The sequence below is a fragment of the Falco rusticolus genome, chromosome 1, assembly GCF_015220075.1.
Source record: "Falco rusticolus isolate bFalRus1 chromosome 1, bFalRus1.pri, whole genome shotgun sequence".
NCBI classification, from domain to species: Eukaryota; Metazoa; Chordata; class Aves; order Falconiformes; family Falconidae; genus Falco; species Falco rusticolus.
The window spans coordinates 95,495,791-95,639,969 of record NC_051187.1 but is presented as its reverse complement, the minus strand read 5'-3'; the positions used below and the strand labels follow the sequence as shown (position 1 = coordinate 95,639,969).

The window sequence follows — 144,179 nt, the reverse complement described above, 5'->3', positions numbered from 1 at the left end:
TAGTTTCAAGCTTGTTATACATATACATACGTGACCAGTTACAATCTGAACTTGAGACTTCAATTTGTTATTGAACAAAACCTTAATCTTCCAAACTTCTTGGGGAAAAGCTTTAAATAGGTGAAAATAAAATATGACTATTGAAGAAATGAAAGGATATGAAGAGCCATCTGAGGCAGGAGTACCAAAAAAAAAGTCAAAATGTTTTCCAACCTGAATAAATCTTTGTAGGAAATACTAAACAAACAAACAAAACAACAACAACAACAACAAAAAAAAAAGGGTAAGAGGAAGAAATTAAATATATCTGAAATTATGAGTGCACTAGAAAACACAGTACAATAAACTTCAAGCTGGCCTCTTGGGGAAAGATTAAAAATAAGAATTGTAAACTATACAAGAAGTAGTTTGTAGAAACTGTATCTTGTTCAAAAATAAAGCAATCTAACTTATCTCCCCAGATGCAAAATTCTACAGTTTAATTTAGTTTACAGTTTAAATTGGTTTTGATCATTTCGCTGATTTCTACTTAACTAGCTTTAATTTTAACATTTACTTTTAATTGACACGAGGCAATTCCGTGAGTTATGCCAATAACAGGTCTTCCCTATGTAAAAAGGCTCAAAAATACCTTGAAGTCAGAATGACCAGTTCAAATGCTGTTCAGAAATTCTCAAAATACTAAAGAGGTTCCAAAATGGTCACAAAAATTTTCTTGTAAAGGAGGAATCCAGAATGATTTACAATCCATTCCTGTAGTTAATGGCTTATACACAAGAGAAGCAGAGCATACCACCACCATATCTCCAGAACTGTTTACAATCTAACTAATTTGTAAGGTAAGAAGTTTTCTAAATATATGTCATTTTGATTAGGAATGCACTTTTTTTTTGCATTGTGTAGTATTCACTTGTATGTGTAATGGAAACTGGTCTTAGATGGGGATTTTCTAAAGTATGCAGCACAGTGGGACCAAGTAGATGTTGAATATTTCAAAAAAAATATGGCAAATCAGTCAGGCCAAGATTTCCCCCTATCATATTCCCTAGGATTATAGTCTCAGTAAGGGTAAATTCCCATTCACAGGACAGAACAGGTGGGAAGTTGAACTACTGGAATATCACATCCCTTACTATTAATTGGGCAGCAAGGAGAAATTAAACCAAGGACTCCAGTTTCACAGGATAATTTACATCAGAATGAAATGTGCATGGGTATCTTTGTGCTAACTTCACTATGCACCATAATACAGTAATAGTGATGCAGTGACAGATTGGCAATCATGTACTTTTAACCCTAGAGAGTTTGATTTTTGGTTATTAGCCCCTGTGTTGTGCATATTTAGCTGGAGAGATAAAAGTATATTCATTTTATTCTTAGTATGCTACAACCACACATACATTTTTCTTGGTATTTAGACCTTTAGAGAGTAGCTCTTAGGCCGATTATGTTGGGAAACTTCCCAGGAAAGTGTCATTCAGCCTTTGTATCTTCTATCCCTCTCTGCTGTATCCACCTCTCTTCCTCCTTAAATTTTCTCCTTCGCATCAAATGTTACTGTTATTTCAAAGCAATAGGAATCAAGGACAAGGGCGAGAGCTGGCTCTGTCAGACTGTGTTGAAAAGTTCCTGAGGATGTAAGAGAGAGGAAAGAAACATGAATTGTTGCAATTGCAATCCAAGATGAAGAAGTTGGAGGCTGGGGTGCAAGGATTTTGGACAAGTCAGTGGAAAGGGAGGTGAGGTATACATATATTTACAAATGTATTTGAAGAGCAGAAGGAAGTAAGATTGCATAAAGTTTCTGACTCCTATTGCAACAGGCTATTCATTTAATCCTTGCTTTGCCTCCATTCAGTCAGCTTCTTGGTACCATTTCATAATGAACCCAGGCTTAAATAAAAGAGTTATAGAAAATAACTGCAAAGCTCTTCAGAATGAGTACAATAGGCGACAACTTTTTGGAATGACAGAGAGAGAATGTTGATATGTTGAGGCACTTCATCCATTTAAAACCTTTCTTGCTTTTATCAAGTATGTTTTAATTTTTATAACTTGCTAGAGCTAGAAAGAGAGCTCTTTAATTATAAATGTGAAAGAATAAATACACATCTTTAGCTTGCAACAATTCACTTCAGTTTTAAGAAGAAATGTGATTTAGAATATTCCTTTATTGTATACTATTTTTTAGTAACTAGAAGTCAAAGCTACTGATGACTGAAAGAACAATGTAACCAGCTTGACTTTGAGAAATTCAGGGCAACTAGAAGGCTCCCCTCAGACAAAGACACAACATACAGATGTCCTAGAATTCATCTGGAAGAAATGCTGTGAGCTCCAATATGTACTTCTGCAGGTAAAAATGCTTTTTTCTCTGCTTGTAGTTTGCAAAACTTGCTCATTGCAATCCTATAAATCTTCCTTTAAATCAAAAGAAGGTATAGTTGCTAATATGCAGTCTGATGTCCCATCTTTGAAGACTCCCAGAAGAGGGAAAACTTTCTTCCTCTTCTCTTTATCACTACAGGGATCATTAACAAAGATGAGAAGGCACCACAATAATAATAAAGCCCCAGCTGTGTCTCCAAATATATGCAGGCAACTCAAAAACTGTAAAATCAATAGCCCAGTCTTCACCCAGAAATGAAAGCAGCACAGCAGAGATTACATTTCAGTGACATGAACAGACAAGATTGCAGCTCTGTCAGACGTCTCACCATCTGGGCTTGGATGGAGCAAGGAAATACAGTCTGGAGCACAAGCTATTTTCCCTAGACACAAAAGCAACAGCTTCTTCTAGGCTCGGAACAGTGGTAGATGTTAGGTACCAATGAAACAAAACAAATGTATGAATCATAGCAGAGGACAGGGAGTGGAACTGGCACCTTTGTGCTAACCCTTCTCCTCTGAGAAGCAGCAGCTCTTGTTTCTCTGAACCACTTAGCCTAGAAATAGACTGAAAATCAAGAAGATAAACTGAAGATCAGCTGCTTAGTGGTATCAATTCAAAGTAATACCACCAGCTTTTCAGCAGACTGAGTACTGAGTGTGCATATCTGCAAGTCAACATCAGCAATAGTAGTGTCATACTTCAGTGTTTTACTGAGATATAACAAGGGGGATAGGTATTGAGTAGTAGGGGTAAGGAAAGCAGAAAGGGTTCAGATTACACATAATCCTTCATCATGTGTATCATGCATGGATCTTGCACATTTTTACAGCTTTCTTCTAATTCTATGGAATTTCATCTTTGGTGCTGGGGGGGGGCGGGGGGGGCATGCGCAGAAATAAAGCACAGCTCTAGCTATCACAGCTGCAGAGAAATCCTTTAAGTTTGAATCATGTTCAAAAAGCAAGAAATCCAGAGGTGCAGGAAGATCAGAAATGAAAAGCTATGTTACTAATCATTCCTTGCGTGAGCAACACATCAGTTTGAGGGTGAGAGTTATTGCCTGCCTCTTCTCACCACAACCTGACACATGAAACAAAGAAAGCTTAAGGGAGGGACCAGAATACCCAGTTGGTAACTAAACTGAGAGAACGTACCATCAAAAGATGAGAGGTCTAGCCTGACTGGGGCCAAAAAGTGGTATCAATCATCATCTCCTTTGAATTTATCAACTGCAAATCTTCCTCCCAGTGGATTCTCTCTACAAACTTCAAATGACATCATTGCATAGATCACAACGATCAAGTGTCCTCTCACAACCAGGAAGGCAAGAAGCATGATACCCAAGGACTTAAGCCTAATTAAATTCATATTACTGCCGGACTTTTTTAACTGGAAAAAAAAAATCCTGGGTCCTGAGCCTTATATATATATATATACCTCTCCTTGCCAAGGAGGATGCTAAGCTTGGAGATTTCATAACAGGAATGATGATCTTCTGAAAACATGTAGAGCTTATTATGTGAGGATCACAGGATAATTCAGCTTGGAAGGGAGCTCAGGAGGTCTCTGTTCTTACCTCCTGCTCAAAGCAGGGCCAGCTCTAAGGACAGATTCCTGGAGCCTGGCTCCATCTTCTTGATGACCTCCTTATAGGCACTGGGAGCTGCTGTTAGGTGTCCCCAAAGCTGTCTCTTTTCCAGGTTGAACAAGCCCAGTTCCCTCAGCCTCTCCTCACAGCACAAGTGCTCCAGCCCCCTTACCATCTTTAAAGCAGTTGAATATTAGCTTCTAGAAAGATAGAGTACATCACAGATTCCTTCATTCATCCAGTAACAATTTACAGAAGAAATACAACAGAAGGGTTAGAAATGAGGTGTGATACACTTTTTGATAGCAGTGCTAAGAGCTATACTGGTACAGTCAAACACCAAATGGCTATTTTGAAAAATATTGTTATAACATCTGATATAGGAGATAATTAATAAAATCACAGGAAAAGTCAGGTTGGAAGGAGGCAATCTAGTCTAACCTCCTTCCCAAAGCAAGGTCAGCTATGAAGTCAGGGGTTTAATTCTTCAGTCATCCCTTGCTACTAGCAGAAGATGAAGAATTCAACCTTATTTAAAAAAAATCCATTTCTTGCTAACTCACATTTCATTATAGGATTCTAAGAAATGAAAAGTACTTCATTATGAACATGGGAGTTATAAGGCAAGAGGGAAGGGTAGCCATCTGTAGTAGAACACACTGCTCCTGTTTACATTTATCTCATCAGTTTGTTTACAGTGAACCCTCCTGAACCTCTCCTTGCTAGATAGGATGCCTTCCCTTTGTGTTAAGCAGGCTTATGCTTAAAGTCAGAATGAGCAGATGGAAAGAAAAGTTTTAACAACAAGAGTGCTCTTCCATTGTACTTATGATGACAAAACAGTACAAAATGTCAGCAGTAGGCAGTCTGCTGCCATCTACAATACGAGGTATATAGCTGTTTTTTTTAAATCCAGAGTAGGCTGTTTCTGAGCAACATAAAACAAGCAGGAAAAGATTAAAATAAAACAAGTCAACCGAGGAAAAAATTCAAAGGAAGTCTTTCAATCCACGTCCTATCCTTTTGCATATAACAAATATAAAAAAGGCAGTCAACCTACAGCCTTGGTACAGAGGTAGCGCACAACTACAACTTATCTCCCTCTCCACTTGCTGTTTTTCAGTCAGGGACACCTTAGGCACAGGCAGGAGGGGAAACAAATGCCTCAGACAGGTGATTACCACTTGCTTCTAGCTGACCTCCTTAGGGTTAAATTCAGATGCAGCAGTTTGCACTGCAGCTTCTGGGCTCTGCTTCTAGATCTTCCTGAACTTCTGAGCTTGCTGGAGGACCCTGGGAACTCTCTGGGGAGCACCGTGGTTCCTCCTGCTGCCAGGAAAGGATAGCTACAGGAAGCTGTAGCTTTTAGCAAGCTCTAGAAGCTTCTAACAAGATCTGGAAGCTGTTCTTGATCAAAAGGTGCCATCAGGTGATTATAAAGAGTCAAGGACCCTTTCAGCAGGATGAGAGAGGTCTGGAGTGCATGCATAAGAGGGCCAAAAAATCTTTATCTGTGCCTGTGCAGGCAGGGGCAGTGACATGACATCGGGCACAATCACCAGCAGTGACTGAAAAAACTAGCCCTGGCATCCTCCTTGATGACTAAGGTCTGCTTGGAAGAGACAAGATCCACCCAAGCAAGTGGAGCAAAAGCATTTTTGCCAACAGGCCATCCAGCCTGGTGAGGAAAGCTTTAAAACAGAAACACGGGAGCCAGAATAGACTTCAATACGCAATACAGCAAGGAAGTGATGGATGGGGTTGGCAAGTGTGCAGTATGCTATGGATGGAAGACACCTCAACCAATAGAACAGAGCTGAGGGGGCCACGCCATGTCTATGCACCCAAATGAAATGCTAAAAGGACAGCAGATTGCATGTTTTCTCAGAAATCAGTACACTGATGCCTTTGTGAAGTGTCTGTACACCAGTGTTCTCAGTACAGTGAACAAGCAGGAGCTATTAGACATCTGTGTGCAGTTACAGGGCTACAGCCTTATTTGGATCATGGAGACATCGTGGGGTAGCTCACTCAACTTGAAGGCTGCAGTCGGTGGGTACAGGCTTATTAGGAAGGTGACCCTAGGATCACCATTTGGAAGGCCAGGATGGTGAGGAGGAAGAGTTGCCTTTGATCTGAGAGCAGCAGATGGGTGATGAGCCAACTGACAGCTTATGGGTCAGATTCACCGGGCAGAACAAAACCAGTAATGTGGTGGGTGTCTGCTGCCAACTACCTGATCAAGAGGAAACATAGATTTTGCGGCCTTCTTCAGACAGCTGGAATAAACCTCACATGCACAGGCCCTGGTCCTCATGCAGACATTAACCACCCCAATATCTGCTCGATAGACAATACAGCAGGGCACAAGCAATCAAGGATGTTTCAGGTCTGCATCAAAGATGGCTTCCTAACACCCATGATCAAGCAGCCAACAAGAGAAGATGCTCTGTTGGATCTTATACTTAACAAACAAGGAAGAGCTGAATGGGAGCATGAAGGCTGGGGGCAGCCTTGGCTGCAGTGACCATGAGATGTGGAGTTCAGGATCTACGGAGACAGGAACAATGTAAATAGCAGGATCACAGCCCTCAAATTCAGAAGAGCCGACTGGCTTGTTTAGGGATCTGCTTGGAACAATCACATGGACTATGATACTGGAAAGAGGAGTCCAGGAGAGCAGTTCAATTTTTCAAGGACCACTTCCTCCAAGCTCAAGAATGGTCCATCCCAATGTGCAGAAAGTCAAGCAAAGGTGGCAGGGAGCTCCTGAACACTCAACTATCAAAAATAATAATAAGAGGTGGCAGCAGGGACAGGTGACCCAGGAGGAATACAGGGACACTGTCCAAGTGTGCAGTGATGGAGTTAGTATACCAAAACACATCTGGAGCTGAATTTGGCAGGGAATCTACAGGGTAGTTAGCCTCGCCTCAATCCCTGGGAAAGTAATGGAGCAAATAACCCTGGAAGCTATTTCCAAAAATATGAAAGACAGGAAGGGAGTAGTAAGCATCTATTTATGAAGCAGAAATCAAGTCTGACCTACGTAATAGCCTTTTATGATTAAATCACTAGCTCAGTGGATGAGAGGAGTGTGATGGATACTTTTCTCTTGACTTTAGCAAGGCTTTTGACACTTTATCCCTTAACTTTCTCATAGACATATTGATGAAATACAAATTAGATTAGTGGACAGTAAGGTGGGTTGAAAACTATCTGAATTGCCAAGCTCAAAGGATTGTGATCTGCGGCACAAGGTCCAGCTGAGACCAATCACTAATGGTGTTCTGCTGGGGCTGATACTGGGGCCAGTATTGGTTAGCATGTTTGTTAATGACCTGGAACATGGGCCTGAGTGCATGTGAATGGGGAGGAGTGGCTGGTACACCAGATGGTTGTGCTACCATTCAGAGGGACCCCAACAGCCTGGAGAAATGAGCCAAAAGGTCATGAAAAGGGAAGGGCAGAAGTCCTGCATCCATGGGGAAGAAATAACACCATGCACCAGCACAGACTGGCTTGAAAGCAGTTCTGCAGGAATGAACTCTGCAAAGGAAGGAATGGACAAGCTGACCGTGAGCCAGCAATGTGCCCTGGCGGCAAAGGCAGCCAGTAGTTTCCTGATTTGTGTTAGGAAGAGTGTTGCCAGCAGGCTAGGAGAGGTGATTCTTCTCCTCAGCCAGCACTGGTAAAGCCACTGAGTGCTGGGTCCAGTACTGCAATCCCCAATATAAGAGAGGCATGGACATCCTGGAGCAAGTCCATTTAAGGGCCATGAAGATGATTAAGGACCGGAGCATCTTTCTTATGAGGAAAGGCAGAGAGAGCTGGGACTCTTCAACCCAGAGAAAACAAGGTTCGCATCTCATGGTCTGAGCAAAGAAGGTGGAGACAGACTCTTCTCAGTGGTACCAGCCACAATTTCAAATGCATGAAATACCATTTAACCATCAGAAAAAAAAGAAAGAATAAAAAACCTGCATTTTTACTGTGAGGGAGAGTAAACATTGGAACAGTTTTTCCGGAGAGGTTGTGGAGTTTTGGTCCTTGGAGGAATTCAAAATGAGTTTTGACACAGCCCTGAGCAACCTGCTCTAACTGACCCTGCTTGGAACAAGAGGCTGGACTGGAGGATCTCCAGATGTCCCCTCCCACCTCAATGAGTCTATGGTTCTGTGATCAGTTTGGTTGCCTTTCCAAATGCATGACCAAAGTGCAGGAACTTTTCACCATGTCATGTGTACACCTGTGGTCCCTTGATGGGAACACTCATCTGTTTTAGCTATATTACAAGATTGCATTCACATCCATAACAGAAGAAGATCATGACCTATAAGCCCTGGAGTACTGTAGGAACAAGTGTATGCAGCACTGCACCAGAAACATTGGGAACCACTGATGGAGTAGATTCCTTTAGTTAAAAAGCCTAAGCAATAACAGAGACATTATAATTAGCTATGGATTCACAGCTATGTTTGCTGGTAGTGAAACTCACAGGAAGAATTACTCTGATTTACAGTAATTTGCCACTGAGGGTTTCAAACTTCACCAAAAAAAAAACTATTGATTTCATAATATAACAGCAGAGATGAGGAAACTCCCCAGGAAAGTTTTCTGTGTTGGAATATTTTTGCAGTATTTTTGCATCCTTTCTCCACTTTGATTAGATACAAGAGTGTACTTGCTAGCAAAAGGAAGATTGAAAACATATTCACTAAAACCAGGGATGAACAAAAATGGCTGTTTAGTTTGCAAAATATTTCCAGTTTTCAGATATTTTTTATTATTATTTTGCACTGGTTTGAACCAGAAATGATATTTTAAAAAGAAGCCCCAAAAGAGAAAATCACACTTCAGACTAACCCATTAACTCTGGCACTTGCGAAGGAAAACAGAAATGGAAGTTCAGTCTCCTGCTCTGAATTAATCAAAGCAGGGACTTGAAGTTCATAATTCAGTGGAATATGTTAAGAAAAAAAAAAAATTCTATGGGGCTAATATGGCTTTACTATCCCTTTACAATATTAAGCACTAAAACAAATCAGTGTTCTAAGGTTCATACCCTTTAGCTTCTTAGCAGACAATAACCGTTATCACTTTTTTAACATTTTATGTAAAACAGAAAAACAAGCAAAGAAGTTGAACTCTAAAGGGAGGTATTTCCAGATGGGAGTTGGTTTTTTTTATGAGGAAATTTTTTCTACCACCAAGCCCATTGCACAGGATGATTACAATGTTAACAGAAGTCCTCTTTAAGAGAGCAAGGCATAGTATGGGATGAATTAGTTTAATTTTAAGAACGAAAATGAACAAACCGAAATAAGAAACACCTACCAAATCAAAAAGTTAGAACATATAATACCTGTTTGTGACTTTCATACCACCACATGTTTACAGTTATACAATGTGTATATATATACCTGCACACGTGTACAGCAACATACGATATCACTGCTGTTTGCACAGACACCCAAAAGCTTTAAACTGACTAGATCATTGTTGCTGTCGGTGTAATCACAGCAGCTCAGTGCAGACTAAAAAACCTACTTGAGAAGCTTACTCAAGGCCCTTTGGTATCCCCTACCAAGACCTACACTTCCAAAGCAATACTAATAACTGTATTTGAAATAGAAAGTTTTGGACTAACCTCATATATTGGCACAAGTTACTCAATACGACTGAAAAATATTCTCTAGCATATAAACCACCCATGGACAGACAAAAAAAGTTTGGGGTTTTTGCAGAGCTGCCAAAAAGGCAGCAACCTTGTAAACTTATACCACTTTTACCATCACCTAAGAAGCATCTATTTGCATCTTTGTTCAAAGGTTCACATCACAATGTTTTAGAAAACATGGTTTTACCTGGCTAAGAAGCAGTCACAAGGAAAATGGGGAGCATATAAGAGCAAGATGATTCATTCCAGACAACTGAGGCATGTTACTCAAAACATCCTCTCGGCTCCCTTCTTAGTCCAGCTGTCTGATCAGTCTCTGTCTCTCTCCCAAGTACAGATTAACCAAAGCCCAGAAGTATCCTGAGGGATCCCAGGATGTGGTAGGAGCTATGAAATTCAAGCTCTTCAGAGTAGCTTTTCTCCAGAAAGGAGAGAGGTAAATGGACCGACACCTAATTGTTTCAACCACTGGGTTGTTTAATCTCCAATTAGACCTCATTTCTCATCTGCTAAGTTCAACCGATTGATTTCCAGTCACACACTCTTCTTGTTTACTGTAAAGATATGCCTCCTCTCTGCTCAGAGAAAGCAGCCATGTGTGGGCCCCACTTGTGCCTCAAGACAGCTGGTTGTGAGCCTGCTCCAGCTCAGCACCCAGCAGCCCCACTGACACATGGCTCTACCAGTGCCTAGATATCCACCCAAGGAGCAGGTGTTTTATTGCAGGCATAGCTGCACACTAACAGGTCTGAAAGCTTCAGGATGAAGTTGGCTCAGAGCAAGCATCTGACTGTGCAGATACTACAGTCAAAAGCAGCCCTTGGGTTGTGCCTGCAGAGCTCCCTGTTCACTAATTTCTGACTTTTTCAGACTTTTCTTAGCATAATTTTATATAACAGGTTGGGATGCCACTTGAGGTAGGTATAGCTACATAGCCCTTTATATAGGGGCTGTATAGAGGCCTCTGTACAGCATAAGTACCAAACTAAAAGCAACACTCATCCTCAGTGGCTAGCTGTTGGCTGTTCTTGGGTGAACATATTTTTAGCACTATCCCAGTATTCCTGATGATAGATAGAACATGATGATGAAACTCCTACCTGGCAAAGTTTTATTAAAATCATTGTTTCCACAAAACTTTTCAGCTTCAACAAAATAGTGTTTTCTGACAAAAAGTGGTGCACCCAGCAATGCTGAACAATTCTACCAGCTTCTTAAAATAAGCAAAAACATCGTTATTGGAAAGACTGAACTGCAGTCATCTGCATAGTAGAGGCAGGTAAAAAGGAAAGAGTGACAATGTAGCCCACAAATGAAACTCAAAAAATGGTCTGCATTTCTTGTCTGGCTATTTTATATGCTAAACTACTATAAAGCTATTGTTGTTGTAAGATATCAAGCCATCTCAGTTACACCGTATGCTTCCCTGTCACAGAGAGCTAAATGGGTCATTCTTATCTACCTTTTCACAGTTCATGAGGTTTATTGATACTACGAAATCAAATTTTTAGTAAAAGGATGGTCTGTCATTTTGTGAAAATAAATGTATAACAAAGCTATGTTTCTGTTAGTTTATCTGCATCTATCAAATTAATCTGATTACTTATAAGCTTTCCTAAACCATTCAGAAGAAAAACTCTGTTAGAATTAGGAGTTAGGTATATTATGTCCTTCTAATGTGCTTAACAAGACAAATCATTACAGAATTCAAACACTTTGGCAAGCATATATTCCTGGCAGGGGAATGGACATTAACATGGCAGCAAAAGCAGTTTCTCATGCTCAGGAGACACTCTAGAGGGCTGTCCTGGAACAGAACGTTAGTTCTGGATGGGCTTAAGTCAGATAAAACCAGTTGAAAGAAATAAACAAGAATGTTGGAGAACAGAAATTTCAATATTTCCTATGAAGAAACGCAAACCTATGCAAACCTACCATCACAGATAGCTGCAGAGACACAGGCTGATTAAAGAAAAGATATAGCATCTGATCCCGTGTTTGTCTAGATGCTGAAAAGCTAAGTCCATTTATTTAGAAGAACAAGACGACAGTGATACAATCTGTTTAGAACAAGAATGTAATTTTCAGTTGCATGTCCACTTTCAGCAAGTGCAGTTGCTGGGGGAAAAACAGGAATCGAATCACACTTGCTGCTAAATACATATTTAATTGCTTATGGTTTTTTTATATTTTGTTTTGCACCAGACTGTTTACTCTGCACACGAGGATGTGGAATTGGTGTTGCAATTTTCTGCTTCCCTTCATCAGTCTTAAAGTGCCCCCTCGTGCACGCTGAGGGAAAGTCCGCAGCCTCGCAGAGCGGAGCCGTGGCTGCAGAGAGAATATTCTGGCAGATTTTACTTCATGTGAAAACATTGCATTATCCCCCTTCCAGGCGATTTCATCAGATTTTCGTGGCTGAAGTGGATTCTGCATCACTGGGAATGTGAATTAGCAAAAGTAACCCCTGTAAGGTCTTGGGCTGGTGTAACATAAAGGAGGAGTACCAAGTCCTTCCCAGCCTTGTAACCTACACAGATGTGACAGAGCTGGTGTTACGGAGGCGGCTGAGCACTCCGGTACCAGCTCTCGGCGTGGGCTCCCACCTGCCAGGACACTTGTAGTGCCATCAGCCTGACCCAGCGCACTGGACCCTACCCCAGGGACCATCATCAGCCCCGCAGAAGACACCCAGACTTCAGCCCTTCTTTCCTCTGCTCAGTAAGAAAGGATGAGACCCTATGACTCTCTTTAGAATTAGGAAAAGAAAACTTAAGGAATGCATTTATCTCATGTGAGGGTTCGGAACAGTGTGTCAGGGTAGCCCAATAGCCATCTGTAGATTTACAGCTGGCTGCATCAAAGCAGCCACAGCTACAGATATTGCTGAAAACTGCAGTTATTTAAACACACACAGACATAACATTTTACATCATCGTAACAGTTCATGTTTTCCTCAGGGGTGAACAAATCACCAGTGCTCTGTGACGCAGTGAAAGGAAAAGAAAAGAGGGATTATCCCTTTTTTAATCACAAAAATAGAGATTACTTACTCAAAGATTACTGTCAAGAAATACATCAAAAATTTGAAATTACCTGAGCTTTTGGTTACCTGAGTTTTGCTTGAACCACAGACTTCTCCCTCCCTTCCAGAACAGGGTATGTCTGAAATGAGCTCTGCTTTTTACTCCCTAATAATCTTAACACTGCAGTGGTATGAAAGAGCTTGTTTCTCAGATGCTTGAACACGACTTCTGATGTAGAGGTATCTACCTGTCTTTTGTGATATGTTTTGATAAGCTAATTTCTTCTGCAGAGCTTTCCTGGAAAGAAATTGTACTGAGGTATGGAAGTCAAATGGAAATACACCGTCACAGCATTTTCAGCTGCATAATAAAATTTAAAAAAATAAAATAATAAGAGAGCCCCTTCAGTCATCACTATCATATATAAACCCCACAACAATTGAGGATCAATAAATGTGTTGAGCTGGCAAATCCTGGAGACAAGATGTCCTTATAATTAGGGCAGCAGCATCCATGATATGGTTTCTAACTGCTTTCCCCATCCCTCCCCCACAGAAATCACTTCAGTCTTGCCTGTTCAAATATTTAGCTTTTACACTGATGAGAAGGATATAAATTCCTAGACAGAAGACACTGCACACATTCTGCAAGGGTATTTTAATTCCTTTCAGATTTCTTTTGTCTTTGGGATTAAATCAGAGTTCATACTATGACTCTATATTTTGTGGTTTTATTAATTTGTATGTAATTACTTAAAGAGCTATTTTGGCTTGACATTATTCCTACTTGGGTTCCGTTACAAGACCCTAAACAGTTGTTTCAGATCAGTGTAAGAATTGATTTCACATCCATTTTATCATCCAAATTAATGATGAGAAAAAAGCATCTGACTTGCTGTGTGGTCCATAGCAAATGGCTTTGTCTCTCTGCTTGGGTTTCTACATCAGTACCACCTTCACAGAGACTTATCGGGAATCACGTTTTTACATTCATACAGTACTAATTACAAAAAAGAATGCAGAGAAAATAACCAATAGCATTCTTATATGTGCCTTTTAGTGGTGTATTTAAAATTTGTTTAGTGCAGATTCCAAATATTTTAAAATTTGATTAGATCATAGATAATAGGACCCAAAAGATCATTAGTCCATCTGGTCAAACCAAGACAATAAGACTTTGTACTACAAGATTTGAAAATACCCTATAATGTCTCAGCAAGAAGTGCTATGCAGTAATGAATTTATTTATTTATATTTGCCACAAGCAGCTTGTTCTCTCATTCTCTTCCCTGTAACCAAATTACATATGCAAATTAGGATCTGGTAGATTGTTTTTCCCTGCATAAATATATGCATGCTGCTGTGTGCTTATAGTAGAGAAGTCAAGGTCAAAAAAGTATACTTTCCATTTGAACCAGCAACTCCCACGGCAGTTCCTATAGGAGACTATTAAAAAAACTCATGCTGAAATAGACCGGACATTCATACTGAAAAGCAACACTGACCTGGAGAGCCAAAATGTCTGACTGAAGGCTTGGTGGAGCTGAACGGACCCAGCTTTCAAACACCTTCAAGGCCTTGAGGGGCTCAAACTGGATCAAGTAGACTGGGAACAGAACCACTGAGATGTTGTTTGTAACACACCTCTTGAAGCTCTCCAGTCCAGTATTGCCCTTCAACTGGAGTTATCAGCAGAACTGAATCAGGTCATCCATAGAAAACCCCCAAATCTGGTCCCCTGCCTGGATGCTGCACTGCACACCTGGAAAGAAAGGATGACTAACCTGACCCTCCTTGTGCAGAAATTGTGGCCATTGCCCCTTGTTATATCATCTGCACCTTCTAAGGAGTTTTTGGTACTTTCATACTCAGAATTCCCCCTCCTAAAAGTAGTTGTAGACCTCTACTAGATCACTCCTTAGCCTCTACATGCAAGCTCAGCTCCCTTAAAGGCCACGTGCCATCTACTCTATCTTGGTGGCCCACTGACAGACCCTCTCAATAAGTAAGTTATGTATTTACTCATGAAAGATGTCTGTGTTCTGAGTAAAAACTTCCTAAGTCACTGGATTTCACATTTAAACATGCTGTATTGCTCTAGACTCCACAGCTGCAGCTGAGACATCATTTGCTGGGCAGGATAGCACAGTAATTGGCAGAGGGTCTTATGCAAGGACTCACACAGAGAATTTATCCTCCCCACAGATGATACTGTACTATGGCTGCAAATACCACAAGCACAGTTTAGGTCTACACTAAAACCCTTGAATGCATCTTGTTTACATTCCATATAGTTGTGCTTTCAGCACCTACCTCTGGATCATTTTGACGGGAGTAATATCACCTTACATGACTAAACAAAGCACGATGTCATGCATTGAATTGCTCGTATCTTAGCTCAGCTCTTTCTAGATATTGTCAGGTTGCATAATGCCACAGTCAACTACACCATCCTAACACATCTTCATAATATCTCCATGTAAACTTTAAGTAGGTCTGGAAGAGGATTGACCCTCTTGAGAGGATTGAGTCACATGAGAAATCAGTTAGCAGAAGGCATAATGCTCTTGATACTAATGTTTGTCTTGGAGCAAATATGAGTTCTGGATTTACAACTAAAATCTAAAGTGGACATATCAACAGAATAAACACAGGCACAATTTCATTGTGGTGTCTTACAAACTTAGATGCTAAAAATTAAAATGTGGAATGTATTTTTAATATACATTTACTGTTTATACTCTGGCTTAAAGTAAGAGCAGCAGTGTCTGGCCCGCAAAGTGGCCCTCAAATACCACCTAAAGCTGAGGCCAACATAGGATCTCCTCCTTTCAGCTCTTGTGTCAGTCACTTCCTTTCCAGTCACTGGTCTAAAAATTGCCTTTTTATCCCTGGACATTTTGACTTCAGAAAACTACTCAAGTAGATTTAGTTTAGAACTGTGTCAGCTCCCCTCTGGCCTGAGCTATATCATGTTTTCCTCAGTCAAACCTATTTGATCCAACACATCTAGTTCACTGGTTGTTTTAACACCTGCATTTATGGCAGGAGCCACGCCATTCCAATATGGCAACAAACAAAAAAACACACAGACTCTGACAAGTAACAAACTTCTCAAAACAGAGAGAAGATGAGACAAGATTTATGACAGACAGCACATCTCAAAATTTCACATAAGTGTTGAAAGATGGACTTCTCTTTGTAAGTTGTATGGTCCAATTTACCATTGCTGTTCTGTAAATCTGCACATGCATGTAAATAAATGAGAAAACAATACTTCACTTTTCTCTTCTGAAAGAAAGACAGTTTTATCCTGGATTTCAAAGTTTTCTGGCTGCCCAGAGGCAGTGATAAAACTTGACATCTATGCTACCTGCCAATAATTGCGTGCAGATAACTCATCTAGAATCACAAAGGTTTTGGCTTTGTTTTAATCTAGCAACTCTTTGTGAGGATTTCCATCACTTTTACACAAATGCAAATGTTTTCCATGTATTGTTGCACACCAGCAACATTTTCCAATGTCTTTCTCCAATAAATCTGTACAGAAGACCACAGTAGGAAATTCTACATGCCCCATTGGGCTAGCAATCATTAAATATACAACATCCTAACGAAAGGCAGTTTACAGTACAAGCAAAGAAATTTTCACACATTGACAACCAGTTTCTCAGCTTTTGAAAGCCGCATAAAAAGGCTTCCAGCTGCCATACAATATTTGCAACCAAACAAAAACTAATCCTTGGCAAATGTCTTTGCAAAAAATAACTACAGAGAATAATAGAGCAGTTAAAAATGGAGTCACACCAACAGGAAAAACAAACATTAAAACAATGCTTTCTAGCCCCCCTTCCCATTTCAGATTGGTATGACTCATTCTTCCACATCATTCTCCCACCCATGCAAACTCTGAGGCAATATACTAGTTCCCAGTCCCTCAGCACAGACAAATATGATAACAACTGTCGCAGACACAGCCAAATCTCCCATATCTCAGCATTCAATAGTACACAACTCCCATACAGTTCAGCAGAAGCCTAGTGCAGGCTGACATAGTCGTATTCGAACATTCAGCTATGGTTTTCATAGAACTGTGATCAATTTCTGTGATTGTGATCAATTTCTGATTACTGCGATCAATAGGAATTCTAATTGCAAAAACCTGACCAAGACAGGGGAGTACAGATTCTCAAGGCTCTTGCCATCCCTTCCTCCTTGGCAGCACGTGGACCTGTGACAGCCCTCAGTGCAGCAGGACCATGGTTATGATCTGGACATTATCAAGAGAGAGTAGAAGCCTTTCAAAAGTTCTTGCATTTCACTCTTCTCTGACTGCAGGAGCTAGTCAGCAAGGCAGATGATGGCATTAACCCCCTGCAGTACAGCTAGAAGAGCAGGTGAGACCTGTGCCCAGAGGAGGAATTCCAAGGGGTGAGAGAGGCCAGTGAGGGTGAACAGGGAGTATTTGGGACAGTTATGAGCTGAGCATCAGCAGGAGAGCAGGGGCCATGCCTGGCAACACACCAAGGCACAAATCCAACCTGGCAAGAGTAATGAAAGATGAGGCAGATGATTTGAATCAACATCAAAGGATTTATCAGAAACCCACCATCCAAATCTTACCCAAAAAGTATCTCAGCATTTGGGAAGGAAGCTCAGCATGATACTTATGGAACAAGTCCATTTGGGGTGAGACTATCATGCTACACTCTCTGCAAGAATCAATCCTCCCAGCCAAAGTTTGCATTCCCAGACAGCAAACTGCAACTTTCTCAGAGAAAACAGTGAGTTTGCAGCTATGTGATATGACTTAATACAGAGCCAAAGGGGATGGCACGCAGCTGACCTACTTTGAAACACAAAGTATGGAAACAACTCTCAGCAAGAAAATATGAGCTTTACTTTCAAGCACAGACAGGCTAAAGTAGCCCAATTATTTACCACCCAAGATGCTAAAGAGGAAAATAAGTCTCTCAGCTTCTAGCGCTGTTACAGAATCTCAGAAATATTCATGCCTCTAATTATTAGATGATGTTCCTAATATCCTTCAGTAATGCTCCTCTCTCTCATTTTTTCCCCTGGTCACCAGCAAGCTCAAACTACAAATCTCATGAACTGACCCCATTTATATACAGAAATGTTTTTGTCTAGATCGTGTTACATTATTTTCTTATTTACTTTGGAAACAAATGATATATTACTTAAATATAAAATTAGTTGGGATGAGAAAAATGTAATGTTAGAAAGAAATAATAAAGGGACAAATGTGTGTTTAAATATCAACTCAGTTTAAATTTTGTAGTTCCACAAAAGAAAAATAGGCTTTTCCTGCCTTCTTCATTCAAAGCAAGTAAAAATATCGCTAATGTCAAAACAATTCATTGCAAAGGTAAGAAAATTATTTCCCTATTTTTTTAAGCCTGCCCCCAAGAACTCCACATGAAAAGAAAAAGGAAAAAAAGTAAAACCCTTTAAAGCATTTTGACTTAAACAACTCTTTTCTTCTTGTATTTTTGAACATAGGGAACAGAATTGTCACGTGGTGCATTTTTAACGTGCACCTTGGGAAAAAAAAAAATCAATGGCAATATGCTTTCTCTTTTCTCTCTCACAAAGGAACTTTGCAAGAAACACCTTTCAGCACATCTGCCAAGATTATTGGCCTGGTCATTAAAAAAAAAAAAAAAAAAAGGTGAAATAAAAGCACAGATGTCTAACACTAGAACTAGGTAAGGTAGCAAGAGCCAGCCAGGAGCCTGACTCCAGTGACATCTATGAAGATGTCCTTTCACAAAAAGGAAATGTTTGCTCCCTCTCATTACTGATTTTAATAAGATTCATTGGTTGAGACAGCTATCCATGCAGAGCAGTTATGAACACCTCAGACTTTCACTGACCTTCAGCGAATTATAAAAGAAGGAACCGATTTCAATCCCTGGAAAGGAGGGAGAAAGACAAGCCACCTCTCACAGGGTAAAGGTAAATACTTAACAGAAAAAGCTCTGATGCTATAAAAGAATTCCTAACAGCAGGGAAGAAGGCATCAAATCAACTGCTGTCATATTAAATATTTCCTACAAAGGAGGAAATATGCTTTAGTGCAATGAGATATCCAGCAGAGGATTTTTATGTAGCATGCTCAAGAATTAATCTCTGTGTTCAACCCTGCACTACTACAGCTGAGTCAGCACCACTCTTTTAAATGACCTGATTCTGTAATCGCATTATTAATATCATGAAAATGACTTTCCTCTTTGCTGTTTTGTGCTATCAATGGAAAGCCACAGAACCAAAATGCATTAGCTCTCATAGGTCTTCTCTAGGATTATTTCCATTAATACAAACTGAATTAATATGGAGGCATTTGAATAATCACCACTTACATGCTAGTGCCAGAGCTATGTCAGGAGCTGTGGTTAACTTCTGTAAAACATCGCACTTTATTTGTGTTATTGTCATCTGAACCATGCATATTTTATCATTCTCTATCAGGATGATATCTTGCAATATACATTGTTATTCTTTTCTTATTTCTTGGCATATTATATACACACTGTCTGCTTTATGTTCCCTAATTAGAAAGCCTAAATTTTTAACTGGCACATGTTTAAATTTATGCATTTGAAGAGGGGAATTCATTACAAGAAATAAACATAAGAAATAGCAACATAATGGAGACCCTTTTTATTTTTGCAAGACATTGACTCAAACTTTGATTTGTAGGGATTTATATAGCTACAGCTTTTAACTGCAAAGAGGAGAGAGTCTATTAGGGTACCAGAGGATAGCTTTGATGGCCAGTAAAAGTAAACTCTTATTTCTGAGCAGTGCTATAATTCAAGTGAACTGCAAATGTGAAGAGTAAAGTGTTTTAGAAAATAACACCTATGATAAATTTGACCAGTTCTAATCTAACTGAGTTAATAACCAGTAGGTTCAAGGCAATCTGTGGATCTTGTACAGCAACCCAAACTCTAAAGACTTCAGCGTTTGTAGCAATGTATTAGTAAGCATTTTAAATGCAAAACAGCCTCGGATAGCCAGGTCAGAACTGATAAAAGTGCTGTACCATTTGTCAGCATATTTATTCCACAAAATAAATTTTAAAAATAAGATGCTTCACGAAGCAAAAACAACAAAAATTCTTGCAAGACAAAGGATATACTAGGAACTCATCAAACACTGTGATATACTGCTGAAAAAAATTATACCTCCCTTGTATGTATTTATGCATTATTTTTGAAAAAGATACAACAGGCATGATAGTGATAACAAGTAGTCTTACACACTTACACACAAAGGCAGGAGTCAATCAAATGTCTTGCACTGAAAATTACCATAGAAAAAGATTTTTCTGTTGCTATTAAACATGGTTGAAGCAAGTTTTCAGCTGTGAAAGAAAGGTATCATTATTAAAGAGAATTCAAAATAACTGGAGTGCCACACAGTTGCCACAGGCTCTGGAAGAAGGATGGAGGTAATAGCCACTGTGCTGTCCATCATGCCCACCACTTTTCTGAGTCCTTCCAACTTCTAGGCCACCTGTTGCAGGGTTATTGCAACATAAGCATGAATTCCTAGAGATGTAAAACTTCACTATACAAACAGCCTCTAAGCAAAACTATGGAGACAATAAAAGAATCACCATACCAGAAAAAATAAAGCTAGAACAGCAAAAAGCAACAATGTATTAGAAACATTGAACCAAAACAAACATTGACTTTCAGTGAAGTAAATATATTCATCTCCGCCTGAAAGGAGGTAAGACCTATCATTTATGAGGGGCAAGGCCTCTCATGAACGTACAACAGCCAATTTACACAAACATTCAGCTGGGCTATTTCCTCATTAATTTTCTTCTGAAATATTTTTTCTTCTTTGTATGTGGAAAATAATGCTTCACAAAAGTTCACACGGGGAAAAAAAATCAAGTGTTTAATCCTACCCTGTTACTGTACAGCTCCAGTTACCATAACAACTTGCTGTAGCTTTTCTCATAATAGGCTTAGGGTAGCTTGTCCACAAAACCATTTTGTCACTGGAGGTACCATTAGTACACTATTTCACACCCATGCAGCCTCTCTGTTGCCAAGAGTCAAATCTATTTCATTTTAAGTGTAAATATAATTCACAGTATTTTGAGATTTCATGGCTAGAAAAGCCAAACTACAGGAAACGTTCGTAATCACATCACTTATCAAAGTGGTACTGGGTTCATAGTTTAAAAAAAATAAAATTAAAAAATATCAACCTTTACCCTACTAGTGTTCATCAAATGCTTCAGTATTTCACTGTGCTTATAACAGTAAGTAGTATTTTAAATGCACGTGTGAATTTGTAGCTGTATTTTCAGTCATCTCACCAGTTCATTTACGCCAAATCTGTAGTTTTTTCATTTCTATAATTATAAATTAAATATTATTTAAGTGTGCACTATGTAACAACTCATTCGCAGGTATCTTTATTCCTGTTCTTTGGGTAAGTATTGCAGCTCTGGAGAATGATTGCCAAAATCCTGTGGATAAAGTTGGAAACCCAGTGCTCAGTTTGGGGCTCAAATGTTTCTTTGAGCTGCATTTCACAATGCAGACATTCTTTCATGTAATTTATTATTAAATATCAATTTCTCTCAGTCTAATTTTGGTAGCAAGTGTTTGTACAAAAGCTAAGGTGGAGCTTGATGTCAAAGCAGTAGGTTTGAAAGGAGGATTCGCAAAATATCTTTTAGATGTTTTGAGCTCTTATAATTCTTTAATGAAAGTATGTCGTCTTTTCAAGATAATTATTCACAGTGCCTCAGTGTAAGGGAAAAGGTGTACATTCAACCTAGTCTGCCATTTGGTGTTTCCAGTGGAGCACATTGAAGCAAAGTGCTGGAAAAACGGAACTCAAACATTCCAGGTCTTCTAGACACCTTCTACTGGCAGGGAAGATAAAAGATTAAATTAAAAGCCCCAATGCTTTTATCACTGGAGAAATCTAAATGCAGACAACTCCAAATTTTTTCTTCTGCAGAAAGTCTTAAAGTCTCCTTTTAATAGGTCATGAACAGGAACTCATAAATGTGCACCTGTAGCTGATGTTCAAGGTGCATTCACACTCCCAACAAAATTTTCTTCCTGTGGCTTAGCCCCTTGAAGCAGGCTATGCTGCAATCCTGCACCTGGTTTTGGTACAGCAAGACTAACAAACCCTTACCGATAACAAGCATCTGCCCATCAGATACAAGACCCAATAGCATCTCAAAGTAGCAAAGGAGTGGTGCCGTCTCTGATTCTATAGGATAAATAACACAAGGTCTGTGTGAAAGTCTGTGCCCTGGATGGTCCCTACTTCCCCATGCGAGGGAACTCTCAAACACTCACCAAAGTCTACGTGCATGTGGGAACCAGGATGAAGGTGGGCAGTGGTCCTGACTTACAGAGATGGAAAATCCCCACAGTTCCTCTGATTTTCTGTGCAATTTTCTGTACTCTTTGTGTGACATTTTAACCACCTTGTCAACTGATACAACAAAATTAGAGTCCATTTGCAGGGGTGTTGTAATTACTTTATTTCCTCTTTAAAGGCATTGCTTAATCTAAATTCTCCCCCACTTAAGTTTATTTCTATCTAAATAATTTGTATCTGTGAAGTTCTTTGAGGTCTTCAGATTTGAGTTGTGTTATTTTATGAAGCTTGATGTTTAAAGTAGTCTTAAATCAAAGCAAACAACATGACATATCTGGACCTAATTTGATGTGTAAAGACCATTATTATCTAGTTAGCAATCTCCTCTCAATTGTAAGTATTTTAAAAAGATCACTAAGAGAAAAATTCTGCAGTGTTACAGTCAACACATGCAAGTCATTAGCTAACAGAGTATCTACCCTTACCTATAGATAGAATTTTGTCTCTTAACAAGTGATGAAGAGCAGCAAGAAATTTTCATGTAGGCATCCTAAGTGGTTCTAGTCTAATTGATTAGCGTTTCCTGAGCAGAAGTGGCAAGCTAACACTACTTTGCTGATGTCAGCTCAGCTCTGACATCAGTACAGTCCCTACTGCAAACTTTAAAAGGACGTGTAAGTAATATGAGCAGATTTTTATTTTGGACCCATTAAAATGTTAGAGATCTCACTGTCAAATAAAACCAGCAATATGGAAATGAAAAGCAGTTATTTCCAACTTCAACTATTACCATGAAGAGACATAAACTAAAGTAAAAGTGTACTTGAAGCTTTCTTGGAAAAACAGCAATATTGAATTCTTGGGAGTTCATTAATCTGTACAACACGGTCCAGCTTAATATTGCAAATTCCTCAGCTTTCATAACTAAGCAGCCTTCTGTTGAGGGAAATGCAATGAAAAAAACAAAGAAGAGGTGATGAAATAAAATCAGTACAAACTGAAGGTTAGTAGAGCCTTGTAATTCCAGTTACCTCCATGGTCAAGTTAACAGGCTTTTACTGCACACAAACTAATGCCTTGTTTCTATCAGAAGACAGATGTGTGATCCATGACAATCACTACCCACTAGACAGTCCATTTAGACAAGGGAACAAATAAACACTGCTTTAGGAACACATTAAAAAAAAAAAAAAAAAAAAAAAAAAAAAAAAGCTGCTGCCCAAGACACTGCCATGTAAGACAGCCTGAGCTCAACTCGCAGGCAGGGTGAGAAGGAACTCTGACACTCTAGTGCAAGTGCAGTATTTGGAAAAATAAGTGGGAGTTGTGAGGCTCTGGCACAAGGAATGGTGGAAGCTGAAGAGAATTTTTGTTAGCAATAGTCTTAGAAGGTCTGGAAATACGCAAACACAGAAACTGTTTCCTGTCCAGTAAAATTAAACTTTGATACATCTTCTTCATGTATCTGTTATACATATCAACAGGACCACGCCAGAGAAACGCATGTCTCATCTTGACCTTCCTCGGAACAAGTTGCAGTGTCGTCAATTATTTCAAAGAGCAAGAATGCTAAATGCAATTGTATCTTGAGATTCTGTAGCAGCTATACATCTACAAAAGACATGAAGAACCAGGTGCAAAGCCACATTCAAGGATACATGTAAACCCTGCTCTATTGTCATAACATGAAAAGCGTGTTTGACCAAGTGAGCTTATCCTTTATGCTCTTCTAAACACATGCTTCATGCTGTATCTTTTAACAAGCAGCTGGCTGTTGCACCAATTCATAATACCCTGAGTAGCACCACTTGCAAATTACTTCCAAAGAAATGAGTACTTAGAAATTTGTCAGAGACCTGATTAGATGGTGAAATGAATCTGTGTTAGAGGCGCAATAGACTTTGATCAGTTTAAAAATGGCTTGTTTGAACATTTGAAATCATTAGCAGGGTGCAAATGGGAGTGATATAATTTAGTGTTGAGAGCAATTAGATTGGAGTTCATTTTGTAGTGTCTATTGAGTATGATATTTTTATCTGCTTTATAAACATTATAATACTTGCATAATAGATGCGACACTCATTCTTCTTGAACATTATTATAGATGTCTTTTTCAGTAATATTCATACACATGAAAGCAGTGGTAAAAATAGTATTTACTCATAACCTGATCTCTCTCTGAAAGACAGCTGAAGATTTCGGTGGATCAAATGCTTACTCTGCCTTCCAAGATCTTTAGACATTTATCCAAAGATCTACTAAAGCAATCAATACAGATGGAAGCGAAGCTTAAAGACCTAGATCTACAAGTTACTGAGATTGGTTTAGAAAAATCCAACTACACATATTAAATAGAAAGCAACTTCCTTACAAAATATCATTAATCTGGAAATTATACTTCCAGTTTCTCCCAAAATTTAAAGTATTACTTCTAAAATAAAGCCAAGTAAAATGAACATGCTCCAGAGAGATTTCATTCAGAAAATATAGTGATCAAATTCCAGAGTTCTCTGTTATCTATCAAATTTATTTCATATTTTCTATGTGAAATTCTGATGGTTGCCTCCCTGCCTTGTTCTCAGCAGTCCTCCCCCAGTCTCCAGTAACAAAAATGTAAAGCTTTCATATCACTTTGCAGCAAAGAACAGTTCAGAAATACAGGGGTTTTTAATGGTAGCCTGCAGAAAAATAAACACATTGATTGTAGGGGTCTGAAACTCAAGATACATAGCCCAAGAAGCAACCTACTGACAGACAACAGGGTTTTCAAAATCTCATTATTCCACATAGTTCAGTATCTTTTTGCATTAGAGTAGATCACATTAAGGGCCTGATCCAACCATTTCAAACTCAACAGCAGTCTTTCCATTGCTATCAGTAAGCTTTGAATCAGACACCTAAGCATGGAAGTTGATATACATGGAATAAAAGTGCCATCTAGAAACCAGTAGCAGGACTGCCTCCATGTGATTCATGTGCAAAAGCAAAAAACACGCAGAAACAGACTAGTAAATGGGTGGGTTGGTTAGGTTTTTTTCTAATGGCAGCGTTCACCATGAGTCATTTCTAATACACAACACTTACTGTTAAATGGACCGCTTCAGTCTTTTGAGTAGTTTTCCTCACAGTACCTGTATGTGAGGTATGGAAATAATTTTATCTTCATTTATATACAAAAACTTTGGGCATTTAAATATGCTCATAAAAAGAAATTCTGTGGCAATGAAGGAAGTTATGAAGCCAAAACACGAAGTTCATACAACCAACTTTTTCTTCCCCAGCTTGAGTCTCTTGCTTACTCAGGCACTGCTGCAATATTTGTCTCTGCACCATTCCTAGTCAAAAAATTACTGTTTCCTTCAGGGTAGCATCAGGAGTTCAGACCTGTGGCACCAGCATGTTCCACAGTGGCTCTGGTTGGGGATTCATCCCAAATCAGAGGATAATTGCTTGCTCCTCAAAGCCCTATTCCAGGTTCCACAAGCAGGTTTTGCTGTTTCTAAGGGCAGCATTGACAGAGGAATCTGCATTGGCACCTTAACCAGAGCACCCATAGAGGCTCTGCTAACAGGTCAGAGGAAAGCAGCATATAGGCAATAACTGTCACTATTTAATGCTACAAAAGCTCCTCATCTGCCATGTAATTTATTCCTTTTGCTGAAGCTAAATCCTTAGAGCAAACATAACAACTACATACAGAATCAGTTTCAAATAAATGATGACTTCTGCCCCATTGCCAAGTTTTCACTCAGGAGCTTAAAATTTGTTGTCAAGCAAATCAAAAACTGCTGTTCCTGTTATTAGCACTCCACACCTATCAAACCATTACTTCTCATTCAAATCCTTCATAAAAACTCAGCTTGCTTAAACATGTGGTTGTGGGGGACTAAGTCTGTGAACTTTTATTAAGCTTCATTCATCCTGCTTTTTCAGTCACATATTTTAGAAGAGCCACATAGCATGGTCTTTGTCATAGGTTGTAAAGCACAGAGTACACCAATAATCATAAATTTAGTAATAAAAGATTAAGAAACAGAGTCAAGCTAATCAGAAAAAGATATTTTCCCAGCATCATATGTATTTCAAATATTTTTTCTTATTCTTTTTCCTTCCTGAAGGACATGTCAACATGGAGGGCAGAGCAAAACAAAGCAATCCAGCTCATGAGTTAACTCTAGTTCCCACGAGGCAGCTGAGAACAAGGTTAAGTAGAATCATCCCAAAACACTTCACCTATGAATTATTTTTCTGAAGCAAAATGTTTCATTTGGCCTATGCAAAATACAGAATTGTATAAATAAATAAAAAAATTGTAGAAAATTGACTGTGTTCAAAAAGTAACAAGAAATATATTTTTCTGCTGCAGATGGCCAGATGGAAAATAAACCAACAAGCTTTTAAACACAATTTGTCCATCTGAATAGTTTCATTGTTTTGGGAAGGGAAGGTTTTTTAGTATTATTTTATTCTAAACAATCAGTCCTTCAAGAACACCAAGTCACTTAAAACAGAAACAGTAAAATAAAAATCTTTCTGCCTTTGTTGGAAGATGTGTGATCAAATAAAAGCCACCAATGGTGAAAGCAAGATGATTTCAGAGAGACAGAGTTAAATAGAGAGGCTCCCAGATGACCTTACTAACAGATGTGGATAGTATATTACATCATCATTATGAGGCAAAACTACTCTTTTTGCTTGTAAGTTAAGTTAATGTGGTAATATCAGTACTTAGGGATTTTAATAATAAAACAGGTTTCAATCACCAGCACGTTTCTACACCTGGTGAGGATCGAGTCAATTGTATCAGGATGCATCCTGCAGAGCATTAGCTACTTACAAGTGATGTCCCTGTTCATCTACCTCCAAAGCTTGCAGGATAGCAAAACAGGAGCAGGAGAGGGAAGGGAAGCCAGCGTGGGTGGCAGCAACGCTGCTTCTGACAGGCCCCTTAACTGAGCCCCCATATAGGCTCCCAACACCACCCACCCACGCCACAGGGATAAAAGACAAGCAAAATTAGGGCAGGCCTTGCAGCAGTCAATACAGAAATATCTCTAGGACTGATCTGAATAGACATTGCAGAACTAAGAGCTATAACGTGTACACAAATGGTGAGAAGGAGCACTCAAGCCCAACCCAGTCAAGACAGAGGGAATCAAAATGTTTCCTCACCTCACTTGCTGCAGCCTTACCACTTGTTTGTATTCTCCAGTTTGACCCTCCTGTGGGCCTTGCCAGTGGTACCTCCCTATATTTGGGCAAGGACCCCTACCCCTCACATCTATCTTCCCCTGAGCAGCTCCACAGAGAACTTCCCTGTGCCAGATCCAAGTGATGCACCCCAGGTCAGGAGGCTCCTCAGTAGAACAAGGAGCTTTCCTCCCACCTCTACAGTGAGAAACAGGAAACTCGTATAATCAGTTAATTTAGACACTGAAATGAACGTTGTTTTATGTTCTGACATTAAAGGATATAAAAATAATTTAAAACCTGGAAGGCAAATTCACTGTTGGTGCAAACAGCTGACTTCAGTGACATTCAGCTTGTTTATGCAAGCAGCGAATTTGGCCTGCATGTACTTTTTGCTCAATGTTTCTGTCAGACAATGTAGAGCTAACAATATTTGGCTTCATCTCACTCTGGGCAGATCAGCTATTTGCACCCAGGACTTTTTTCTTTGCCCGCCAGTTTGAATTTTCCCCCAGCCCAGGCTTTGATGTACCTTTATAACAGCTGCAAAACACATTTCATGCCAAGGAGCAATTTGCAGGCACAGCACTAGACATTTCAGAGCATTGCTAGTTATTCATACAGTATTTTTTTGGCAGGTTTTTGAAATATAATACCATAGAACTGTCGCCTCTCACAGTAACAAGTATTTTCATGCATTTGTCTTTTCTGTGAAAATAATTCATAATTTTTTGCCACAACAGAGAACTCATCTAGCAACACAGAAATTTTAAATCCAATATTTTGCTTTTAATAGTGCTAATTCGAAAGCAGTCTTGACACATGTGTACAAAATATCTCTTGCAGGTAACAGAAAGGAGACAAAAAAACCCCAAAACCATACCACCCTTATATTCCCCACTGCATGCTTCAGCTGACCTACCTTCCCCCAGGGAAAGAACGCAATGCCTGGTAAATCATATGCATGCTGTGAAAGCAAAGGCTCATCTCTCTATTCCTGCTTTGTCTGTACAAAATGCACAAACTCATCCTTTTAATTTGGATAATAATTCCACATAAGAAAAGATTTCTGTTAAGGGTATCGGTCATATGTACTTCATCTACTTGAAATTTCTAAAACCAGGCCAGGAAGGCTCTGAACTTTGTAATTTATGAGTGATTTCACCATAAAGATATGGTAAATGATTAAAAAAAACCAAAATGAACCCAAACAAACTATACCTTGCACTCATCCTTTACTATCAGTAGCACTACCAGCAAAAAACAAAGCTGTTCATAGTATCTTTTCTCAGTGAAAAGAGTTTCCTCCACAGGCTAGCTTCTGGAGTATGAGAGGTTTAGTTGCCTTCTAAGACCCAAATGTATTTCCTACAAAGCTCTCCAAGGACAGTTTTATCACAGATTTAAATTTCATTGATCTTCAACTATTAGCAAGCCCTTCCTACAGGCCAACAGCCACAGGGCACCATTTCTAGCCTTCTGTGTTTCCTCAGTTCAGCAGGTACACCACTGTTTTCTTACCTTTTGTTTCACATCACAGGTAGACTTAGCCATCGTCCTGACCTAAATTTTCAATGTAGAAATCAGCCATCCAAATCTCATGTGCTGGAAGACATCCATCTCTATTCACCAAGTCCTCCTCACCTCATTTACCTTATCAAAAACTAATCTCATCAGACTTAAAGGCATTCTGATATTCTGGCTTTTAGCAAAGTACTGACTCATCTCTGGGGGCTAAGCTGGAGGCATTTCCAGGAGAACCTCCTGAGAAAAGCTGCCTGCAGCAAGTTTCAGCCCACCAGCGCAGGTCCCCCCTGTCCTGGAAGGCAGGTCAGCCCTGCTTGTCCAGGAAAGGATGTCCTTCTCCCATCTTCTCCAGCCCCAGAACCTCTTTAGGAAACAGAGAAAAGGATAACCACTGCCAATTCACCACTCTGCTCCTGCCCCCTTATGTACCATCCTCAGCTGCCAAGCAATTTGATATTCAGTTGGCAGCAAGCATCTTGTTCTCTCAGAGAAAGTAAACTAATTGCCTTCATTATTACTGTTGTTTCTCATCCCATTTGTGCTTTCTGCCACTTGGCTCTTTTGATCATTCATTTTAAACATACACAGACTTCAATCCATTTAGATTTATCAGTGTTGTATTCTGCAGGTTATTACTCTTTCCAGAAAGTAAGTTTTCTTGTAGTTTGATAGTGTTTGGATAAGTATGGAGTCAGTGTCTCCCTTTGCACCTTATTTACTTTTCCCCTTCTTCCACATATCAGTTAATAAAAAAATATGGATGTAAAGGGTAAGAAAATCTTACTAGATAAGAGCAACTGCAGAAACATACAGAGAAGTTAAACACCATCACCTAGCAAATCAATAGCAAAGTCAGAAAAACTTCCAATCTCTTGATCTAAATCCTAGACAGTCTCAAAAAAGTACTTTATTTCTAACATCGCCTTGGCCTCATTTATGACATATTTCTCATTTCAGTTGCTCGAAATATTTTCAACAGTGAAAGAAAAAAATACATGATAAGTTCTCCTTTATTTTCCTGGTTTAGTTTTAAATTAAACAGAAGAAACTAGCTTCAACCCTAAAACCTATATTTCAAAATTTAGGTTTGATTAAAAAAGGAGAGATTAAATGGACAACAGAAAGTGTGGATGATTTTTTGTTTAAAATGAGGCAATTTTTATTAAGAGCAGGAGGAAAAATCTCTACAAGTATTTCTCAACTGTAACTTGCTAAAGATAGATAAATATAAAATACAAATGTTTGACTCCAATTTGGTGTACAGAATAATAACTACATAACAACAATAGTCAAAACCTAAAGATTCGGTTCTCAGGATCTTCTAATATTGAAAACTTTACTTCGAAGCATTTTTGCCCAAGTATTTGATAGATGAAAAAGATACATATACCCAAAATGATCAGAGCAGATAGCACAGCAACTAGCCTTCAAGTTGTCACTTAAGAGACTCGGATAGCAAAAAATACAGCCAGCAAGGCAGCTGGATGCACAATTTATTTCCAGTCTCTTTTCTCATATTAAAGACTATTTCTCTGTCATAGCAGCAACATTCATTATATTTGGAGCAGTGAAACAATGAAAACATCATCACACCGTAATTGGCCTGGGAGATGCTGGCATTAGGGTATGTCAGTTCTTTCAGTCAGAGGAAGATTGTGGCTCATTCCTCTGCTGATCCCCACCCAGAAACAGAAACAGCTCTGCAGCCAAGAGCTTCTACACCTATCTTAGAGCTATTAGTCTATCCTGTCATGCTTAGATGCCCTAAAACAAAGTGATCAAACTCAAAACGAGCAGTCAGTCATCCCTACTGGATTCCACTCTGGCTTGTAACAAATTGTGGGTTTTATGAGCAATTACAATTAAATCATTCTGTGATGAATCTGTTGTTGAGAGGCACCATAGGAACAAAACCAGCAGAATAATTCAATTTGTTTTCTCACTAAAGATACATTGTTGATCCGTATTTTTCAAATCAAGACCTTCTACCCTTGTGTCTTGTAAAAGACAGAGGACATTTCTCTAACCTCATTAAGTTCATAACAAAGACCAGAAGGAATACTGTCTTCAGTTTTCAAAAGATGACATATGGTGTGTTCCACAGGATTGTCAGAACTAATTTCTGAAATCTTCACCTTAAATTGGCTGACAACTGTGCTAAGCTAAATTTATTTTTGTATTAACCCTTAGGAATACAAGCACTTTCCAGATTGCCAGCAAATAGCAATACTAGCAACTTTGCAATTCCATTCTGTTGTTCATCTGAAAGCTTCAAGGCATTATACACGTGCCAATCTTCAGAACACCTAGTAGGAGAGATACTAAAGCCCCTTTAAAGATAGAAACATAGAGTAACAAATACAATAAATTAGATGCAAAGTAAGATTGCAATTCAAGGACAAAGCCAAGGAGCTAATTTCCCAAGACCTAGCTCATAGCTGCTGACAACCTTACTGTTAAAGACAGTATTTCCTAAATGTTTAGCAAACTCGCTACAGTATCAGCACCAGCCAGTCTGAAAACTTCTGAAAGCTATCATTTTCACATTCACAGAAAACCATCCACATGAGGCACTGACTCCAGTCCTGTTGACTTTATGAAAGCTGTTCTGGGTGGGACCCAGAAAGATGTTAATTTCAACACTTCCATTCATGTACATCAAGAATTTGATGAAAACTGGGAGACCTCTGCCTTGCTAGAGAATCAAATTGCTATTGTCCTGAGCAAGGACCTTAAAGTGAGATGCTCAAAACTATTAAGCAACTTGTTTCCCCTGCCCACCCCTACAAAAAATCTATAAATGGATAAAACATTGTTCTGTACTTCACAGAATCTATGAGGAAAGCTGATTAAATACAAAGTTACTCAGTTATTACAGCCAGCAATCATGTAGACAGGACGTTAGTAAAAAGAAAGTTTTTCCAATAAGTGCAGTGTCACCAGGTAAAACTTCTTCCATCATTTCAGATGGGCTCTTCTAGCTTTTGCTGAAGGTTGTTTCTAGCATTACTCTGTACAGCTGTAAGGCTACCTAAAAAGATCAATAAGATCAGTGAACGCTAGCAAAATCAGTTTTAACAACACATCCAGACATACATTTCTCAGAAACTAGACAAGGTAGGCATTCTTTGGCTTAGTAGCAGAGAAAAGGAAAGCTTACATCTCTAGAAATCATTTCCCATTGATCGTTTCTTGACCAGATACACAGCTTCCCTCAACTCCATCTAGAGAAGTTGCCTTAACCATTCCTAGATTTTCATTGCACTACGGCATATTGCAACATACTACAGTTCCAAGTGAGGTATTTTTCTCACAAAACATTTGACTAGAAGAAAAGAAAAGCCTTTTTGGAAGCGAGGAATAACTGTTGTCCCCAAGATATTTTTGTTCCCTCAACTGTAAGTTAGAAATTCCTGCACATTGTTATCTCTAAATCTAGCTACTCACAGATTCTTCCTAGCTGTATTTCCATAATCAGCTACAACCCATACTTATTTTTGGTCTGCATGTTCATTGTGCCTGACTGCAGTGTTAGAAATCACAACCCATCTGGGTACATTTTTTTTCTTTATCTGACTACTGTTTATTACGGCTAACAAGAATTTGCCTCTGCATTCTCCCCAAGCCGTGAATGTGGTTATTCAATCACGATATGTAAAGATCATTTCAGAGGTAATCTCAGATTCAACAAAAAGTATAGGCAAAAAGTACAGGCATTCATTTCATGAACAAAAAATACTTCAGCTGGTGTTGTTCAGGCAACAACATCAACTTACATGCAGTATTTGGGAGACATCACTCGGATTGTCTGTGAATAAAGAGTCTTCAGAGCCAAAGACTCTCTCTGTCATGCATCAAAAATTAAGCTCGCAAGCTCCTCTAGGCAGAGAGGAAGAAACAAAGAAAACATTCAAGTCACTTTTAATCACATACACATAATACACAAGTGAATGAACAAAAATAACACCAGTATAAATCCTTCATCTAGCAGCTCATCACCTCCATTGGAACTGCTGAAGCAAAGACTTTATGTCAGCTTCATATTGATCATAGATGGAAATCGGTTAACCATTTTCCTCTCACCATGAAACTGCAAGTATCTTTGTAATATAAAAGTTGCCTGTTCAACAACAAAGACGCTTTAGCTTCAACAGTCCTGAAAATTAGGCCGATAACTCCATTGTGCTGCGGCCTATATTCAAAACTTGATGCAGTCAAACAAATTAGAGATGTCTATCTACTGTTCAGAATGAGACCTCTTGATTTGGGGGGGGGGGGGGGCAGCAGGGTCATAATAGCATCAATATGTCTGAATTTTTGTAAATATTTTTTCAATTGTTCTCTAAAAATTAAAAGTTACTTTTTTCAGTAAGCTAGTATAAGCTCAGGATCCATAGTTTCTTACAGAGCTGTGCAGAGGCATTCTGGAAAGAGATACAGACATTATTGCCAAAATTCCAATCATTAGAATACATGAAGTGCTACACCTGAGAATACGGTAAGGTTGTAAGATCAGACAGGCACAGTTGGCCTGTAATTAATATAATTGCACTGACAAGTATATTCATGTGTGCATATATAGAAAAATAGTTATAGCATAAAAATTTTGTCTTGCATAATATTAATTTACATATAAAGTAATATTTAATAGAAGTAATTATTTCCTGCAATAATAATGTTTTCCAGTTACACTTCATATACAGTAAGAGCTTATGTGTGTGCCAAAGCATATAAAGGATTTTTATGCTAAGTCAATGCTACAACATTGTATTAGCAAAACATTTGGGAGCCAGCAGGCCCTAGGTTCTCAAATATCTTTGAGTCCAAGCTTGTTTTGCACCAGCTACATTGGCAAAAGGGTTTTTTAAACCAAAGTCTTGACCTTTCCAGGGCAGCAAAAGTTTCTACTGTACATTGCCATTTCCAAATATAGGCAGAAATAGTCCTTTCTGTACGTTCACAGGAAGGTACTCCGGTTCATTTTCAAGTGAAATACAAACCTATTTTCCCAAGCAAAGCGGCAAAACTCCAAGGGCAGGGGAAATGGTTACTGCTGGCCTTCAGTAGGATGATGTCTACTATGTGAAGCTGTGTAGCTGTCCAGGATCTAGGTGTCCCAAGACATCTTCAGGAAAGTCTCTAAAAAGTACAAAACCCACTAAGATACTGTTTAACAGCATATGTAGGCCCTAGTTTGCACAGTCTTTCCTACTGGTTTCAGTGCTTCAATCGGTTTTACAACACAAGTCTGAACACACTTTAGTAGGCTCAGACTCCCAAAATGTGCTCAGTCTTACTGCTTGAGGAGGTGAAACAGCTCTCTAAAATAACAGTACACTCTTGTACAAACACGTAACTGCTGAAAATGGAGACATCCCAGCACAAAGGGACGCTCTTGCACCTCCATCACCACATTTCCACACATTGCTGGTTTAGAAAAAGGTTCATCTTCATGACCCTAATGTATTCAGAATTCTCCTTGATGACTGCAGAAGAACAGAGCCCCACACACACCTGCTGCCTTCTCTTAACTTTTGATTCAGCAAAACTTTAACTAAATCTTATCAGTTAAATAATCATGACATTAACATGAACAGTTGCACTGCTATGTTGCTTACTCTTCTTGTATCCCCATCAGGTCCATTTAATTTATAGCATCTCTGAGATGAGGACTAATTACTGCTTTGTGTTTGCACTCCAATATGATTGAGCCCTACTTACAAGCATTTAAGATAATTATTGCATACTTGTATAAATTGCCACAGAGACAATTCAGGCATAACTACTTTTCTTCAGTGCATGTAAAAATCTCACTTTGCTGTTATTTGGAAAACAAGATATAGCACTGAGAACAATAAGAATTAGCAAAAAAAAAAAACCAACTTATCTGTGTGTGTGTCTGTGTGTGTCTGTGTGTGTCCATCCATCCGTCTATCCCCCTGTCTAAAAATTTCAGGACCTAGGATCAAATTTCATGCCTAATCTGTTCTTATCTGAACCAACTCTCTATTGAAGGCAGAAAACAATTAAGTGAAGCTCATGAAGTAGCCACCCTTGAATTTTTGGTTGAAGATGCAACTCCTTGTAATTTTCTATTTATTTTCCACTATATGAGGTTGAATTAGCTTAACATTTGCAAGATGTAAGCATCATTGAGCCTAAACTAGAAACTACACCTGATCTGGCCTCAAATATCACAAACATTATTAAAGTCCCTAACATTTTTCTAGTGGAGAAGTTTTTTGCATGGAAAATAAGCAAAAATGTTAGTAGCTCCAGCTTCACCCAATACTTCATATAAATGATGTCATACATTAATGGGATGCAAGCTTTCCAACAAATTCATGATAGGAACATTTCAACATTATGCATCAGTTTTTCAAACTCATTTCCAGTAGCATCACAGCTAACTCTCCACCAGAATATGTTGAGAATATGTGCTGACTTAGTTTTTGGGTTTTCTAAAGCAAATAACCTGAGAAAAAGTAGATACTTTAATCTATGTAAATATAAAACTATACAAAATTATGATGAAACAGTTAAAGTGATACAGATTATTAAATTAACCTGCCTCAACAGTCCATGAGGAAGGAAAACTGGGCTATCAAAATCAGCTGTAATTGTTTAATGTGGATGAAAACCAACAATTCAGAACTGATCATATAACTCACAGTTAGTGTGCGAGTGTTAATGTGCAATACCTACGTGAATCAGGCTCTATTGATATATTTTAAAGATCCAAAATCTATTTTTGTAGAAATTGTTTAGAGAAATGGAATCTAACCTACAGGTTAGCATCTTAGAAACACCAATTCAGAATTTAAACAGCTTAATATATTATCGTACTAAACACCCCAGTATTTTCAGAGAACAGGAGTCTGTTTGTTTAATCTCCTGGGATATTACAGATTAAGACATTAAAATTGCATGGGAAAGCATAACTGTGCCCCCTTGTGTGCATTAGTAACATCATCATATGACAGGTCCTGAACACATTACATGCTTTTCTGCCAACTTAGTTTTCAGCTTATGAAACTTTTTGTAGAATTTAGTTAACGCTGGGAATAATCCTGTAATGAGTAGCACAAATGTGACCGATAACAGGCAGCAAAGGGAGATGCACTGTAGGCCAGCCCTCCATCCCTACCACTCATGAGTGCTGTTTGCCCATGATACCCTCCAACACTGCTCACAGGCAGAGGAAATTAAAAAGCTGAATTTAAGCTGAAGGGAAGAACAAAGTACAATACGCCTGCAGCACGACTCATTCAATATCACTACCCCCAGGCCAGCAGTGTTGGGGAACATTGCCACAGGCAGTGTTTAATGCTGTCTTTAATATGCTTAGAATAAGCATTTTTATTTTAAAAAAAATTCCTATACTGACTGAGGATTATTTTTTTTTAATTACAATAATGGAGCACAGTCTCCAGAACTCCAAAGAGTCTTTCCAAATAACAATGAGTAGTTGCAGTGACAGCCTCTGAGCTTTTCTAACACAGTGAAATAAGGTAACTTGGGTGTCATTGGAAAATTACATTGGCTGCAGTATTCTGCTCTGTCCACGGGCCGATGTACTCTCAGAAGGGAACTACTGAAGATCTCCAGGAAAATTTGTTCCCTGTTCAGTCATGTGACCAAATACCACTTAGGTTAATTCAAAACCAAAAGTTATTGATTCTCTCTGCTTTTAAACAAGCTAATTTTGAGGTACCACATGGATGAACAGAGTACACAGAAGTCTGGCTGGGTACAGCACTGGAATTCTCTCTGTAGACAAGCTAGATTCCCTTCCTTCTCAAAAATCATTTAAAAAACCCCAAAGCATTTCCAATTTAGACAATAAAGTTTAATTGCATAAAAATCATGTATCCAATACTAAGCAAAAGAAAAAAACCCACAACAACAAATTTTAGAGAGGTTTCAGTGTGTAAAGCAGGAAATTGTTTGCTTTGTTCCCTCCCTCTCCCACCAGAGACAGTATTTATACTCTTGGCACAATGTGACAGAGCAGTACCTTAAAACAATAAGTAGGATATAATTGCTTTAAAATCTATTTCAGTACAGACTAGGTATGACTAGGGTACAACCCCACCACAAGTGTTGGTGTCCAAAATTATTTGTCTACAGGAGAAGGGAGTCTTTCCAGATGACTGCTTGACCTTTGTAGGAGGTTGAAGAACATGTTAGATCCTTTTCCTACCCACATATTCTGTTCTCCCAATTGCTGGTTTTCTGGTTATCGTAACTGATAAAAACAAAGAACTGCAGGTTAAACAGCATTTGCAGTTATAGATGTAACATTGCAAATAGTGGGATTAAGGCAATGAATACAGGCTTGCAGCCCCAAAAATTTTCAAAGATAGTACCTAGAAATTGTAAAAACATACAAAATTAGATTTTCATACACAGACATATACATGCAAATTGTGAAGGTGATGCCTAAAACACCACCTGACTTTCAGAAGTAATACAATCCAACCCTTAAAAAGGAAGAAAAAAAAAATCTGAAAAGGCATGCATAACACTGAAAATACATTACCAAGCTACCAATAAATTAGCTGCACTAACTGGTATCTTCTCTTTTCTGTGTATCTGACCTCTATAGTCTCTGCAAAGACCCTCACCTCCCTGTGGACCTGAGCAGTCCCCCATGCTGTATATACACCCTCGGGCTGTGCAACTGACTGTGCGCTGCTTCAGGAGCTTCGTTTGAGACACACAGACCCATAGAAACCAGTTAGCCATGCCAGGTAGGCTGCTCCTGGGGCTTACACTGGGCTGCTTTCAATTTCTCCCACTTTCATCTTCCCTGTTCCAGCAACCATTACAGAGGGGGAAGGATGAAGAAGGATAAAATCCCTGAAGCCTACAAAAGAAAAATTAACAAAACAGGCAATCAAGATCTGCGGAAAAGCAGGCAGAGCATCATTGCCAGAAATGGAGGGGCCCAAGACAAGTTTAGCCATTCTAAACATTAGGAAAGATAGGCTGCTTTGCCGTCTAAAATCCTTTCACTCCAATTACTATGCATAAATACTGTATTTCAAGAATCTTCAGATGAAGGACATGGAAATTATTTTTGTAATCAGATCTTGAAATCTTTGAGGTTTTTTTCCATGTTGGTTAACTAACACAGGCTTCTTCATGGTATTCACGTGTATTAGTCAGCAAACATTAGAAATGTTAAAAAAACTACTGAAATAAAGGTAAATTGGTACTGAGCTACATCAAGAGAAGCTTAAAAATCTATTTCAGCATGTGATAGAGAGAGTTTTAGCATATTGCACAAACTTCAAAATCCCATTCTTGTGCTGTTTGCAGGAAAAAAAACCCACAAATTACTCACTGCAGCCAGAAAGTCTGTTCTGGTAAGAGTTTTATTGGCTAAGCATGATTTAAGATGGAGCAGTCTTTTTTCCATATGATTTGCTGTTTTTCTTCATTATCCCTCCACCCCAGAAGTTCTTCTTCAAGTGAATCAAGTAGTTTTCCCTTGAATGGGATTTTAAACACTCATGATAACAATTCTGATAAGTAAGACTGCAAGCACAAATGCCTCAGTCATTCAGGAAAAATCTTTTGTGAGAAGTAAAATTTTTAAACTGTTTAGTTTTCAGGTAGTATCTTCATTTGAATTGGTTTTTTTATGAAAAAATGAAAATTCCATAACTCCTGAAAATCCAGTCTGTATAGGTATCCACTCTGTTCAAGGATGTCCAATCCCCTGTTAATGCAATAACTCTCTTGTTTTTGTGATCTTTCTGCTTCCAATGTGTGCCACCCGTCCAGTCTCAACTTTGCCACTTACAATCATTAATAATGTTCTAGTGTTAATCATTCTTCAAAAATAGATGAACGATGCATCTGCATGGATTTTAAAGTACAAAGTTGCACCTTTATTAGCCGTGAGGTGATCTTCCTCTCCCAAAAACCTAATACCTTACTGGGTCTAGGCTGAAGTTAAACGATATCTTTTGAGCACTTATAAAGCAAATGCCCTGACTCCTTTCCTCCTTATGATGATATACCAGCTATACCCTAAGATTCTGTTCATTATTTACCCCTGAAATCTGGTTTTCTCAGCTTTGCATTCCTTTAAAGAGTTGTAAATTAATAAACTCTATCCCTATAACACGAAACAAATCATATTCTTACTTCATTTTAAAGCAAAACTGTCCCTTAAAATGCAAGTAAAGACACAGCCACCTGCTTTCTATTCTCCCAGATAAAGAAAAACACTTCAGGCCAAAAATACAGAGGCAAATCAAACATTTGGAGTCTAGGCAATATCTCCATTGTTTGGGAGAAGGACAAGCAATGCTAGCAGAACAAATGCCTGATTCTCAGGAAAGAAGACTTATCAGATTGCCAGTGGCTGCAGGAGGAAGATCAGAGCCTCTTCTCATTCAAAACTTAAGGGGAGTTAATGTCCCATAAACAGCGTATTTTAAGGGCAAAGCTATAAGGTAACTTTAGCTAGGGACACGTTTTACGTGCTCCAACAATGATGAAATTATATGATTAATAACTAAGCAATAAGATACAAAACTGAGAGGAGTGGCGGACACACCAGGAGGCTGCGCTGCTGTTCAGTGAGACCTGGACAGGTTGGAGAGTTGGGTGGAGAGGAACCTAATGGAGTTCCACAAAGGCCAGTGTAAGGTCCTTCACCCAGGGAGGAGTAACCCCACGCACCAGTACACACCAGGCTGGGGCTGACCTGCTGGGAGGTAGCTCTGCGGGGAAGAACCTGGGAGTTCTTGTGGACACCAAGTTGCCATGAGCCAGCAGTGTGATGCCCTTGTGGCCAAGAAGGCCAACAGGATCCTGGGGTGCATTAGAAGCATGGCCAGCAGGTCGAAGGAGGTGATCCTGCCCCTCTGCTCTGCCCTGGTGAGGCCACATCTGGAGTGCTGTGTCCAGTGCTGGGCTCCCCAGTTCAAGAGAGACAGGGAACTGCTGGTGAGGGCCCAGCGGAGGGCTACAAAGATGATGAGGGACTGGAGCATCTCCCTTATGAGGAAAGGCTGAGAGAGCTGGGCCTGTTTAGCCTGGGGAAGAGAAGACACAGAGGGGATCTTATCAAAGTCGGCAAATGTCTTAAGGGTGAGTGTCAAGAGGCTGGAGCCAGGCTCTTTTCAGCAGTGCCCAGCAACAGGACAAGGGTCAACAGGCACAAACTGCAACACAGGCAGTTCCTTCTGAATATGAGGAAAAACTTCTTCACTTTGAGGGTTACAGAGTACTGGAACAGGCTGACCAGAGAGGGTGTGGAGTCTCCTTCTCTGTAGACATTCAGATCTTGCCTGGACATTTCTCTGTGCAACCTGCTTTAGGAGAACCTGCTTTAGCAGGGTGGTTGGACTAAATAATCTCCAGAGGTCACTTCCAACCCTGACCATTCTGTGAATCTGTGAATATTCCAGCAAACAAACTCCATTGAAACACCTTTTAATTTCAAAAATATTCTGAGTAACCCCCATTAATGCATGGGGGTTCAGCATTTACTTCACTTTCAGTGTTTACTGTATCATAATATTCCCATATTTAATAAACGGATTAAAGATGCAGCATAGACTATATATCTTTCCTCAGATAACATTTTGAGAACTACTCAAATTTGAATTATTTTGTTCTGTCTCTCAGCTGGTAATAGAACTTCCTTCAAAGGCTCTTTGCAGGTCTAAAAATCATCAGGCCTACAAAACGTTGTATCACATGTCCTAAAGTATCACAGATTCAATCACAGATCAATCACAGATTCCTCACACCTCTTTTTCTTCTGCAGGTCGTATCATATATAATGTTGGAACCATCCCCTAAAATGGACTGTGCTTCTGTTAAAATATGTTTTCCACAGAGAAAAGCCTCAAACTGAGAATTAAAAAAAACCTCAGAAGTGACTTCTGTCTTTTGATTAAAAAACAAAATATTTGAGCAAATAGAACGACAGCTTGGTTTGGGTTGGAAGGAACCTTAAAGATCATCTAGTTCCAACCCCACTGCATGGGGAGGGACACCTGCCACTAGACCAAGTTGCCCAAAGCCCCATCCAACCTGGCCTTGAGCACTTCCAATGACAGAGCATCCACAGCTTCTCTGGGCAACCTGTTCCAGTGCCTCACCACCCTCACAGTAAAGAATTTCTTCCTAATATCTAGTCTAAATCTACCTCTTTCTGTTTCAAGCCATTACCCCTTGTTCTATGGCTACATGCCCCTGTGAAAAGTCCCTCTCCAGATTTCTGGTAGGCCCCCTTGAGGTACTGGAAAGCTGCTGTAAGGTGTCCCTGGAGCCTTCTCTTCTCCAGGCTGAACAACCCCAGCTCTGTCAGCCTGTCTTCATAGGAGAAGTGCTCCAGCCCTCTGATCATCTTTGTGGCCCTCCTCTAGACTTGTTTCAACAGGTCCATGTACTTCTTACACTGGGGGCCGTAGACCCAAACACAGGTCAAATACTTTTTACTAATTTTTTTCCAGGTTTTCTCAAGTGAAACTACAGTAGCCCCATGAGGCAGCCAGCCTTAACTTCTGGAAAGAGCTCTCACCAGAATTCCCCCTGACAGGCTCCACAGCAGCAAGGTGGCTTACTGTCGTGGTTTAACACCAGCCGGCAACTAAGCATCACACAACTGCTCACTTGTTCCTCCTCAGTGGATGCGGGACACAATCAGAAAGCAAGAAAACTTGTGGGTTGAAATAAAGACAGTTAAACAGGTAAAGCAAAAGCCGCACACGCAAGCAAAGTAGAACAAGGGATTCATTCCCCCTCCCCACCGGCGGGCAGGCTCAACCACCCCCAGGAGGGCAGGGCTCCAGCACATGTAACCGTGACTGGGGAAGGCAAACGCCATCACGCCCAACGTGCCCCCTTCCTCCTCCTTCCCCAGCTCTACCCGCTGAGCATGGCGCCATACGGTACGGAATGTCCCTTTGGCCAGCCGGGGTCAGCTGTCCCGGCCGTGCCCCCTCCCAGCTGCTGGTGCCCCCCAGCCTGCTCGCTGCTGGGGGGTGAGGGGCAGACACGGCCTCGGCTCTGGGTCAGCGCTGCTCAGCAGCCACCGGCACCTCCCTGAGCCACCAGCGCTGGCTCCAGCACAGATCCAGAACATGGCCCCGTACAGGACACTGGGAAGAAAACTAACTCAAGCCCAGCCAAAACCAGCACACTCACCAAAGCGGCAGATGTAAGCACAGCACACTGGTTTCAAGAGGCAGGGTGAATCGTTTCAGTCACTGTGAGTAGTAAACCACTGAAATGATATTGCTGAAAGAAAATGAGAGGAACACTGATACTGAGGAAGGTCAAAACACACAAATTGACATCTCAGAGAGAAGGAAAGGATATTTTTTTCTTAATGCCATGCTAATAAGGGTGAAATAGACACCAATACTGTTTGCAGATGATATAAATAAAATGGTGTGTAATGCTCGGTAAAGTGGTAGGTGCAAAGGTTTCACTTATGCTTTCACAGGGATAACACGCAAAGTCAAAAACCTTTTGTAAAATAGCTTCATTAACATTAAAAAGATGTAAAAGTATGACATTCTTCTAGTACTGAGAGCAGCTACAAAGGTAGTAACCCTCACTTCCTGAACATCACTTTATGTTACATGATAGCAAACCCCTGTGGAAAACACATTAAACAATATTAGCATAAAGCTTCCCACTGCACAGAGAACAGAATCTCCTTATGGTGACTAGAGCAGGCTAGAAGAAAAATGATGTCGCAAAAGGTGACCTCTGAATAATTTTATAGAGAAGTGATAATATAAACCTATTCTCCCAAAATAGAACAGCACAAGAATCGCAGTTATGAGCTGAAGAGGATTAGTTCAATTGTCCTATAGCAAGGAGAAAGTATTTGGTTTAAAATTAAGAAACTACAAATTAAGAAATATGATTACATTAAGTAAAATTCTGTTTTGTATGACCTTTCCTATTGACAACAGGGTATGAGTAATCTATAGAAACACTGGTCTTGTCATATCAAGCAGTGCATAGCAGCATTAATGCTGAAGACCTTCAAGACTCCCTAATGATAAATGGTTACACTGTGGTAGCACTAGTTAGCACGCAGAGTGCCAAAATCCCTTGAGAGTCAAAATATTCCCACAAATATATATCACCGATTAAAGTTTTGTAAAGTAAACACAGTAGATTTCTTACAAACAAATTGAGCAATGGAAGGCAGTCTTCAATTTTATTCAGTAATCGGGATAATTTATTTTTTTTAGATGCGGTAAGAGTACAAATTCATTCCAGTTTTAGCCAATAAAAAGCTCCATTTATGGTCTATAGAAATGCTAAACTTGTACACTTTGAGGATTTATACATAAATAAAGCCTAAGCTTAAAAATAACCAAAGTATTTTTTCATTCCTGTTTAAAAATATTTAATAGTCTTTGAGCCCAGCTGACTGGCAGCTTTTTCACAAATTCAAACACTCCTATTTTCCTGAAAAATTATCATTAAAAATTGTAGTTATTTAAACTTCCTTTTGCTTTCCACAGTTAAAAAAAAAAAACAAAAAAACACACACACATACAAAAAAACCCAAACCATAGTTTTCCTGTCATTTAATTTTTTCTACAACAAAAGAGCTTTGTCAAGGGACTTTGGGGGCAGCAGCCACCCCAGCAGCTCCCGCCAGGCCCCTCCTGCCCAGACGCTGGAGCGCAGGTGCCCGGGGCCCCTGCCCAGGCCAAAGGGCATGGCTGCCACTTTCCCGCCTCCGCCTGCAACCGCTAGCAAAGCTGCACATGTGTCCCACAGACACACACATGCAGAGGACACAAGCAGGGCCAGTCACTCAGGCTGCCACAGACAGGGTGCTGCCTTCAACAGCACCTACATACAGGACTCACATAAAACACAAGCCCAGACAGCCACATCCCTTCCCCCTTTTCAGCTGGTGGAGACAGGAGGTCACCGGTGAAGGCACACACAAACACATACCCACACCCCACATTCACAAGCGCACGCACATCTGTGGATCCCCAAGTACCAGCACAGCTTCTCTGCCTGTCCAACACCCCTGCCCAGATCCTGGACCCCCTTCCCTGCCCCACAGGTGTCCTACTCACCAGGTGGTTCTGCTGGAGGTCTGCTAGTGGACACACACGCACACCAGATCTGAGGGAGATACCCTCGCCCCCACAGCAGCTAACACCAGGCACACAGGCCGGGGCACAGTCCTGCTCCAGCTGCTGGTGCTGAGCTCCAGCTGCTGGTGCTGAGCCCCTCACTCGCACTGTTCCTGCCCCAGTGGCTGAAGCCGAGACCTCCACCCGCTCCAGTGGGTGGCACCGAGACCCCGCGGGCTCCAGCAGCTGGTACCACAGTGCAAGGGTGCCCACAGCCCCCATCGGACCCCAGCAGCTGGCACCCAGTCCTTGCAGCACTCACACACACCGGACACACTGCGAGGTTACACAGAGAGATCATTAAAAAAGGATTTAATCAGAAGATGAGACACACTGTGGTGATGAGGTGCAGGGCTGAGACAAGCATACTGACCAGCCCTGTTTTACAAGTAACCAACCCTTTCATTACCCCTTCCTCTCTATTCCCACTTTGCTCCTCCCTGATCCCCTTCCCCTGCACATTTCCCATCGGTTTCTCTAGTACCACTGACCTGCAACATCCTGGACCCTCAGGTTTTCAGCCTTATCAGCTGCAAAGTCTAAGTTTGCCTGCAGTTTCCTGACAGCTCGTTAATTTTCGTTTCTTGTCCTTGTCCCACTATGTTTGTCTGTCAGGTCTGTGACTCTGTAGTTCTGTTATTGCTTCCCCCCTTCTCCTTTTCATTGCATTTGTCAAGGTCCTTGACCAGATAATCTTACAGAAATACATATTCCCACATTCCCCACACCCTTTATCTCTTGGTGTGACATTCCCTATGTACTCCCACATAACTTCAGTCAGAAGTTTGTAAGGATAAGTGAAATCAAGTAAAAAATGCACTTTAAAAGAATCCATAGATAAATTGCTATGGGAGTATTCCACCTTCTACTCTTGCTTGAGGTGTGCTCAGGCAAGGACCGTACTCATACGCACACAGAGAATTTACACTCCCTGCATTTACAAAGTAGCTCCATTTTATTTCAAAGAATCCTTCAGGGAGGAAAGTTATACTCTGTGTGAGTAAAGGATGCTTTCAACTCAAAATACAAGGCAGATCATACTGCAATAAGCCAATCTTGGGGGGATGCGGGGTCTAGCTAGTCTACAAACCAAAGACAAGGATTTAGTCAACAATTCTACTTTATGAGAAGGAAAAAAAAATTACATTTTCCAACTTTGAAGAGAAGTTTGCAAGCTAATGCTATAACTGTTTCACTGTCTTTTTAAACCACGAAAAATGTAGAAAGTTTTTTGTCAAATAGAACTTAATTTTGACAGAAAGTTTATTGTTTCTTGTCCTCGTGTTCCAATAGTTATAGTTATGTACCCGGCTAACTCTCCCCACTTTGCAAAAAAGGGTAACATCAGTTACAGGAGTAGCACTATGCAATAGTGCTTAAAGCTTCCACAATAGCAACCTTCCCACAAAATTCAGAGCAAATGCTAGGCACAGTGAGTAGCAATAACATACTGGCCAAGGATGGCCAGGGCATGTAACAATGAGGGCAAAGAAAACACATACTTAACAGAATAACCGGCAACATCAAAGCTGGAGAAAGAGGAAAAGCATGACATCTTTGAAATTGTCTGTTCCCCTCCAGAGCTCCAGAAAGTGTTTCTAGACTTCAAATGTCTGATCCCCTAAAGACTAATTTAATTCTCCCTCCTCCTTAATAAATTAATTTTATTTAAATGATTAATTTATTAAATAAATTTATTATTATCAAATCTTTTTTCTGTATTCTAAAGTTAAGAAACACTGTCAGGAGTATACAAGAGATTATATGCTTAAAATTTATTACATTTGGTAACAAAGAAATTATATTCAATGTTCCAAAACAAATATTATTTGATGTAGAGGATCTAGGGTGGAGCTTTTGCCAAAGTGTTAATCTAGGTAACCATCAGACCAGCTCAATTCTTCTAAGATCTTACAATGCACCTTACAATGACAGATAGAACCCATACTTGCTCAGCATATGCATCCATATTTCAGCCTAAAGCTCTTTCCTTACAAATGTGTCTAAAGTACCCCAGCTCTCTGTTTTAACATGCATTTTGTGTTAGAATTTAATTCCGCTATATACAAAGAATCTGACAAAACACTGTTCAAAAGATTAACTCTTCCCCCAACCTCAAGTCCTCCTAGGAAACCATACATTAGTGGAAGTTCATATGTATTCCCAAAAAGTTCCTCTAAGTATCACCATTTCATAGCAGTTATACTTGACAAAATATGCTGCAGCTTCTAATTGAGTCAGGCAGTTTTTATGAAGAAAGGCTTTTTTTTTTCTCCACTTTTACAAAACACAGCTTATGAATTCTACCTGCTTACTGATAAATTTGACACTATTGGAAAAATAAGGCAGCTGATTTAGGAAACAAGAATTATTCACACTGGGGAGGTATACATCATTAACCATTTTTTGTTTCTTAATCTGTTCTTCATGTGCTGTAGATAGAACAATTCTGCCACCTAGAGTAAAATCCAGGACCAAGATAAAAAGATTTTGGTGAACATGTATTATCTGCCTGACTAATTTGAAATGGAAGAGACACCTTCCGTGGCAGATAATTAAATGCAAATATTTTGGGTTTATTCATTTTTTTAAATTGTGCTACAAAATATTTAGTAGGCTGTTGCTATCAAAATCAGCAGCATTGCCAGAGAACTAGGTGAAATATGATAAATACAGTTGAGATAATTTACATTTTTATTGGCCTTTTCATTACACACACCTCCAAGTACTTCCAAAACTTCACAAAGCAGTTACCCATTTCCCTGTATAAATGGGACAGAATTCCATTAACTAAGTTTTAAATTAGGAATTGGACAAATCAGGAATCATAACCCAGTTTAACAGGAAAATGGTTTCTGTTCATTCTTTATATATATATACACACATACATCACATTTCCAAATATTTCTATTTCTGAGGCAAAAAACTGCTGCCAGTTGATACGTAAAACACTGCTACCTGGGAAGGGAAAATTGAGGTAACGGCAAGGGAAAGCAGTTCCTTACAAAGAGTTAATGATCTTTAATTTATATAAAAGCCAGGATTTTAGCATCTAATTAGTATGAATTAGTGCATCTACCTCCAGCTCACAAGGGTGAAAAGCTGATGTATCCTTGGTTATGAATCTGTGGTTTTAAAGATAAATACAATAAATTTAAAGCAATAAATTGTCCTATTCTGAGGGCTCAAAGGACATATACTGAGGTCTTCATAAGCAGTTATGTCAAAGTACAAAATAGCACATAATTTTTCCTCTAATGACTGAAATACATTTGTGATGGAGCTGGTAGATGGAGATTTACTTCCAGCTAAATAGACTAGAAGTATGATTTTCTTCCTCTACGTTCTCTCTCTCAGACAGAGGAGAACGTTCTATGGAAGGTAATGCAAGGTTACTCCCTTGGCTCACCAGGCGCTCTTTGAAAAGGCATGGAGGAGAATTCTCTTAAGTGGCAGGTTCTGGATGTAACCTTTGGATCACAGTCTTTAAAATATTTTTTTCTAGAAGCCAGGAGAGTGTGGCCAGATAAAGCATCAGGTTTTTTTGCAGTTCTCTTCCTTAAACTCCTGAAGACTAGATAGTGAGGTAGCTGGACCTTGGCATGACCCATCATGGCCATCCTTACATGTTTGTTTTTGTGATAGGAAAAACACCAAGAATGAGTTGTTGCTAGAACTAAAAATAGCCTGTGCTTATTAGCAATAATATGTTGCACTGGATGCACATAGCACACTTCATCTGAGGATCTAAGTGTTTTGCAAACATTAATTAAGCTCTGCACTGCTGTTATGATTCACAGAATGTCATTATCACACCCAAGGGATGTAGGAAAAAAGCCAAGCAACGTATAGGGAAGCAAGCCCTTGACAGCACAATGACTCTGGTTCCATTTCAGATCCCATCAACCTACATACCTCCCAGGACAAAAAGTAAAGTCAAGGATTACTCAGAACATAGCACATCATTTTTATGTGATTTTTGAAGCATAAATTACTGTAAAAATGTACTTCTGACCATTCTTTCTTTTCTTGTCACTTGTATTATTAGCATTTCCCAGTCCTATTATTATTCCTCTTTATTCTGATCTCTTATCTTGGTAACCCTGAGTACGTTCACCTTTCTTTTCAAATCCGCTAGTCTTTACCTACTTCCAATCATTTGTCCTTGGAGTATCATTTCCTTCAAACACCCAATTCTTCACATTCTTTCACTTGACGTTCCTACCCAGAAGTCAGATATTTTCCTCTCTCAATCTTTACCATGTTTCTCAATACTGCACTGATCATTTCTGACTCCCTGGGGAGCAAATCACTTTCTATTGTTATGAACAGGGAGTAAATAGGCATAGAGGATCTCAGGAGCAAAGACCAGCAACCAGCATTCGTTGTTCTCCACTACTTCCTTTCTTCTCATCTCCATTAAAGCAGAAACACACTGAGGATGTGTCCTCAGAGTTTCAGTAACTGGCATGTTTAGTGCTGTGATAGGTCTTTATAGTATCAGTCGCGGCATCACCAGGAAGCCAGCACTCCTGCGCGCCTCTCTGAAGTGCCTGTACGCTCTCACAGCATGCAGAACTGACATTGGGGCTTACAGGTCTGCATGCAATTGCAGAGGTATGATCCCATTGGGACCATGGAAACACGGTGGGATAACTCACACAACTGTTGCAATGGGTGGACACAAAGCATCATGGTGAGGAGGTGGAGTTGCCCTTGATGTGAGAGCACCACAGGGATGCATGGAGCTGGATCTGGGGATGGGTGATGAGCCAGCTGACAACTTACAGGTCAGAATCACTGGACAGACCAAAACCAATAATGTTGTGGTGAGTGTCTGCTACCAACCGCCTGATCAAGAGGAAGTACTGAATTTCAGACAACTTCAGACAACTGAAGAAGCCTCACATGCACAGACCCTGGTCCTCATGCAGAATTTGACCACCCCAATATCTGGTGGAGGCACAGCACAGCAAAACAAAAGCAATTGAGGATGTTTCAGGACTGCATTAATGATGACTTTCTGATACCAATGATCAAGTAGCCAACAAGGGAAGATGCTGGAATTTATACTTAAAAAGAAAGAAGAATGGGTCTGGAGTGTTCCAATTTAACCGCCGTAGACAGCTGAGCCCCATGCAGCCACTCACTCACTCCCCCAACAGAGGGATGAAGTAGACAATTTGAAGGATAACAGTGATAAAACTTGTAGGTTGAAATAAAGACAGACTAGTAAGAGACAGAAAAAAAAACGGGGGGGGGGGGAACAGGATGGACACGACATCAACAAAACAAAAACCCAATATGCTGCCCAGATAGTCCCTGAGCAACATTAAGCCCTGGAAAACTTCTCCCTAATTTTATTGCTGAGAACAATATCAGATGGTATGGAATATCCCTTTGGTCACTTGTGATCAGCTGTCCCAGCTGTGTCCTCGGCCAGTCTCTTGTCCACAGAGAGAAGACCTTGACACTGTGTTAGAGCTGTTCAGCAACAGTGAAAACATTGGTGTGTTATCAGCACCACTTTGGTCACAAATCCAAAACACAGCACCATACAGGCTGCTATAAGGAAAATAAACTCAGTCCCAGCCAAACCTAATACAGGGGGTGCGAAAGCTAGGGGCAGTCTTAGCTGCCATAACCTTGAGGCATGGAGTTCAGGATCCAGAGAGGAGGAAACAAGGCAAATATTAGAATCCTGTTTGGGAAGGAGAATAGGGACCTACTTGGAAGAGTCACATGGAGCGTGATCCTGGAGAAAAGTGTTTCAGCACAGCTGTTTGTTTTTTGTTTGTGGGTTTTTTTTATTTTTTGGTTGGGTGGGTTTGTAGTGGGTTTTTTTTCCCAGTGATCACCTCCTCCAAGCTTAAGAATTGTCTGTGCCAAGGTGCAGACTGTCAGAACACTCGCATGGATGAACAGGGGGCTCCTAACAAAACTCATCTATCAAATGGGAACATAACAAGAGATGGTAGCACGGGCAAGTGACCCAGGAGTAATACAGAGACACTGTCCAAGTGTGCGGTGATGGGGCTGGGTAGGCCAAAGTCCATCTGAAGCTGAATCCAGTGAGAGACATGAAAGGCACTAAGAAAGGCTTCTGCAGGCATATCAGCAACTTACAACTAGGGGCAGCGTGCTGAATGTGATGCACAGTATATGCTGACAGCCCGCATGGATAATGCTGAGGCACTCAATGCCTTCTATGCTTTGGCCCTTTTTACTGGCAAGATTGCCTCTCAAATCTCAGGTCCCCGAAATTAGTGGAAAAGTCTGGAGCAAGGAAAACTGTCAGTAGAGAAGGGATACACCCACAAGTGCTGAGGGAGCTGGCCCATGCCATTATCAGACCACTATCCACTCTTTTTGAAAGGTTATGGTGATTGACGAAGGTTCCTGAGGACTGGAAGACAGAAAGCGTTGTATCTTTCAGAAGGATAAGGAGGAAGGTAGGTCCTGAAGAACTACAGGCCAGTTGACCTCACCTCAAACCCTGGCAAGGGTGATGGAGCAAATAATTGTCAAAGCGATTTCCAAGCACATGAAGGACAGAGAAGTGATGAGTCATCATGGACTTATAAAGCAGGAATCATGCCTGATGTGGTGGTTTGACCCTGGCTAGATGCCAGGTGACCACCAAAACTGCTCTACCACTCCCCACCTCAACCAGACAGGGGAAAGAAAATATAATGAAAGGCTCATGAGCTGAGATAAGCACAGGGAGATCACTCAGCAATTACTGTCACGGGCAAAACAGACTCAACTTGGGGAAATTAGTTTAATTTTTTACCATTCAAATCAGAAAAAAAAAACCAAAAACCAACCAAAACCAAAAACACCTTCCCCCCACCCCTCCCTTCTTCTCAGGCTTAAATTAAATCCCAGTTTCTCTACCTCCTCCCCTCGAGTGGCACAGGGGAACAGGGGTTACGGTCAGTTCATCACATGTTGTTTCTGCCTCTCCTCACACTCTGCCCCTGCTCCAGCACAGGGTCCTCTCCCACAGGAGACAGTTCTCCATGAACTTCTCCAATTTGAGTCCTTCCAATGGGCTGCAGCTCTTCACACACTGCTCCAGCATGGGTCCCCCACGGGGTCACAAGTCCTGCCAGCAGACCTGCTTCAGCATGGTCTTCCCATGGGTCACAGCCTCCTTCGGGCATCCAACTGCTCTGGCATGGGGACCTCCATGGGCTGCAGGTAGATACCTGCTGCACCATTATCTCCATGGGCTGCAGGGGCACAGCCTGCCTCACCATGGTCTTCACCACAGGCTGCAGGGGAATCTCTGCTGTGGCACCTGGAGCACCTCCCCCCACTCCTTCTGCACTTTCATGTCTGCAGAGTTGTTCCTCTCACATAGTCCCAGTCCTCTCTCTCACTGGCACAGATTTCTGCTCCCCAGCTTCTTAAAATGCTATCACAGAGGTGCTACCACCATCGCAGATTAGCTTGGCCAGGTCTGTCTTGGAGCCAGCTGGCACTGGCTCCATTTGACATAGGGGAAGCTTCTGGCATCTTCTCACAGAAGCCACCTCTGTAGCAACACACACACACACTATGCAAACCCACTAGACCTGAGCAGCCTAATAGCCTTCCACAATAACGTGATGAGTTCAGCAGGTGAGGAGAGAGAAGTGGATATGGCTCATCCTGACTTTAGCAAGGCTTTTGATGGTCCCGTCACTTTCTTATAGGCGTACTGACAAAATGCAAGTGAGGTTAAGTGGACAATAAAGTGGACTGAAAACCAGCTGAGCTGCCAGGCTCAAACTGGTGGTTGTGATCAGCAGCACGAAGCCTAGCTGTAGGCCCATCACTAACCTTGTAGCCCTGAGGCTGATACTGGGGCCAGTACTGTTTAACCTCTTCAGCTGGAAGATGGGACAGAGCACAACAGCAGCAAGTCTGCACATTATAAATGATGGGGAAGAGTGGCTGATATACCAGATGGGTGTGTGGCTGTTCCAAGGGACCTCAACAGCCTGGAGAAATGACCCAACAAGGAACCTTGTGAAGTTCAGAAAAGGGAAATACCTCCAAGTGCTGTGATCAGTCCTGCTCTCCCCAGTACAAGAAAGATGGACAAACTGGAGCAGTTCCAGCACACAGGGCCATGAAAATGATTGCAGGACAGGAACATCTGAAGTGTGGCTCAGAGAGCTCAGATTGTTTAGGCTGGAGAAAAGGCTCAGGGAACCTTATCAATGTGGATCAACACCTGCGAGCACAAGACTAAGCTAGACTCTTCACAGTGATACACAGCAAAAGAACACAAGGTAATAGCCATAAATTCAAATGGGATTTTCCATTCAAAGAAAATACTGGTTCTAACACCAAGGCTGGTCACACATTGGTACAGGTTGCCCAGAGACACACTGTGGAGTCTCCATCTGTGGAGATATCCAAACCCAAACTGAACACAGACCTGAGCAACCTACCATAGATGACCCAGTTTTCAGTAGGGCTATTACGGAGTCTCCAGTGATTCCTTCTAATCCCAAAAGTTTCATGATTCTGTGGTCTGTGTTCTGATGACAGAATAAGGTGAAAATAAAAAAAAATAAATAAAAAGAAACTGACTGTTCCCCAATATGTTTCAAAATCAACATACCAAAAGAGATCAGAGACTGTTAGACATTCCCAAGAAACATACACTAAGTGCAATCCACCTGCAGGTTAAGCCATCAGTCATCTCACCCAGAATAAGATCTCCGAATACCTTTGAAACACCAGGTGGGCTTACTCACCATGTTGAGTACCAATGAAGTCAAGCTGCAAGAGTTTTACAGAAAAGCAAACGCTGATTGCTTTAGCAGAGGACACTTGTTCATGTCTGCAGCTAGCTAGCAGCAGTAACAGGATAAGCTTGAACACTCCTTTCTCTTATTTGTGTGTACTCTATTAATTTATAGAGGCTTTTAGAATAACTAGCAACATGGATGTGAAATACATATACAGCACTGTTGAAAGTCTTTGTGATTGTTCTGTACCACTTACGCTTTATACTCTCAGTACTTTTGTGTCTTTTCTTTCCCCCCATCATGTCACTTTATAAAACTCCCTGTTTAAGACGAAGGAAGGCCAAACATGGGTTTTATATTATGCTCTTTCCTGGCATCTCATTTTACTTGCCACTCACTTCCCACCACCACCCCGACCCCCCAAAAAATTAATTGGTTTGTGTGTATCCTGAAAGACAGAGCAGAGTTTAATGTAGCTTTGAAAATCAATATTTCTCTTTGCAAGAGAAAATGCTTAGCTCTCAGAAGAGTTTTATTCTTTAATCTGATGAATTACTAATAACATCTGGAATTCAGAAGAGTACGTTCAATGTTCAATTAACAGAAGCTTAACATTCATTCAACCCCTTACAGGAAGCCAGTCACTATTGTCTTTCACAGAACAATCGAACAGTGTAATTAAAAGTCACAAGGCAAGTAAATGACAATAAGAACTAGATTTCACCTTCCTCTCTGAAGCTTTGCTAAATGTATTATCTCATCTATTTGTATTTGTTAATGCAAAGATCCAAAGTTACTACCCTTTGTTGATACTCACACTTTTGAAGGGTCAGAAAACAACAGAAATCTTTCAGTGACAATAGACAAAACAGTTTTCCACTTGAAAGATTCATTGCTTTAAGGTGCTAGTGGAAATTTATATGGATCCTTAGCCATATATTTATTTTATACATACATATGTATATAGAAAAACACATACACACAACTGAAGTTGAGTTTGAAGCAATGTCAATTTTCTTTTAAGGAAGTTGGTTGGGGATTTTTCCTGTCTTATTACTGTGCAGATAGCTGTGCTAGGTACTAGCTATTTCATTTAAACTGAACGTGGCTGAGCTGCTCTCTGGTAAGGCCCCCAAAACATACAAAGCTCAATCAGTAGGAGCCTAGGCAGAGCAATCAAGTACTAACTTGGAGTGCACTGGGAAAAGCTCAGCTGGGGCTGCTGTATCTGGCTGCTGAAACAGAAAAGAACAAAGTCCTACTGGTTCACTAAAAGCAGCTTTGAAAGACCTGTAGTTTTATAGAGTATTTCCAGAGCAGCCATCACTAGGTAAGTTTAAGAGGGCTGCGTAAAAGGTTCACGAAGCAAACTTCTTCACAGCTGTGAGCAAGACATTACTACTATGTTTTATCACTGAAAAACATACATAAAGAACACCACACTACCTCAGTTTCACTAAGGACAGGTAAATGATTTGCAATGGTGGAGAGTATATGTAATAATAAGTTATATTCTTGCACTATAAAGACACAAAGTCTCATACACAACAACCTTTTCCTATGTACCTCTACAATCCAATTCTACAGTGCGGTAGAGAAAAAGTATAAATAAAAATTCAGTAATTAAGGTTTTGGTTGCACTTCCAGCATGACTTAGCAAGAATCTGCTAGTTTCAGCTGAACATATCATACTACCAGAGATGGGGGCAGAAGTGTAATAGAAACATTAGCAATAATCTTACTGGAAGACACTCTATTTGGAAGAAGTGCCCAAGGTAACTTGCATGAGCTAGAATTTCAAGTTGGCAAGTTGATAAAGCATTGTTTAAGTGCTTCAAATTTATATGATACTGTTTTAAATCAACTTAAAAAACACAAGTGTTGGTAAATCTTTCTGGTGTCCACAACAGTAAGCTATAACAATTCAAGGTGGCTTCTGATTAGAGATTCACAATCCAACAGTATTTTCATGAAAATCAATACCGATGTGATGTTTGAAATCATACCTTTTCTATTATTCTCTCCCCACCCCTCCTAAATTCTTCATTGCTCCAACTACACCCTAAAGCACAGTACTGATCAAAGCAGATGTCCTTTGCTGTTACAATCCCCTCTCTTCTTGCATGCAAAAGAATCCAATAGCAGGACACACAGATTTCCTTGAAGTCTTCAGTAAGCAAGTTGTGAATGTGATATATCATGGATGCAGCACTAAAACAGTGATTCACCAGTGTAAGACCCTCAAGAAAAACACAAAACAAAAAAAAAAAACAAAACCAAAAAAAGAGGAAAGAGCTAGCATTTCAACAGAGTTCAGGCTGCTTTTAAAGCGAGGGAACTATTCGTTTAATTTCCAAGTCTTCAAATGAATGTTTGACTTCTCCCAGACAGGGAATACAGTAAGAAATAAAAGGCTTTTTTCACAAACAGCTAAGAAATTGAGCCGCCTGCCTCGTTTATATACTTCTTTGTAGAGAAGTCATCCTGTAATGCGCATACTAATTTTCCCTTGTGAAAAGGAGCAGCAATAATAACCAACAAGTTGAACGTTAGCATATTTGTGACCTAGCCATCAAATCAAAATGTGTGAATTACAGTGCTGCTTTCTCCATTGATGTTCAGAATTCAACATATGCCAGCTTACACAGTGCTTGGAGATGAAGAGCATCTTTAAAGGGATGGAAAGCATACACCCCCTTCTCCCTCTGGAAGAAAAGAAGAAAATTAATATTTGGTTGTAATGCAACAAAATCAATCACAGCTCTTTGATAATAGGTTTGTCTGAGCTTCCCTGGAAAATAGGACACTTGAGAATTCCTAACTACAGTAGATACAAATCCAAAATAACCTTTGCAGTTGCAGCGAATTAGTGCCAAGGAAGGCTGAATTATTTCCACACAAATCTCTGAACAGTTTGGTTCCACAGGAATACTGAAAGATCTGGCAGAAACCAAAAAGACAAGATGATCATCTGAACCAAAATACACCACCTTCTACCTACAGATCTGTATGAAGGTAAGCAGCACGGGGCAGCTATTCTTCCGGAGTCTGGCAAAGGGTATATATAAGAGGATCTAGAGAAAGGAATGAACGTTACTGGGGATCTTGCACTTAATTTCAATAGCTCTGGACAAAACAGGGGGAGCATAAGCAGCAGAACTGTATTCTCTGCTACATACTCAGGAGCAAGGCATGGGAAAGTATATGGTGTTTAGCTGTGTTTAGAGAAAATGCCAGCAGGAGTTTCTGCTTTTGTGCAGCTCCCCTTCACAGGCCTCCTACAGGACCTTTATTTTTAAAGTACAGGATCTCCAGATAATCCTCAAATTATTACCATTCAATGTTACAATGGAGGCTCTGAACAGGAGTCTTTTCAGACATGTGGAGGAACCCAGTTTGGTTTTCTCTTTAGCTTGCTCTAATGTTGAAGAGTACACCACACCTCTCAATATGATTGATTCAAAAAAAGAAAAGCCACCTCTTGTAAGAGAAATTACCATCATGGCAGCTAATGATTACCTTGCACAACTGACCATACTTTAAATGTCTTTACCGCTGTATTTTCAACTCACCCAATTCCAATCCTGACATCGTGCATGTTCAAGTTGATTAGCAGCTCAACACCCAATTCTACACTGAGCTGCCAAGACTCTTTCCCGAGTTCTAAATTACATCTAGAGCATTCCAGGGATAAAGTAGTTGACATTTCAAACATACATTTATCACAACTGATCACCTTATCACTCTTCCACACTTGTTTACACACATTCTGCCTTTCCAGTCTTCAGTGAAGTTAATTACTGGTAAACCTAATGAGGTACCTTCACTGTTCCCATAAGCAATGCAATTGTATTACTCCTTTTAGTTTCTTAACTCTTGGGCTGCTGTGCCACGAGCATTCTTCTGTAGCCCTTTGCAAGAGGAACTACTGTGTTTTCTTTTATTCATGCTACTTTGGGATGTTGAAGGGTAAAGTAACACTTATCTTTTCAAGAAAACAACCTGATTCAAGACTGCAGAAACTAGAGCTCCTTCAAGGCTTCTTCCTAATTTTGGCATGGTTTAGATGGAAAAAGCCTCAGTATTTTGGTGAATTTTCTCTGCTCCCTGCAGAACCTCAACTAGTATACTTGTCTATGACTAATATTAGCAATGGCACTTACTAGCTACAGCAGTTGCCTCAGACACATGATCCCTAGCAAGGCCCAGTAGCTCTGGCCAGACCTGCCAGCAATTAAGTATTCCAGGCTTGACAAAACAAAATGCCAATAAAAGACTTGGAACTTGCAAAAAAACTTCAGTTTGTCCGTAACATGAGGAGACACACTGACAAAAGCAAAGCAGCAGAAGTATCCCCCGCCTGATTTGTACAACGGAGGTTGCAGAGGTACACTTCAGGGCATAAACTGCAGCGCAGAAACTTTTCTTGGCATTATACAAGACAAAAAGAAGTCAGATTTACCACAAAACATAACTTCATGTTGAGGTAGATGCTGGAACTGATGGGTTGAGCTGCTTTTCAAAAGAAATTAAGATCACGTACACAAATAATTTTGCATTTAGATATTTTACACTAGAAAGCTTGTCCTAAATGGATGTATTCTCTCCTATTTGAAGTTTGTCATCTCAGGTTTTTGGGCTTGGGGTTGTTTTTAGCTATTTTGTTGTTTTTCTAGATATTAAATTTGGAAGTTTTGCTGGTTACAGATCTGAAGACAAACATCAAAGCAGAAACTAACGGCTAAAGCACACCTTTGGCTGAACAATTCAGCCATGACTAGACTATGAATGCAAAGGACTTTATTTTAAAGGGTCATGCATCTCTTCAGAAAAAGTCCACATTCAGAAGCCCTTTCTTGTTTGGTACTGGTGATGGATTAACTTTATAAACTTCCATCAAAACTCAGTGTTTCTCTCTTATGTCTCTGCTGCTGCTGCTTCCACCCTAGACAGAAATTAAGCAAAGTCTCTGTCAACATAAACTACAGTTATCCAGTCTATTATATGCTCTAACTAGGCGACAGCATACCTAAAAAAAAGAAAAAACCACTTTAAACACCACAGTGTTTGGTGGTCGGGGTTTGGGTTTTGTTTGGGTTTTTTGTTTGGTTTTGGTTGGTGGGGTGTTTTAGAGCTTTAGGGCAGCCATCTATCTTGGAGCATTCCTGGCGGACAACATCAGATACACCATTGGAGATAAATAAAAAACCAGAAATAACATTCTATTTTTCTCAAACTATTTTATCTAGAATTGCTAGATTAGCACATTCTATAGGTTAAGCAGAAAGCAGAACGGATTCCCCCTGCCAAAGCAGTGTTTTTATTCACAGCCCTCTTAACACCTTAAAAACAGGGTATCTTTCATCAGAGCAGAATTAAAGGCTGTGGGAGGTCCTTCAGCAATTTCATAGCCAGTGTTAGATCTTCCTTCATATATACCTCATCTTTCCAATCATTTTTCCAGACTCCTGCATTTCAGAGTACAAATAACTGTGCTTTTCCTCCTGTACCCCTGTCGCCAGCCTCTTCCTTCATGCACACGTGTATTCACACGCCTTCACCCACATGCTGTAATTGTGACTTACAATTTCTGTAATATTCTCCTATTGCTAAGCCTCCTCTGTATAAAACAAAAGAGAAAAACTGGAAAATGAGTAATTTGGTAAGATTTAAGTAGTACACAGAACAAATGGAAATCCACCCTGAGGTTCAGAAATTACTTCCAGAATATTATCAGTCTAAAAGGTAAGACCTCTTAGAATACAGACAAACCTTGGCCTTCAGAAGTTAACTATTTAACTTCCTCCTGGAAACAATGGAGGAAAAGTGGTAATTTTAAGTACAGAAGTAGGAGAGAAACAGGACTGAACCATACAGGTATTGCAGCTGATAGGGAACTCAGTTAAACTTTACTTTGATTCCTTGAATAAAGAAACACTTTCCACTGTCTAGGTATGTTAGCAGTTACTTTGCACATCCTTACAAGGCACTCAAAAAGAACAGGGAGTATGGGAGACCTTTGCCAAACTTAGAACCAGCTTAACCAGGAGCACTCTATCCCTAGGAACAGCTCAGTGCTCAAAGGACCTTGCAAGAGATTTCTTGCCCCGTTTCAACTTTGTTCCATCTCACCAAGGGCAAGCAGGATGCTATAGAAATTCACAAGCAATGCCATCACCCAGTGGGAACTGGTAAAACTGTCACTTTAAAAGCCTAAATTCGGCAGAGTAAGGAAATGGACTTCGATTCAACAGTAATCAAAAGCAGTTAATCTAGTAAAAAAACACCTGACTTCAGTGACTGAATACCAGTTTGCTGAAGTTGTTAATTAACCGAAGCTCAGTAATATCCCATGGGGATTAGAATGCTCTGTGTTCCACTTGCTTGGGTGCCAAGTCTTGCAGTAAAATATTTCTTATAAACTATGCTATAACATCTCAATCAAAATTTGCAGGAGAAATTAATAGTAGGTCCCCCCCAACAGAAAGGTATTTAGCGCTCTGAAGATGCAAAGGTGATTTAGGCTTTGCCAGCCCATATGCTTTTTCCACTGATAAGCAGTTAACACTGTTTAATCAAGAACACGAAGGACACATTGATGTGAAACCAGCGACCAACTCACACCAAGGTATTGCTTCTCAGGAGGGCTGCATTAGAAAACTACAACTGAAAATAATTTATATACAGATTCAATTACCAATATCCTATTTTTATCCAGGAAAAACTAATTTGTTTTGCACTATAGGTTCTCTAAACACTATTCTCATCGACCCCCCGGTCCACACCTGTATTGTCACTTATTTATCTCGCTGCAACCTTGTCACCTCTACATAGGTGGCACTTCTGGTTACAAGAGAAGCCACTTTTAAACAGCTCTTCTTGATATACAGCTAGTGCTTCTTTCCTTCTCAGAGTTGCTACAGTTAAAAAGAATATTAAATAACAGCACGAATTTTCTTTTTTTGCTTTTGGTAGAAAGCCACAGGTTCTCAAACTAATCCTCAAACTCAAAATCACAAGGCTATGCATTATTCCAGCAGTCATTTGGAAAGGCTTTTCACCTTGTTCAGAAGATAAAAACATAAAATCCCAAATCTTAAAAATATGATGCAACTTAAACTTAAAAAGGCTCTTTCAAGCAAAAGCACTAAGGCTCAGGATCTCCAAGCCTAACTCTGGCACCCTGGCTGCCCCAACAAAACTGTATCCACCTTTCCCTTCCCAGTAATATTGCCACCAAGCTTTAATAATAGCATGAAACAAAGAAGTGTTACAGACTCCTAAGCAGAACAAAGAAAATTTATCTCAAGTTTTAAAAAAGGCTTATATACTCTGGCAACAGCCTAAGTTCAATTAACATTACATAACATTCTCACTAACACAGTTTCACTTTTCAAAATGGAAGTCAAATTTATTCAACATTAAGTGTAACAACACATCAGAAATCAATATCCACTTATAAAATAAAGCAAAGTAACATGAATAAACACAGGAAAATACTGTCTGAGACTCTCCAAGCAGGACATTTCTCATAAGACTCACAGAAAAAAAAAAGATTTTTATATGCAAACAGACTCAATTCCCAAAAACTCAGTTTTTTCCAGTTGTAAAGCAATATATAGCTAATGGGAGATAAACTAGAAAAGGGAATGAAATGCATCATGCTGTACAACACCAAAGAAATACTCCAACTGCATTTGCGTACAGCATTAACAACATGCAGTAGATGAGGTTAAAAGCAAGTACAGTGTGTATATATTAGAGACAGAAACTAGCCAGTCTGAGGGCTTTGTTTCTTATTTTAGTTCAAACTAATGAAAACAAACAGATGCTAAGAGCAAACAGAGGAAGAGCAGAATCTGCACTGAGAATAACATCTCTTCCCAGAACAGTAAAGCATCTTGAGTAAGATTTAAATTGTGCGCATTTTCACTCCGTTGGTCCTCTTCTTGCTATGTCATTCAAACATACCTAGCTCCAATGATGGGCTTTATGCAAGTATCTACGTTTCTATAAAGCTGTAATTAAATAAAACAATGCAAGTCATTCAAATTCCGCTAATCCTTTAAGTCAGGCATTAATATGCTGAACACTCACTACAACTCAATGCTATTTAAATTAAAAATAAAAACAGGGCAAGACATCTGGCAAACAGCCTTGCTGAAATGTAGGGTATTTTAATTGTTTTTGTTGCTTGGATGAAAGCAGTGTGAAAATACACATGCTACCCATTTCGTTAAGAACTATTTAAACAATTATTTTCCACAAAAAGTTGGGATCTTTGTTGGTTCTAGTCAGTCCACAGCCTGACAGATTTCTCTTGCCAGTCTTTTTTTTAAACAAACCCCCAAGATCTCCTATAGCTCGTCAGCTATTGAAAAGCAAGCAAGCAAAGCGCACATGCAAGTTATTAGATTTAGACAGCCAAATATAATTAACTACAAAGTTCCAAGCAGTAAGTACATCTACATTCCCCTGGGGAGACTCAGTCTTACTGGGAGATGGATTTGAATGCTGATAAAGAATGCCAGTTACCTGGTTCACTTCAGAAGTTCTCTGCCTTCCACTTGAGGACTTCCAAGAGCCCATTCTACCACCTAACAAGCTAATAAACTAGTACAAATATTCAAGACTTAAATTCATTTCAGTAAGAATGGACTGATGGCTTACAATTGAAGACTGACTTTTGTAGGGCTAGACATATTGACCTTAATTTTAAATGAATTCAAGTTTGAAAATAATTGTGCAGCATCAAGATAAAAGTAAAACACAAAGGAAAAATTAAGAAAGATAAACTTACCACTCACACACAAATTGCACAAGTCAATGCTCTACCTAGTTTAACTCAAGTACAGCAGTGTTTTTACAACAATATCCAAAAAGTAACTTATCTACCACTTATCTATTGGTAATTCTCAGCTGAAAAAAATGTTGTATTCAGTACCTGTTTACTTAACAGTAGAGGGATCACAACGAACCAAAATTAATTGAAAGGAATGTAAAGGAGAGTCTTAATTCAGATGTCTTTAGTGCATATTAAACCAAAATTGACTTTAAGACATGCTACTGAAACCATTATCTGAAACTGGTCTGAGGTCCAGCAATCACATAAGCTAACTATGAAATTTAATGCTGGGTCAAAAATGGAATAGAAATATGAAGGTAATGTCCTGCAGAGTACGTCTAAAGAAGAAAGGTTTTTTTCCTTGGGTAAAGAGTTACTCATCTGAAAGCTTTGAGACTGAATATACCTCTCATCTTCAGCAATGTAAGTTGTGAGTATTCCTTAGTCTTCTGATATAGGAGCAGATGAAACACCTCTGAACTCTTTTTTCATCCTCTATAATGAGCAAGAGGAATTTCTTTCTACCTTGCTCAGATGTGCTTTCCTTAACATCTAAGCAGAGACCAACCTTCCACTTCCATTTCAGTGAAGAATTAAATACACAGAACACACATAATTTGGTAAACTTGAGATTCAAAGTTGTAAAGGAAAAAAGATAACACAAATCATTTTATTTCTGAAAGACTGAAGTGGGCTGATAAGTACTGCCATCTTGCTTAAGTAATGTCAGATGCAAGAGCAACTGGGAATAACAATTCAAAGGTTAATATTGTTATAATTTATATGAATCAGTGCATTCTGTTTGTGCAAGACAGGACTAAGTGGAAATTCAGATCAGCACCATCTCTACAGGGCTATCTGTTGAAAACGCTACTGAAGCCCCAAAGAATGATTACCTAAACATTTACATGCTGTCGGGCAGTCAGACTCTACTAGCAAAAGCCTTTTTTGGTTATTGGTTATACCAACATCTGTGTTTAAGTCACTAGTAGAAAAGTTTACCAGCACTTTGAATCAAACAGCCTTAGAAGGTTTAACCATTACTCAGTGAAGATGCAACATCCAGGATTAAAATGCCTACAGCAATTCAGAGCAAGCAGTGTTTCAGACATGAAACAGTAATGCATCATTTTAGTCAGTGGAACTGGAACAAGTTAGAAAACAATGTGCACCCTCCTACTTAATATATTGTACAAGGAGATAAGCAAATAGTAAAAGAGGTCCAAGAATCAGTAATTCCTCTATTTGGCTTTAAAAAAAAAAATATTAAGCATTCGGTTTATTTACATTCTTCTTCCCTGCTTGTAAATGAAAAATAAATGCTTCTTTGCACGTTATAAAATTAAGGTAATAATCCCTCTCCAGCAATGTATCTTAGAAATGGAATGAAACTATCCTGAAGCTCTAAACCGGCAGTACGAGAAATGCTAGCTAAAGCTCACCTCTCTCCTATGCATGCTTTTTTCCCATATACTGGGAAGCAAAAGGGCAAAAATCTCGAAAGCTTCAATTTCTAATAAATTTTATCTTTTTAGGCTTTCAATCAGTCATAAATTAATGACCAATTCAAGCTGGCATCCATAAATATAAGAAAACTGAAGTCAAGTATCCTTGGCTTCACAATCTTCAAGGCTTCCAAATGAGGAACTGTATTCTTATTATAACATTACTACCTGAACTATGATGGAGAATCTTCCCTCTTTCAGCAAACTGCCCACCAGAAAGTGGAGGGTAACCTGCTACCTAGGTACCAGTGAGGTGGGGAAAGAGATGTTGACATATGCATGGAACTGCCTATGAGAAATTTTAGATTCCATCCCTGAGCAGGGAAAAAGAATCTACTTCCCTGTCCACTCTAAGCTGGTCAAAAGTATTCCCCATGGCAACCAGAAATCCTTTCCTAAAATTTTTACACTATTAGGAAAGAAGTATCACATAGCTTTAGTAAGAATTGTGGAAAGGTTTGGGTTTGTTCAGTTTTGGAAGTATTGGGTTTTTCTTCTTCATGCAGAACCACTTGACAGCTGCTTTTACAGGTGAAAGACTCAAATGGTAACCTCTTCAGGGAGAAGCCTTTTAAGCAGTTTCCACAAAGGGCTGCTCTCCTGACAAAGTACTCTTAAAATATTTCAAGAAAGCAAGATCCTCATCTTCTGAAAAATACTGGAGAATTTAAAATAGAACATGGAGAACAGAAACTAAAAAAAAAACCAACCCACCTCTGATCACAACCATTCTGAGTTTAGAGCTTAGGAATTCCCCAGCCATTTAAAGATGATGACACTAGATGATTGTCTTGAATGACTGACATGTCTTATAGAAATCCCAGTGGTTGGAACCCTGGCTGGATTCACTGACTGCAAGCCAGTTCATGTTACACCATTAAGCAAGTGGAGGAAAAACAGAGGACCTTTGAATGCATATCATCTCACTTCTGAGCTGCTGACATATGCCAGATACTTCAACATTAAGACTGGATTTGACGTTTGCCGGTGAGGATCTGTCTACCTGACAGTCAGTGCTCTCAGCAGGATGCTAACGGAAGATGAGCATTCCTACAGTAGCCATAGTACAAGCAATGCAAGTCACTTTGGGGACAAGTTTAAGTGGCAAGATCCACAAGGGGTCTATTAAAATGATTTAACCCCACCCTCAACTCTATGAACTTAAAATTGCAGTCTGTGCTCCAACATACAATCCTCACCACTTCTGATCATATTAACTTAAGCTTTTAGTTCTATAATATTAATTATTAAATATAATATTATTAGCAGCTATAAAGTTACAGGACAGCTGGTAACAAACCGAGTGTTGAGAGTAGTCTGTGCTCCAAAGGTTTGCCATTTTGAAGCCAAAAAATCTGTTAACACTATGATAATCTTATTGATTTGTTTGTAGGAAGCCATAGCATTTTTTTTCCAGAAGACATTTAAATTGTGTATTTTAAAAAGAATTAACACTTAAACTCACAGCCAGTGAAGAGTACACCACCTCTTCCATTTCAATTTTTAGTTATACTTACTACAGAAAACCGAATTTGTCTGTTTTGGCTTCTCAGTATTTGAGCTTGCCTGGCTTACGTCAGGATTAAGTAGTGCTGTCCTCCCACTCCTCAACACCAGGTAATTTCTTCCATGTGTAAATATTTACTCTCCAGTATCAAGACGCTGTTTCATCATCTTTGGTAATGATAGAGACATAGTTCCTCAAACCTCACACAGCAATATCTACTATCCAGCCCCAGATCTAACTTTAAACTCTGTTATTGCTATAGCCTTCTCAAGTGCAGACATCAAAATTGAACATTTTTCTGGTAGTAGTCTTCTCCGTGCTGCTTGGGAGGCAAGGTAAGTTCCCTACTTTTACGTATGTTTTTTTCCCTTTGTATGTGTTCAAGTACTTCATCAGGCTTTTAACTACAACTCTGAATGCTCAGCATTGAAGTGGTTCTCTGGCACAAGTTTTTTTTTGCATTGCTGGGGGTCTTTTTTGTCTACCATGCACAGAGTGTACAATCTTTCTTCAAAGAGACCACTGTTACCTTCTGACAGTAATACTCCGGATTCCTTCTGCTCTCTTAAGGAATTAATCAATGTACCAGGACATTTAAGGTACTTGTACATGCAAGGTCTCTATCACATTTTCTAACCCTCCTCTTCAAACCATTTCACTAGCCATAAAATATGCTTTTGTTAACATTGCCATCACTTCTTGAGGACAGACCTAACACATTGGTATGTACAGTGGAACCTAAATAGAAAATTATAGAAAAGACATGTATCACTTGATTTCAGTTAGCTACAGGTTTTGAAGGCTTCTTACTAGAAAAAAATTTAGGCAGTCAGTGAATTAATTCTTTCATACAGTACAGCATGTACATATTGGCAAGAAGCCCCTAATCACAGGTCGCTGGCAGTGGCACCTGTTACTGAGGCAACTAGAATACTCCTATGGAAGAGCTGAAACTATTTAGTCATCACTGGGTAAATTGCTTGTGTTCACTAGAGCAAGAAGTATTTCTTTGGAATGTACCTCAAAAGAAATTCCGCTCAGTAGTATTTTCAAACTGAATAAAAGGCACTGTTACTCAAGCAGTACATTTGTTGTCTCCAACTGTTTTAAAAAAAAAATTAAAATATGTTTTTGAATAACTAGCTACTGTTGCTCTAAGAAGGCTTCCTTGTTACCTCAATTTTCATCTCTCCCTATAAAAGCTTAACATAAAAAGTGCTTTTATCTAAAGCATGTAGAGTCTCACCTTTATATCTATCTTTATATCTAAAATTATGAATTAGTATAACAGTATGCATTATAAAATTATACCATTTACTTCAGACATGGCTGAACAGCTAAATCTTCAAACTATACAAAAATAAAGTGTATGAAATCTTACAAAAGGAGGACATTAAGACATTAATAGCTAGTCCAAAAAATATAACTTATACACAGCAGTAATAAGCATAAGCAATGTAGCCTACAACAGCTTTCAATTAACAGGACCTCTGAAACAAGCATCAGCTAAAATTAGAACATTCCCAACACAATGTTTCCAATTTATTGTCTTTACCACAGTACAAACTTTTACAAACCAAATGTCCATTGTCTGTCAGTCTGTAAACAAAAGCTACTATCTCCCTCCTCATTTTAAGAGGGTGAATGTTTTCAGTCCTCGGTCAAGTTTCATATCCATCACTTGCATAAGGAATTAAAAGCCTCTTCTCTTGTTATTTTTCTTTTTTTTTTTCTTTTTTTTTTTTTTTTTTTTTAATCATACAGCCTGCAGTGAAGTAAAATCACAGTGAAAGTCCTGGAAAAAACATGATCTTTACAGCAGGACTTGAACCATTCTAATAATAAAAGCATGGCATTTCCATTTCCAGAAATCAAGTCAATTAGAAATCCTAAGTTCTACTTAAAAACCCCAAAAGATCTAAAAGTGAAAAGATTCATCTTCTCAGTCAAATACAAGTCTTTCGGTTTCACTTGCAGAGAGACTTTTCCAGTCTGTAAAACAGTAGTGCAATTCAATTAGTTCTACTTTTATTTTTCTTAAAGTCCAGTAGATAAATGTCCTAGCTCTACGGAAAGATAGGAAGATGCTCCAGTAAACAAGAAACTTTGGCAAGCCCAGGAAGGCTTACTAGTCCATTAAAGCTTAGAAGTCCAAAGTGGCTTAAAAATAGTTTATGAACAAACTAAAAACCAAAAAAAACCAAGAAAACAAAATTTAAAACAAAACCACTAAAAAAAGACAAACTAAAAAAAAGGAAATAAATAGGCAGAAATTAATGTAAACTGTCTGAACTTTTAATGATTTCTCATTAACAGCTGGCACAACCTTTGACAGTACAGTCAGTTAAATATAGTTGACCTACAGAGCATTCCATTAGGGCAACCAGTCTGGAACACTCAAATGGAATTACATTCCTAAGACTTAAAAAATAGAGTTCTTATAACACTACTATAGGTTTCTTCTGCCCACCTCACTTACACTTCTTCTTGAAGAGGCTTTTTATTTTTGATGGCTTTTTGTTTTTTTCACCATTTTGACACAGGTCCTGCGGGATGCTACTTATCCTAGGGACAGAAGCAGCTTCATGGTTGGGTTTACTATCACTGCTGGCTGAAGAACATGAGGTGTGCCGAGGCTTTGGGAGTGGGACCCCAGTTGAAAGCTGATTCATGCTGCAGGACTTCTCCAGGATTCCATTATAAACTTTGCTTGCAGGGCTAAAGATCATGCTCTTAGTTTCTGCCATGCCTACACAGTCAGGAGAGCCCCTAGAGATATCTGCAGTTAGAGAAGAGGAGTCTCCTGTAGATGATTCCTCCAGTGAGAATTCTTCTGGGGATATTTTCTGAGGAGAAAGTGTCTGGTAGATCTCAAGACTTGCTGGAGGAGACTGCTTCCTTCCGGTGGATGAATTTAAGGAGTCACATTCCGAACCTGTTTCCTGTATTTCCCTGAGTTAGAGCAAAGACAGGAGAAAACATAATGAAACTACTATTTCCTTCGTGTAATTAAAAAGGAAATTAATTTAGAATCAATAACATTAGTCTAAAAGCACCACCCACACTTTTCCTTAGTATTTAATTAACAATAAACATTAAGTTAAACATTTGAAGTCACGACTTTCATTACATTATTATCTAAACTTAAGATAATTAACTTGTGTGATCTTGTTTTTGTGAGCAGCACCATCTGCCCAGAATCAGTCATTTGTATCTCACTTCAAAGAACAAAAACTATCTCTGAGAAAAGTTATGAAATGAAAGAAGGAGAATTAAGCCTATCATACACAAAAAGTTTCTTCAGGACAAGTGTCCCTACCTTTCAACAAGCTCATTTGCTCCTTCCAAAAGGAATTTAACCTTTTCCTATGAGGCCATGTAACAAGAGTAGGTACACGCTCAACATGCTGTAAGAATTGTGTTACCATCCATCTTCTCTTCGCCCAGTAGCTGACATTGCTTTTGATCCTAGTTTCAGATGTAAAAGCCAGTAACATATTGTAATGGAGAATCAGGGTTAGTTCAGTGCACCCTGGATTGTAACATTACTTAACTGTATACGACATGCTAGCTATTTACATACATATACCAGACAAGAACTCTCTCTGTTCAATGAGGACTATATTAATTTATATTATCCTACAGATTACTTTTGGCTTGGTTCAACCTCTAATTCTAAACTGCTAGTCTCAAATAATCCTATCAGAGTTCCAAGTGCTGTTTGCTAATCTCCGTACCATTGTTTATCAGCAGAGAAGTAAATGGCTTCCTCCTCCTCTTCAGTTCGATAAAGAGCGGGGCAGCTCGACACAGAAAGGATGTCAGGGTCAGGGGACTGCAAAGCATGCTGAGACTGCGGAGATGATGGCACAACATTGCGTCTTGATCGACACAAGCTACTGCTTCTTGCCAGTGTGCTGGGAGGTTTTACAATGGACCCTGAGGCAAAGACAAAGCAAACCAAAACCCTCCAAGTGACATTGATGGTAACAATATCTACTCTGAAGACTAAATAGCAGCTATCTGCTTCAGCCACAGTGATTCTTAAAAAACTTTGACATTGCTCAGCTGTTTAGGGAGAAGACAGACTGGCATCACCTTACACATTCTACAGTTAGATGAAGCAACTAACCAAGATGCAACTGCAGCAGTCTTGTGACTGCCAAATATTACTCTGACCACGTGCACCAAAGCTCTGGCTCGCTATGCTCTCTTGAGAACAAAGAGAAAGATTCTACTGGAGCTCCCAACCCTTTATAAACTGAAAATAGCAATGCTGAAATTAGTATGTTACACAATATCCTGTACTTTACTTGCATGGTGATTTGGAGCTTAAAAGAATATGTAAAAGTTCTGCAATGCAGGTATACCTAACCGAACAACCAAAATAAAACACACTGCATTAGTTGAAAGTTATGTTAGCCATGGAAGACCAATTTACCTAACATGATAGAAAATATAACTCAATCTCATTTTCAGTGCAAGTATTTCCTATTTGACAACACTTCCTTTTGCCAGGCTAACTATGAATTTCTAGAAACAAAAAATACTACGAATGGGGGAGACAGCAACACAAAACTTGACCAGGAAAGTATCTAACAGGAAGTGACAACCTAAAATGTTCCTAATTAATTCCTCCTTCAAAGGATGATTAGGCAGCAATACTCCTACGGAAATAAATCTACAGACCTCTTTTCAGGCTAGCAGTTTTGAGTCTCAGGATTTCTCATACCCCTCCTCAAACTGTCCCACAGAATGCATCACTGCATAAGACAGACGGACCATAGCCTTCACTGATGTTCAAAACCGGTACCAAACAAAACACACTAAAAAAAAATCAATTATTTTTGTAGACAAGGATGTCTAGCCTGACAAAAAATGTTTTTATTTTTTGAGATGCCAGTTTTGCATCAGGTAAATTAAAGTTTCCCTTACTGGAATCTCAGGAAAGGTTGAGTTGTCATTCTGTTTTAGTGCAGGAAATCACAACTTCCACAAAACAAGTAACTGCACCTTCGCCAACGCGTAGACTTTGTTTCCTGCTGGGCTGAGCAGAAAAGAGAGGTATACAAGTCCCACATGACAGCTGTCATGTAACTCAAATTTTTGATTTTACTTTCCATGAACTCCCTACAGACCTGAAAAGCAGGTGCTGGCAGCTCAAAAATAAGCCTCTGTCATTACAAATATATGTCTAAAAAAAACCCACAAACATGAACTGAGATAAGAGTAAGAATCCCTTCAGAAAAGTTACTCTGTATCCAGGTAAATCAGATGTCATCCTACTTGCTGATGTAAAAGCAAAGATTGCACCATGGGTGAATTTTGAGAGAAGTTACAAGCATTTTGGTTCCTTGTAGGTGTATTTACACAGCATTATGAAGGATTCAGCTGTGACAATTTAAGGTCTAGAATTTTCTAGTACAAATGAAGCTCAATAAATCAAGGAATCAGCTGAATCCTAAATCAGTCAATGGAAAAGCAGGAATTTCAGTATTACTTTCCTGTAATGACTTTGTTCCAGTCTTGTACATCTGGTTTTTTATCCCCCCTTTTCTTCAGCCAGGATGATTAAACAGATCTACTTCACACCATTTTAGCCTGTCGTCCCAATTGCTGACTTCAAATGTTTCAATCTTAAGAGACCAAAGGATGCTGGGGCAAGGTAACAGCCCAGAGAATTCAGTTTAGGTCCAGACTGAAACAGTCTTGCTCATAACTGACCTGTCTGCATGCTGCATTTTGTCTGAAGCCTCATGAGTGGAACAAGCTATTTTGCTTCTGTCCCTTCTAATGTGTATTTGTCATTTTTGTCTAAAGGATGGGAATAATTTAGCAGTTACCAAATTAACCTACAATAACTTGACTCCTAAAGTGGTTTCAAATACAGATCATTTAGCATATTTTCTCTTTACTTCCCCACTTCCAAGCGTTTCCTGGTGTTTTTTTTTTCACTGAGTAGAAATTTTAAAACCTACTAAGTTAAGGAGAAGATACTTCCCTCATGTAATCACTCACAAAAATCAGGCTCTTGTGCCTTACCAACATTCAGGAAAACACATTTGAAATTTTTGTAGCATTACCAAGACTCAGATAACTTTCATCACTGAGACAACATCCATTAACTAAATACTTCCAAATGAACTGAACTTTAAAAACAAAAACAAACCACCATAATTGCAAAAGCCCACAAAAGCAAAAGTTTCAACTAAGTATGCTCTTAAAACTGTACAGTCCTCCTCAAATCACAGCTCCTCTGAAACAACTGCACTTTGCTTTCTGGCTTCACTTCTATGCAAGACCTGAATGAGAAGAGTGACTAAAAAACAAAGTGTGACTGAAGTCTTAAATACATATTTAAGTGTTTTGTCATTTTAGACCATCTGGAAAGTTGGATAATAAATGGAGCTCTTCATTTTGAAATCAGACCACAGGTTTCTCCATACAGACTTGGATGTTTAACTCTAGACATCTTATTTTACCGAGCCATCCAAAAATTTTGTTGCTAAGGTTTAAATCAAAGCGTTCACAGCGAAGACAACTAGAGACACAATATTCTTTAAAAGCAATAAAAGCTTGCAGTAAGTAGTGTTGCATAACTTTGCAACGTGGCCTATAAAAAAGTGGTTACATTCAGTAGACAGACATGTGACCAAGGCACACTAAATGAAGCCGGCAAAGTGGCAACCACTCTCCTTATGCTATTTTAAAATACACTTCTAATTTCTTCTGAGAATCCCAGCCCTGGAAGAAAAACGTACACATAAGACAAAGTTTCCTTCCCTACTCATTTCTCAGCTTGATATTAATTGTTTGAATACCTCCATGGGATCTTTTTGATTTGCCTCTAGAGTCCAGTTAACCGCAACTTCCATGAAACAGGCTCTTGTATTGACGCAATAACTCAAGATACAAGGGTGGTCTGAATCCCCAGTGTATCTCTCTTGATCATAGTTTAACCAAATCTGGATTTTCCCTCCCTCCAGCACTTGGCCTCTCTGCCTCACAGTCAAACAATCCACTGTATCCAAACATAAACATTCTGCCTGAAAGCTTCCCTTGGATAACAGGATTTTGTTCCAGCCACTGAAGAATGTTTAAAAAGCTCTGTAGCACATGGCCTCTTAAAGGGTGCGATCCTCCTAGTAGCTCAAGGGACCCTAGACTAACTCCACCCCTTCCACCTGAAAGAGTAAGTGTGCTAACAAATTCATTATAATGCATTACTCATTACAAATGTTTGTCTACACAGCAATCCAAGCATGACAAGCAGACTTTCAAAACCTTAGCTGGATATCCCCCCCCCAATCTCCCACTAAGACAGAATAAAGGCTTTTTCTTCACATTATTTTTATTGTAAAAACCCATTTCCAGTTTATACAAGTCCCAACAGATGCATCTAAAATGCTAGATAGAATTTTGTTTCTTGATTTGACTTTGATCCAGTCCTGTTTGATTTCAGCACTAATCTCCCACCTGACTTTACAAATCCCATGCCTCCCCAACTCTCCCCCTTTCTTTTTATTGAGCACACCACTTACCATGAAACTGTGAAACTATTGGAGGAGTATCTTCATCCAAGTCATCAACTCCCCCTGCAATTGGGTAAGGAGGAATAGAAACTCGAGGCATAACTACCCAGCTGTGATCAGAGTAGAGAGAGGAGGTCAAGCTTGGTAGCCCAGAATTGTGTGCTATTTGAAAACCACAGATCTTCTCAATCTGTTGCCATCGATAAAGACGCTCTCTCAAACATGTCGTCAGCTCAGAGAGGGCTTTCCTAAAGAAAAGCACAAATTAAAATTACAGGCACTGTTCTTAACGACAAAGCAAAGCAATGCAAGCGCAATCATCCCAGCATACCAGAAGATCCATTAGGACTGTCCAAATATTTGTCATTTAATATCTTTTAAACTGTTTTACTTAAGTGCAATGGCACTAAGACACTAAATCCCATCACTCTCATAAAATTCCAGTGTTTCAGGAATAAATAGTCACAAAAGAACATGCATCCTGTTAATACTCTTACTTTGCTTCAAGGATTTTATGGTCCACTTCATCCAGGGAGGAGCTGTGTGCAACATGTAACGTTCCAAATACAGTGCTTCTCTTCTTTTTTATTTTCTCTGCCTAAAAGCAAGGTCAAATGAAATGCATAAAACTGGGAGTTACAGACTTAACACAGATATCAATCTTAACAATAGTGACAGGTAGCAAAAAACAACCCTGAGGAGGGGAAAAAAAAAAATCTCCAAATGCTTATCTAGACAATTTGTATTTACTATTTCATATATCTGTAGGTCCGAAAAGTTTTAAGTAGGTAAAGAGTAAGTGTTAGTACCTCATCTTTGGCGATTGCTAATTGCATTTCTGCATGCTGTCTTTTGATATTGTAATACTGTACTTCAACTTCATGTGTTAACTGAAGCCACTTCTGCAAAGCTTCAGGAACAGACCAATTACTTCTCAGCTCAAACTCCTTTTCAGCCTTTTTTAAAGCCATGCGAACCTAACAATCAAGAAGAAATAAAAGTGTTAACAAGAGTATCATTAGAAACAACAGAAGAAAGTGAAATATAAGCACCTTTATAGGCTGCAGCAACATACTAAGGCTTTACGGAGCTTTGGTGTGTGCCAATTGCTGTCTGGAAGGCAGATCTGGCATTTCTGAAATATAGCATATGAATTTCCATATACTGCATTATACTTAGATTTTTTTCCTATGGTATATAGCCCCTAACTTGAAGCTTAAATATTTTTATAAGGCAGCATTTTTATTTAGTACAATAAATCTAATTATTGCACTGAGTGAGACAAAGCTACTATCTCTCATCTGATAACAAGGTGGAAAAAAGCTTTCGTATATATTTTGTTCCATGAATCCAACATGATAAGCTAACATACGAAGTGTATGTCTTCTTAGTTTCAGGATTATTTTCCTAGCTAATGGCATGACTGACATACAGTTATTAAGTGCTCTTTGAATTTTTCCATTCAAATCCATCATTAGAGAAATAAATGCTGCTTTAAACACTCCTAAGGATCTAATAAAACCAGGACCAATTTAAAATCAATGCTAAAATTATACACAGTTTGCAGATACCTGTACTAGCTCTTCCTCTGCATATTTGAGCCTGCTGAGCTCACATTCAGCTCCCTCCCTCAACTCCCTTAGGCGATGAGCTTCCCGTTTTGCATCATTGATCTCATCCATCATTTTGCGCTCCAGATTTTGCTTTTCCACAGCAACATTTCTATTCTCTTCTTGTGCCTTCTCAAGCCTTCACAATTGAACAAAAAATATGAGAAATTACACAGCGTATTTGTTAAAAGTTGCAGTCCAGAGGAGAAGAAAATGCATCTAGCAACAGGGCAAGAGGCAATGGGCACAAACAAAAACACAAGAGGTTCCATCCGAACATCAGGGAACAGTTTTTCACCATGAGGGTTACTGAGCACTGGCACAGGTTGCCCAGGGAGGTGGTAGAGTCTCCATCCTTGGACATATTCAGCAGCTGCCTGGACATGGTCCTGGGCAACTTGTTTTAGATGATCCTGCTGGAGCAGGTGAGGCTGGACAAGATGACCTACAGAAGTCCCTTCCAACCTCAACCATTCTGTGACAATAAAGACTATGCAAGGTTTATGAACCAACAGCAATTACATCACATAATGTTCTGTCCACATCAGACAAAATATGTGAAATTTTAGCTGAACTATCATTAAAGGTGTAATAAGATCAAAACACAAGTCATTATAGACAATTGAGTTACAGGTGCATCAGAGAAGACTGTCAGCTCTCACAGTGCTAAATAAGTAATAGAGAGCAATCAGTCCAGGTCTGTTTCAATCTTAGGAGCTTAAAAACCAGAGAAATGTTCTAATTCCCATATATATATATATATATACAAGTATCCCAAAGTAAACTGTAATTATATGAAAACAACAGTATATACTTTACATCTCTAGGTAAAAAAGGTTGATCCTCTGCTCTCTTTACATTCACCCTAAATTGATATTGCCTGCTAAAATACCCAGGAGCAATATCAACCCTAAACCCCATTGTCACCGAAATCACAATTTCCATGCAAAATGATGATGAACAAAATTCAAAGACAGCTTAATGCAAATAATGTATGACTGAAAATGATCAGGATCTGTATTTGTATTTAACCTCAAAACAAAAGGACAAGTAAACATTAACTTTTTTTAGCTTTTATACCTTTCCTGCAAGTCAAGAAGACTTTGTTCTGCTGTTTGGAGACTTTCTAAGTCCTTCATCATCTTTGTGATATGTTCTCTTGAGGTTCTGTTCTGTGTATATGCAAACCAGCAGCCTCCAAACCCAATAACTATAGAAACTGTTAATATAAAATCCTTCATCCAGTTGTGAGGGGGACCTGTGCAGAGAATAGTAAGATCATTAACTAGTTCATTGATACAGGCAACAGACTATGGACTTTTTTTTTCCCCACAGCCTAAAAGGTTACAGAACCTGATGCTAAACAGAATCCCGACTGATTTATCTCCAACCACTTCCAACAACTTTTCAACCTTTCAAATGGACTCCAGAGCATTTCCATACAACTTAAGCAACTCTGCTCTGGCACAATCTACTTCACCTATGCTAAAACATACATTATATTGAGGAAAGCCTACTAAACTTTTACAGTACATAGTGTGTTATCTTTATTTAAATGAATTGAGAGTTTCCCCAATTACACTTTAATCAGGCCAGTAGGAACTTTAGTTATATTTGAGTAAGCTCTCCCCAGTCTGCACCTCTGGAATACCCTGTGCTAAGTTAAAAATGCACTTGTAGAAAATAAAGTAGATTTTAAAAGGATAAGTAGCTAGTAGCAGCACTTTTTAAAAGCAGGACCTGAACTATCAAAGTATCATATCCCAGATTCACATACACTTTGTTAGTACAACTTTTATAGTCACTTGCACCTTTATAAAAAATTTTTCAAAGGACAGTTTCTGTTAGCATTAAAAGGTATAATGCAGACGCAAAGTGCTTTTTTTCCCCTGAAAATCTCCAGCTCGGATCTGTCAGGCTAACTCATATCAGTCAGGCCAGCTCCAATCTGGCCTGACTTTTGTGAAGTCAGTCACTACTCTCCAAACCGACCACTAAGCTCAGGAATACCTGACATGCACAGTACCACAACAGCTCTATAACTGCATACAAGCAAGCTGGTGATGTGGTAAAGAAATCTCTGCACATGCTAAGATGGGTCAGATGTCAGCTGTGTAAATGCTGCATTAATTTAACTGCACTTAAGGCTGAGTCTGCACGAAAGACACCGGTATTGGATTTGCACCACCAGCTCCTTTTTGCTTCCTTGGGAAAGGTCATTCCCCCTCATTTCAGCATCCCACCTTACACTGTCCAAGCTAATTGGGAAGTGAATGTAACACTAGCTGCAAGTACAATTTAAACACTCAAAAACAGAGGACACTTCTTGTGACACAAAAGCCAACACCCTTCTGTCAAGTGGGGTTATACTAAAATATCTATATAATCTTATACACAGAAGTGAACCTTTGTCCTGATCCCAGCAACCTGACAACTTTTTAATTCATCGCCCAGTTCCAGAATGCATGCCAAGCAATCCATCAGTACAACCAGAAAATAGGTAAGCTGTCCTACCTACAGTATCATGTCACTGAAAATATTCTCTGTTGAATTCTTACAAATAAGAGATAAGAAAACACTACAAAAAGTTACTAACGGGTGAGAGGTCCGAATAAAACAACATCCAAGGCTTTAAGCTGAAGCTTCTGTCTATGGCTCCGGTCAATTATTTTCAAGTGAGAGATCATGAAAGCATGTTCATTTACTGCTATCCTGTTAATGATAAGACAAAACGTTACCTATTCCACAAGCTATATTCAAAACCAGTCTATGGAAAGAAATACATCAATAGCATTTTCAACAATTATATAGATTATAGTTATACAATGAGAGTGAGAGACATAATACCATGACAGTAGGGCTACAAAAAAGCATATCAGCATGTGGCAAAGGAAAAACATCAAAGCATTTCCCTATTCTTTTCTTTCTGGAATAATCATGACATAAATCCATTTGGCAGAGTTAAAGGTAATGGTATGTTTCCAGACTTGCAACACCAGCTCTCTGAAATACATACAATACTCAAATCTAGTTGTTATGCTCAAGAAATTAGGTTCTACAGACAGTTTTTGATGTATACCCATACAATTATTTGAAGTTGTTCAAAAGAAAGTTCACTGCCATACAGAATTATATGACCAATGATAGAAGCTTCAACAGTAAGAAGCAAAACTAAGACAAAAGGAGTGGCAAGAAGCATTTATATTTTGAAATAATTTGGCATAGAAAAAAAAATACACCAGCTGTTCAAAACCACAAGGACACTTCTCTTTTCTTGCATTTGACTGTATCTTGTCAGACTTTAGGTTCACGTAGTTGTTCCCACATACAGACTAAAGCAGTAACCTACAGGGAATTATCTGAAACTAATCCAGAAGAAATGTTCACCTGGGAAGTGTTGTTCCATTGACATTGCTGTCTCTAAAATTCTTTTCATACTGAGGCAGTTCAACAAATTCTGACAGCCACTGAAGGGTGTCCTCTTGGGTCCAGTTATGGACTGGAAGAAAAAGTCAGTTTGATTACCTTTAATTTTTGTAAAAATCAATAGCAAGACATAGAAGACAAGCAGTTACAGAAGACAACAGATTACAGCGAACAGAACAGTGCCAAAGAGAATTGCAGAAAAACTAGCATTAACCTTCACCAAGGTGTTTCTGGCATTTCACCTATCTCATTGTGTGCTTCTCAGAGGAAGCTTAGGCAAACTGTAAACAAACAAGCATGGAACCAACAGAAACATTTCTTTATTAAAAATTCCACAGAATAATTTACTGGTTTGCTTTAGTTTAAATCAGGACAGTCTTGTGACTTTTATCTGCTTAAACTGATCTCAGCCTCAATCCTTTTGTCCTTGCTACCCTTGCAGAACTAAAGACATGTCACCAGGTGCTGTAGCCATTTAAGGCAATACACCAAGATCTTTCCCAGGATGATGGCTTAAGAACTTGTTTTCACAAGAATCTCCATAAAGGCTCATGCCTACTAACCATAAAAGATGAGCATAGAACAGAGGAAATTGAAAGGAAATACTGGAAGACAGAAAACATATAGCAGGAAAACAATTAAACCTATGCCCAGAACAGCTGTATTACATACTACAATATTCCCACTAAGAAAAATTATTTAAATATGTAGACAATAATCAACAACTTGCCCATATAGCAGAACAGTGTACATAACTTTTTATAGCTACATATGCTCTAAGAAAATACCTCCCACAGATTTTAAAAAAAAAAAAAAAAAAAAAAAGACCCCACTGAAACAAAAAACCCAAATTAAACTAAATTCACATTTCTGACCCTTACAGGCCAGCTGCTACAGCTTACACCTTAGCACTGGCAAGGCTGAAGGGAAACTGTCCTCTACATTTATCCACTCTGCCATAGTCTGTCTGCACGTGAAAGAAATAGTGACAGCCTCCTTCTGAACCGATGTATCTTTGCATGAACAAATATGTTTAAAAACACCCCACAATCCAAAGTTTCTCAATTGAAAACTAATTCTGTGTGACAATGCTGGGCAGACGTTTGTTTAGCAACCTCATCATAAGGACACATTCTCAGTGGTGAATTTTGACAATGATCCTTTAGAAAAAGCTGCTGAAAGCTTGACAGGTAAGCTGCAAGCAACAGACATTTTTCTGAGTTCAAATTCATATTTCAGTTCACAATTAAACTAAAATAAGGACTTTAGGTCCCCTGTCTGCACTAACATAGCTGTAAAATAAGCTTAAACATTTCAGATTTTCATCACTCCAGATAAGCGGAGACAGAACACATTTCATAGACCCACTTACAGCTTAAAAACAATAAACTCACAGTACAAACTACTTGCATCCTAGCCGTACGAATGGCTACACCTCTTTCCCAGAAAGCTGTCCCATTTCTTCCTCTGCTTTTGAGCCACAAGCTGTTTTCCAGGTGTTGATCCTGGTTGCACCAGGTTCAGTTTTGCCATATTACTCTAAGCTTTTATGGTAAATGTCTGGGCTTAATTTGTAAACAGATCATTTTCACATTCACAAAACAGTTAATCTTCGCAATAAGTGATCAGATTTACAAATCATTCTAAGCATCTCAAAAGGGTGGTAAGATCATCCAGAAATGTATCACCTTAACTGCATTCTGGAAGTATGTTCATAAAATGATCCAAAGCAAAAGCATTTTAACGTGACAGGAAAAAAAGATAAATCACCTAAAATAGCTACTATACACTACAGACTACCACTGACAGTACAGAACATGCCACTTCAGAAGCCATACACTGACTTTATAAATTGACAGGGAGGGAAAAAAAAAAAGTAACAGTAAGTTTCACTTCTGCTGAAAGCATTCTGTGGTCCCTCTCAAAATTTATGTAAATTTGTAAATTGTTTATAATTCACTAGTGATTTTAAACCTATCATGTAAGAAATGAGATACATATTTGATTACAGCAGAGCCTATCACATCTGTTTTACTGTTTAGTGTGATGTTTCCTTCGTAGAATATCAAGGAAATTTCCCCAAATGAACCAATTACACCTAGGAAAAAACACTTTGCTATTCATTATCTGTCACTGTATCAAATACCTCCATTATTACAGAAATATCAAAAAAGTGACCAAACTCTATCCTGAACTAGAATCAGAGCTTGTACTTTCTATATTCTTCTTAAACTGTTACCTGTTTACATAAAAGTTAGTACCAATTACTCTTTGAAATATGTTGTGTCCTTTTAAATGGCCACTCGCCATTTAAGCATAATCAGTACGTACAGTCAACTCTCATTCTGTGATTTCGGTGTCCGAATCTCTGCCCACACACATATTTTGTGAGAGATTTAGATTTATTATGTAACCTAATTCTGTATTAGCAGAATTCCAGTATCAGTGCCTGCAAATCCCTAACTTTTCCATGTGGAACTGGATCCTAAACTACCCTGTCCTCCATTTCCTACAGCACCACAGTGAAGCCCTGGGAGATTGATTTAGATCAGTGAAAACAATCAGACTGTTTCTTTTTGTTGGCATCTTTTATGTATTAGTAAGAAGTATTGCTTGTCTCCGGTAAGACCTTACAACCAATATATATGTTTATCCTACAACAATACACAATACTGATAAGCAAACTGGCCTTTCTTCAGCAGAAGCAGTTATAGCCTACTGAAGCATGACACAAGACAAGCAGTATGCATCGGGTATACTGAAAAGTAAGCAGGCCAGCTGAAACTCATCTCAACCAGCACTGCCAGTTAGAATGTGCCAGTTCCCGCTAATTAGCTGAGGTTGTCATTTTCTCCTTATTTTAACTGCCCAGGAAGAATACAGTGCTTTGGACAGGGGAGTAGCCACTGACAACTACTGTAAGTTAAATGCATATACCATGCAAGAGTAAGCAAAACAACCTTCCCTCTCACACCTGTTTTCACAAATAGGTATCTTGAGAGAGGATGTCAGCAACATGCTTTGGGCAGGCAGGTGTAGAAGCCACAGTGTTTACAGTGCAGCAGTCAGTCTAGATTTGCATCAGCTGTTCTATTTCTGATCACAAGTTTGAGGGTTTTATGGCTGTTTCTGTTTGGAGTTTTTTTTGGCTTCGCTGGTTTTGGTTGGTTTGGGTTTTTTTCTTCTAATTTTTTCCCCTCCTTTTAAACTGCTATAACATGCCTGAAGGTGAAGAAGGAAAAACAGCTTCAAACTGGCCCTGTATGAAAGCTCCTCCTTGCTAATCCATGTTAATGGCCCATTAAAAGATCATTTCTTCATGTTGAATTTATCATGTAGCACAGTGCTTCAGGGCAGGAAGGCATGAAGTAAAACAATATTACAGTGTCAGCCTCACTACCCCTATGAGCCTCCTACTCTTTCAGAAATCAAATTCCATTCAATAAGCATATTTTGTGGCAAGGAATGGATGACAGACATGTATTAGGCTTATAAGCTGAAAAAAGGCTGACCAGAATACAGAAAAACAGAAAGTTGTTCTGTAGCAAGCAGACACAAAGTTTTAAAAGTTAGTTTTGTTTTAGCAGGACCTTCAGCAACAACATCAGCGTGAAATTTGCTGCCACCAGAAGGTTTTTAAACTAACAAACCAAATAGCATGAAAAAGCAAAAGAGAGGAATGACCCTGACTATCTTTTCAACAGAACTCATTTCACACAGAAGGGCCAGCCCGCAGTACCGTACTGGTCCTGTCTGGAACCCTACACAGCATTATGTAACTCACCCTTGGCCAAGCCCTGCTCACATGCATTTCCAATCTCCAGATATTTAAAACCTGAGACAGCAAACAATTAAGAAAGTGCGAGGCAACAGTAACACATTTGTGGTATGCAGTTTAGTCACAGTTGCTGCAAGAACACCTGTGCAACATTACCTCAGTATACAACAGGTGACCACACAAAGTAAGCCATTTTTTAATCTTTTTTCCCCTAATAAGGTACCAGACTTTAGGTCACCTTCTACTTTCCACAGAAAAGGAAAAAAAAAAAACAAACCAAAAACAGAACAAATACAAAACAAAATAAAAAAAAAAGTTAAAAAAATACACAAGGTGGGGAGAAGCTTTTTTTTTATTATAGGGCAGTATGCACTATAGGACATACTCTACATTAAAGGCCAAATAATATGTCATAATGGTAAAGAAAACCTGGGTTGTTGATGTGGGTTTTTTTAAGGCAGTTTGTAAAAGACTAATCTGAGTACTACCCAAAATTAGTTAACAACAGTGAATCATTCATGAACTCCAGGTTTGGCCACTACAGTCTTGCTTTGCTATAAAATCAAGTCCCAAAGGACAACGCTACACCACCAAGAACACAGCATCCTACCTATTCCAAGACAGGTCAGAGAACTACCCAGCTGAAGGCCCCTGCACTGATTTTACAGACTCCCTTACTATTGAGGATAAATACCTTTACATCTCTCTTCAGACAGCAAATTTATAAGATTTCAGCCTATTACAGGGGCAGAAAAAAGAGAAGGCAGACACCTCTGAGACAAAGAATTTTCAAATATAATTGTACGGTCTGGTGTTCAGCCATCAAAACGAATGTTCATCTGTCCCCTCTGCTGCACTCACAACTACCACCTTTTCAAGGCCCTTGTTGAAAAAATACTGAAGATGCACCTTTGATTTTAACCCAACAGCAATTACTAAGCTCGATATTTTAGAATAGCAGAAAGGCTCTGTATATGTATAAATACTGCTTAATCAGAAAGAAAAGGACATAGTCAAAGCAAATACAAGCATATAGTCGCATTTACATTAAAGGAACAGACATACACAACAACAGAAACCAGAATACTTTCAGAAAGCAGTGTTTTCTATGGTTTAAACAGCTATGCTAGCTCCTAGGCATTCCTCTAAATGGAATGCTCTCTATAGAATTAGATTATGAGATTAAAAAATTTAAATGGTCACAAAAAACATAAGCAATTTCAGCTAAACTAAATTAAGTGACAGCCTTTTTTTTTTTTTTTAAATACTGAATGACTCATTGAAACTGCATGGCAACACAGCAAGAATAGGCTAAATGCTGATTTAAGTTACAATTCCTTTCATGCAGTTAAAACCTATAGCACCCTTGAAATTCCTTTAATTTGCACCAGTGCAGACTATGCCCTAAGGATTTTGCACCAGGTAGGGGGGATACCCAAAGCCTGCTCAATTTCAGAAATATCAAAAAACAATATTCTGAAGCTGCTTTTTTTATTAGGCAATTTTTAAAGCTTTGAATGGAGCCCATTCTTAGGGTTCTATTCACTGTTTTAAGATCCTTCTCAAGCAATTACTTAAAAAGAACCTCTGTTTTTGTTAATCCTAAAAGGAGACTCCAAACAGCAATAGCGCACTTACTGTATCATAAACCATGTTTTCACTTTCTTCCCTCAAATCCTACCTATCTCACATCACCCAATATCTTAAACAGAAAGCAAACTATTTGACAAATACTTCAGACAAACTTTCACATAAAGCAAGCTTTATGGGAACAAATGGGCAATTCTACTCAGCATAAATTAAGCAGCAATAGATCCAGAAAATGTTTCTGTTTAAGTACTGAAGTGCAATGTCAACAGCACTATTCAGAGCTTGTAATTCTCACACAGATACCTCAACACACTACTTAGGGAAGTTTCAAATTACCAATACCATCATTTATACTACCTTCCACCCTTTTGTTTAATGCTGTCAAATTGCATTAAACTGACACGATAAACTAGCAGCACATAAGACGAAAATACATCAAAATCCCTAAATTATCTAGAAAGGAAAAAATGTGTTTTCCATGTTACCTAATATTAAATGAAAGTAGTTTATTATCTGAGGGCTTCATGCTTTCTAACAGTCAGCAGACCACTGTTAACACTGCTTGGGAGTTTCATTCTAAGGGCCTCCCTGCGGTGCAACTTCAGTTTCCTCAAGAGCATGCACAGTGAAGCCATTATAAGCAGACACAGTAAGACCAGACATTCCTCTCAAAGTCTTTTGAGTCTTACTCACACTGCTCACACTACATTCAAGAAACCTGGAACAAAGATTACACAACAGACAAATTAGACACTTCTGATACCACTATAGCCCAAATTTTTGATAACTCATAAGTTAGACAAACAATTGTAGGGAGGTATTTTTCCGATACTTCAGTTGCAATACTTTCATTGAACAAGATCTTTAGTGAATAATTTACAGAATATTTGAAGAGGCTAAAATTTGCTGGTTAAAACATAGCCATTCACCATGCAACAAACACTTGACCAATATATTGCTTCAGACTGCACTTAACGACTTCCTACACTAGCAGAATGAACCAACGGCATGTTTTAAATTTCATTTCTCTTTTGTTTCTACTTTCAGCTGTTTGACTAAACTTTTAGATCTGTGCTGACCATTAGCACAACACCTTCTGAATGGTGTGAAAAAAGAAGTATTTTTTCTCCTAACATTCCAGAGCTCTGGAAGTTTCACTACATCCTGGAACATATTTGGCAGTGAATACTACACTACCTGTTAAGTAGTGTCTTGTGATATTTGAAATGTTTGGCTCAACTTACTTACTCAAATCAAAGTGAGGGAGGGACGATGGTATTAGGTTGCCAGTACCTTTTTCCAAAATGCTTTCAACTAAATTCCAGCTCTTTGTAGCCCAAAGATCTACATTGCAGTGGAAGCACACTGGACTTTCGATTTAATACAACATATAAAAAAATGAATGTTCAAAAAATAGCTTGACAGCAACCCTTAGGGATTACTGAATTAAAAACATGCTTATCTGTAATTCAACACTTCCAACTGTCACCTTCATAAATTGCAACCTCACATAGATGCATGTGTAAGCTAGTTTAGTTTACTTGGAATACACCCAGCACATCAAGAGGAAATTAACACTAGCTGGACAAAGAGTTTTTTGTCAGGTTTACATACGCCTATAAAGAACAGCACCAAAACAGATTCATGAAGATCATTTAAGAGGTCATCCATTTACTACTCCAAACTCCTTGGTGGAAAAATAGTTGAATTACATCTATTTTCAATAATGACCATCACTTTCACCTATTCTTCTTTACCTACCTTCAGATGTTTTCCAGCGTTTCCACAGATCCTCAATAGTGATGTGTTTGTCTTCTCTGTGTAAATGACTATGTTTATTAGAGGCATCCTTATATTGCATATCTTCCCTTAGAAACTGAAGAAAAAGGAAAACATCATCTTAAATGCCAAAGTAACATTTTCTAAACAAACTACAAGGAAATCAGGCAGAAGAGAATCTTTACTTTTTCTTGCTCATGCAAGCAGCACACTATTTCTGTAAGTTGACTACATGAAAGATGAAGAAAGCAAGCTAAACACTCTTACAGGAGTTGATTTTCACAATGATTAATACCTAGAAAAACCGAAGGTGCAGTTGCTAGTATACTAGGTTTAACATTACTAGTATGCCTTAGATTTACAGTGATTACAAAATGCACCACACAAGTCATACTGCATACTTCTTTATTCTGAAGACATTTAACCAACTTCACCTAGCAGAAGACCATGTAAGATTTGAGAACATGCCATATGGATGAGTAATAACTGCGTGCTGCTATACCAGTTAAATGCAAGTGCTTGAGGGATGACAGAAAGGCGTTGACTAAGTATTACTAAAGCCTTTTGATTAGACAACAAAAATTTTACTTCTGTTTCAAATTAAAAAACAGAGGTCATCTTAGGGACAGTTTTCTTCTTGCTAATGATTCCTCAGTGGTTATACTACAAGTACAGAATCATTACACAAAGCTGTTTCATTCTCAGTAATTAACAGGAAGCCTATGTCAAAATAACCACGCTTTGCCTTTTAGTAAACAGGATAAAAAGGAAGATCTTGCAATCATGGCATATACAACAGTGTTGTATCGATATTTCAGAAGTAACTACAAACGGATTTTCCAAACACATACAAATAAAAAAGCATGGAACTGCAAAACCAGTTTTATTTTTATTTCACACAGACCTAGAAAAGTTGAACTACTGGTTTGCAAACCACCTCCATTAATAGCGAAAACCTTCCACAAATATCAGTTCCTAAAAGCACAGCATAAGCAGTCTCTGTGAGCAGAGACCTTAGTACCAGAAAATTAATACAAGAGCTAAGTGATCTTCCACAGTAGATAGCTTGCTTTCTTCAGTTCTTGAAGGATAAAGCTGTTCAAACAAAACCACCTACAGACAGTCACAACAGCTAATGCAAAAACCCAGTTTTTTATGTGACTGGTCTGATTTCATCACCACTTCAAGCAGAGGGTAGGAGGAAGGCTAAGCTAGCGATGCACTGCAGAAGGCCCCACTTCTTTGAATTTAGCCCTGGTAATAATTTATCTGCAGAGCTTCCCACACAGGCACCATTTCTAACAAATCTAGAGATTACGTCATTCAAGAAACTGCAGGACAGACTGAAAAGTAGTTGATGTTAAAACATAATACTAACTCTTAATAAAAAGAGGTAGCGTATGATAGCTGAAATATGCAAGAAAGGACTAACAACAATTTCCTCTTATTAAAAACTTCATTCTTATCAATAAGGGAATCTAAAAATATGGGAAAGGATTCAAGTTTTCTCCTCTAACTGATAAACTTGGGATAAAATACTAGTCACCTTCCCTAATCCAATCATAAAGCTATGCATGTCTTTTGGTTCCAAATACAGACTGGATGCAAACTCTCTTTCATTCATCTACCACTTCAAAACTTTTTTTGGTTATCAGACATTAGCTTTCTAAAGCCTTTTGATTCCTAAAATAGTTCTATTTAGCTCATACAAACTGCACAAGAATTCTACCTCCTCTTTCCTATGTTTATAACACATAAATACGGATATATACACATACACACATGTATATACATGAGAAATATAGCAGAAATTTATGAAGTATGTAAGAACAATTGAAAACAGCAGCCTGCTGGGGCAGAGGCAATTACGCAAGTTCTGAAACACGACAGACCAGCAACTGTAAAAGAGCGTGGTAAGCACAGGGAAGGACTGATTGCTGTAACAATATGCAAATGTAAAAATATCTGTAGCATACTCTGTAGTCCAAGTGCAAACTCTGAGTTCTTCCCAAACTGGCACAACTACCATGAAGCTGGCAATTTCCACGGCTAACATACAAGTGCAATCAAAGGATGATTATCCTATTTGTTCCTCCTCCATGTTTATTAAAGGGTAAACTGAAGAAAAGAAATCAAACAATAAGAAATCAAAACAAAACAATCTTCTTATTCACTAATGTCTCTAAGCTTTCCAGATTAAAGTACAGTATCACAGCTGAAGCTGGAAAGAACTGATGTTTGCCCACCTCATCTCTTCCCTTCAGAGTGCAAGGACCTACCATCAACTACCATCCCCAACATGTCTTTTGGAAACTTGTGAAAAACTTACTAAAAAGACAGCAAAAAATACATTATAGCTCCTTCCCTGTAAAAACTATCTCCCTTCATAGAGGGGTTAAGGTACACACTAACACTTCAGCTTTCTAGTGACTGGTGATGCACTGCCCTTGGAGCCTCCAAATGTCAGGCATGGAAAACTGTAAAAACAAACGTTGTAGGCCAATCAAGTTTCTCAAGAGGAGCAATGGAATATACGCTGTTATGTAAATGTTTAAGCATATTTGCATCTCCTCAGCTAAAATCATATATCGGATCAGTTTTGTTCATGAAAAACTTGCTTCTATCATTACTGCTAGTTGTCAGCAGAGGTTGTAAAACACCTTAGGACAAGAATATTTGAACAGCTACAGGTGCCATCAAAGGAAGTCTGAATTGCTGTTAACAATACCTATATGCAGGGTTAGGAATACAGAAGAGAAGGAAGATGCCAACTGATAAACAGAAAAGCTACATCTCACCCCAAAGTACTACAGGAAAGCATTCCGATTTAAAAAATGGGACAGATAGGTTGCCTTGGCACCCAAGATAAGCAATGCCAACAACAGTTTATGGCAAACGTGCAGAATTTCATGTCATTCTGCTATGCAGCCGGCAGAGGGAGCAAAAGTAGTTACTGTATGAATTTACGTTCCCAACACACCGCCGAACACAAACGGCTATGCTAACAAGTGGAGAGGAAAAAACCGAAAAGCCCGGTCTCAAATCTCATCACAAACACAGAAAACAAATCCAAGCTTGAAGGACAAGATTTCCCAGGCGATGAGGATGACAGTGGAAAAAGATCTGGTTTATAATGAGAAAATGTTTAGAATATTTGACTAAGTCCCTCTTTAAAAAAAGGGATCATCGATGCACAAACTTGTAAGCAGTTCGCATTTAGCAATCAATATGCAGTTACTCCTTAAAGGGAAGGATTATGCATTTATGATAATTTCTTCAAGAAAAGAGCCACTCTTCTGTTCAGTCCCACCTATAATGCTCCCATACCCTCTAAGAATAACCACAATGACTTCCTCCCTCAACAAGGTTCTCTTACACCAGATGGTCACAATGGTAAAGTTACAGTGTGTATAGCTAGAAAGAGGCCATCATGTTTCAAAGAATGAATGCATTTGCTAATTAAGAGATACATGATATCATCAAACATCTTTCTTTCGCTTAAAAGATCTTTGTTTCAAAACTGGCCTAATACGGAAATTTTCCTTTAAGTAATTGCATCCTAAATTAAAGCAAGCCATAAAAAAATTAAAGAAAGCCACAAAAACAGAACAACTCTGGTAAAAAGAGAGGATTTTTCTGTTCCTTGTGGTAGCAGCTAATCTCTCTTCTGTTGCCCTGGTCATTAAGTACACAAAGAAAAGGTTAGAAAAATAACTCTAAATAGGGAGGTTAAAAGAATAAGCTCTAACAAAAAACATCTAAGGATTATCTTAGCCAACATAATTAATCAAGAGGGAGATGGCTTTATAAGACTACAAAGTTGAAACCAAGCAAGCAGTAGATAACTTAACTAAAAAAAATCTGTGTGAAATAAGGGGGGGGGGGGGGGGGGGATCACTTTTAAAAGTAGTTACTCCAAAAACAAGGAAAGAGTAAAAAACCACCACACCTAGAGATCAAAACTCCAGTTTCAAGTCAAAAGTACCATAACAACTGTGCCTCTATAAAAATTCACATCACAAAGGCCAAGGTTAAGCAGTGTAATAGGTGGAGAGAAAACTTTCTCCTCCCTGGAAAGGACAAGACTTGTAGAACCTTGGAAAAGAGTTACAAGGTCACATACACCACAACCTTCCCTCCTCTTCAGAAAGTCTTTAGCTGTAACATCCACCAAAATCCAGTCAACTCTTAATCAAAATCTAACATGAAACAACAACAAAAATCCAACCCTTCCAAAAGGAGGAAAAAAAGGCAGAGCAAAATCCAATACTGGTTTGACATGAAGATAGCACTTAAAAACTAAAACTACATGCAAGAATACAAAAAGTTAAAATATGTTAAAGTATGGAAGTTACAAGACATACTTGCTCCTTGAAGAGCAAATGAACAACTGCACACTTTCACAAATGGCAGTGGAAGAGGACAATTAACCACACTCACTAACTGCAGAATGGAAGTACTCGTGCTATGTTTGTATTTTGTTCTGGGTAAAGGCTCAAGTTTATGATTTTCAGTTTCACCAACTTAAAAATAGACCCTCTAACTGACAAGTTTACTTTAGGAGCAATTGGTGACATCTCCTGGCTAAGCATTACTGTCTTCCTTGAGCATCTATTTTAATTTATATCTAACATGTTTAATTCCTTAAACAGTGTTATTTCCTTCAGTTTTATTCCTTCAAAAGAAAACCTGCAGAAGTTACAGTTTCAGTTTTCCCATACTACTACCTTCAGATACAGCTAGTCACCGTCACACAACCTTTTAGTACGTTCCCTCCCATCCACTGCTACCAGACTTGTTGCAGTATTAGAATGTCAGACTTACAAGTTACAGTGGCAACTATGTTTTTAAAAGTCAACATACTACGATTCAGGTACTCCGCGTTCACAACCGCCTACCCTACAGAGACAGTTTCTAAAGATGTTACACAGTAAAATAAGAAAATATATTTAAGCATAATAAAAACATTACTGGGAAAACGCAGGCTATAGCCATGAAAGTGTTACCAAGGATATCTTAAGTAACCTACCAATTGTTTTGAAAAAAAGATTATGGAAAAAAGCTCAAAACAATATTGTAGCTATTCTACTGCAAAGTAAACTTTGCAATCTCTTAACGGCCAAGATAGAATTTCCAAGGGGGCATTTCATTGTAGCAGAACTAAATGCCTGCAGTGCTACATAAACGGGTGCAGACAGCTACATATTAGCTTAAATACCTCCAAGGAGGCAAGGCATGAGGTAGGTCTGATCCAAATCACGTTGGAATAGGTTTCCATGCAACGGTGCCTATGAAACACAGGCTGCCTCTCTACAGGACTTCACTGCACAGGCACAGCCACAAACTAACATGGTCGCAAGGTCTTCAGACAAGACAGGGCTCCTACCTATCCTGCTCTGAAAACACAGACTATGTAGACATGTCCAGAGTTGCTTACAAAGCTCGAGAAGGCTAGAAGGCATACTGCCTGGGGGCAAATACATCAGCAGTTAAATGATAAAATGCCATGCAAAAAAAGACCTCTATTAACAGATCTAGACAAACTATGGGGATCCAAGTAACCCAATAGCTTTGGAAAAGGTTTGCTATGTTGGTTAGGAAGCTCAAAATATGTCTTTGAAAGATCAACATTTGTAACAGAATGCTCTTGCACAGTGAGGTATACAAAACACACTGAGGAGCCATCCCAGTACTACAGAAAACAGTTGTAACGTTTTCAGTTTCTGAACCACTGCAGCAGGTATTTCTCAACCATGCAGATTTTTGCCTAACCAGCTGACAATGAAGTATTACGTAGTTTACATAAATATGAACACCAGTTTAAGGACCTTTATGATACAAAATAAGGACTAAACCAGAATAGTAAGGGAACTTTAAAGGACATCTAACACCTTGCTGAGTGTATAATTCCAGACAACAAAATCAAGCAAGAGCTCAGCCTTATAGCAGAACCAACTAAAAACCTAACACCTGGGGTAGGCTCCTGAAGTTTAATGAGGTTCCAAGATGCACAAAAGAAGAAGGGAGATTAAGCTTTTGAACTGTCATCCATTGTTTGTTTTTTTTTTAACATCTGTTCCATACACAGCTGTACTTCCCCCCTCCCCAAAAATCTTCACTCCCTCCAAGATGCAACAATTGAAAGGAAGAGACGTTCTGGCATAAATTTGCTTTTGTCCCAAGAATACAGAAGGGCACTTCACTTAAGTCATCTCAAGTTTAACGTTAAATTCTGAAAGTGTTTTTTCACCTCACACTTTAGGCTTCTAATATCCAAAATACACACACTTAAAATGCCAGCACCACACTATCTTGGCCTCTATTCTTCAGGATTTCCTGTCATGGAATTTCTTGCGATTTTGCCTGAAGTATTTTGTACTCACCACTGTCCAGAACAGATTACCAAAACAAATAGGTCTCTGGTCCAAACTAATAAATCATGTTTTATTCATTTATTAAATATCTCTTAAGGAATTAAAGAACAAAGATAACCACCGACTTCTTTCACCAACTCATCTTATACAAATCAAATAGTTAGCTGTATTTCAGCAGTAATACAGAAAATAATTTCACATTGAAAAGTTATATTAAATTTTATCTCTCCAGATTATCCCAAAATATAAATATTAGTGTGGAATATTTTAATTTAGCAAGCTTGTAAAATAGATTGTGATGTGTAGATGCATGTACCATTTCAAATGCTAAAAGAAAGGAAACAAACAACCAAGAATATGATTAGCAAACTACGTAATAAAAATAAGTAATAAGAACATGAACTGGTTCTCCTTTATTATGAAACTTTTAATCACAAATTAGCACTAAAGAGAGGGTATACTGAAGCATACATTTCTGAATTCACCTCAGTTCTATAAATTATTTTTAACTGAGTTGTTTACATTTGACCTCCATATCTTCTCCATTTTTGTTTCCTTCTGGATGCTTCAACTTTTTTTTCCTTTTTAGAGTCCACTCCTTCCTCTTCTCTCAAAAAACACAGCATACTCTCTCTAGACGTAGGTTTGTTCCACCTCTGTCAGTTTATTCGCATCCAAGATGCAAATAACAACCTCAAGCCCTCAAACAACAGCTTCACAGGGCCCATCCGTCCAGAAACAGTCACTTCGGAGGAAGATCTTGGGCTGTCAAATATTCTGCCCATCAAATTTACCATAGCCAAAGTGCTATATTACTATTTATTCCTCATCAGACCATACTAGCTACTTTTTCTGCTTTAAACACTACACAGAAGACAATAATACTCCCTGGTTTAGGCCACTAGATTCTTTTTGATTCTTGCCTCCAGACAACACTTTAAGTCAGGCACTTCTGCATTCTCACCCCTGATTTTCCAACTTCTTTGACTATACTGTTAAACACCATTCTCTGATCGTTTCGTACTTTCGATGCTGCACTCTCTTCCTCTCCACAGTGTTTTTTTCCTTTTCTGGTGGTTTTGTGGGAGGGTTTCTTGGGTTGGGATTTTCATTAAGTAATTATTTAAGTGCACTTATAAACTCAAACAAAACATCAAGATTATTAAGTTGATCTATCCAAAGATCCCACACAAAGCTGTAATTGTGCCATTAGCTTTGTGTGACAGTAGACACACTGTTAAGATACTAGTATTTCAAAAACATCAACTTATTTATTTCTACAGAGAGATTCCTTGAGGAAATGACTTGATGTAGGATCTACACATACAGGTTCTTTGGAAACAGGAAAAACCTATGTTAATAGTGAACAGATAAGTCTGTCATACTGATTGTGTCTTTTCATCATTGAAACAAAATCATGTACACGTGCAACAGATGCTTCCTGAGGCAGATAGCCTCCCACAACACATGACTAAAACCTCAATTAGTAATACATTCCTCCCTTTACCCTTTTACAGCCCCCCTTCTTTAAACCAGTTTAAACAATTCCAATCTTTCGTATGTTAATAAGAAAGAATAATAGCAAGAACTAGATTTGATTTAAAAAAAAATCATATTAGCCTGCCCCAATGATAAGCATAATCTTTTTCCACATCCATCCTTTTTCTTCTTGTCTGATGTACCATATTCTCTGGTTTTCACACCATGATAGCCTACTTCACAGAAATCAGTAACTGCACAGTAAAGCATACTTTTAAGTAAGCCATGAATTTATTATCTTAACCATTGGGTTTTTTTCAAGCTGTACTTCTTGTTTTGAAGTACATAATTCTACACTGAAAATTCAGGGCAAGTATTAGAAAGTTATGTGAAACCTGAACGCAAAAACATTTCTAACATGAGTAGCTAAAGCTCTTCTTTTGTAAGTATTTTGTAATAACTAGAACCAGAAAAAGTATATTGTAGTGAATTTAAAAGTTCAAGTTTTTCATCTTTATACATCTCTTAAGTTATACCACCCAGTCTAAATTAGGTAACAGGTGAAAGAATAAGGAAAACACCATCTAACCAGTCCATGCTCAAACTAGAGCCCCTCTATCCTCCTCAGAAGACTTCAACAAAACCCTCATGTGTCTTAATGACTAATAAATCCCATGCTAAAAATTCAGATCAGGTTTCCCTACATCAATTTCATCAAGGTCAAATACAAGCTTCTTCCCAGTCCACACAAGGTAGTTCAAAACTGTTTTCAGTATCAGACAATTTATACGAAATAAAGTTTCTTATAACAGTTCAGATTTTCTTATATCCTCAAAGATCCTTCTGTAGAGAAGGAGTTTCTACATGAGACTTCATTTTACAGAGGAAAAACAAACTACAACATAAAACCGGGCATGAGTAACATTAGGAAAAGTAATAGCATGCAGATGAAATGTCTGGAATCACTGTTGAAAGTTCTCAACTGGATTAGCAAATTAGAATAGTTAAAATAAATACTTCAACATCTTCAGCTCTTGTTACCTTCCCCTCTCAAAATAACTTCTTTACAAGAACTTACTTCCTTGGTGTAAATATACACTTGGAATTTGTAACACTGTTTTAGTGCTGGTAAAACAGCAGAAACTTACTGTACTTTGTCACATTTTTTCCTGCCAAATAAAAAGCCGATGAATATCTAATCAACATACCTAATACACTGCTCTTCCAGGAGTCTTGCAAGCAAAAACCATGCAGCATGAAACAGGAAATCCATTACCCTGCTGTTAAGTAAAAACCCTGTATTTCATTAAGCTTTACTTCTCAAGTTTTTTTAATTATCAGTCCTCATTCTTATTCAAAACAAGCAATATTACCCACTGTGACAGAACAAAAACCACAAGTCTGGTTTTTAAATAGTGCATATTAGGACAACATTTTTAGCATATATTCAGACCTACTGTAATCAGGTAACTATGTTGTTATAGTGTCAGATCTGTCAAGATTATAGTAAAGATCCAGTAAGTGCTACAACAAGAGCATATAAATTAGTAGTTGAACTTGCAATTAAACCGCATTTCTCATTAATTTCGGGTTTGCTTTTAATGTCTTACAAGAAAGCACTCTATGCAAATACATATTCATCATTGATTTGCATGCAAACTGTACGTAGAAAAGAGCTCGTTTAGGGGGTATTAAATATTTCTTCAATATGTACAGCAAATAGTTTGAATATACAGTTTCATTCATCTCTCATTACCCCAGCTACAACAACCACCCTCATGAACAGTGTTTTTATTTCAGTCATTTTAACAGAGTTTAAAAGTAGCTTCTGTTGCTTGAGTTTATCTTGACATTCCTCTGGAACAGGAAGAAACTTAAGGTCAAACATAAAAATGGTCCACTGGAAGCTAAGACAGATCTTTTGAACACTAATGAAAAGCTTCCAATGTATAAATATTTCAGTATTTTCTTTTAACTTTCTTAACTTTCAGGTATAGCAAATGCAGCACAATGTCAAGAGTACCACACAGTGCTGAGAAGCTCCTCAGGAAGCTCACACTCATACTTCTGTTTCAGTTTGCAGACTGGATTGTACACTCCCAAACATTAGTGAAAATAACTAAACATTCTGCAGCAACAGTGCTAGACTATTTCGAGTGCCTGAACTACCTCGCCATGACACTCCCTAAGGTACAGAGCAGATTTTTTCTTTTTTCCTCCAAAGTTAAAAGGTACATTATTTTATTCTGGACCATTCCCTCCACTGTACTGTATTCTTTCAGAAAATTCACATCAACCAAGCATCGATCACTGTTGATGCTACTTGTGCACAGTCACACAGAAAAAGTAAGTAGCATCAAATTAAACTTGACAATGATAATTCACAACTTACGGAGAGCAATCTTCCCTGAGATGTTACCAAAAAGGGAAGAGAAATCAGGGCTAGATTCCTCTCCCACTCACCTCCAGTGAGAATGGGCTTCAGAACCACATAGCAATACCCTCATTTTTAGGGGACAGGAGATGAGGGGACATCTTCACTCCCTTTCTCAAGTCTGTACCTGACAACTGCCAGAAAGCAAAAGCAGCAGTAACAATGAAACTGCATCGATATTTCTATTCCTACCCAGTGATCTGAGAATCCTGATAGTAAAGTTGAATAAGTGTAAGGGCAAGTCCTTTACCAGGACCACCAGGAGCCTGCCTACCAAACCCATTTGAGCACACTCACCAAAAACTTGAGGCAAGTCTGAATAATTTTCCTTACTTCATAGGACTTAATTTACCATTAACCTACAGCAGACATTTACTACTTGTCTGTAAAATGTAAGCAAAAACACAGAAAAAAACTTTCTAGACTGCTGTAACGGGTATTGTTTTGCACTGTGAAGTGCCTGGAACAGATCTAAGGTAAATAGAAAAGGTCAGTGATACCTTAAGCAAGAAAAGCTTGGAGCAAAGAAACTGACATGCCAGGTGGCAGATCATACCAAGTCCGACTCTTAGTTGCCTCAATGCAAGTTAAACCAACACCATTTGCCTACCTCTTACACTAATCACAGAAATAACAGCTTTTATACATAGTCATATAAAACTTTCCTTTAGGCTAGAACAATGGACAATAATATCCCATTTCAGACAATTCTAGAAGTTGGACTTTCCTTACACATTTGGCTGTGGGAAGGGCTGAATTAAGAAAAACAGCAACAACTACTCAACAGCTAGAACATAAAAAGCAGCTATATAAAACAGGGAGAAAAAAGAAAAGACAGATTTAAATATGCACAAGTGAAGGCTTTTCACTCCTACCTCGTCACTTTCATCTACTTCAATACCACCATCTTTGTCATCATCCATTTGCTTATGGATCATGCGGAGAGCTTCTAGGCTGAACCGGTCCTCCTCAGTAAAGCACGGTGGGCTGAGTGAACTGCAGGGATCTAGAGGCAGGGGGAACACACAAAAAAAGCCCAGAAATATTAGCTACTGTCACACTAAAATATAAAGCTTCCAAGCAAGAGAAAGGGCTTGAATTTCTGTAAGTGTACATATATTTCACTGCACACAGTCACCTGGTCATAGTTGTCAAATTTGGCTGTAAAATAGTAATTCTTGTCAAGAAAAAGTGCAGGGTGGGGTGGGGAGTGTCGTCAGCTCTTTATCCAGAAAGGCGGCCTCGATTGAAATAGTTTGACTCGTGAGGGGGTTTTTTTGCACCCCTCTAGCTGCTATCTCCACCTCTTCATCTATCACCCACCCTTAGTAATATATCACTGCAATAGCAAATAAAGCCACTGCATTTTTCAACCTCCTTTCTGAAAGCCTGGGCTAAACAGAGAGCAATGCAGGAAGATAAAGAATTGTCATGTCCTACAATCATAGTTTCATACACAGATAACAAAGGGATGGTAACAACACTGCAGATCAAATTTAAAGTAGACAGTACTGCTGGATGCAAAATATTCATGGAGGACTAAAAAGAAAGCACACCACAAAGAAAATCCAACTGATAATAACACATGATCTCTCAGTCCTGTATGCTCTGATCAAAAACAGCAGAGTCACTGTGAAACAAGATTTCAGATCAAAAATAGCATTTTCATTTGTATTCATCACTGAAGGCTCACAATATATGCTTATCTAATGGCTCTGCTTCTACCACATCACATTGTTATAGCTCTGTTTTTTCCCTTCCACAAGGCACATGCCAAACGCTCCAAGATTCAACAACGCATGATGACCAACTGTCATTAAAGATCGGTCTTTCACAGACTTTGGCACTAATAGCTAGGTATTTCATTAATTCCAACCTACCGAACACCATCAAAGAATAGAAGGTGGAGAAGAACACACAAATAATTTTTTGGAAGTTCAGCTTTAATAAGACTGTAAATTCCCTTTGTAATAGCTATTATAAAAATACACTGACTAGATCCCCTAAACTGGTACACTCCACTTCAATCACATCAAAGCAAATTAAATTGAGGCAGCATACGAGTAATTTTTGCTTCTTCTAGTCTATCAAAGGGTTAAGCTTTCATATTACTACAGAACTTATTAAAGGCTCATTTATATAAGTAAAAGGATGCGCATATAGAAATTGATAGGAACCAGCATTTGCACAGAAAAATAAATTATTTCAGTATTTCCATACCAATTGAATTGGCATGATTCTGCTTTTCTGTGTATTATAAATTTTAAAATAATCAGTAGAGGATAAGAGTCAGTTTGCAGAAGGCTACAAAGCAGAAGTACAAAGATAGCAACCACAACATAGCTGGAATCTCAAATGCACATTAATAGGACTGATCCCTGCAGCTAAACATGAGTCAAAGCATTCTTACTTTATCCACCAGTTTTATTATGCAGAAGTTAATAGTTACCTGTTATCTGTGCCCATGTATCAATTAAAAAAATAAAAAGCAAACAAAAAAACCCACAGAAAACCCAGACACCTCACTGACACGGTCTCAGAACAGAGAAAGGTTGGGTTTAGAACTACTTCATCTAGATCAGAGACAAATTACTAAACATTAAATCAGGCCACAACAAACAACTTTCAGTTTTGGAATGCAACTAATATTTCATGAAAAAAGTGAAGCCACGTAATTTTTTTACAATTTAAAAAATATTTCATTTGCCTATCTTTGTTTAATTAGAAAAGGTTTGATTTTCACAATACACAGCTTTTAGATTTTTGCCTTGCAATGAAAAAAATCACTATCATTGGAGGAGGTAAAAGGACTTATCCTTGTAAAACAGAGTGTTTGCTGTAGAATGGCTTCTCTTGCAATGCAATCAATCACCTAAAAATTTTACTAATAATTAAATTCCAACAACCATAAACAAAGAATGTGGCACTAAAATACAATCATATATCAGAAGAACCATCTTTGTACTGCCAGATCTGTATTTCTAAGTTAGAAGAAAGCATAATTGTCAAAACAGATAAACAGGTCCCTCAAACACGCCCAGCTTCTTCAATTTATACTTAGTTCTATTCTTACATAGAAGAAAATATCAGAGAAATGTTCACAGTTTGCAAGCACCCCCTCAAATGTTTTTCCATTTCATTTAGCTGAAAGCCCAGTTTTTCAAATCAAAAAGGTTTTCTCAGAGCACACTTTCTCCAAACTGAGGTTGATCAGTTTCTTAATCATAATACTTATTTATCTTTAAAATGTAACTTTTTGGTTATTTTAGCACAAGAGCACTTTTAAGAGCTATGGCTTTTCTTGAGAGAAACAAACAGGCTGCTTGTGTTTCAAATGTCCCGTGCACTGACTCCAGGAACACTTGATGTCTCTCTCAAGAGATGATAGAGTTCCAACTGCTTGTTTGGGGACTAAGTAGTAACATGGAGTAGCACCACATCTCAACTGTAATAAAAATGAACCCACTCTAAACAGAATCCGGATTTACCTTCAAGCTTATTTTCATATGGTAAAATTAAACATTCCCAGACTAACAACACTTGTCAACCCCTCTTTAGAGAACATTCTCAACACAAAAACAAATCACAAAGCCACAGCATAAGAATAAATGAAAAGCATTTCCCAAGGATACCTATGAAGCAGCCCTACCAGATTAAAAAAACAGCTGATTGAAATCTAACCATCTGCACCTACCTCTGCAGGAGATTCTAACATGCAGTATTTTGTCTTACTTGCATGGCAGAAACAATTCAAATTAATACTATATGAAGTATGGTTAGAAACTTCTCAAGCATCCAGTTAACTAACAAAAAAGCCAAGAGGAAAAGTCTCAAGAGACTGTAAGCACCGCAACTATAAGCCTGAGGCCCCGTAACAAATCATAGGACTAGTTGATAATTCATTTTTCACTTTGAGTTCACCCTATTGAAGGTGTTCGGGGATTCCAAACCTCCTCCTGTACCTTAAGGACAGACTTAATTTCATGTCTGAACCAATTTCTCTGTCCTAGTCTGGTATGTTGTCATAAATGCACCTAGTTCAAAATCCTCATCAGGGGAAAGAGTACAGAGATGATACCAAAAAGTTCACTCAGGGAGTGAACCTGATAGCTTAGAGTTTGACCCTTTCTTTAACAAATAGCACAGAAGAATTAGCAAAGCAAATGAGAGATACAGTTTGGATGAGGTAGACAAGGGGCATACAAGCACACCATATGCCACTCCAGGCAGAAGTTATTTTACAGACCTGTTTTTAACGTTGCTTAGAAGTGAGGAAGTTTCAGAACTTCTGGTCATCATAAGGAAGAAATTTTTTACTAAAAAAAAAAAAATAGATGTCGAATTTATGGCGTAACAAACTTGGCAGAACCTTTGACCAAACCTTTCTCCTGCCTTGAGGAGCTCGGTAACTGCCTCCTGGCTCTGAGGCAAGAGGAGTAAATAGCCTTCATCAGCCCAGGAAGCTGCACAAAGCCACAGGTACAAACCAGTCGTATAGGAGACTGTTAGACAACAAACCAAGTACAGAGTTATCCAATCTGGATTACAGGAAACTTTCTATTTACAGATAAGGGGAAAATAGCACTTACTATTACTTAGGGGCTTTTCTGCCCCCTTCCTCCCCTCCCCCTGACCTTTCTCTCTTTTTCAGTGAGGCTAAACCAAGGCAAGACTACAAGAGAAACTTCATTTTGAAATTCTCCTAAACTTTAGAATCACACCTTTTCCATCTCATTTCCTGAAGGCAACAGGAATTAAACATACAAACTGACAATGTCAACACAGGCTAGTAAGGAAAATTAATTCCACCCATACCTTCAAGCATTCATGTCAGCCAAGCCCTTGAAATTTATTTTAGGGATACACCATTAGAAATCACTCCAAAGCAAAAGTGTATATGCACCTCACAGTCTTTCATCCATCCTGCATTTATGTTTCCCTAAACTGTTGTGAGTGCAACAGTGAAAAGGACTGACAGATCGAGTAACTGCAGGATTATTAGCCATCCTACACACACAGCTTTTTGCATACGGACACTGCAGCATAAAAGCTATGACTGTGCCAAAGCCTGTGACAGAGGGACCCTAGCCAGCTGTCTGCAGTCCCAGCCTGGTCTCCAAAGCACCCCAGCCCTTAAGTCTTTTTGATGTCTCAAAGATCCCTTTTAAGAGTATAGCAATAGAAAAAACCTTTATGATATTCAGAGGTACCCGGAACCAGATACACACCTCCAAATTTAAAATTTAAATGCCTTTAAGCTTCCAGATTAGTTCACTCGGAACAACTTGGTGGCTGGGAGTTATTTGGGGAGACTGACTACTACACATCATTTCTGTTCTGTGAGAATGTTCACTGTTCACAGAGAGGGAAAAGCACTTTTTTGTGCTAACATATGGCAGTCCTATTGAAGCCCGCAGTGTTGCTGCGACTGCCTTTTTCTGATGAATCCAGGAGTGTACCATGTCCTACTAGTTTTATGATTCCTCATTCCTAAGAAGCCATCTGAGATAAAGGGAAACCTCACAGGAAAGGCAAGCACTATACAACTGTCAGCTTCCTAAACACATACTCTCAGCTTAAAACTGTATAAGCAAGCCATGAGGACAGAGGTAGGATTTCTCTGCATTTTCCAGAGCCAAAGCAGGTGGCCACAATACCCCAACCCCCCACTCCCTCCAAACGCATCTTCATCTAACTACAATTTCGATTTCTTTAGATTTCTTTTGTGCTTTAGTTTTACACTGTACTCTACTACATTACATTTTCTTCATTAATTCAATACAATTCCTTTCAAGGTAAAAAAAAGTGTAAGAAAACAATGATTTTTAATGACCTCCATACAAATCTGAGTGTCAGCTACAATACAGATTATTGAAGTTAACAAAAAGCAAGCATTTCCAAAAATTTGACCAGATGTTCAAAATAACCATTCACAGTAAAGCAAATAAACATGTTGCTTTTATCTTAAATCTTTACATAAGGTGTCATTAAAATCTTCAAATACTTGAAGAGACAGCCTCAGAGTGAGCTTCGTTTAATCTTTCAATTAAAAGCTCCTAAAGCAAATCACTCCTACTCTTAATAATTAAACTCCTCCATATGGCAAGTAGGCTGAGCAGGATATAACATTTAACTTGACAATGTCATTTGTGACATTTATTTAAATGATCAGAGTGAAAAATAAAGCTCATGATTGCAGCACATCTTTCCACTAAAAAACAGACAAAATTTTGACAAAAAGGGTGTAACACGCTTATCTTCTAATCACAACACTGATGTTACTTAAATGAGCTTCCTGAAGAGGAAAAGTCAATAATAATAATGACAGCAGGGAGAGGGGAGGGGGTACAATGGGAAAGGAGTTTCAGGAAATTATTGTCACCAAAGAATTTTAAAAACTGAAGTTTCACATTAGGCTTTTCCACTACTCCATATTAGAAATTCAGGTAATTTCTGAAATTGTGTTTATAACCTCGTGCAATAACAGCAGATAAGACTCAGCAATAAAACTCTGGACTGCAAAGTCTGGTATCTGAAGCACTTGTTTCTGAATACATGCGCAATGCTTAGCGACTGGTAAAATTTCAGCTTAAAAAAACCCAAAATTTGCAGTTCAGTTCCATGAAAGCTGCCACAATCCTTTTAAAATCCACTAAACCATCCTTCAGTTAAAAAAGAAGACTTTTCAAAGAACCTTAAAATAAATCATTACCACTTCACTATGTATATAAGCAATCTTTGCATGAGATGCAAACCTGGTTTTGTCAGTATTGACGTGTCCATCTATTTTGCTATTTCAGTAGCTTTTAATATATGCAATCAACTATCTCCCCCCACCCAAAACTTGAAACTTGATGAGGCAAGCAAGGCTTTGATTTTTCCTTAAATCACCATTATCTCATCTCTGCTTTCTCCACACCCACAAAAAAGCTGTCTAATTCTGAACTTAAATTTCATTTTTTACACACAGAAAAGAAAAAACAGTGAAATCATTTGAAGCAGAAATTTAGTCAAATAATGCCATTAGCAAAATCAAGTGTTAAGGCAAGTTTCAATTAAAGCTTTTCTAATCTTTCCTAGATAAAAAGCTTCAAAACAAACTGCAGAACAGCATACAGAACTTTTTGTTCACTTAAGACATTTAAAACATTATACACTACCTTAGAAAACTATTTAATAATTTCATAGTAATAAAAACGTTTACTCAGTGGAAAAGGACTTCTCTAGAAACAGAAAGGAATTCTCTAGATAATCAAATTTGATGTCAAATCTATTTTTGCTTTAACTGCATTAAAAGCAACTATCCCAAATCAGTAATGCTTGTTTAAAAAGGAAGTTGCAAAAATGGGTTTGAATACATTAATCATCTCAAGGATTATTCTGACAAGATGAAATATCAGTATAAACACTTCATTTAGACTGTTAGGAAGTTGATTATTAAATTACAACACTGCTGTGTCTGACTAGACAAAAATCAGGAAGATGGATTCATGGCTTTTCCATCTCCTTCCCACACACCCCCTGAGCAACGACACAGTCTGAAGGGAAGAGGAAGTTGGACAATTATTGTTATACAATGGTCAAAGTAGACTGATTTAGAAGAGGAACTCCTCCCAACCCTAACAAAGCAGGATGAGAGGAAACTGGGAGAATGCATCTTACACAAGCCATCAAAAATTCTGGTTTTCCCTCCTTCCAACCTTATTTGCACTTCAATGATACTTACTATACAAACCTACAAACACATATGAATGTTTAGTTTAGAAAAAAAGTGCCATATGTCTGATACCTACTCTAAGCAACAGGAAAGTCTGTCTCATTTTACTCGTATTTATTAGTACAAAACCAAGCAGGGAAATATTTAACACAATATAAAACTAAGTTTTCAACTATCTTGATTTAGTAGCGAAGACTACTTAAAACTCCTTTAAAGATGTATGATGCACTCTTTGCACTTTATAGTAATTATTAACATCTAAAATCAGAATAGCTCCAAGAAAAAACAAATTTTCATACGTTCATAGATGACCTAAATTCTTAGCTTCACCTGGGATAAAAACACACCCTTAAAACTCAGACAAAACAGAAAAGACAGTCTGTATTTTTGCCTTACATCCTACAGATGTTTAAAAGTTACATCTGTTGAAGGGACTGTGAATTTACTGGAGTTCGTTTGTCAACAGAACATTAATTAAGCTGATGAAAAACTACAGCTGTGTATTCATATATATTCAGTGACTATTAATATAATAACACACAAGGTTTTTTTATATTTTAGGTCTGAATTCTTCACTGCTGTTCTAATGTATTTCTCCCTTTTCTAACAGCAGGAAAACAGGAAAACATGCAGTATATCCCTGATCATGTAATTTAATCTGCCTAAGGAGTAACAGTAGCATAACATTTAAGCCACTTTCTTAATTTGGTCAGGAAATCAGAAAAGCAATTTACAGGTAGGTGACCTTCAAAAGTCTGACAAGATGTCCATGGAATTTCTGAAGCAAACTTCCTTAGTAACTGTTTTCTAACTAAAACCTCATCTTCTTGCTTAGAATTCCATCCTTGTTAACAGCTCTGCTGTGAATTAATCTGGGAGCCTGATCTTTAGCCTCCTGGTGAAATGTATAGTCAGTATTCAGTGTACAAATTTCTCTTCAGATATGGCTCTAGATGTGAGCAGAGCATGAGCCACTAAGTCCTTTCTGGCAGACTGTGATCTGCAGAATACAACCACCACAACAGTATGGTTAATAATACAAAAGTTTACGAACTTTTTTCATGTTAAGAAGATAGTTCACAACTTGGAATGAAAAGAGGGAGCAGCACTTGAAAAGTATTTCACCACCTTACATAGTTTCTAAAAAGTTTAATAAAAAGGCATAAGTTTTACAGATGTGGCTTGAAGATTTAAAAAAGCATCTTTAAAGACCTACATCCTTACACTTTCAGACAAACTGACACATGCTAAAATTGTGCATTAGAGGAGTGCATTGAAGACACATTTATTATTTTCAAACAAAAACAGATATATCTTTAAACTTACACTTTTCATCACACCAGTTTTTCCTCTGATATATTTGTTTTCACATGTGGTTCATAATCGTATCCTATATCCATGAATCAGGCATGCAAGCATGACATTGCTGACATTACTGAATTACTTCAGTCTTCTACACCATCTGATCTAGTACGTATATTATTAACTGTTCTAACCAAGGAATCAAATTTAATCCTCTGTGAGCACCATCTGTAGCATCATCAGTTCCCTCACAGTTCCTGTAACAACATGTTGTCAGGATGTATTTATACTTTAAGAGAGCATATTAGAATTATACAACTGAAACCTAAAGCATCAGGGCACTTGCTTAATACATAATCTGCTAGGATTCCAGTATTTGAGTATTAACTTTGTCAGCCTATGTAATGTTTATACTTTCAGAAATACAGATGCACTGAATACACAGATCCATTTTATTTAATCAATAACACCATAATGAAACACTTCTTCTAGCACCATTCAACATCAGTAACTTTGAGGATGTATAAATGTAAGTTCCTTTAAATACTCCTACTATCTTACGTGAACTAGTCATGCAGATTGCTGGCTAGTTAAGGACTATCCTAGTCCCAGAGCTTACACAAACTGCTTTGCTGTTAGCACTCACATCCAGCTCCAGATTGCAGAACTGGCAGTTTTGCTCCTACTAATATGCTGCTAAATATTTTTCTCATGATTAACTTCACCAAGTGATAACTGAGCTGACAAACCTACCAATGGTGCCTCAGTTCACCTTGGCCTATTTCATGCAAATAAGATCTAAAGATCATTTTAAAAAAAAAAAGTTTTCAGAACATAAAAAAAATGAGATAGTCACATCTTTGGAAATAACATATGCTATTGCTCAAACTTAACAGAAATAGTGCTGTTTACAGTTATCAGAATGTTAGAATAAACCATAGTTGCCTGTATCTTAGATACATCTTGGTCGATACTGTTTTGATAAATGTACACCTGGGTCCATAAAAATAGTAGCAAATAGTATAGTTTTCCAATACATATTCTTTAGTTGTTAAAGTGGTCAATAAAATAGAAGCCAGCTCTTACTGACACAATGAACAAACACTGAACACTCACACTCTGTGCATTAATTCATGCACTGGAATCACACAGTAGAAAAAAAAATTAAACTCAGTTCAATTAAAAACTCCAAAAGAGTTAAAGAAAGTCACGTAATGTTAGAGAGAACTTGCTCAAATGGATTCCATTTAAATAAAAAAAAACAACCACCCTCATTCTACAAACACATGGCTCTTCCCATCAAAAAAAGTTGCGTACAATTCGCACACAAGTTTATAGTAGCAGCATTCCATCTCTAGAAAAATATTGAGAAGTTACATACAAAAGAAAACAGTAAAGTATCCAAATACTCTAAGTTTGCTTGAACAACACAGATTGCCAAACACTAACTGTACAGCTTCAAATAACATCAGTTGCTCCCAAAGAGCACGAGCATATTCAGGGTGCAAGGAAGAGCCAAAGCAGTAATTTCATATATATCTAAAGCAGAATAAGCCAAAGACTAATGCTAAAAGGATTCTAACTGCTCGTGCCCCCACCATTCATTTCTGTCCATGTACTATTGCCTTCCTTGTACCAACAGTAAGCACATTTGTGCAGTCATGCTGCAGGAAGGACCAGGAAACCGATTCTGCTTGAATTGGTTCTATACGCCTGCACAAACACTTGCAACAGCAAAAGAGGAGGAGGAGGAGGAGGAAACCCATGCAGAAGCAGGCAGAGCTGCACTTTACAGCCAGTGCTGCTGCTAAGCCCAGTCCTGACGTGCCCTATGTTACAAATGAATCCAGCCAGCAACACAGCAGGTGAGCAATAAACTGAAAAATGGAATTAATGCAGTGGAACAAAATCTACACGACTTGAGCGGTAAACTCCATTTTTTTTTTTTTACATCCTTGCTTTCTCTACTAGGAGACGTAAGATAAGGTCGTGTCCTAGATGACTTATTGCAATTAACAATTATCAAGTGGAAAAATTAATACATAGTTACCTGCAACAAGCTGATGTCATGGCTGGACTTTAAATACAACACTAAACACCTGAGGCAATCTGCATTTTGTCAAGTAGATTTCTGTGGCCTATAAAAGCTAAAACCAACTTTTGTAACACTATAGCAGGAGCTAGAGCAATAGCAAACAGATAAAACATTCCACAAGATTTGCAAAACAGTTTCTAACACCACTGCTGGCAAGCTCACAATTTGTCCTTTCTCCAAGGCTCCCCCAACAAGCCTACAGAAGTCACAAGCTCCACACACAGCCCGCTTCGGCTGTATTAACAGCAGGACTTCAGAGACACCTAATCTCTACAAACTTACACTAGCAAGCTCAAGGTGTCCATTAGGCTCATATCTGCCCCAAGTATTTATACAATTTATGTACTTCCTTCATTCAAGCTCCAAATTTTTGACCAGTTTCCAAATCATAGGAGCCAGAGCATGCATTAAGAATTCCATACACAGGACTATAAAAAGAGCAAAATAATAGGACCTGTCCCAAACTTCCAAACTTGACAAACTATGACACTTGGCTACATAAAGCCAAGGGAGTTTGTGTTTCAGGGTTTTTTTTGTTTTGTTTAGAGGCTTTTTAAAATTTTTATTACTGGCAGACTTCTGAAGAGAACAGCCAGGAAAATACTTACGGAAAACTCAAAGGAAAGAACAAGAAAGTCTAAAGATATTTTAAAATAATTTAACACTGTGACAACTGAAGTTACAACCAATTGTAAAAGAACATTGGTATAAGATACCTTTAAAGGTAACCAATGACACTAAGAAATATGTAATTTACTCAAGTCTTCACTTAATTCCCAATATAGGCTCCTGACACACATGGGTAAAAATCAAGATGAAATGAAGGGCAGTAAGCTTTTTCCAGACAATCACTACTTTACTTAACAGGAGTCATTACAGGTACTTTATGACATATATACATATATGTCTATTTAAACATAAAATGTCATTGTATACTTTAGAGTCTTACAGAAGACTTCAGATACAAATCAGTATTAGTGGTTATGAGACCTGAAAAGGCTAAAGCATGAAAAATCATATCCTTCATTGGTTTTTAAGCTTTGCCAGACACATACTGCAAATGGAACTGGGGATCTCATGCACAGAATTACCACTGCTTCTGTTGCTATTTGTTCCCTGCAAGACATAAGTAGGAAAACAGGCACAGAGCCAAATTCCAATAGACATAAGTGTTTCCGCCACATTACCTTTTTTTAATATATCAAGTATCAACACGTACAGGCAGTCCATCATTTTCAATATCAGAAAGGAAGTAACTTCCAAAAATTAAAAAAGCCACCTGCCCACCATTAAGCATAAGAAAAAGTAAATCAAAACTGTCAAAGATTCATTCTAATTAAACACGTTCAATTAGATCTCATTTTCAAAAATCCCAGGAAGCTGATTTCACATGCAACCTTCTGTTTCCCATGGAAACAGAAATATGTTACAAATAGAACATATAGAATAAACAAGGTTTGTTTTCAAATATGTTGGAGTTTCTGTCTTGTTGTTAGCTGTTCTGTACATGGTTTATGGCCTCCATAGACAATAAAAACATCTTAAGTTCTTCATTCACATCTCAAAGAGAAGCATATTTTGTAATACTATTCTACTTCGCCATTTAATTTTGGTTTAATCAAATACAAAGTACATACATTCTCAGGTTTTATCTACTTCGCCATTTAATTTTGGTTTAATCAAATACAAAGTACATACATTCTCAGGTTTTATCTACTTCGCCATTTAATTTTGGTTTAATCAAATACAAAGTACATACATTCTCAGGTTTTATCTCCAAGGTCTATTCTCATGCCCTAAATGCAATGCCTGACAAAGCTGACATCCAAATACCAACTATTCTTTGTCAGTCACATCTACCAACCAGCATAAGTGTTTTAATTTTTTCTATATTAACACAAAGATTTGTAGGTCATAAATCTTCCCTTTAAATCCAGTTCTTGTCTGTAACCATTTCAAAGCAATTTTTATACCAAGTCATCTGCTGGGGGCAGGAGGAAAATGTTTTTTACATTCTGAATTTCTGAGGAATACTGAGCACAATCAACATACAGTTGGATAGCAGAAAAATGGGTAACAGTTACCAGAAATCCCAGGATGGTCAGGGTTGGAAGGGACCTCTGGAGATCATTTAGTCCAAACACCCTGCTAAAGCAGGCTCACCTAGAGCAGGTTGCACAGGATCATGTCCTGATGGTTTTGAATGTCTCCAGAGGAGACTCCACAACCTCTCTGGACAGCCTGTTCCAGTACTCTGTAACCCTCAAAGTGAAGCAAGTTTTTCCTCATATTCAGAAGGAACTGCCTGTGTTGCAGTTTGTGCCTGTTGCCCCTTGTCCTGTTGCTGGGCACTGCTGAAAAGAGCCTGGCTCCAGCCTCTTGACACTCACCCTTAAGACATTTGCCGACTTTGGTAAGATCCCCTCTGTGTCTTCTCTTCCCCAGGCTAAACAGGCCCAGCTCTCTCAGCCTTTCCTCATAAGGGAGGTGCTCCATCCCCCTCATTATCTTCATATCCCTCTGCTGGGCCCTCACCAGCACTTCCCTGTCTCTCTTGAACCGGGGAGCCCAGCACTGGACACAGCACTCCAGATGTGGCCTCACCAGGGCAGAGCAGAGGGGCAGGATCACCTCCTTCGACCTGCTGGCCATGCTTCTAATGCACCCCAGGATCCTGTTGGCCTTCTTGGCCACAGGGCACACTGATGGCTCGTGGGCAACTATGCCTTATGCTCCATGACACAGAACTACATTCTTCATTTACTCTATTAAAACACAAAGGAAACTGTTTCCTCCTTTGTTTCATTTCTTTAGTCATATTTAAATTCACACATAGAAGTTATCACATGGTAAAGTTTCCAGTTAACATGAAAACAGATAAAACAAAAATACTTTTCTGACATTTAAAATGTTTGTTGAAGTTTTCTTCACACAAGTGAAGTTTTCTACCAATGCCAAACCAAAGCCAGGTGAAGCTGCCTCTAAAATCAACAAAAATCCAAAAAACAAAGTAGTATTTTTAAACCTACTCAGTTAATATTACCAAAAGTTAATATAAAATTTTCAAACTAGAAGTATACACCCAGAAAGTTCCACTCCTATTCAGAAATTCCCTCTGGAAACAATATGAACTAAAAGTCTTAGACACATGCAAAGAACAGCATTATTTTTATATGTGACAAAGTTGGGACTATTACGAGACAAGAACTAAAATCTGAAAACCACGGTTTTAATACGTTACTTCAAAATGGTAGCATCATAAACTGAAAGTTTAGTATGCTCACTATACTGTAGGCAGATAGCTATCTTGCAGTTCTCGCTTCCTTCACCTATGATAACATTGCAAACAGCCTACACTAGACAGATTACACTACTAAACCACTACCCTACTAGCTTCGCAATTATCAATTAAGTTCTCCGTTTCTTCCTTCCTTACTTTTCTCTAAAATTTAATTTTTCTATCTAAAAATCTTAAGGTTTATTTAAAGGAGGAAAGTCGAGGCAGTAAAGAAAAAAAGTCTTCCATCTAGGTACATCAGAAATTCAATTTCAAAGGTTTCTAAACAAGTCTAAAAATTTACTTATTTGTGAGCTATTAATTACCCTATCTCATGCAAGATAATACTCTCAAGAAACAGTCTGAAGCTTTTATGTTTGGAGTAATAAATTCTCCATCTTTTTCTCATTGGAGTAGTAAAAAATTATACCATTTCCTGCTCAGATGCCTTCTTAAACTTAGTTGAATGAAAGAACCTTTCCACATGTGATTTCACCTGGTTTCTCTCCAAAGCCTACTTGTTCCTACTCATCTGTGATTATCTAACACACAAAAAAAGTCCATGCAGAAAATTCTTTAAAGTACGCATGTTTTGAAGTACTTAACGCTGAAGCAAAACATTACATATCTTCTCTCTATATAAACAGATTATATTTTTTCAGCAAATCAACCAACAACCTAGGATATTCAAGTTTGGTTTGTTTTTATTTGGCCATTTGTGGGGTTTTTTGTTTGTGGGTTTCTTCCCCCCCCCCCCCCCCCCAGTAAAATGTTGCATTGTTTGGCCATATCTATACACATGAATACACACATACTTGCAGCATGCAGCCTTTTCTTTGTTTTGGGGGCTCATTTTTAATCCATTAATACTACACATTCTTACAACTTTAGCCTTCCAAATCTTATGCTCAATGAGCTGCTTCAATTTTATTAAGATTAAAATAAAACAGAGTTTCAATCCTACATAATTCCAAGACCGCCAGCTTTCAAGAAACTAATTTGTTTAGTCTTGTAAAGAGGAGGGCTAAGGTGATCTAATAGTGGTCTGCAACTAACTACTTGACACAGGCTGCAAACCCTCCTCAGTAAGGGCAGAGCATGTAACATGGGGCAACAGTTAAACTATGCACTGGGACCATCAGGGTACCCTTTCTTGCTAGAAGGGCTTTGCAGCATTAGGACAGGCTACTCAGAGGAGGTGGACTCTTCACCCTTAGAGGCTTTCAGGAGCTGGCCAGATGACCTTTTCTTGCAGTGGTAACATTCTCGCTCAAAGCGCAGGTTTGACATTCAGTGGTCCCTTTCAATCAGCATTTCTATCATCTCTTTTGAAAGGCAGATTTTAGAGTAACAACTGCCCCGATACTGAACTGAGGGCTCCAATTCACAAATACAAATAAAAATGTAACACCAGTAGTCATACTTACTTATGAAATGTCAACTGTATCCTCACCATCTGTTCCTAGGATGCTCCTAGGAAGCCTACTGTTGTGAAGAAGTTGCTGACCCACCACATTTACATCCCGAAGTTTTAAATATCTAATGATAATAAACAGAAGAAAAATCAAGGCAAGCCTGAAGAAGCCCTTGGGAAATCCTGATCAAATCCCAAATGGGTTCTTACAGCCTTGACATCTGTGCACAGGTTTTACTGCCTTTCAATGACAGGAGGAATGCATATGCATAATTAAAGAATGCATACAAATGAACTTATCCTTCAGGAATACCTTTGCAAAATCTGTATAGTTTTACCATCACGTCAGTTCAAACCAATACTTTGTATATAATAAAGAGATACGACTTTCAGCAGAACTTAAAGCATACTGAAAGACAATAAAGAAAACACGGTGTCAAGAATTGAGATGCTTGTAGAAGCCCAGAGTTTAAAAATAGGGTGATCATCGTTCAGAAGAAAGATTTCATCACAACTAGAACAGGCATGTTCATTCAAGAATAAGGTTTTTCTAAAGCTGCACTGTATTGTATAACATTACTTTGCATCTCCATAAGAAATACATTTTACATTAGGAGACATTTTGTATGCACAAACTTACGAAGGTAACAAAGCTAAAAAATTCTACATTACGTGGCTACATTTAGCCCCAAATAAATGACAACCTGTACTTTTAAATGAGATACCTATTGCAAAAGCCTACATATTTGTGACATAGCTAAAGCAAAGAAACTATCTTGCACTGTTAGTTTTCTAAAGCTCCAATAATATTCAGTGCTGTTTTGGTAAGAAGCCTCAGCTTCCCTTTCAGCAATTTAAAAATTGAGGTATTTCAGATTCTCTAGGGATGAATACATTAAAAAAAATTTAATGGCTTTACTGACATTTACACAAGCTTAAATACAAAGATTTTGAGAAGGGTTAACAATTTTCACATGCAGAAGGAGAAGGGAAGAAGAGAAAAGACAGGGTTGTTGCAAAAATTCCACTGTTTCTATAAGCAGAAAAAGTAATTTATGAAAAAGCATTACATAAGTTACTGCACTACAACTGCAATCTTGATCAAAAATAAGATTCAAGATGCTGTTAGCCAAATTGCAGTCAATAGCAGGGGGAAGGGAAAGAGAAGGGTGTGGAAATGGTAGAAAAGGAGGTAAGATAGTAAGCCATCAGTTTTACTGATCTACATAGAGCAGTGTTAACAAAAGCACCTTACAAAAACATTCAATGTATTCACTAATATTATGTTTTTAACCTTAGACTTTACCCATATTTTGATTAGAAAGCTGCAGAAATGCTTGCATGTATGAAATACACTACTACAGAGAAGCAATCGCAATCAGATAAAATGAAGTGCAATTAAGGAGATATGCAGAATTAATGCAACCAATACCTTGAAAAGGTATCCAAATCTATTCCAATCGAGTTCAGTTCTTACACTGAAAGAAGTTCTACCTCAGCATGAAAAATACTGAGCTCAGAGCTCATTTGTGTGTAACTACCCACAGCGGCACCTTACAGAAGATGCAAACCCTGATGTAAAACCAGGGCTCAACCATAACACTACTAAGAATTTATTCCAAGCTTTTCTGAACCGCATCAGCTGTTTCATGTAACTGCACACTGAACTTGAGCACTATTTATTGATAGGTGGGTTTTAATGCAATTAACTATAACCCTTTCTCTAATACTTGCCAGGAATAGCTTACCTAGTAAGCAGAACAAAGCTATTAACATTTTTAAGTAACAGTACTTAATCTCAAACAGTAAACCAACATATAAAACTCAACTTATCAAACCATTATTTAAGTTTACCAAATTTACTGGTGCCGACAATTGCAAGTTTCATTGGGCTTTTTTTTTTTTAATCTACAAGTATTGAGACTCCAGAAGTCAGGTAATGTAAATTACTAGCAGTAAAATTTAATCTCTGCAGTGTATAAAAGATTCTTTGTTCTTTTTAAAAAAAGTGTAATTATTTCAAGCCAAGTTTTAGTAATAAACTTGAACACTGGAGTTCTTTAAAATCCCTTGTTTCATAGGAGATCACATGGCTATTGATTTACTGATCCCTTACAAAGGATTATGTGTTGTAGTAAAACATGATTAATAGAATAGGAATTCTTTTAGCTTGGCAATTAAAATAAGTATTACACCATTATTTTAAAGCCACGGAAAAGACCGCAATACTACTAGACTGGGGCAAAAATTAAATACCTACTACTCCAAGTACAGAATGACAAAAACTTACAGAAATTATCAAAGGAAAACCCCAACTTTGATAACAGGATAGTTGGTAGCCAAGTACAGTCTTTCAAATGACAATAGAATTCTGCAAATACCTGCAAAGATGATAAAAAATAAAACCTACACTACTAAAAAATGCAACCCTATGTTGCTACCAAAGCACTGCCTTGAAAAGAATCATTCCTTTCACCATCATTTAAGTGTCCCTTTCCATAAGAGGTCAAACAGAAGAAATTCCTCAAATGCAGACCAGTGGGGTGACAAACGAAATACCCAGCTCCAGAACATGCATTTTCACATACTTTTACTCTAAAGGCAAGTATTCCATTTATTCTAAAAAATAACAATTCCTGCCCACTCTCTATAATATGCAACATCATATATACACTTTAAAAAAAAAAAAAAAAAAAAAAAAAAAAACCCACCCAAAAACTCCTTAAATGAACACAAGCATACTCTTTTCTTACCTGAAAGGGCTTTCTAGCTGCAGGCCAATTTGAAATGACTCCGAAAGAGAGACAGCAAGAGGGTGAGGGCTGTCATAAAAGGAGACAACCTTTTATATGCTTAAATACTCACTTGCAGTTTTCAAATTAGATCAGCATTTGTCAGAATTACATACTTCTATATATGCACAAAAAACTCATGAGGGCAAATGTTTGTACATAGTTACTAAATACATGACATCCGAAGTAACAAAAAGCAAGCCACTAGATAAAATCAAAATGAAGACAGACAGTATTTTAGCTGTTATTTTTCACAGGGACATCTTGATACAAATGGCCTAGAAGACCTACCTTTTCTCACAATATTTTTATTTCTAATCCCATAGCTATTGCTATATAATAAACTACAGTAATATATACCAACTTCATATACCAATAACTGAGCAGGCCCACTGACCTACTTAAAAACTCCTGCCCCATCAAATCCTCAAGGGAGGAAGAATTTGAGCACGGTTTTCAACCTTGTCCAAATTAAGCCAAATGGCAATTTAAAACCAACAAACCTTGGCAACAGTTTCAATGTTACATCTTCCTTCAGAAAAATGCCAGAGCTCAAAATTTGTTCAGTCACCCCTAGCACTTCAAATCTTACAGTGCCACCCCAGCTCTGCCTGCACGCTGTACGCTAGTTTGATTAATCGGTTTCTGCAGTCTATTATCCACCCACATGAAGATGTGGGTGATAGGAGCCACGCCTTCAAACAGAAACAAGGGAATCAGGCCAAACATTCAGCCATCTCTGCTGCATGGTGTCTTCCTGTCACCTCAGAGACTGCAAACTGACTCAAAAGCCTCTCTCCTCATTAGCATCTTCCCTAACTGATCAAAGCTCCACTGCCCAGCCACCTCAAGGCCCCTTGCATGAGACAGAAGAATAAACTGCAGCACAAACCCAGCGCAAGTTGAAGCTGCAGCCTCTGTGGCATGTCATTAACTAATCAGGAAGACAACAGACAGCTGATTTCATAAGTCAGTCTTAAGATTTTCTGTATGGGTGCAAATACTCAGCTCAGCTTGCTCACACCTCAGGCAGGACTTGCAGAGCAAACATGTTCACTTTTAGCACACCACTGAGCAGTCTATGGCTAGAACCACTAGTCTGTGGTTTTGCATGTTCAATTCACAGCCAGGAAAACAGCATGATTCAAACAAGCTACAGAAATATTTAGTACATCAAAGTCTTGCCACTTGTTTATCCCACCTAGGACTTCTCCATTAAGCCAGAACAACAACAACAAAAAAAACACCAAACCCCAAACACCCAACCATGTAAGCATTTTGCTTTCCCTATTCTTAATTTCCCTAAAAGCAACAACAGAATTTCATTTTTGTGTGATGAAAACATGCATTTATAGGTGATTAGTTTTGCTTTGGTTGGTTGGGGGTTTTTTTTAGACACTTTGCCTTCTGTTAGAGATAAGGGCGATGAAACTAAAGGAAACAATGTTCCCATAATTACATATTGAATTGAAGTCACTGTAACTCACTAGAATCTAAGCAACATTGTCAAAGAAAATTTGAGCGTGTTTATGCACAACATGTAAATAAGATGTTCCTTTTTATTAGGAGTTACTCAAAAAAAGGTGGCAATATTCATCATTTGGTAGATAAAACATGTTATCAGCAGAAATCAAGAAATTTTTTTGTTGTTAGTTTCAGTTTGGATCCACAGGAATGCTTGGTCACACAGAGCCAATAGGTTCCTGAAGGATTGTCCTCCATTTGTTCGCTGTTTAACATAAAATGTTTATCAAATGAGCAAAAAATATACTTCCCCTTAATGCCTGCCTTTTACTCAGCCTACCAGAGTGCCTTGAGTTTTCTCTTCCGTTGTCAATACAATAAATATTCCGTATGTTCTAGGAGAAAAACAGCTACACTCAGTTCTGTCTGGAAAACGCTGACTTTGTTTTTTGAAGGTAGTATTTTACCTGAAGGCAAATTCATCAGCCAATAAATTACACAAAATCCTTTTCATTAGCTGTTGTACTCAATAGAAGAGATGGTACAACATGTAAAACCAAACCAAAGACAACTTTTTTAGAAATAAGACACAAATGCAGCAGAAAAATTTGAACACAACGTATGGTACAAATCTTCTACACTCACAGGCTCACACCCAGGCAGTTTATACCCAAAACAAAAACTGAGACATTCATTTTTTCCCCCATCAATGCTGAATAGTTACAAATTCAATTGCAGAAATTATACCAAGCATAACAACCTCCTTCCTTCCTACTGATTTTTGCTGTTGACAAAGTAAAGCATGTTAACAGCAAATGCCATCTATGACAATCTGAAGAGAAATCCAAGCCTGAGCTGTGTGGAGGGGAAGGTGCAGAAAAACTGACCATTGCTGATCTGTGCAGTCAGTCACCTGAGGTAGTTATGCACAGTGGAATGTTTTAGCAGATAATTTCTTACCAGAAAGACTGCTAATTGGTATTAACTCCATTAAGTTGTTTGCTTAATAAGCAGCTATTAAAAATTACTAAACAGAGAAATGCAGAGGTAATTACACCTTCCTTGATTCAACTCAGTGTGATGTTCTGCCCATCTCCAAACAGAATGAGCATAATTCCAAAGGAAGGGGACATCTTCATAAGCAAACAGCATACAATAGAAAACAAAGCAGAGAAAAATAAACCAAATAGTATTTTTTTTCCCCCAAATGACAGTATTTTGAAAGGCTACTAGGTAACAAAAGAACAAAAACCACAAAAAAACCCTCACAAAAAACCCAAAACACAGAAAAAAAAAAAACACAAAAAAAAACCCAACACACAAAACCACAAAACACGAAAAGAACCAACCCTGCCTTTAACAACGAGTTCTGCTGATCATCACATCCAAGACACCAAACTTTCTTCAAAGTGAGATCTACATGGTGGAACAAAAAGCCATGTTTATTTTAGGTAAGATAAAAACCAAGCAGACAGGAACAATCCTTCACACTTCAGGACATAAAACAACTAGTAAACGTTTTCTGTAGGAAGAGTCATACTGAATCACTGTGCTGCAATTATGTGCTAGACTTCTCACAATATCCTTTTCTCAAGCCCCTGGTAGATTGTTATTTCCATGTGTTAGATAAGCTACTTCTCTGATTTTGTAAAACAATGAATATGTTCTTAAACAATGTTTTAACTGATCACCTCTGGACCAGTGAAGGGGGAGAAATGCACAACAATATGCATAAAAGCATATTTGTGAGTAACAGCATCAACTGCTGTCTGAAAGAGCCATCTCTGGAAAAAAAACCTACAATTCCCCAAAGAGCCTCTATGGATTTCCACATTACAACACCACAAATAACATACATGGATTTTCTCTTAAAACAGCAGACACCAACATTTTAGTAAAAGTTGATGCCACAGGAACTGAATCCTCTCTCTTATCACAAAATGAAATTTCAGCAAAATTGTTCTGAATAACAGTGATAGATGCTCTATCAAAATACAAGTTTGGCCTTTTTTAAAAGCAGTAAAAATACTGACCAATATCACTTTGTTCCAAACACAGTATTTTGGTGGTCTGTAAAGATCTGCGGTCACATCCAAAATTTGATTCCATTAATTCTTTTAAAAATTTAAGTAACAGAAGAAAGATACATGCATACAATCATCCCTGTATGTTATCTGTTATCCAATTCTTCAGAGGTAAACAAGTACTTGTAAGTAAGGCTAAATTACTTACAGAAAAGTGAAAAAAGCCTTTAGGTTTTCTCATGGCATAATTTCAGTACTACTAATTTTTGTACAATCACGTCTCATGCATACACTAACACAAATTCTGCTAAAGTAAGTTTTTCAAAGAAGTAAACCAATTACTAAATGTTACCCTAAAGCTTTATCAGTGAATTAACTAACAACTTTCAGTCACTAACAAAAGCATGCAGGAATATGCTATGAGTGGAATAAAGAATCCACACTGCAACCTGCCAGGCACCCTCAGAGTGGAAAATTTCAGAATCACCATGTTTCTCATATAAAAATAAACCACATAACTAAAGACATGTCTTAATTTAGCATTTCTGTTTTGCTTTATACTTGTTATTTAAACATCTATGACAAAATATTGTTTACTTACATGAACACACACACCAAAAAAATGAGACAAGAAATAATCCAAAGCAACATTTCCCAGCTTCCCCAACTTGTTTACTGCTGGGAACTGCGTATGCAACCCTTTAAATCCTACACAAAACAAATCTGTCACAACTAGTATCCTAATGACTTGTATGTCTGAATGCCATCAATGCGAAGGTACTTTGTTCTAGACAGACGCAGCATTTTTACAATGCATTGTGCAGCACACACAATCTTTGCCACCCTCCGTGGACGGATCTTTCCCCTGGCCTATACCTCACTCCACTGGCAACTTTTACTTAGCTTCTCTTCTACCCATGTTCAGCCAGCATCCATCTTCTGTTGAACATTCATGAGGCTGTACTGGTAACTTGTCATTACTTACTCTTATTTGCCTGTGATTTTCCTATTTGTTCTTTCTACAGTCTGGTTGGACAACAGTAACAGCTGGCTAGCACAGTAAACACTATGCCAAGCAGGTGCATGGACAGAACAGAGGAGTTAATTTTGACAGACACACCTTTTGCTGAAAGCTGACTACACTACTTGTAATTATGGAGTATTTCATATTCATGTAATATTCAGTTATTTACTAGCATCACTATACACAAGTAAAATTCCAGTTCAGAGGAGATATTAATGCTGTAATACCTCATATAAAGGTCCTTTTGCAAATCTAAGTGCATTAGACAACCCAAAAACCATTCCCAAAATTAAGCTTGGGTCAACGATCAACTCTGAGTGCAATGATACAGGTGTTCATTAATTAGGCAGAAAATGCAAAGACAAAACAAATTCAGACAGTAATAAGGCCTTAACTAATCTAAATGGCTTTGCATGATATTTATTAAGAACAAACTCCAGATCTCTCAAGTACTCACTGTCATATCTTTCACCCACTCTCTGAACTGAACCACCTTATAAACAACATAAAAGCAAAAGCTGAACAGAAATCTACTTTTGGAAATTTTTTCTTTTGAACACATTGCTTAGCAAGTTCCATGGGACACCCAGCTGAGGAGGTAAATAGCAGGTGTAACCAAAAGTGAAGGTAATGTTGGACAGGCATCCAAAGCCAGAGTTTTGCCTGAGGAAGAAAAGACATTAATTAAAAAAATTACATGTCAGAATAAATCATTGTATACTAGACAAATCACTACTCCTAAATATATCATTTAGCTGTTGAAAGATTTGCATATAAAGAGTTACACTGCAGATTTCTAGAAGCCTTAATTATATGAAAAACCTTCAGCTGTGCTTAGAAATACAGTACAGAACTTAAGCATAAATGTTGATTTATTAGAACTTGCATGAGTCAGATATAACAGGTAAGAGTTCTCTGCAGATTTCGATGTTCGTACAAAAAGGGAACAGAAACTCTGGAGAATCCTGTCAGATATTCTGAATGACTACTGAAAGATCCTCAAACACAGGACAACTATAGACTCCTAACAAGCTGCAGATTACATGTCACCAAACATTCCTGAAGAATATGGGTTTTCTCTGTCCCTGGTATCTTTCAAATATAAGTCCGTGCCATCAGAAAAAGACACTGCCCACAGCTCTCATCTGCAAAACAGATATGAATAGTAATGAACCACTAAGAGCAACTCCAATGCCATGGTACCTTGCAAAGACAGAGTAGGCAGCCCAGTACTCTGCTCATGACTAAACCAATCACAGTTGCATGATACTGAACAATTGTGGGCGAGGGTATCACAATTTCTAATTTAGCACAACATTCTGCCATGAAGTACAAAGTGTTACTTGAAGTTCCCAGATGCAATTAATGCAGAGGTGGAATCACTCTTTCCTTTTTCTATAGCTGTGCTTCAGTCTTACCTACATATCCAAAGTATTTCTGTTAAGAGCTTCAGAACCACATTAACTGATGGCAGTCTGCTTTTTACTTCTGGTACTTCTTATGAACATTGGCAGATAGGTCTAAAACCATCTGAGCACGTTACAGACACACACAGAGAAAAAAAAAAAGCCAGCAAAACATGTAAATTCATTCTGGAACACAGCATTTTCAGTTATGTGCTGTTGTAACCAGCATTTTACAAGACCCACACAATTCCTGCATCAAATAGCAATACAGGATGGCTGGATTTGGCTTTTCAGTATTTCTTTTTCATTCAAACTAGAGCAAAAAATAAGCAGCGAATCAAATGCGGTGAGAAAGCCTGTTAAGGAGGTTGGGGTACACAATCAGAACATCTAAAACATGCACAAGATTTGTTGGGGTGGAGGAGGCAAGGCAAGACAAATGCAACAGCATGACTCAATGGATAAGACATTTAGAAGAATCTTACAAAATACATTATGAAACATTACATCCTAAAAAAATTAATTTCCTTACACTGCAACCCAACCACTCAGATGAATTCTGTAAAACAGTTCAAAAGCTAAGTGAATTCAAGCATAGATCATCTTCTCTAGTAGGCAAGTCATCTACTAAGAAGCCTCAAACCTTCTGAAAGTAATAAATCATGGCTAATAAGGTTATCAAAGATGGGGAGAAGGAGTTAACACCACCTCCCCTCCCCTAACACATTAATTATAGCTTCCTAGGTAGTATTACTGATTGGCTGAAATTTTAAAGCTAAATGACACAGAAAACAAAACTTAAGTGCACTTAAGAAGCACTGTGAACATAAATGCCAAATTAATATCCAACCTGAGCAGCAATTATTTATCATATAGCATATAAAAACTTAAATACATTAAAGAAACATGCCAAAAATACTTGACTCGGAAAGCGTTTAAGTTTAGATATAAATGTAAACAGGTTAGAGGCTCCTTAAACAGGATGAAGTACTGTTGCTAGAACAGTTCTCGTATAAAGCCAGAACAACAAAATTTTTTCCCTTAAATCTGAAGTGCCCTCTTCACACAAAAGAAATCTGACACAGCAACTTGAGTTAGTGGTGTGTCCCATCCATCTCAACAGAGCTTTCTACCTCATGACAAAACAAATTTACTCTGTTACAGGAGCCCAGATTCCTACCTCAGATGCCAACACCTCAACAGATGTGAAATGAATCCCATCCTTAAAGCTTCTGATCAAGTAATTCCACGGGGGCCTTTTAACACCTCTGGGGCCCCTACAAACTCAATAGTAAACAACAAATTAAAATAATGAATAGGTGAAGCAGGAAACTGTGCATAGTAATTGCTACCCAAGCATGCTTCTCCCACCACATGATCTGAAACACTAGCTCCCAAATGATGCCACATTCTCTAAATTCAGTATAATAACAATAGCCTTGGCATGAGCAACAGCCAGGCAGAAAAGCCAAGGAGAAGGAGGAAGCAGGCTCACTGCTGGAAATACCCACCAGCGTGGCAGCAACAGCTGCTGCTGGGGCCGGCTGCTCTCCTCCACTCTGAGCCCTCTACCCCACCAGTATCCATCCCACATGCTTCAACCCTTTCTGGAAGAAGCATTGCTTCATTTCAATTAGTAAACAGGGAATGCCTCACGTGCCATCTGTAAATCAAATGGGTTTGCCTGTGTGCCAAACTAACTACAACTTGCACTTTGAAGTAATCTATGTTTAACAGAAGTTTAAGATAGGCCAAAGAGGAAGCAAGTTTCAAAATATTTCTAAGTAAGATGTCTGAGACCATCAGGGGAGGCTATTTGATAAAACAAGTGAACGTCAGAGCCAAAGGCACATTACTCATGCAAATATAAGTCTACTTATAATCTTGGACAAAACGCACAGGAAAAGTACAGTATTTACCTCACCCTAGCATTTCAACTGCAATACTTTGAGCACTTCATTATTAGTGGTAGCACCAGTATGAACATCATAATTCACCCTCTACTATATGTCTCTAACTTACTTCACATACTAAGAAAATATCTAAGAATTATGCTCTCCACTAGGTATCCAACAACCCCAGGGTTAAGAAAAAAAAAAACCTCAGAAATGTCTTAAATGCTTTAATTCCACACAATACAGGATGCTCTATATTCAACTTCTGATCTTAAATTCACTACCTAGCCAAACAGAAGGAGCTCTTTGAAATATCCAAGCAGTTGTACAAATGGCAGCAACCATGGTGATCCCAGGACACATGCCATCGTTTTCCACAGCAGTTTACAGTTGATGTTTTCAGTTCTCACATGTGTGCAGAAAATGCCAGAGAACTACATATTTAAGCCTGTCTGAATGCAAAACTTGCCAAAGAAAACTTAATTACAGCTCTGAAATACATGCTCCTTCCTTCTTCTAGCAAGTGTCCTACTACACTCCCAATAAACAGACCAGAATTAAGTTTGACCTTTATGATCACTAGAAGTATAGCACAGACCCGGAAAAACTGAATTTTCACTCCTTCAAACACTAAATATACTTCTCTTAATTTTCATGTGCAAAATGTCCTCGTTACTAGCAGAGTTTCCACTTCCACTTTCATTTTTATTACATACACCAAAAAAATTTTGAAAAAGGCAAACTGAACCAGACACATTCATGAAACATTTCTGCAGTCAGTTGCCAGAGCAGAACCCCACGGCAAAAAGAGTTTCACTTAAAGTATTCACAATAGTACAAGCAACAGCAAAATAAACATTTTCATTCCAATAAGTCTCAGAAAGCTTTTGGAGAAAAAAATTTGAAAAAGACAAGAGGCCACCAAGTTTGAAAAGTTACAGTTATTTTCCCCTCAACATCCAGCAAATAAGAGTGGCCTGGTAGGAGCTACAAAATGAAATCCCATTTTACAAAGCAAATCGGATTGACTGATCTTCAGCAACAGGCTGATTGATCTTCAAAATTGTCACACTACTACCTAAAACACTACAGCTGCCTAAAACCTCCACTTCACCCCCAGTCAGATCTGAAGGTAAGATACTAGAGACTAGTTCTCTCATGACAGAGCAAGGCACTACGTCTAGCCTTTAAGCAGGTTAACACAGCATTCTGAAAACTCAGGGTCATCGGTTGGTATGCTTAACTCTCTGCCTTAAAGTCTTCTCAAACACTTCACAGGCACTAGAAAACCAGTATCAGAACAACAAGTGACAAGAGTTAAAGAAGCACTTATTAAAAGTGCTAAAAATTCAAAAAAATCTATCCAAGTGAATAATCAACTACTACTTTCATATTTAAAGAATAAAAGCAATAAATTGGGTAACAAGACAATGGCTATCTTGTTCTTTGGCTTCTGTAAGAATGTTAATCTGCTGTTGACAGCATTTTGGGCATAGAAAACTAAAAGTGGTTAGAAAAAAATCAAAACCAAAAAAGTCATTGTAATTTTACAAACTTCTGGCAGGAAAGGAATTTCAGCCTTCAGATACTACTTAGAAGACTGCAAACCAGTGCAAATCAACAAAAGAAAAACAGTTCAATAAAATCAATTTATGAATTCAATCAGCACCAGCAAAAATTCTGCCAGTCCTTAACTTGAAAAATCCCAGTTGATAACGCCTCCCAAAAACTTACTGTACAAATCCCAATGCAGCTTACTACAAAATTATGACATTCTCCTTTAAGCATTTTACTTATTCCTTCTGCTTTAGCAGTCACTTGAAACATTTGCACAGAACTAAAAATGAAATTCTAATGGAAAACAGCAAGTATTTTGTCAAATTATCTTGCCTCAAACAACACAACGATACCTTGCAGTTTTACAAAAAACTAGCAAAACATACGAATTAGCTGCACTGACTAAAGGTGTCCACCTCGTTCAGCCTTGCACAGCACCAGTTGGCAGCCCATAGCACAGTACAAAGGATGATGGCAAAGACCACTTTTCCCCCCCAAACCCAACCCATTTTTGGTTGGCAAAACAGTCCACGGCAATTAGTTTCCCAGTTCAATTCCCCCTATTCATGCCAGTGTGCTCTCCCCCTTCCCCCAGGAAAATGGAAAGCAGTGGAACACACCTTATTTTTAAACCTTCTGATTTTCCACCAATGCTCCCAGGTCTCATAGCATGAAAATAATTACCAGTCTTTCTAGAGTTGCCTCCTTTATAATACTCATGATTTCAAAGAGTCATCCTCAAAGAGACAATCCTCACTATCACTGTTGCAAAGAGACATCCTCACTATCATCACACCTCCTAAGACCTGAAACCCATCTGGCTTCCACAGTGCTCTTCCATCCCTCTGTCCCTCCACCTCTTTGGCCTTCCTTGCTTCCAGCCCAGGGTTCATTCGACCTTGACTTCACCATTTTCAGCACATTATTCCAGCAGAAAATGAACCCAACAACTAAACTGAAACAGCTCAGCATGAGGAAGAGGACAGGCTGAAGGCCTAAACCACAGCTGCCGAAGTATATGGGCTTCAGCTTCCAAAGAACTATGGCCACAGGGCAGATCTTTTAAATTCAAGTGCCAGCTTCTTTTCATACACACTTTACATACATACAAACATATATACAAAAGCATTGGCAAGCTTTATTCAAACCTCTCCTAGTTTTACAATCTTTTCAAGTGACAACAATTAGTATACTATTTACCTTTTTTCAGAATTTGTAGTATTTCTTCCTGATCGATAACCAGGCTGTTTCCAAGGAACAATCCACCATTACTCCCAAAAATCTCAAGTATAACAGCTAATCAGAGCTCCAATTATTTGGTTAAATCCAGTCCAAGTACACACTTAACAGTATGAAAGTGCTAAAACAAGTTCCTTCCTCCTTTCCCTCCCTGCCCTACTTCCTTGCACTTCAACACTACCCTCTCATCATCCTATCACAGAGTATCATGAAATACCAAAAAGATCTCTGCAGGCACCAGCAGTTTACATTGAATCCCCCCCTTCCCAACCCCCTCCCTTCATCATCTCACTAGACATCAAACTTCCACTCCCTTCTAAGCTAAATGGTATAAAGCTCAGTTTGTAATGACCTAGTACTGTGAAGATGCATCCTTTTTCTCCTCTTTAAGATAACATTTTACCTGTGATTGCTTATCACTCTTTTGTAAGGAAACAGCAATTTCTGTGGACCTGATCACAGCCGAGGTTGTGTACAGAGCTTCCATTTTGTTGAAATGAGGAAGTCTTACCACTTATCAACATCAAGAGAAATTAAAGCCTTGACTACTGTTCAGAGGGTACTATAAACAGACATGAGGCAACATAAAACAAGTTTCTGAATGCTTTTGTGACAAAAAAAGAAGCACATCACAGATGCATAGTTTCCTAGGAAGGATGTTTACTTAAGAAAGGAAACCAACCAGTTTTACTTGGATTCCTTTATAACAAAGTGTAAGAGTAGTCAATTGGATGCATTTAGACTCAGATAGGTGGGTTTTTTTTCCCTTCAATCATCTATAACTGAATCAAGCATGGGACTCCTCTTCATTATCCTGTCTTAATAAAATCACATTTCATCAGTTTTGCTTTATATAAGTAAATAGTTATGCTAAGCAAGTGATTGTAGTTTCGAGACATGAACTCTTAAAAAAGCATGAATTTCTCCCTAAGTGAAGTTACTATCATCTACGATAACTTCTCTCTTTAAGAAGCCATACTAAAGTCTTTGTTCTACTGATAATTTAAAAGTCTCCCTCTACAAATTTTATGGATTGCTGAAGTATTTCTTTACCAATTTTGAATGCCATTTTTCAACCTCACGGGTGGTAACTGTGTAAAACATTGCTTTTTGCAAGTAGCTAAATCCCCCTTTATCCACCTTTCTCAATCTCTATTTACTTGGCATGCATGGGCTTTTACAAAAATCGTTAATACTACCTTACTCCAACACTGTTACCTTCTCACGCACACCCTTGTGCAGCTGCGCACTGAACTGAAGCAAGCCTGATTCTGCTGAGAAAAAAATTAATACAAACATCCAGCTCAATCAATTCCCCCAGACTAGCTCACCACCAGCCATGATAATATTAAGGGAGCAGCTGGAACACACAGAATAGTCAGGGAGGGACAGAAAGCCACAAGCACAAAGGAAGAGCACCTATTTCTGCAGAAACAGCCTACACCAGGGTCCATTTAAACCAGTTACAAAGCAACATCCTTCAAAGGCTGCAGAGCTACAGATCTCTCATCATTGCCTGCAACACACAGTAAGACCACTTACCAGGAGTGCATTTTAAGACCAAACCCAAAATATCAATTTACTTAAAATGCAGTCTTTGAATGAAATCCCAGTGAATATGTAATACAGGTTCATATGGTGAAGTCAATGGAAACCATTTCATTGTCTTGTATCTGTACTCACACTGACATATCACGGTGCTGTTCCCAGAGTAACTACAATGTCCTCTATGGCTCTGACAGCAGTGTCTCAGTAGATACATTCCGGGAACATCAACCAGGTAGAAGAGAAGAGACTGAGGCAGTCATATTCCAAAAAAGTACTGGCAAAGTTAGGTCTTTCAAAGAAAAATTAAAAATATACCCTGGGGAAGGCAAGGGCTGCCTTGATGCATTTCATTTGCAAGTAAAAATTGCAAGAAGAAAAGGATATACATACATTTTTCCTTCCTGCCAAATTATAATGTAAGTATTGGAGCTATATGATATTATGTAGTGTAATATATTTAATTCTGTTTAATTAATGATGTTTAATTTGCTAATATTTAGCAAAACAGTAAATAATACTTAGCACTGAAAAAAGTAATTTCATTTTCATTTCAAAATAATTGGCAAGTCTTTAGGCAATGAAAATAACAAGCCAACAGCATTTGTCATATAGGCATACCATGTCACAGCAAGAAGTTACCTTGCAACCTTCCATATATAGCAATCTAGAACTAAAACTACAGTTAGAAGGAGGTCTCCTACTCAGAATAATTAACTTTCATATTTCTTTCAAAATCATCACCGACCTCATGGTTTGGATGGGTTTCTTTATTCATTAACAATATATTTCTTGCTCACTGTTCTTCAAATAAAAGCACTGGATAGCATTTCAAATTGAGGAAAAATTAATCAAGCTTGTCATTTCCAGACTATAAGTGGAGACAAACAATGTAAGACTTATTATTATTATTTGCTTTAGATCTAGAAATACAAACAAAAAATTCACCTCCTTACTGCCTCTAGTGAGGGTAGGAGGGAGGAATGCATTCCAAGTAATATCCTGCGACAAAAAAAAAAAATTCAGCAGATTGACAAAAGTTATGTTGATAACTTCCTAGCAAAACTCACTTAACATATTTCTACATGTAAACAGAGTAAATCTAAAAACAACCAAAAAAAAAAAAAATCACTTAAGCCATTTGCTCATTTATCAAATGCTACATGTACAAAAGAAAAGCCAAGAAACAATCAAGAGTTACTGATGACCAATCTTAATGGCAGCCTGTGGGAGTTGTTTACTATTAAAAATAAAATAATGTTTGTGTGAAATTTAGAAAGGAAATTAACATATTTAACTTGCAGAGAACGCTGAATCTGAACTAATTCAGTTCACACAGACACCTGATGGTTCTGAGAAGAACTGTTCCTTTATCTGTGTAATATTGTAACGTGCTTATAACTACATACAACTAACCCCTTCCTTTATTCTAAACCACAAAGTGAGAAAAAGCACCCATACCACACCTTCATGTATGGAAAGTTTCCTATTTTAAGAAGAAACTACACAGAGCTTAGAAATCCAAGATGACTTCATCAAATTTTTATTCAACAAAAACATATTTCAATTAAACTCTACCACAAGTTTTCTTTGTTTTTTAACAGGTTCAGATAAACTACTGGTTATTGCTTACCTCAGTTTCAGAAGCTGAGCAAATGACAATTTCTTACAAATTAATTACAACCACAGAAACTAAATACACACAAAAAAATAATCAGGTATTAAAATTTTAATTGGAGACAGTACCAGAAGGCTGAACTGCTGACAGTTTTTAAATGTTTCATGATGCAGAATAAAAGGTAAGAGACAGAAAGCATTGCCTAGAGGAAAATGATCAAAGCGATCTTTGCATTCCCATAAATTCTGAGCCACTGCAAAAGTTAAAGCTTCACACAATCCAAGTAGCCTCAACAACCACTTCCAATTTACACAAGTTTCTGTGGTGCTGCTTGTGGTTAGCAATACAAGCTGCAATAGCGGCAGGTTCCCTCCTGCCTCTGCATCCAGGAATCACAGGAGAAGCAATATTTGCCTGCAACAGCATAACACTGTCTGCATAGAGAGGAAATTTTCTCCTGATAAACTTAAAAGTCTGTGCTAGAGACCACAGAAATGAGATTTAAAATGTCACTGGTTCTTACCTGTTAATTCAAATTCTGTTGAGTCAAATGAGTCAACAGTTCTATTATGAGTGCTGTTAAATTCTTAACTGTTCTAACAAGCACATTATCTTCAATTGTCAAGACAGATTTTAGTTAAAACTCCGGAGTACTTTTCATTATATAGACTTAAGGATTCCTTGAACAGGTCTCTGAAAAATGCCATGCTTTTGGGATTGGAAGGAAAAGGAGAAAGGTCCAAAAGGAAAAAAAAAAAGAATGAAAAAAAACACCACAAATCAAACAAACATGAAAGATACAGTAATAAACTCTCTTCAGTTAAGTTACAAGTGCTCACAGAAATCAAGTAAACAAATGCAGATGTTATAGTACCCAGATAATCATATTCTGGTTATACCGATTCTAAATTTTCACAATGTATTATCATTTTGTTCACCCCCTCCCCCTTTCAGAAATGCAAAGATAGTTTCCATAGTAACAGGAGAGACTTAGAAGTATCCAAAAGCAAAATAACACTAACTTATGTAATAACTTGAAACTCACCTTGGTTTGTAAAATGTGCGTGTGCTTATTTTAGGTCAACAATACATAGTGGTTATTTATCCTTAACACATACCATATATGATCAAGAGAAACATCTCAAGTTCCTGTATTTTAAAAAGCCAGTTTCACAGATAGGATATAAAAGACTAATCCCAATGAAGTCTTCTCATACCTCAGGATTTCTGCAGGAAATTACAGCCAACTCTTATGTAAAATAATACTCTTTTGACTTCCAAGGAGTTTTTGACAATGTATTAAAAATTAACAAAAATAAAAGTAGTAATTTTCCTAGCTTTTCCACATCATCACAACTATTCTCAATATGCTCCTCTCCCCTGATGCCAACTGCAAAAAAAAAAGGACATATAAGTTACAGCACGGAAGCTAAAAAAAATCAATTAAAAGGATATAAATTGCTTACTTCATACAAACTTGAAAAAAGGAAACTACATTTTTAGGTGTTTTTCATAGTGGTAGCATCATGGGAAATCTTATCAAGATCAACTGCCTCCTCAGTCAGTTCAGTCCTTCTTTGACAAATATATGGCAGCTCAACCTGCTTAAGGTAGATGAGTATCACTGAGGTTAGTTAGAAGAAAATGAATCATGCCCAAACTGCATAGGACCAGCTAGACATAATCTGGTAGGAGGTCCCCAGAAAAGCAGAGCAGCTTATAACTGAAAGAGCAATACAAAAACGTCTTGATGGAGGGATGATACCAAGTAAAAAAAAAAAAAAAAAAAAAAAAACAAAAAAAAACCACACCAACAAAAAAAACCGGGGAGGGTCACTGAGGGGTTTTAAGGCAAGCTCTGCTACTGTAAGACAAGAAACACAAAATACTAACTAAACCTGGCTAATTCCCACAGTAAGTCCAGGGAAATCTTCAGAACAGGTGATGCTGACAGTCAAGGGAAAAAAGCTCACAGTACACCAGAAGCTGCAGAATGCACTAGCAGAAGCACTGAAGAGTTACGGTAATAACACTGGAAGGCTGTAAGGCAAAAATACTCAGCTATGGCTAAGTTACAAGGGCTTGAGATCTTATCTGAGTGGGATTCCAACGCTGCTCTGCTACATAAAGCCAAGATTTTCCTTGGTTGCTTGGTTTTTAATATTTGTTTCAAGAACCTCTACAAATCCAGCCATTTACAGCTTTTTTAGCTATATCTAGTAGTTGTGACAATTCACCAGCTGCCAACTGAGCTAATCAAAACCCAGAAACCTTGTTTGCTGGATTTCTCCTATTCCTTATTACTAAAAATAAAGAATATGCTAAGAAATTAAAAACCTAATGAAACTGAGAACAGAGCAGAAACCAGCTGGATTTCAGGGGCAGATGACTGCATTGAGATGCTATCAGAAAGCAAATGATGGCTTGAAGTTGACATCCTTTAGTGGAAAAAGAACTTTCAATTTCTATCCTCCCAACAGAAACAGTAAGACTAGATCATAAAGTACTTAAAGACAAACAAAAAGTAGTAATGGAATAATAAAAAAAAAAAACCAACCCAAAAAAAAATCTACCAGCCTTAAAAAGCAGTTTGCTAGGGAAGTGACAGAAGTCTCATAGCTCACAACCTTTTAAGATCAGCGCATTTGCTACATGACCAAAGTCACTGCACTCTGTATTAGTCCACACACATAACCACCAACTTCCAAATGGATTATTCAAGCCAAAAAAAGGTCACTGTGCCAGTTTTACAGTCACCTTACTGATGCAATTCTATGGACAGCTATGCTCAAACCATCACTCCTTGCCATCACAGGAGGCAGACCACCCTTCTTCCCCACTGATGATCCCACCTGGACAGTCCCATCCTGCCTTTTCGTTGCACTGGCACTAGTGCTTAAAGCATATCAGGAAAGAGTCTGATTAAGAAATCTATCGATTTTTCTGTTGCCTGTGTTTCTCTTCACATTCCTGCAAGCTAGAGCAACTGACAGCGCTCATCACAACACTGGGGACAAGCAGGGTACAAAGCAGAAAGGCAGCAGGAGCTCCCTCCCTCCCTGTGGGCTGCAAGTATTGGGATGAGCATGCCCACACCTACTGGCTCTCTGCTAACAATATTGCTTGCCTGGCCAGCTGGGGTCAACTCCAAACAAGAAAGCCACCCTTCAACAGCCACCCACATTAGAATGGCTTAAAACAATTGTCAAGTTGCAGCTAAAAAGACACGTTTTCTAGAAAGCCTCACTTCTCAAGTGCCAAAGTCTAATTAATATGAAGAGCTCAGAGTGTTAAGATGATAGATAAGTTATTATCATATACATATATAAATAAAAGTTCCAGAATGGAAACTCAATTACAAGCAAAACAAATCTTTGAATGGCTTTCAGGAAAATGTTACATTATGTTGTCCATTGTTTCTTCAGTAAATACAATGTACTGCTGTAGTTAAAAATGGTCTAGCTCAGTGTTACAAGCCATTATTTGAGAGAAATTTATTAGCCAAATACAGGTCCTGGTTCTTTGTCTCACCTGAAAGGCAGACAAATTAATCCATGATCACGAACTAAATTTAGACTTTTAAACAAGAAAAGAATCCACAACTATACAAAATTAAAAAGTAACGTAATTAACAGTCAATGAATGAACTGAACGTGAAAACCCCGTGTTGTCTTCAGACTCAGAACAGAAGGTTCCTTAAAACTTTCTATCAAATTCAGTAGTGAACAGAGCCATAATGAGTAGAAAATCGCCTCATGACGTCTCATCCAGTGGAAACACAGCTTTGTTGATCCGATTTCCATAATTATGACTAAATACCTTCATCACAGTGTCAGATGCTACATATACAGCTGTCATTTTATAAATATCACCATTAAAAAGGCACACATACACAGGAAGACAACAGTAATGTTAATCTATATAAACAACTGAGTAAATCCCAATGAAATACAGCAGGAGTAGAATCTTAGGCTCTTTCCTAGTCCTAAAAATCATTATACATACCTTTTCTGTCAAGATAAACTTGTCTAGGTATCTAGTTTTTCTGTCTAGATAAACTTTGCCAGCTTCTCCTCTAACACAATAAAAGCCCCCAATAATAGGAACTTACTGAACAATCTACGTAATTTGACTGCTATAGGTAAAAACTTTCCAGTCTATATTTAACCTAAATCTCACCCACGACAATTACTTCCTCTTAACAAGAAAACAGAAAGTTTTTTAAAAAAAATCAATATGCTTGTGTGAACTATTTATTGTATATACACTCCCCACAGCCTTTTCTACCCTCCAAAATAAAACAATACTTTAAAAAATTTTTAGCATCAGTGATAGGTTGAGTTTCTCTATCCACATTGCTACTTTCCTCTGCATTTTTTGGATTGTTTAACACTGAACTAGGCACAAAAGTGCAACCAAGAAGAAAAAAAACAGATGCCTTCTGTAATTTAAACTGGATCAACATATCCAAGGATAGCACCCACTTTTGCCAGCTGTGTAACATTGCTTATTCAGATCGATTTGTTACTAGGGCTCCTGGGTTATTTCCTAAGCTGTGCTGCCCATACACCACCAAGTATCTGATAGCCTCTTCCTAGCACAGCCTTATCAGCTTTTCATCTTCTGGACTGTATTTCTCAAACCTATTAAGATGACATAAATTAAGTTTTTTTCTGTTCTTCTCCAGATGAGTGTTGGCAATCCCTCTTAACTCCATGGCACATCTGCAGGTTTTATATTATCTATCATTCTTTCCCTAAAAGATAAGCAAAACAACCCGCTGAACACGTCACCTGATTTTCTCCCAACCTTCAAGAGTTCTTCCAGCTTTACAAAGAGTAACTTAAAACTATCTGGGGGTTAGTTACCAGACAGGCAAAAACTTGCGTGATGAACTTAAACATTCTATTTATCGAGTGGATGAACACAGAACTATGTTAAAAACCTCCTAAAGATTAAAACTCATTCTAAGATGGCTTTTAACCATAAATATTTTCCAGACCAAACTCATGTAGCACAATAAATCCAGTCTTAACATGTTAGATTTCTCAAATAAATGTATTTCTTTACCAGATTCACTGCAGGGGAAAAGCACGACAGCTGACAAGCATCTCTGTACTTTTATAGTCCATAAAATAGTCTTTTTTCCAGACACTGACACATCAAGATTGATTAAGCATGAAATGTAGACAGCATCAGCACTATAATAGCAAGAACTGTTAAATACCACCTACAACCAGATTAATTATGGTCTGGAAAAAAAAAGCTATTCCAACACAGCATTTTCACAATACCCTTGGGAGGTTTGACTGCTGCTTCACAGATTGCGGATGTTCCAACTTCCTTAGTTTACACGGCAAGCCTACAGATTGGACAATTTGTATTTCAGAAATGCTGTGTCCTCAAACAAGATCGGCTAGATGACATAGCCTTGCACCTCCATCTCAGAGTTCCTGCGGGAATACCGTTGAAGTTCCAGCAGTTACAATTAACGTTTTTAAAGCGTTATGTTGAGAAGAAACCTATGCATGTTTCATCCACTGAAGCTCAGTAATTTCAGCTCAGGATGTCAATACTCTTCCAAACAATATCAGAAGTTTTTCCTCTGATAAGAAGCGCACACTAATTCAGAAGGAGTACGGTTTGTGATTTTCTTCCACCTTCCACACACCCCCTCCCATTAGCGAGCTATTTGAAAAGCACACCAAGAGACGCAACAAACTTCTAAATGTTTTCGAGTTACTACCTGACGCTCAAACCCCATCTTCCTAAGTGAAAAGCCTGCAGACCATAAAGCTTCCTACTGCTCAAGACAGGTTCATAATGCGTATAAGCAATCCAGAGCCGTCGACGCCTGCTGAAATTAGATTATTTTAAATGTTTCACCACAACTGCTGTTTGCAACTGCAGGCATTACCACCTGCCGCAAGCCCGGCTGTACGAATGTATTCACTTGTTTCGATTAAGTGAAGCGGGGGAAAAGCTTTCGACACTTTTCTCGAGGGCTAAATCCCCTCCGAGGGCGCGGGATGGACACCTTTGTCTTCGCAGCACGGGGCTCCCGGCCGGCGCTGCAGCTAGCTGCGCGGCGGCACGGCAGGACCCGCAAGCGGGCTAGGGGGGGTGTCGCCTCCCCGCCCCGGGGCCACCGCAGCCCGCCCCCCCCCCCTGCCGCGCCGGGAGGGCGCCCCGCATCTCGCCCGGCAGCCGCCCTGCGGGTGCGGGAGCCGCGGCAGAGGCGCACGGCGGGCCAGGGCCGGGGCGGCGCCCCAGGCACCCACCCGCACGGGCGGGCGGCACCGCGGGAGCCGACGCGGAAGCGGCGGCCCCGGGTCGCAACAGCATCGCTATCCAGCGGGATCCCGCGCGTAGCCTGCGGCGGGCGCCTTCCCGGGCGGGGCAGAGGGGGCGGCCGGCCGCCGCCGGGGCAGTACCGCAGTGCCGCCGCCGCAGCCGGGCCCCCTGCAGACCGGCCCGCGCCCTCTGCAGAGCCGCATCGTGCCTGGCCCGCGGCGGAGGGAGGCGGCCCCGGAGCGCCGCGCACCGCGCCGGGCGGGGCAGGGCCCCGCCAGCAGCCGGTGTGTGTGTCCCCCGCCGGCGGGATGCTCCCCCCGCCCCGCCGGCGGCACGCGTGGGAGCCGTTACCTGTCACGACCGCCGCCGTCTCCGCCGCAGTGGCGGCGGCGCCTCCTCGCCCGCCCCGCCGGCCACCGCCGCCGTCCGCAGCCTCCGGGTCGCGTCCCCCGCCGGCGGCAGCGGGCGGGAGCAGCCCGGGCAGGAGCAGCCCCAGCAGAAGCAGGCAGGTTGGCACCGGGGTCGCCGCCGGCCGCCCGCCGGGCGCTCGGAAGCCGCTCATGGGTATCGCCGTCGCAGCGAGGCGAAGGAAGGGCAGGGAAGGAAGGAAGGGGCTGGAGCTCCGCCGCTGCCCGCTCCGGCGGCACGAACCCGCCTCAGCGCCGGTCCCACGCCGCCTCCCGCCGCTTCCGGCGGCCGCCGCCGAGCCGCCCGGGCGACACGTCACCGCGTGGTGACGTCACCCGGGAGGGGGCGGGGGCCGGGGCCGGGGCGGGGGCCGGGGCCGGGCAGGGGCGGGCGGCGGGAGCCCGTGGGCAGCGGGGCTGGGCCGGGGGGCTGCGGCGCGGCGGGACGCGCCTGGGGGCGCGGGAGGCGGCGGGTGGCCGGGCCTGCTGCGCCGGGGGGCGGCGAGCGTGCGTGCCGCGGCGGTGCCCCTCGGCGGAGCGCCGGCAGGGCTCGCTGCCAGCCCTGCCCCGGAGCCAGGCCGGGGGTCGGTGCCCGGGCGGGGAGCGGCCGTGGGCCGGCGGCCGGAGGGGCCGCCAGTCGTGTGGCCGAACGCCCTCCGATCTAGGCCGGTTAGCTTGGCCGCATCCAGGGAAGGCACCGCGTCTTAAAACGGCGCTTTAGCTCTACAGGGGGGAAAAACGAGACCCTGGAGTTCGTTACATTTGTCCTTATCGCAGCGACACTGCAGCAAATGCGGGCCCCGGGGAGCGCTTCCGAGCGGGAAGGGACATACGAGAGAAGGTTCGGTTCGGCATGTACCGCAGCCCTAAAAAAACAACAAAAAAAGTAATGGTGTTTTAATCTGATCCCATGCAGCTGAAATCACGAAAAGTAAGCCCTCGCCGAGATTAAACCTGATTTCATTGTGCTTAAGACCTTGGCCAAAAAAAAAAAAAAAATAATAAAAAAAGGCAACAAAACAAACCACTTTTCCTTAAGATGTTTTCATCAAGCTGCTGAAAGGGAATAAAATCTACTTTTGTGCTTCGTCCCGTGCAGAGCTGTGGGATTCTCAGCATTCTCTTTGGAGTTGGTTAACAAGAATAACAGCCTGCAAAGACCAAATTAAACCGAACATCTCAGATACACAGTACATGAGAAAACAGCACAGTATGGATAGTAAAAGCTCTATAACCATTACATTCGTGATTAATTGTTCCAAACACCTAAGAAATAACTGAAGAGGTGTTTTGAAAAGGTCCTGAGAAAAGCCTTTGCCCCATTCGCAGACCCTACAGGAGACAGGAGCATAAAATGGAGGGGTAGGAGCTGCTTGGCAGAAAGCCAACTGTGAAATTGTTACAGTACCATTGAGTGCAGCAGGACATAATTTCTCTAGCAACATAATTAACAAGCATCCTCCATCCCAACTGCAACATATTTAAAAAAAAAAAAAAAAAAAAAAAAAAGAAACCCACAAAACTTTGAAGTAGTGATACAGCTTATGAAGATTTGGAAAACGTGTGTACACCTAATGAATTCTCTTCGTATTGTGAAGTCTGTGCTTGGCCTTATAGTTTCTGTTGCTGAATACAACAGCTTTTAAAGACCAACAGTCAACAGTATCTGACCAGATCCTGCACAGAGAGAACAATGAAAGGTCTGCATCTTACAAAAGCTTATTCAGTGTTGTTTAACTTCAGGGAGGGGAGCTGGAGCAGAGTAAATTCCCTGGATGGAAACAAAGAAACTAGCTGCTAATTTAATTAATTAGTTAATTTTGAAATACATAAAAAATGGTACATGAAGGTTTCATAAAGGCAAGTTTCCTGGATGAGCGTGAACTATTTTAACTGAGAGCCACTGGAGTCAAAGAGTACAGGCTGCATGAGTCTTATAGAGAAATGTCACACATCAGAGTAGCTGTGAGATGGTGACACTAACAGAGCACACTTCCACGAAAATGCTGCGGACCTGAAGTGGAAAATGATCCTTGTTAAAAATCCTCTTGCAAAGTCGGTTCATTTTTGTCTCTTGCTTTCAGCTATAAGCTGCCACATCAGGAAGCACGGAACGGATTGTTTTCAAGCAATAGTTTTGTTCTGGAGTTGCAAGGAGGTCACTGCTGGCCAGGGCACCTTAGCAGAAGATCTCACAGTGAGAAGCATATTAAATGGAAATACCTCATGATGCCCTGCCACTTCACATCATGCAGACGCAGCTGCATGAGCTCAGAATCAAGGAAGGTACCTACCCTGGGCGGCAGCCTCACTCATTAATCCACAGAAACCAAAATGATTTGTGGTTTCAATATGAGGACCCAAATACTGCTGAGTGCCCTGCAAGGCTTGACCACAGAATCATAGAAAAATTTATGACCTCTAGAGTTCATCTAGTCAAACCCCCCTACTGAGCCCTGAGGAACACCACCGATAACCACATGCCAGTTTCATTTTGGTCCGTTGACCACTACTTTTTGAGTGGACTGGTTCAGACTCTCTTCCACCTGCCTTGTCCACTTACCTACTCCCTACTGGGCTACAAAGATGCCATGGATACCATGGCAAAAGCCAAAAAATCAATGCGTGTGCTGCTCTTACCACCTCATCCATAGAGCAAATCATCTCATCATAGAAGGCAATTGTGTTAGTAGAACTATGCTGGGGTTTCCAAATGAGCTTCTTGTCTTTCATCATCCCAGAAATGGCTTGCAGAAGGATCTGCTTCATGATCTTCTCTGAGAGAGGGGCTGGGTAAGGATGACTGTCCTGTAGTTTCCTGCACCTTGCTTTGATGGTAGGTGTGATAATTGCTTTTTTTCCCAGTAACTGGAAATCCCACCTGATTGTCACAGCCCTTCAAAGGTGATAGGAAGCAGCACCTTCCTCGGCACCTTTAGAAGCACCTCCTGTCTAGCCCTAAGGACCTGTAAACATCTAATTTGCTGAAGTAGCCCTCATGCAACATTCCTTTGCAGTTGATAGCAGCCTCATCCTCCAAACTTTGCCACCAGGCATGGAGATATGTGAGGCCTGACCTTGCTAGTAAAGAGAAGAGAAAGAGGGCTTTGTGTATCTCAGCCTTTTCCAGGTCATTCATTATTGGGTCACCTACCCCAGTCAACAGCAGAGCCTGTGGTTCTAGGCTTAGTGTGCTTGTCATTAAAATGATTTAGATTGTTTTCCCAGCCTTTGGGTGTAGACAGCTGGAATAGAAAGGCTGTGTTGTGTGCATGGTGTGAATGGAGAATGAATGGTAACGCCTGGATGTGGGGGTGCTGGATGGAGCACTCCATCTGGATCCAACTGAATGCAGCAAAAGGGCTCTCAGCGTAGACTGTACTAATGGCACCCAAATTAGAAGGTGATCAAGGCCCTAGCACACCTGTATGCCGTTTCACAAGACACCCAGATCTGGAGAAAAAGAGCAATGAAGAAATCCTGATGACTCACAGAGGTGGGACAGGATGGAGAACTGATCACTATCAGCTGCTCAGGGCTATAAAGGGGCATATCCAAAAATCTGTGCATGGTTGCCAGCTTAAGGAGGGCTCAGGAGATATGGGGGGGACTTCACAGCTGGCATCATTCACCTCCATATAATTACAATGGATATGGGACCTAATGTCCTGGCATGAGCATTGCAGTGCTGGAGGGGCACCCTGTGGCTATGTAGATTTCGTGAACACACATCCTGGTGCTCCTGAGCATAGTGATGCCCTGAGGGCATGACTGACAGTTAAAGGTACTTCATTCTGATTTCTGTTTTATATAAAGCCACTTTCCCCTCAGAAGGTGTGTAGTACCTTGTCAATAGGGTATCACAACAGTATTTCCCACAAGTGCATCTCTTCATTTTTTTCCAGAGAGCATACTGGTCTCAAGGCCTAGAGTTCAGTCACTTAACGTTACTTTCAGTCAAGAGTCTTTCTTACCGATAATGGATTCGCACAGTCTCAGTCAAATTTTCTGAGTGTGCTTTGCTGCATGGATAACCAGAGATGCTTTTTTGAGTTCTGTCCTCCATCCTTCCGTTGATCTGCAAAACAGAAAGTTAATTTTGGGGTTTGTGTGGTTGGTTGTTGTTGTTGTTTTTTTTTTCATAGCATGTATTTTACTGCTTTGAGTTGCCATTTCTGTCATCAATTTTATCATCTGCCTAGCCTGGTTATGCATATTGATTTATCTAAGTAGAAAAAGGGAGAGGAAATAATCGTTAGAGTTGTTTAATGCTGACAGTTCTTTCCAATACGTGCATTCAGCTGGTCCTAAAAAACCCTGGAACCAAGTTTGAACAGCAGAGTAAAGGAGAAAAAAAAAATTTGACCGCTATTTACAGTTTCCCCAAACTGCACACTGGGAATGCTCTGGTTAAATATGAGAACTCAAAAGGAAAAATATTAATCGGGTAAACAGGCTGATAGTAACAAATGAGAAGGAAATCTGGTGGGCAGAACAGGAAAAAAAGCACAAGCTGAAAAATATGGTGGGAGGTCACATTACAGAAAAGAAGACTTAGAAATAATAGGCAAAATCTTAGGTAGACATTAATACAATCAGATTTATTTGTTCAAAAAACAGTGCAAATACAAACTGACAGTAAATTAATGTAAATTCAAATTAGCAATGACCACCAGATTATTGGTAAATTATCCAAAAAGCACTTGATTCTATAAAAAAATGAGAAAGAAGCAATCATGTTGAACAGTCTTGAGATTAAAATTCAAATGTCTTCTCTTGATTAGGGAAGTTACTCGTACCTGCACCCAAATTATATTAAAAAAAAAAAAAAAGTATTGATTGCAACCTTCTAGTTCTCTGATTTCATGTGCTGATAATATCTTGATAAAATCTTGAATGAAGGTGGAATTTTACAGGCTTCATATTTGTCAGTATGAGAGGATAAGTTTAGGAATTCCTTCTCAGTTGTTTCTGAGTTACTGAAGCTTATGTTTTCAGGAAGGAGAGTCGTTAGCTCAAGGGAAAACTGTACTAAGTATTTTAAGTGGTCCTGTATTCCCAGCCCTTAACAGACTAAGAAACTATGGGACATAGATGTTATCTCAGTCCAATAATGAAATTGCAATGGAGACAGTGGAAGTGAATGAAACCTTTTTCCTTATCTGATTAGCCCTTATGATCTTCTTAAGACCAAGATTCTAGGTATCACTCAAATGAGCAAACTGGCTGGTAATAGGCTAAAATGCTTTTAAAGTGACAACATCTCAGTCAGCAAGAAGGAGCAGTCACTAACTGCAAACCAGAGCTGTAGATCTGTAAAGAACTTTTTGATTATGTCTCCTAATTATTGAGGCTTTTTTTAAATTAGTATTGTCACTAGTATTGCTGAAGATATTTTTTTTCTATAACACTTAAAGAATAAAGTACAAATATAAAAAAAAAGTCTTGAAAAATACAGAATGTTCAGCAAATGTTCATTGCAGCTGAGTCTCCTATTTGCATGGAAACTTTGCATATCCTTTTTTCAATTTGTTGAGTTCCTTATGGGAACAAATATGCCATTACAGCTAGATGTTGGCTAGGCAGACTGTGGTTGAATTTTGTTTATTTCAAAAATAAACAAAGACTCAACCTGTTTACACAAGATCTGGAGGCACATCTGCAGATAGCAAATCTGAGGGAAAACAATGGCAGAATGGGTGAATAAAATATTTCAGGCAGCACTTTGATTTCTGGATTCTGTAGTAGGAGCCAAACAGCTTGCCAGGACACAGTCTTACTGGTGATGCAGACGCAGGAGTCTTGCTATCTGATTGATTATTTTGTGGCACCAGTCAGATTACAACAAGGTGATGGGTTGTCATATGTTTTGACAGCTAAAGGGCATTCAAGAATAACACACAGTTGTAGAAAATAATACATTACAGATTAAGGTGATCAGAAGTATGCTAGAAACTGCCACAGGACAATCTTTGTGATCATGATGTGACTGAGTCCCTCTCCTCATCTAATCTACTCAGAAAATACCTCAATTTTATTTCTTTTTTTTTTTTTTTTTTTTTTTGGCCAAAATTGATTGCTAGACTGTAAATGTCCAGACACCTTATTAAATTTTAAGAAGACTTTGACTGTGGCAATTTTGCACCCCCAGTTAAGTCACAATCAGCTCATTAGTAGTTCAAACTGTCTTTAAGATCAGGGTAATTATTCTTGATGTTTAACAAACAGCAATATTACACAACCAATCTATACACTACAAATAATTTGCTTGCCATCTTTCTTTTTCAGTTTTCAAGCAATGTGAGAATTCAACCCATTTCAACACTGAAGTGATAGCTACAGAGATGGCTCAGTGAAAAAGAATATCTCAGAGGGAAGGGAGTACAGATAATTTCATTGCCATATGCAAAAAGAAAATCCCAGTATGTACATAAACTTTCTTTCACCTTCTCTGAATCTCAGTAAATCTCTAAATCCACTCTTACCTAGAGCAGAGACAGTCAGTGCTTTGTATCTGCTTATTCCCTCCCTTCCTGCTAGACAGGAAACAAGGAAAAAAACGTTACAGTCAGGAGGTGATGAGAGTCACTACTGCACATGACTAGCAAATGCATGGGGAAAAACATAGAATAAAAGTCACAGTAAAAAAAATCTCATTTGGACATAATAATTTAGCACATATCTGTGATCGCAGCAAGTATTGAAGGCTGCCTCCTGAGGTGTGTTTGGGTATGTCTTCACTGGGCAAAAAAAGTTCCTACTCACTTGTAACAGGAACTGTCAGGATGGAGTCTGCCTATTCAGGCTGGTAGGGGTGTTCTGGGGGATCAGTTGTAGTCTCAGTGACTCTAAAGTAATTGTAGCATTAAAAATAATGTAAGTAGTGACTTTCAGAATGTTGAGGTTTTTTTGTCTAAATAAGTAGCTAAAGTCTTGTTACCTCATGATGTATAATGCTGCTCTTTACCTGAATGAGCATAGTCAGAAAAATACTGTCAGATTAATTATGTATAAGGGCAACCATTTTCTTCTTTAAGTAAATATTTGGGATGAGAACAAAGAATATTGATGACCTTATGAAGAAGTAAGATGGAAGTGACCAGAGCTTTTACTTCTGGTGTGGTTTTGGTAGTTTTTGCATCTGTTGATCGCAAAAACAAGCAATCACTCAATCAGAGGCCAGAGTTTGAGTGAGTGGGAGATTATATTCTTATGCTCTGTGACTAACAGATAGAAATAAAAAGCCTAGTGAACGTGTGTTTCATGTAAATACAATTCTATTGTAGGATGGTCTGAGGTCACAGCAAGCAGACTGTTTCCTGGAATTTCTGCAGGCAAGTTGCACATCCTGTGAACAGGAGCTCTCTAGATTTGTGGCATGTCCTGCCAGGTACCGTGTGTGACACAGCACCTAATAAATAAGATCATTGTGCAGAGGCAGAGACAGCTAGTCTCAAATCACCCAGAAAGTTGAAGGAGATATGGAAACTACTGCTGAGAAAATCAAATAACAGGTATTTTGTCTCTGTCTCAATTCTTTTTATGTTTTGGTTTGGGTGATCGGGAAAAAAGCATTGGAGACCGTATCTTCATTTACAAGGTCATTGGAAACAGACAGTCTTCCTACTTTCAAACACAGCCTTGGGCATTTGGCATTATGACTTACTACAAACAGCTGTATTTCTCAGGAAACAAGAAAGTGAGGGCAGAATTTCATCCATTGCTTACATCTCCAGGAACAGTACATACAGTTCGGTTTTGTTCCTGCTTGCTTTGCAGATTGTGGTACTTGGAAGGTTGCGTGCAATGTGCTAAGCTTCTCTGAGCACTGGAGCTGAACAAGCTTTCATGATCTTCCTTGGATCTGGACCTTTTTTATTCCTTTATCTGCCTTCATGATGAAATTGGGAGAGTTTGGGTTAGGGATGGGACAAAAAAGTCCTGCATTCAGTGAAGTTTCTCAGCTTTCTCTGATATACCTGTATAGGACAGGTCATATTATTTTTAATTTATTATTTATCTACTATTTAATGAATTTTAGCAGTTCTTGTTAAACTGTTCATGGTAGTTATTAGGAAACATGGAAAAGGGCTCAACTAAAAGTTAGACATGTAAATTGGAGACAGTCACCTCCTAATCCCATCCGAATCAATAGAGTTATGGGAACTTGCCAGAAGGTTGTTAATTTCCTGCTAAAATAAACATCTAAGATCAGACAACTTTTTAACTTGTTTCTCTTCACTGACAATAAAAAGGGAGCCTTGCAAAACTATTTTAACCATTTAACTGCTAGATTTCTAAAATAAGTTAAACTGTATCCTGCTCTACATGTCTTGCCATTAAAAAAGAAGAGGGGGGCGGAAAAGGCGTATCAACTTCCAGGGGAAAAAAAATAAAATATCTTTTGCCTCTTATTCAGTAGGGAATGACCCACACAAAGTGGTCTTGATGCTTTTCTATGTGCCTTATTACATGTCCTTGTAACACAGGAATCTCGTCAACTTTTAGGCCTTACTGGAGTGATATACCTAGAAAAGAATCATAAAGGTAAAAACAGCGTTAAAGAGTTGGAATGCACATCCAGTAGCAATCGGTAAACCTTTCCTAATGATTGCTATCTGCCATCATCTCTACACTGCAGTTAGTTCAGACAATATCTTCAGAACCAATCTTGAAGGACTAAAGAAAGACTCAGAGAAGCACTTGCCTCCGAAGACGTATTCCCAGTGGGATTAGCTGTGCTAACACCAGCAGTGCTCCCCTTCATCTGGAAACAGTGTGATTTTTTTGATACTGAAAGTTTGAATATCACTCCAGAACTGGTACCTTCTACACAATCTTGATGTTTCTGTAATCTGAAAAAGAAAGACAAGCTCAAGAAACAGGTATAAGACCAAAAAAATTAGGTTGCTAATGCTTCCTGAATTGTAAAGGCTGGAGGTAGGTGTGACGCCTATCCAGAGTTACTGGAGAGAGACTGCAGCAAACCATGGGCTATGGTAGTGGGTGGTGTTCGTTACAGCAGGGCCCTTGCCTTCTCCTGGGAGTTTGAAGGTGGAAAGAATGCATGGTGTACTTCTTAAATTCCCTTAAACTCCCCCTTTTAGATCTAACAGATGGCCTGAAAACTCACACTGAAATAAGGGGGCTAGTGAAAATTTAAAATAAATATGAAGGGAATAAAAAGCTAAAATGCCTAGCATTAATCCTTACAAAATCTTGGTACAGCACTGAGTCTTGAAAGTATGTTTCTGTCCCATAATAACCCTGCCTTTGAATAGCCTGGTCCCACCAAAAGCAGCGCGCAGCACACAGCGTTGACCTGTTTGCATTGGAACAATTTCCTGAGCAGTATCAGCAACCATCTCTCTGTTTAAATGCCTGGACTGAAGTCAGGAAAGAGAAATTTATCCTCCACTTGCCATTTAAATAATCTCACCATGATGTTTTCTAAAAAGGGGCAAAATTTCAGAGAAAATTGAAAAGATGGCTTATGTTTGCACTGAGAACATACTCATTTCAGTTGGGCTGTGTCCAGCTTTCTGAGAGATCTACAGTAAATTCTAGAAAAACAGAGCAAAAAAGGCCAGTTTAAGTGAGCATATTCTTCATTAAACTGTTTGGAACTTGTGAACAAAAGATCTGTATCTATGAAGGGCTATTTCTTCTATAGCATTTTACATTGCATACGTCTTTGTGCTGCTGAAAAAAGGTGGTATTTTTCCTTCATAAAAGTATAAGAGACTGAACTGAGATTTTGTAAAAATGTTCACAATTGCTTAGCTATAAGAAAACACAGAATAACTGTATTACAGTTCATGCTTTTTAACGAGGAAAATACAAATATTTATATGAATTCCTTTATTCAGTGGAATTTATATTAAAAAATGGAAAAATGATCTCTGGGGGAGAATTTCACACGGAGACCACGAAAGATCTGACAAAACAGAGAAAAGTGTAAAGCCTCTAACATCATGAATTACTATTGTACATACCACATAAGATGATTTTTTTTTTTCTTGCCCAGATTTCACCATTCTCTATTTCTTCTCTGGAAATTATACTTTTATTTTGTCCTATCATCACATTCTAGAATATGGTGTAAAGCTCTAGTGTATGCAAACCAAAGTTTATTTGTACAAACTACCATCTTGACCCTTCCCTCAACCAAAATGTAATAGTAGGGGGTGAGTTTTGAGTTATGTGTAGTAGAGAATAATGGGAATATCTTCGATTACCTGCTTGACGGCTAGTATATACAGCACTGTGTGTGACTTCTTTCAAAGCCAAGGCACTCAATAAGTCCTTAGGTCCAGCCTGAGAAAATCTGCACTCATTATGGTGTCTGTAATGTCACTGCTTCTCTCTCATCTCCTTCTAACTGAAAACATGGCAGGCATGCATTACATCACGGCATCACACAGTTTCTCCAGTGTCTGCATTCAGAATGGTGATGTAGGACATTCAAGAAAACATCCCAGGCATCAGTCCCTGCTGCTTCGGGAGGATTGCACTGACAGGAGGGTCTTTGATGGGTTTGGCTTTGGAAGATTTCAAGCCTC

The 144,179-nt window shown here is 38.9% G+C and overlaps 1 protein-coding gene across 3 annotated transcripts; it reads right to left on the bottom strand.

Moving 5' to 3' along the window:
* Positions 1-60,072: 60,072 nt before the first annotated feature.
* STIM2 (stromal interaction molecule 2) lies at positions 60,073-133,908 on the bottom strand. 3 transcript variants are annotated; one of them, XM_037390819.1, is made up of 13 exons: positions 133,562-133,908; positions 95,423-95,553; positions 84,243-84,357; positions 77,075-77,186; positions 76,284-76,399; positions 74,768-74,945; positions 73,649-73,826; positions 72,887-73,054; positions 72,575-72,675; positions 72,087-72,325; positions 68,283-68,484; positions 67,865-68,013; positions 60,073-67,497 (listed from the first exon to the last, which is right to left on the bottom strand). In XM_037390819.1, the coding sequence occupies exons 1-13, from the start codon at positions 133,770-133,772 to the stop codon at positions 67,460-67,462; spliced, it is 1,938 nt and encodes a 645-aa protein (XP_037246716.1). In that variant the 5' UTR covers positions 133,773-133,908; the 3' UTR covers positions 60,073-67,459. The 3 variants fall into 3 exon arrangements, with proteins under 3 accessions (XP_037246716.1, XP_037246706.1, XP_037246727.1); XM_037390809.1 differs by lacking the exon at positions 67,865-68,013; XM_037390830.1 differs by lacking the exons at positions 67,865-68,013; positions 68,283-68,484.
* Between the last annotated feature and the right edge of the window lie 10,271 nt (positions 133,909-144,179).

Excerpts from the sequence above, each read along its gene's own strand:
- STIM2 (XM_037390809.1), bottom strand. The coding sequence starts at position 133,772 with ATGAGCGGCTTCCGAGCGCCCGGCGGGCGGCCGGCGGCGACCCCGGTG. Across the intron at positions 72,676-72,886 it reads TAGCAATCGCCAAAGATGAG|GCAGAGAAAATAAAAAAGAA; the intron begins GTACTAACACTT and ends CCTTGCTTTTAG. Across the intron at positions 68,485-72,086 it reads AATAGTTTCACAGTTTCATG|GGTCCATTGTAAAACCTCCC; the intron begins GTAAGTGGTGTG and ends TCTTTGCCTCAG.